The 144,179-nt window shown below is 43.6% G+C and overlaps 1 protein-coding gene and 1 pseudogene across 1 annotated transcript; one reads left to right on the forward strand and one right to left on the reverse strand.

The window, feature by feature from the left end:
* Positions 1-7,992: 7,992 nt before the first annotated feature.
* Positions 7,993-10,107, forward strand: LOC134612210 (aldo-keto reductase family 1 member B10-like; annotated as a pseudogene).
* Positions 10,108-23,045: 12,938 nt separating this feature from the next.
* Positions 23,046-73,451, reverse strand: LOC134611525 (guanine nucleotide-binding protein subunit alpha-11). The gene is made up of 7 exons (XM_063455472.1): positions 73,052-73,451; positions 45,964-46,148; positions 40,210-40,364; positions 39,538-39,666; positions 37,614-37,743; positions 31,491-31,644; positions 23,046-23,936 (listed from the first exon to the last, which is right to left on the reverse strand). The coding sequence occupies exons 1-7, from the start codon at positions 73,185-73,187 to the stop codon at positions 23,746-23,748; spliced, it is 1,080 nt and encodes a 359-aa protein (XP_063311542.1). The 5' UTR covers positions 73,188-73,451; the 3' UTR covers positions 23,046-23,745.
* Positions 73,452-144,179: the final 70,728 nt, after the last annotated feature.

Here is a 144,179-nt window from a genome sequence, read left to right on the forward strand (position 1 = left end):
CAGAGATATTCGCTAGGGAGATTTTTCGTTTACATGGGATACCCTCCCAAATTGTATCTGACAGAGGTTCCCAATTTGTTTCCCGTTTTTGGAGGTCCTTCTGCTCTCAACTGGGTATCAAATTGAATTTCTCTTCTGCCTATCATCCTCAGTCTAACGGAGCTGCTGAACGCACCAACCAAAAAATTGAACAATATTTACGTTGTTTTGTTTCTGAACACCAGGACGATTGGGTTGGTTTGATTCCTTGGGCGGAGTTTGCACACAACAATCTCGTTTGTGATTCTACTCATTCAAGCCCCTTCTTCATGAATTATGGCTTTCATCCATCTATTCTTCCCTCGGCCTCCCCTTCCCAAGGGATACCGTCGGTTGATGTTCATGTTGCCAATTTGAGGAAGTTGTGGGATCAGACTCGACAAATTCTTCTGCACAATTCTATGCTGGTTAAGAAACACGCCGATAAACGTAGAAGGGCGGCTCCGGTGTTTGTTCCAGGTGATAGAGTATGGTTGAGTACTAGAAACATCCGTTTAAAAGTACCTTCCATGAAATTCACTCCTCGTTATATTGGACCTTACAGGGTGCTGACTCGGATTAACCCTGTTGCGTATCGTCTAGCTCTTCCAACTGCCTTACGCATCCCTAACTCATTTCATGTTTCATTGCTGAAACCACTAGTCTGCAACAGATTTTCATCCACAACGTCCTCTCCTCGCTCTGTTCAGGTGGAGGGTCAGGAGGAGTATGAGGTTAACTCTATTATCGATTCTCGAATCTCCCGGGGGAGAGTACAATATCTGGTCGATTGGAAGGGATATGGTCCTGAGGAGAGGAGTTGGGTACCTCAAGAGGATGTTCATGCTCCCCGTCTCCGCAGGGCGTTTCACTCCCGCTTCCCATCTCGTCCCGGTTCCTTCCGCCCGGTGGGCGTATCTGAGAGGGGGGGTACTGTCAGGGTACCTGAGGTCTCTACCTCCGAGAGAGGCAGAGACTTAGACGTCTATCCGTCCGGACGGGCTGTTTCCTCTGTTCCTCGCGGTCCTCCCGGTCACATAAACGCCGGCCGCGAGGGAGTCACTTCCCTTTGTAGCAGGACGTCCGGAAACCGACGTCATGACGCCAGCCCGGAACGACCTGTCACTCAATCCTTTAGAGACTAATCAGATCTCGTCGGAGGCGTGTCTCTCCCTCCGAGCCAGGGTATTTATACTTGCTTCTCCCATTTGTTCATTGCCCTGTCGTGGTTCTAGCCTGTCTAGTCACACAGTGCTCTGGTATTTTCTGTTATCCCTTTGGTTCCGACCCGGCTTGTTTGACTTACTCTGTTTACCTCTGTTATCCTTGACCCGGCTTGTTCCTCGCTTACCTGTCCTCTCGTTCCCTCGACCTCGGCTTGTCTCTGACCATTCTCTGTACTCTCCGTACGTTAGTCCGGCCATTCTAAGGTCCGGTATACGTATCCTGTACCTGTTTGTACTCTGCGTGTTGGATCCCTGTCCCGATCCTGACACATTGCCTCTCAGGTCCAGGACACTCCCATACAAAATAGGTAAATTCCTCCCCTATGCCTGGGAGTCAAGCACTGTATCGAACTCCGTTATCTCCAGGCTCAAAAAACTCACATTATTACAAAACCTCAAAATTACCTTACAAACAAAATCCCCACAAATTTACATCCCCTGATAGCCCTGATCTGGGTGACCAACATATCCAAAAATCACCCAGAACAGTTCAGGGGTTCAGGAATTTCCTGTAAGTCATAATTTGACCGATCGCCTGCATGGTCCCATGCCCAAAACAGTTCCAGAGAATCAGGGCTTGCGGTCGGTCTAGTTCAGTAGTTTAAAAATGAACAAACTACTGAACAGAGTCAATAGTCTTACCCTGGAGCTTGATCCCGTTGTTCGTGGGAAAGTTTCTATCGAACAGCGCCAAGTGTTGTAGAGCTGAACGCAGGCGATGCTGGAAGTCCAGCGGTGTTCGGGAGTTTCTATGTCCTTTTTCAGTTCTGTGAGATTCATGCCCAAACACCGCTGCATGCTTTCATGTGAATAAGATGGCCGCCACTTCGTGGTCGTCCATAGGAATTGCAGTCACCCAGACGAACACTTAGAACACTCTGGTGGAACTTACGACAAAGTAGCAATTAGGCTTAACAAGCTCCAGAGTGATCTCCGATTCATGCGGCTGTTCGGTTCCCGAACCAAATATCGGTTCCCACGAACCAAGTCCATTTTTTATTTTTATTTAATTCTTTATTTTTATTGTGCAAAAGTTTAACAGACAGGCTTGGTATGCCACGACAGTAAATACAGGCATTTCAAAAAGAATAAGACTTTTGAGGCATATGATAGTACTGCACAGTTTTAAAAAACGATAAACAGGTTGAGACAAGTAATGTCACTTAAGTAGAGAACAGTTAGACATCTTATTTGGATTGGCATTAACGTAATCAAATATAGTAATTAAAAATAAGGTAACAATCTAAACAGTAGTTAATTCCTCGGCGTAGGAGCCGCTGGGCGCTATGGTTGGTGTAGGCGCTTGGGTGGCTAGCAGAGTATTCATTAATGGTTGCACTATGTCGACCGTTACCTCTGGTGTACCTCCACCGCGGTGGGGAGGGTTTCAATAAGAGAGGCTGGCATGACCTCAGTGGTGTGTCACCCGGGGAAGGGACCTGCTTGGTCCGATCTGGCTTCATTACCACAGCAGTCATATAACATAGGCAGTTGGATTCTAAACAGTAGTCATAAAGTAACAGGCTACATGACTTCGCACTTAGTGAGCTAGTAGAGCATGGCATTGCAGTTTTGGAGTACACTATTAGATTTAGCACAATAATCATGACCCAGGTTTCTCATCATGTTAGCCGGGGAAGGCGAATGGGTTTGACATAAGAGGCATACGTGACATGATGGTAGATGGTTATACATTTTAGTTAATATGCAAGATTAAGGACATGCAAGCTAAGCCCTAGAATAAACGAAAAATAAAAGTTCCAGGCAGGCTATACATGTTACCTAAAACAGTCTAGCCTGGGATTGTATGACTATAGGTGATCATATGTTGCTAAGTAATGCATGCTTAATTAGATAGAAACTGGGCTGAAGCTACAGTGGAAGCCCTGATAACGATATTCATGTCTTAATGCTGAACAAGGCTGGTGTAAGTAAGTAGTTAAAGAAATTATAAACATGGTGAATGTTGAAAATCGTCTAGTGTCAAGATCAGGCTATAGTATCTCGTTGCGACCGTTGAAACGATGTACATTAGCAAGCTAGCACTCTAACCTTAAATCAGAACAGTCAAAGCATAACAAAACAAGAAATGATCTACTAGAGTTGCATGGACGTAGTGGGAAAACAGCAGTCCATCATACATTGAGTCAGCGATAGTCACCCTACTCCCACAGTCGGTAAGGGCCGGGTGCGTACAGGAGAGTCACTGTTTACCGGACTGTCCAGCACGTCGGTGGTCATCCAGGCGGCAGCTCTCTCGCTTGGTAAGGGGTTGCCCAGCCTCGGGCGGCATGGGGGTCGGCTCGGAGGTGACCACGTTGGTTTCTGTATGTTGCTTAGGACAGGTTGTGGCGCTTTGGGACTTGGTGTTTTACGGCAGTGGGGAGGACGTCTGTCCGCATCTCAGTGTCTCAGCCGGTAGCGTTGTTTCTGCAGCTTGTGTCGCTTCAGTGTGCGGGAGATTTGCCGGCTTGTAGGCAGCCTCTCAGGCTGCTCCATGTTGCGTGCTTGGTCTCCCTTGTCAGGCTCCCGTGTGGCTTTCGCGTGCCTTGCCCTGTCGAGCAGCATGGCCCAAAAGTTATCCAATATGGCTCCCAGAGTGTTAGTTTCTGTGGCTTTAGGGCCTACTGAATCAGGCTGCAGCAATGTCCAACCTCGTGTTGCAGAGCTTGGTGCCTCCGCCATCTTGGGTGTCTCCGGCACCATGTGGCTTGGGAGTTCTGCAGGGCTCACAGGAGTGTCCGCGCTTAAGGCAGCCTAGGTACTCAAGGACCGGGATGACCCCCACCGGTCCACGGGGGGGGGGGGGGAGAGGGAGGTGGTTTGAGAGTGCCCCTTTGTCAGCCAGAGAACCGGGAGAGCGGACGTCTCTCATCGGCTCCCACCCTCACCAAGTCCATTTTTAAAGGGCCCATAGACTTTTGGTAAGAGGCTGGCCAGCAGGCTGCTCCAAGCATATGTGACGAAGCTCAGTTCGTCACAATTGCACTCCTCAGTTTTGCATGAGACGCATTTTGTTCTGATCTTGGTACTTCCCTATCTTATGTGACTTATAACAGCCAGAGGATTCTAAAAGACCGTCAAAGCCGTGTTTGCATTTCTGGGTGGCCTTCCCAGACCTCCTGAATCCCTGAGCTAAATTCCGTTCTGACTCCACAGGTGACCAGAACTGGTTTGAAGGAGTATTAATTAAGTGAGTCTTACAACTAGGTTTTGAATGCTTATGCCCTGAGCCACAGACTTTGCAATGGTTTCTTGCATGGAAGACATTGCAGATGAAATCGATTTGTGAACGGATAAGTCTATAAAATATTGTAAAGAATCCACAGTGAGGATTTCACAGTCATGAGTAGCACCAGGTTTTGGTGACAGAGGAATTTTTTAAAAATTTTTTTAGAATTCATCGTTCAATATTGCAACAAATTGTAATTTGTAATTACTATTAGTAAATAGTAAAATAATGTTGCAAAAGATTAGGTAAAATCCTGACCGGAAAGTCAAATCATTTCAAACTTATAATAATTACCAACAAAGAGCAAAAAAGTTGTGGAGAAACACTGTGCTGAGGTAAAGTGGGCGGGAAAGTTAGCTGAGAACCAACTAACTGGAATTCCCGCCCATAATAACAGCATGAATCTTTGAGGAACTAACTGAAATCACATGTGCAGCGATTTGCATGAAAAACTGTCGAAATAAACTGAACAGTGAAATACACATTCATACACAAAATCCGAACGCGAGTATAATAAACTAATACCAAAAAAACGAATGGCAGCGATTCACGAGAAAACTACAGAACGTGAGTCATTCCAAATAACTGAAAAAGTGACAATTCATATTAAAACTACCGAACGCAAACTCACTTTGGATGAAAAGGTGCGAATGTCAGTGTATATGAACCAAATATATATATTAAACAAAAAATAATGAGAAAAATATATAAAATTACTTCAGAAAAAATATACAAATATATTTAACCAAACCAAAAGGTATTCATATAGAAAACAGTAGCATAAGTGAATATATATGACAATTGTCTCTACTGGAGCAGCAAAGAAAGAGGAAGAATATTGGGGATCACTCACTATAAAGTCTATGCCGGATGCCGATCGGCTACCGAGTGTTCCATTTCAGATACTCTGTTTTTGGTCTTTTATTCACTAAACCTTTTTGAAAAAATGTCTTTGCTGCTGGAGTTAAGTAAAGGTTAATGCATAATACGAGCCTCCTGTCTTGCTATAAAATCAATTTTATTTACTTCACTTGTCAGTGGTTTTACTGTATTGGCAGATCAGTGTAGATTGTTCTATTCATCTTTCTTAATAAATTCTGTCATCTAGTGGTTAAAAAGAAAAAGACATCCTGGCGATATTCCATTAAAGGGACACTTTAGGCACTGTAACTACTGAATCTCATTATTATTATTATTAGCATTTATACAAAGCCATCATATTCCACAGTGCATTCCAATTAGAAAATGTATATCCTTATGTGGGATTACCATATTTAGGGATATCAAAATAGGGAGCCATTTACTAAACACAGCTCCCTTCCTAACTAGGAACCCTTAAATATGACTGTAACGGAACCGCTGGCACCCCGACCGGGTACCTTCCGCTGACGGATGCTCCTAGTGCTTTCTGAGGACTCCAAGCACTCTGCCCAACACCATAACCACTGCAGACCCCAAGAACCACTGCAGCTTGGTTGGGGTCTCGCCGTCTCCACCCACTCTGGACCCAAGACCAGGGTCCAGCTTCCAGTAGGTCAACCTCTCCGAATTCCAGAGAGCAGGAACAGAACAAGCTCTTAGCAGAGCTTAGTGATTATATCCTGGGGAGTATAGTGATTATAGCAATCCCTAGAGTGTAGTTCTCCAATCCCCCCAAACATGAGCCGAGACTTCATGAAGGTCCAAGATGATCTGAGCTTTTAATGACCACACACTGGCTTTTATGCAAGTCCCCATGCAAGGGGACATCCCACAGGGTGGGACACAGTACAACCAATTATTTACAGGAACACCGTAAAACACATCCAGCACCAACATACAATCCCTCCCCTCTGCCTGTGATATAATTACTGAACACAATGGCTTAATGTAATTTATCACAGGCAGGAAAAATACACGTTTTATACATATACTGTAAGTTAAAAAATATGCATCATATTCACATAAAACATAATACATATTCAGAATCAGCATACTTTAAATATAAACATAAGCAAAAATCAGACAAATCCCTCCAGTACATAAAAAGTTAGGTGGAAGTCCTTTATGACCGACCGCCAGCACATTTTCCTGCCCAAAACAGTTCCATAGATTTGGGCTGTGCGGCCGGTCAATTTTATGCAGAAAAATGACTAAGTCCCATTCGAACGTGCGTTCGAATTGCCGAACGGGACTTCGTCTCTGCCGCTGAAAATTCAGTGTAGGAGAAGGTAAGGGTCAGCGGTGTTCGTTGAAATGTGTAGCCGATTTTAGTTTCATGGATTTGGCTACACATACCGCTGACCTCGTTCGAATGAACAAAGATGGCCACCGCCACGTGTTGGTTTGTTGAATGGCGGGCACTTCGACTACTTCGGCACTTCGGCTGCATCCGAAGTGCCAATTTAAAGCTGCAGAACTGCTCCAATACAATTTAAAGGGGCAGCAAGTCTTTTAAAATCCAATCTGCTAAAATAGTCTTTAACAGGCAATATCTTCCATGGGCCATAGTCTTAAAGGGGCATTGTTCCCAAAAGTCACAGTATGTCCCAAGATGGTTCTTAAATGGCCAGCAGCAGCATAATAAAAATCCATTAGCCCAAATAATGTTTGTAAAGGGCCATACAACCCAGGGCCATAGTCATGAGGCAGGAGGCTGGCAATCAGGCTCCTCCAACAGCCAGAGGAAAAGGGCAGCTTGTCACCTAAAAATCCGGTGACAAAAGGCGTTTCGTCACAATGACAATGCCTCATAAGGTTTCTAAAAAGATTAGCAAGATCGCAGCTTTCCATTAAAATGAATAGAAATCCCAAATTGAAGCTATCAGACCAATTTAAGACTAAACAAAATTATTTTTTGTCCAAATTAATTCAGACGATCTTAATATTACTATTGTGCACAAGACTAGTAACTTCTCTCTTAGCCATACCTCCAGTGTGCACAGGGCTGAATACGGCCTGTAATTGAGTGTTAAGCTGCCCAAAAATAGTTGTGATATTTTTCCACCATCATCCTTTGGTTGTGAACGAGCTTGCAACAGTTATGTGCATATTAACTGAATAGCATATTAATTAATTAGCATATTATGGCTTATGCAGGTAAAATACATATTCCCTGCTAGTGTGTCTTCCCAAACCCTTTTATAAATAATTTGTGTTACTATAATAATTATAGCAATGCAATACTTGTTAAGTTACTTGTGCATTTTAACATATATTTAATTGAGAGTGTCTAGTCTAGTCCTTGTTCAAACTGCAGTACTGCGTGTGGTAGTTGGGAACCGTGGGTCTGGTCTGGTTTGATTGGGGATTCCAATAGCAGAGTTTTTGGACCTGTTTTCTGTCTGCACTATTCCATAATCCCAGAAAAGGAGCTCAGTTACTGCATGTAACACTGGGGCTCAGATGCCTATCCTGGGACTGGAAAGTCTGAGGCAGATAAGATTAAAGCAGCTAAAAAAGAAAAAAAAAAAAAAAAAAAAAGCAATTGATGTGAGATATATATATATATATATATATATATATATACATACAAAAAACCTGGTCTACCTGGATCTCTACATAATGCATTTTCCATGAGGATTCAAGGAAGGAGATTTATTGTTCCTTACTGATGAAGAAGGCAGGCTATTCAAGTAAGCACATGCTTTCTAGACACATGGGAGGGTATGGAGGAGCTGTTTGATGCTGGATTAGTAAAAAGCCATTAGCATTTCCAACTTTAAAGGGATTCTCTAGTCCCAGGAAAACAAACTCATTTCCCTGGCACTGTAGAATCCTGGAGTGCCCCCTTCCCACGTTACTAAAGGGGTTAAAACCCCTTTCAGTCAATCACCTGAATCCAGCGCCAATTTCCCTTGGCGCTGGGTCAAGCTCCACCCATGCTCCTTCCCCCGCCGACGGTGGAGACCTAATGCACATGAATTCAATGCTTTCCTATGAAGATTCCAGCAACGCTGGAGGTCCTAATTCATAGCGTGAGGACGCCCAGCTTCGATTAGAAGTAGTCTAAGCACCTGGAAGTCCCTCTAGTGGCTTTCTGGTAGACAGCCACTAGAGAAGAGACTTAACCCTGCTGTAACGGATCACCTGGCACCCAGACTGGGTACCTCCGTGGAAGGATGCTCCTAGCGCTTCCTGAGGCCTCCAAGCACTGCAGCAGACACCATAACCACCGTGGACTCCTCCAGAGAGCAAAACAGGAACCAGCTATTCCAAGAGCTTAACAGTGATGTAGCAAGGGAATATGACAAGCATAGCAATCCCTTCTAGCAGATTCCCCCAATAAGAGACGACACTCCAAATTGAGGGTAAAGTAAAACTCATGTTTAATTACACACACTCTGCTTTTATACAATTCTCCCCTGCAAGGGAGACGCCCACATCCAATTATAGATTACCCAATCACACAATGGTTACATCCCAAAGATTCCCTCCCCTTAGCCTGAGAAGTAACCCAATTATACGTACAATTTAAACATACATTTTACCCAACTTTCAGAACTCTAAAACCATACATCCAATATTAATAACAGTTACATATTATTAATCAGCACATTCCAAATACAAACATACCCAAAAATCATACGAATCCGTTCAGCCGTTCGGGAGATAGGTATAAGTCACTTTTGACCGACCGCAGGCACCTTTTCATGCCCAAACCAGTTCCATGGATTTGGGCTGTGCGGTCGGTCTATTTTACACCGTGAAAATGACTGTCCCATTCGAACGGGTGTTCGAATCTTCGAACGGGACTTAGTCTCCAGCCGCGGTGTTGAAGAAGGTACGGGTCAGCGGTGTTCGTGCATTTGGGTAGCCGCAAACAGTTCCATAGATTTGGCTGCACACACCGCTGACCGCGTTCGAATAAGTTAAAATGGCCGCCGCCACGTGTTCGTTTGTCGAATGGCGGCCACTTCGATGACTTCGGCACTTCGACTGCATTCGAAGTGCCAGTTTAAAAGTTGGAACACTGCTCCCAAGTATTTAAAGGGCTAGGAACAGCATACAAACATCCATTGTGCCCAAATACACTTCTTACAGGGTTAATACACCCCAGGGCCATGGTCGCAGGGCAGGAGGCTAGCAATTAGGCTTCTCCAGTTCACAGTGGCGAGGTTGGTTCCGCCACACCTGCAAGGTAATTATTGCAGTTTATAAAACTGCAATAATTACACTTGCAGGATTAAAGGTGATGGGAGTGGGCACCTAGACCACTTCAATGGGGTGAAGTGGTCTGGTTGCCTACAGTGTCCCTTTAAACATCAGCAGACAGAACGGTTGTTAAACAAGCCTGGATTAAAATACAAACCGGCAGTTAACCAGATTGAATGCCACCCCTACTTGACTCAAAAGAAACTTACTGATCATTGCCAATCCAAAGATATTGCTGTATCTGCATACAGTTTGCTGGGATCACCAAATCGCCCATGGGCCAAAGCAGAACCCAAAATGAAATAAATTACGGCAAAACACAAGACATCTGCACAGGATCTTATCTGCTTTTACTTCTAAAGAAATGTCATATTTATCCCAAAATCTGTGATCCCTGCATGCATTGAGGAAAACGTCCAGGTGTTTGACTTTGAACTGCCCCTGGAAGAAATGGAGACCATCTTTGGCTTTGAACGAGGTTGGAGAGCCTGTGTGTAGTCTTTTGCAAAGAAGTACAAGGATTAGCCATTCAATGGAGAATATTAAGGCCAAATCTACATGTCCTATTTGACTAAAATAAATCAATGCGTTTGCATTCATTTTTTTTTTTTAATTCTTTATTTTTGCGTGCTGCAAACCCACAATAGGTTTACCATATGCATAATAGCAGGTATTAACAGATTTCAACAATGATTATACAATGCATGTGTCAGAGCTTAGCACAATTTTTTCTTTTAGTTATAACAAGCAGATAATCCTAGGTGGTGAGTAAGGTCTAGAATATGTGTAGCTAATGTATGAGATTGTGGTTTTGTTACCTAGGTCGTGGGTCGGTTGTGGAGGTCTAGCCCAGTGTGAGTGTTATCAGCGCGCTGGTCGTGGTTCTGGTTCCTTGCTTGGGTCAGTATGGGTTTGGTAGAGGTTGCAATGCTGGTTGTTGAGTAGGTCCTCTTTAACCCCTTAAGGACCAAACCTCTGGAATAAAAGGGGATCATGACGTGTCACACATGTCATGTGTCCTTAAGGGGTTAAAATCAGAGGCATACCTGCCTCAGTAAACAATGTGATTGCGTCTGTTTTTATCCTCTTTTGCTGCCACATGTACTGTCAGGAGTTGGTGGCTGTGTTGCAGCTGGAGGAAGGACTCCTTCAACATGGAGATTTCTCCCTGGATCATTCTAACTTCACCCTCTGTATTGACAACTTTGTGATCTGTTGCATGCTGGTTTTGAGCGCAGGTAAGTCTGCTGCCAGCAGGAGTTGTATGTCCTGCAGCATGGTTTGCAGTTGCTGCAGTTCCTGCTTGCTAGCCGGATCTGTGGTTCCCTGCTGGGGTGTGGGTTTTGGGAAGCGTGGTTTGTTTAGATTGCATGGCCCCTTGTGTGACTCCCTAGGAGGTTTGATCTATGGGGGTAGCTTTGTGTGGGAGGTCTGGGCCTTGTTCGGCCGCCATTTTAATGGGTGCCTGCCGTTGGAATAGGGTGCCTATGTCAGGCTGTGCTGTGGCAGTACCATGTTGGGATCTTTGTGATATGCATCCCAAAACAGTTCCATGGATTTGGGCTGTGCGGTCGGTCTATTTTACACCGTGAAAAAGACTAAGTCCCATTCGAATCTTCGAACGGGACTTAGTCTCAGTGCTTTCGTACTCTGAGTCCTGTTGCAGCTCGCCCCCGGCGTTCCAGGCATCCTCTCCGCCCAGCAGGTACTCCAGGCCGCGGCTGCTCGGCATGTAGTAGGCCCGAACTTTGCTTTTCGGCTTGGCCTGGCTTGGGGTACACCGGAAGGGCATCGGGTGATGCGGGATGGTCTCCCCTGTTCAGTGCTGTGGGTTTTGTTTTTGTGCCTGGATGGTATTTAGTTTTTGTGATATCGAGCTGATTGTGTTTGTATTTTCAGGAGCTGCCAGATATGGCATCTGGCCTGTTTCCCTGCTAGGCTCTGCCCCACATTCATTTTTAGTATATGCTTAGTTATACTTTAGAAAATCTTTACATATGGCTGGGCTAAACAGTTATATATATATATATATTTATGTTCTTGAATTCGTGTGTTTAGTGTCCTGACCGTTCTTCCTATGTATGTTAACTTGCATGGGCAAGTGATTTTGTATATGACTCTTGTGAATGGCAGGTGATTAGTTGTTTCATTTTGAACTTTTTTCTACTATCTCTAGGGTGGTCAAACTCCCTTATCACTCGTTTCGAGCTTTGGGTATTTTTACAAGCTCCACATGAGCCACACCCATAGAATCCATTAGTCTCGTTAAAGAAGGATGATTTTACTGTAGTTTTTTGTGACGATATATGATTATATACTAAACTACTACTTAAATTGTGTGCACCTCTATATGTAATCATAGGTGTCTGGGAGTAAAGAGTGGAGGACAGGGTCATTTTTTAATATCAGCCAATATTTTCTGATTATTTTCTTCAATTGTTTACTATTAAAATCACAGATAAAATTAAAATTTGTATATTGTGTATCCACTCTTATCCTTTTATGTAAGCAAATCATTCCTGTTTTTCATTTCTACCTCCTCATACGCTCTTATTAACAGTTCATTGCTATATCCTTTTTCTCTAAAATCATTAAGTATTTTAGTGCAGTGGCGTCTCTAGGATTCAATTTTAGGGGTGCACATGGTGGGCCCGCCCCTGCCACGTGTTAAGCCCCGCCCCTGCCACGTGTTAAGCCCCGCCCCAACACAATGTGTGTTTTTTTTTTTTAATAATCCCTGGTGGAGAATTCATTATTTTCCACCAAGGATTATTAAAAAATCAAACACATTTACCTTGATACATTTACCTTGTATTCTATAATTTTTCATTATGTTCCTTTGAGAACTAATATTATCCAGGAACATCTTCTGAGACTGGATAAATATCGGACTATTCATGAACACTTCTTTTCCAATACATTGCCCTTAAGAAAAATAGCGGACGCTATTTTGAGAAATGAAACGCCCACATCACGGCCAGGAGTCTGAGAGGACATTACAGACAAGCATAATATTTTGTTGGAGCACTATCAGTGTGGGACAGACTTACACATATTGTTTACTTCCACGTGTGCCGTCACACGCACAATCCGTCGTGCGAGATGACCTCACAATATTGGAAATATTATCCAAAGCTGAGCCCCAACACTCCCACGAGCGCCGTGATTGGACGTATCACGGACACCATTCTCCAATCAACTCCCTACTATGGGGTATTTAAAATCCGAACCAGCAGCATTTTTAATTACCAATTGATAAAGCCGAATTGTACAGGCGAAACGTGTCTTGGACTCATCACCAGCACTTAAAGGACCACTCTAGGCACCCAGACCACTTCAGCTTAATGAAGTGGTCTGGGTGCCAGGTCCAGCTAGGGTTAACTAATTGTTTTATAAACATAGCAGTTTCAGAGAAACTGCTATGTTTATCAATTAGTTAAGCCTTCCCCCTAATTCTCTAGTGGCTGTCTCACTGACAGCCGCTAGAGGCGCTTGCGTGATTCTCACTGTGAAAATCACAGTGAGAGCACGCAAGCGTCCATAGGAAAGCATTATGAATGCTTTCCTATGTGACTGGCTGAATGCGCGCGCAGCTCTTGCCGCGCGTGCGCATTCAGCCGACGGGGAGGAACGGAGGCGGAGAGGAGGAGGAGAGCTCCCCGCCCAGCGCTGGAAAAAGGTAAGTTTTAACCCTTTTCCTCTTTCCAGAGCCGGGCGGGAGGGGGTCCCTGAGGGTGGGGGCACCCTCAGGGCACTCTAGTGCCAGGAAAACGAGTATGCTTTCCTGGCACTAGAGTGGTCCTTTAAGTATATTGATTTTATTGTTTTATAGTACGTTTCAATAAATGTTACTTTTTTTTTTTTACTGGTGATACATCTATGCTGCTTAAAGAAGGGCGGTGTCACTCTACATTTGACACAATATCTGCATACTTGGAGCCCAGTTATAGGCCTCCTGATAAGGTGAGAAGCCAATTGTTATTTATACATTGCAACTTATTATACCAAGGATTTCTGCACCAGGGTCAGCATTGCTTCCCTGTTCTCTCCATTTTTTGTCTCCATTCTGAGGTTTTTGCCTAATATGGACGTTTAAGGATTTTCCCATCTATTGCCTATATCTCCTGAAAATTCCAGGAGTAAGTATTTGTTTAATTGTTAAAGCGCTTCACACTTTTCACTATTTGTCATTTATTTGCACAATAGCGTTTTTCTACACATAAGCCCTGTATGTGCTCATCCTGTGCAAGTGGTCATAGTGTTTGGAATAATCCTTTAAGGTTAGTGGGAAAATTAAGGGAGTGGAGAGTACAATTTATTGAATATTCAGTTCTGTTTCCTGCCCTTTCTGCATTTAGGGAAGAAGCTAACCATTCGATAATGCTGCCCTTATAATGTACGGTTTGCAGTTCATCTTGATTCTTAGCTTGAACTGTTCAATTTATCCAGTCTTCCATAGACTAGGACTTTTAGTATAATGTAAAAAAAAAAAAAAGGATATTTATTTCTTTATTATATTTACCCCAAATGTACTTCTAGAAGAGAGACAAGGTAACATATGGTATTTGTTAAAGAGCTTTTAAAACAGTTGATCATACTGTGCAAGTATAACTCAGCTGGTTTCTAAATGTACATTTTAAACATATCATACTCTCAAGCATTACAGCAGATAATGCTGAATTTGTCACATTGTTTATTTACCTACAGTACACACTTTATAGTGATTTAAAGAGACACTATAATCACAAAAATCAACTTTACCTTACTGAAGCAGTGTTTGTGAATAATCTCCCTGAAATCATACCAGTCAATCATGCCATTTAGGAGTTCATTGTTGTTTCTGTCTAAGCAGCCATAAACACACTTCCCCTAGCAGTGACTGACACAGCTTGCATGGAAAGGAAAAAAATTGGTTTCATTCTCAATCAGAAGTTAACTGGATGTTTTTATGTCCAGCACAGTAAATGTAACTATTTCCAAACAAGAGACTTCTGCAAGTCTAGCAAACTATTTACAGTGCAGGAGATCAGAAATTCTAAATTAAACAGAATGTACAATAAAGGAAGTATAAACATATCTCACTTTGGAGGACGTGTTTAGGAAGGCTGTGTAAGTCACATACAGGGAAGTGTGACTAAACTTGCATAAACAAAGTTACATAGACTGAAATGAGACATACAACCATCAAGTTCAGCCTCTCTCACATTTATTTATAAAATATTTTACCAGGAAAGATACATCCTTTTTGCTGTTGATAAAAAGAAAAATCATTTGAAGCACTTTCAAAGAATGAATCAGATCTCGCCTTAGATCAAGAAGCTATTACCCCCACAAATTAACAATTATATTCCTGAATGAATACATGCAAATATGTTTTTGCAAGTATTCAGTTGCTTTTTAAACATTGGTACATACTCTGATTAAAAAAATAAACACCTTTACAAGTCAGATCATTCTACATCCTTCGTGTTCTTACTGTTAAAAACCCTTTTGTTTGCTTTAGTCTAAATCTCCTTTCTTCCAGTAAAAATGTGTCCTATGTATAGCCCTGTTCATGAATAGATTTTCAGAAAATTGTATGAGCCTCAAATATTTTTATATAATGCCATCATATGAGGTGCCATCTTTCCAAACAAAATTGTACAGCATAGTCGAGGTGTGACCTAACCATTGATTTAAAAAGTGGAAAAATTATATTTTCATCCAAGATTTAATGAAATTTTTGAACATGACAAGACCTTACTGGCCTTAGCAACTGCTGACTGACATTGCACATTGTTGTCTAGTTAATGGTCTGTAACAATTCCCAAATTCTTCTTGTGCGCTCTCTATTTCACTATTGTTTAGAGCAGCAGTACCCAATGTTTTCCTCGCTCTCCACTGCAGGACCGGAGGGGAGATCAGAAGTCGCCCTCAGCAGCCCGCTAGCACTGTAATGCTGGCAGCCGGCAAGGGAGGGAGAGAGAACACGGGGAACTCTAATCTGCAGCTCCGCCGGGTTCTTCTCTCACGAGTGATCTCTAGCCTCAGGAGGTGCTAGAGTTCACTCTCACCACTGGGACCATCAGGGCTTCTCCATTTGGACCACCAGGACTTAGTACTGGCCCCCTCCCAGGCAAAGGTAAGAAGGAATATATATATATATATATATATATATTTTTTTTTTTTTATTAATCTCCCCTCCTACCATTAAACAGTTTGACTACTTACCCTTGGAGAGCACCATGACAACTACAGAGTGCTGTAGTGGTTATTGTGCCTGGATTGTTTCTTTAATCTCGGGTGGGGCACAGGTAGATAATTTAGATTCTGGATCCGCCCCTGACAGGGAAAAAGTTCTGCTGAACAGGGGCCCAGTATATGCCGCAGCGCTGTACATATATGCAACCTATAAATTTGTTTTGATTTGGGGCGCCTTGAAAATTCATGCAAGATTAAAACCAGATGTTCTTTCCATGTTTAGGTCCTTGAATACTCCTGGGTTAATAAAGTCAGGCTTCAGCAGTTTTTTTTTTACATCAACTTTCCTGAGTTTCTGCAGCACCTTTAATCATCTTTAATCATCCAATAACAATGTCCTGCAAGTTTCTTTCAGCAATCATTCGCATATCTCTTGCCATAGGTTACTACTTAGAGGGACATTATAGTCACCAGAACTACAGCTTATATCATAATTCCTTTTAGCCTTTTTGCAGTAAATAGTCTTTTTCAGAGAAAATGCAGTGTTTACATTACAGCCTAGTGATAACTCCACTGGCCACTCCTCAGATGGCTACTAGAGGTGCTTCATTAGGCAGAGCTGCCAAGTGTGCAGCACTGCCATTCTGCATCTCCACCCTCTGCATGGAGACACTGAACTTTCCTCATAGAAATGCATTGATTCAATGCATCTCTATGAGGAGATGCTGATTGGCCAGGGCTGTGTTTGACTTGTGCTGGTTCTGCCTCTGATCTGCCTCCTTGACAGTCTCAGCCAATCCTCTGTGGAAGCATTGTGATTCGCTTAGAATACCACTTCTGATGATGTAAGCCAAGCATGCAGATCAGGGGCAGAGCCAGCAGCTGCAGACTTGAATACAAGTAAGATTTTACTATATTTAGGGAGACAAGGGGGGAGCCAAATGATTGTTTTAACACTATAGGGTCAGGAATACACATTTGTGTTCCTGACCCTATAGTGTTCCTTTAATATAAACAGAGGGAAAAAAAAACGTTATTTAAAATTTCTCTCTTTCCTGGTCTTCATTAACCAACATATCCATCTCTGTTTTCAGTGTACCTACACTTTCATTTTTTTTTTTTTTTAAAGACTGTATGCAGTATAGTCACCTAAATTACTTTAGCTAAATAAAGCAGTTTTAGTGTATAGATCATTCCCCTGCTCAATTCACTGTCATTTAGGAGTTAAATCACTTTGTTTCTGTTTATGCAGCCCTAGCCACACCTCCCCTGGCTATGATTGACAGAGCCTGCATGAAAAAAAATCTGGTTTCACTTTCAAACAGATGTAATTTACCTTAAATAATTGTATCTCAATCTCTAAATTGAACTTTAAGCACATACAGGAGGCTATTGCAGGGTCTAACAAGCTATTAACATAGCAGGGGATAAGAAAATCTTAATTAAACCGAACTTGCAATAAAGAAAGCCTAAATAGGGCTCTTTTTACAGGATGTGTTTATGGAAGGCTGTGCAAGTCACATGCAGGGAGGTGTGACTAGGGTTCATAAACAAAGGGATTTAACTCCTAAATGGCAGAGGATTGAGCAGTGAGGCTGCAGGGGCATGTTCTATACACCAAAACTGCTTCATTAAGCTAAAGTTGTTCAGGTGACTATAGTGTCCCTTTAACTCATAAATGGCAGAGACTTGAACAGTCAGACTGCAAGGGCATGATCTACACACCAAAACTGTTGCATTAGGCTAAAGTTGTTTCTTCCTATCGTGCCCTTTCAACCAAATCCAGCATAGTACTTCCTACATACTAACGGGAAAAAAATAAAAAATACAATGCTTAACAGTGATGTCCCGAACTGTTCACCAGGAACCGTTCGCCGGCGAACATAGCTTGTTCGTGGCGAACATAGCTTGTTCGTGGCGAACGCGGCAGGCGAACATATGCGATGGTCGGTCTGCCCCCTATTTGTCATGGAGGTGGAAGGGTCTGGGAGGTAAGGGTCTGCTGCTGATTGGCTGGAATGTTTCTGCTGACTGTGAGGTACAGGGTCAAAGTTTACTCAATGATGACGAATAGGAGGCGGACCGACCATCGCATATGTTCGCCCATCGCATATGTTTGCCCGCCGCGTTCGCCACGAACAAGCTATGTTCGCCGGTGAACGGTTCGAGACATCACTAGTAATACATGAAGATCTGAAAATATTACTATAATAAAGACAATATTAAGATATATTAAGATTTTCACACTATGCCTCACATTTCATTCTACTCATTCATTAGATCTATGCAGTTTTTCATATGGAGAGTACTAAAGTACTGGAATAGCTACACTGAGCTTTTGAACGAAATTATTCATAGCATTATGATATGGATATCTAAGGACTCATTCTGCAGTACTAAGTTAGAGGACAACTGTCATGTCACTTTTTTTATTTATTTTTTTAAGTGTATTACATTTTTAAAATATAACATTTCACTTTTTTTCTGGCTAAAGCCATTTTGAGTCAGGTTCTACTGTTATCTGACAAACTTATGCTCAACCTAACTTGTTGCTTCTGTGATTGCTTGGTTTGAAACAGCAGTTAAAGATATTGCAAGGCAGGACTCATGATATTACCACAGAGACAGTAAACCAATTTTAAAGGAACAAAATTTATTCCAATTTCAAACAATTTATTTTGAGGAGCACGATATGAAAATCAAATTCCAGTGTGCATTTAGGTATTAAAGGCAGAGGGGAAAGTCAGCACAAAAAGACAGAGGTACAAGCAATTTTTTTAAAAAGAAATAATTTTAAAAATAAAAAAATAAAAATACACAGTATTAACCCAGTGCCCAGATATCAGGGTGTAGACAATGTGAAAACAGTAAAAAGGGATCTGCTTCCCTGATCTGCAACTCTCCCACAGCAAAACTGGTTAATTTCAGGCCTCCAAAATTTAAAGGGGAAGCTTGGAAACAAGACTACCACAAGTGACAGGTGCATAATAGAACACTGACTGGTATGACCACACACAGACACTTCATTACCTTTTAAAGAGTCATTTGTTCCACAAAGATGGAACACCTAGCTTTTCCCAAATTTGAAACAGAACAGTTTTGAAACACTAGGTTGGAAAGCCAATAAAAGCAATTCAATTCAAAAACTTGGTCCCAGTTAATGTGTAGAATACTAAATAAATATATATATATATATATATATATATATATATATATATATAAAAAATATTCATCTTGTGACAATCTTAAAAATGGGGTCAGGGTGATTATTTTTTTTTCTAAAACCGCACCCCTTTAAGAAAAGTAGCAGTGAAATGTTAGAAACCACCTGAAATAAACCACTTAAAACTGCCCCTGGGTGAATAACAATACCATAACATTTATAAGAGCATAGTTAAGCAGGTATTAGAAAAGGAGAAATCAGTTATACACTATTTATCATTGGATATGTTGTTCACCCTTGACATATCTCTAAGAAGATGTTACTTGAATATTATTTTCACACTCACAATTTCTGCTGAAACTTAAGAGTAATACGTTAATAGTTTGGGGGAAATGTCACTAAAATATATTTGATAAAATACAATTTATTACCCAACCCAACAGAATCAGCTACCTGCATAAGTTAGATTTCTTCATAAAACGCTAAGGTCTCTCTAGGACACAGACATGAGATAATACGCAAAATAGCTGTTGTACATAGAGTGAACTCATAGTGAATTAGTGAATAAAGTCTTCTTGCGCAATTAGTGTGGGTTTACCGACTAGATATTCATTTAATGGTGGTTTACAATATGAAATATGTATAAAGGATAGTTGAATGAAGTTGTGAAAGAAAAAAGTAATCAGAAAGAAATATATATATATATATATATATATATATATATATATACATATATATATATATATACACACACACACAAAACAAAGGGGAGGTAAAGCCTATGAATATAACTACTTTGGCACTTGTACTAAACCAAGTTACAACAGTAAACTGGCAACATAAAATGTTTTCCATAAATTCAGCAATTATTTAAACTGTAGATCAGTGCAAAGTGGGAAGAAATTATATATATATATATATATATATATATATATATATATATATATATATATATATATATATATATTTATATATATATTGGTTTTTTTTTTTCCTTCTTTTTTCATTTAGTTTATTTAATAAATGCTTTCCACTCTGTACTGTTGATTGGCTGAATACTAAGCAGAGGAGAAAAGGATGGAAGAAGCATTAATAACTTTTAATTTTTACACAGTGCAATATGAAATGGTGATGTGGGGAAAAGGATGCCTTACAAGAATCACATAGAAGCAGATTTAAAAATATATAATATTGATAATACACATCATAAAAAAGGAAGAAAAAAACAAACAAAACACCAAAACAAGAGTAACATGTATTGATAAGACCATTGTGATGTCCCTTAATAGCCTATCAAGGCATAGGTGGGATTTAAACACCATACAAATATATTGGCATGGGGGAGGTGGGGAGGGGTGAGGAGAAGAGGGGGATTCTGGTTGTATCTGACCGAAAAGCTGCTATCCCATTTACCTTTACGCTCGGAGACTTCAGAATTCCGATTATGGATTCAAAGCCCCAACTGGTTTAAGTTGGAGAGAACGGAAAGCATTTTATGTAGGCTGAAGAAAACAAAATATCAGACTAGGAAAAAAAAAAAAAAAAAAAGGTTTCTAGGAATCCTGGTGCTTTATTCAAGCTAATGTACTTGTTCTCTTACGAGAAGGGAATGATTGAGCACATACAGTTAAATAGTTATGAAAATTAATAAGGTATATCCCATAATTATATATACTCAAAATCAAATATTTGTTTTGCAACAAATCATTTAATAAGAAATAAATAGAAAACAAAATACCGAAGTGGGGGTGGGGAAAAAGTATGCTTGCTTAGAAGACAAGATTTTTGTTGTTTTTACAATAAGCTCATTCTACAAAAGCAATCTTGTCCCAAAATGGATGAGGGGAGTACAGGATTGGCATATCTTCACACAACACTTCATTTTCAGAAAAAGAAAAAAAGCTAATAAAGCAATTAGCAGATCATGATTTTATAATACAATTTAACAAAAATGCAATACGTATTGTGCAAAGCTGAAAAATATCTGCAACCTCACCTGATACACACAATGATCAGTTAAAGATATAGTGAAGATCCTACACACATTCAAACAGTGGGGGGAATGATCTCTGTAGTGTAGAAGAATGTAGTGTTTAATATATATTATAATATATATATATATTTATTATTATAATAATAATTCTATATAGACAAACTTAATTACCCCAAAATAAAAAGTTTCCCAAACTAACCAGTTTTTGATGTTAAGTGAAATGGATTATAACTTTTTTTTCCCCACTGTTTGTTTGTGGTCCCAAAATTAGATTTTATATAAAATAATAATACAGCAAGGCCCTTTGGCTGGAACTAATGCAAGAGCAACATTTTGGGGTGTTTTGCAGTATTAAGCACATAGAATGAAAGCTTGTTAAAAGGAACATTGCACTGTAGTGGTCATAGTGCCAGCATTGTCCTTCCCTCTCTGCAAGTGAAATTGAGAGCCAAAAACTCCTGCTAGGAGTTTTCATCAGCTCTTCTGAGAAAAACTCTGCAGTGCAGGGCCAACTCATTGGCTGACAGAATAAGCTTATAATTCTCAGCCTATGAGCTAAGACCACACCAACAGGTTAAGCTTAGGGATAGAGCTTCCAACTGCAAGAAGAGGGACTGAGTGGACGTCGTACGGTTAACAAATGCCTTTACTACTTACATTGGTGTTGCCAAGGTACTCCAGGCACTGTAACCTCTACAGTGGGCTGTAATGTTTGTGGAACTGGAGTGTTCATTTAAGAATTAAGCAACACCAAATGTGTCCTATTAATGTCTGAAAGTTACAGAAGATCTTACTGAAGATATTGAAGAAGAAAAAAAAAATCATGTCAGAAGCAAGGACTTCATTAATGCTTTCAAATATATTAAAATCTCACTTATGAAAGGCAGATTTGGTTAAATTGCTATTCATGGTAGTTTGGATCTTTTCTGTTGTAATGTAGGCATATTGTGCAAGTGCTTAAGCTTCCTACCCTTCCTATGAAAGTAGGGTGACTGAAACATATCATTTTCACTCTTACTGTAGAGTCATAATTAGAAAATACATCACTGATAGAACCTGTGAATACTGGTTGTTTGTGAGGCGATAGAAGAATTTAAGAAATGTGGAGAAAAATAAAAACAAACTGTGATGGCTTAACTTGTTTGTGCACTCTATGAAGATACTTTAAATAAAGTTGTCTATGGCAAATAGGTGTCACCAGCACAGACACATAATTTGTAATGAGCAAAAGAGAGGCTTTGTGAGGGAACCTTTAAAATACTATGCTTCATGCAATCCATTGCAAAAGTGTTATCTGAATGCTCAATTAGGCCTTTAGTTTGAAATTTAGAAATGAATACAAGAATGGACGATTTCAAAGTACATAAGCAAGAAAATATTTGCAAGTTAGACAAAAGATGTCGCTGCTGTGCAAAGTTACTACTCTATGCTTTTTCAACCAGGAAAGCCAGCAACAATTTGCCAGCAGCTTGGCACAGAACTGGTTGATCAAGCTTTAGTAAAATATTTAGAGATCAAAATCAAATATCTCTTAGCATAATAGTGCTGATTGTAAAGGAGGACATCAAAACTAATTGTGCAAAATGATCAATGCGGTCATGTAGATGTTAAGAACAAAATGAGCTTTAAAGAAACAGAGGAAGTGTTTGCAGATTAGTACCAATCAATTGTAGTGTATTCCATGAAAGACTACTCTTCTAGTGTCAAAACATCACTTCAGAACAACAATAAATGTAAAATAGATCCGTGATGGTTCATTGCTTTAAATGCTACTCAGATATCAGGGTGGTCAAGAGGTAAATGTAATCTACAACAGCTGGAAGTTTACCTTTTGGCCTCTCCCGATGCATGGAATCAAACTCCTAAACTGTTCTAACAGTATTCCTGAATTCCATTAAGAGATACCCTGCCATATTTCTGGGCTACAAAGGCAAATACAGCTACTTACAAAAGTAAGAAGTTGGTAGAAGGGAGTTTGTGTACAGTGCATTGTAAATATTCTGACCAAGAGTGAAAGGACACACAGTGATTTAATACAGTAAGGTAGCATGAACCCTACTGACTGCTAGTTTTCCAGTACAACATGACAAACCCAATTGATCTAGGTGCAAGCCAAATCAGGTGTTTTAGTCACACTCTGCTGTTTATCCATCACAGAATATACTTTAAAGAATAAAAGGGAGTTTGGGATAATGAAGGGTTCTAAAACTGAAGCAATACACTCAATTCTGTCATCCCTAGAAAGAACAGATTTTTAGCCCTGTCATTTATATTAAAATCTGTTAAAACATGCAACACAGGTTAAAAATATATTTATATATAAAACAAAATCATCAAGGTGGAATCAATTTGGAGTGTAACTCCTATGAGAACACTTCAGAATCAAGTGTTTAAAAAAAGGACATTTAAAAAAAAAAAAAAAAAAAAGGGAAAGAGCACAAAAAGCGGTAGACCATGAGCCACCAGCCTAGCCTCTATTGACTGTGCTTCTCCACTTCATCTCACTGAATAATGAATTAAAAAATATTCTTGAAAAAGCTACTTAAAGAGACACTCATGTTTAACAACGTATCTCCAAGGCAGGCTAGCAGCACCGTGCCATATTTCAACATTTGGCCAGGGGAGTAAAACAAAAACAAGAAATAAAAAAGATTAAACAAAACAAAAAGACAAATGCAAACCTTAGCCCCCTATTCAAGTTGTTTGTGGGGCACAGATGCAAATAAAATAAAAACATTATGAAAAAGAAAATCACACCACTCAGGTGAGGAGATCAAGGAGAAAATTTGGGCCAGCCTTGTCACACCAGGTTGTACTCTTTCAGATTAAGCTGTAAGATGGTGTCTTTAACAGCAGCGAATACAAAGCGGATGTTCTCCGTGTCTGTGGCACAGGTGAAGTGTGAGTAGATAATCTTGTCACTGTCGGGATTCAGGTCCACAAACATTTTTAGTATGAACTCACGAGCAGTTGTGGCATCCCTCTGTGGACCTATAGAGGAAAAAAAGAGTGGGTAAGAAAAGTAATAAGTAAATAGAAGGACAATTTATAGAGGTGGGATGAAATATGCAGATATTGAGTACATGGTACAAGATCTATAGGCAGGATAAATTAAGCTATAAAAGATATCATAAGGTGGTGCAGAATGCCTTCAAGTCAAGCAAGAGAAAGGTGTTTCCCAAATTTAATGAAAGATAATTGAAGTGGTTATAAGGGCAGGAATCAGTCTTATCTTCAGGATTTAAAGTGTTTGGCACCGGTTTATCCCTGAAGTGGCACCTGCTGCCTGGCCAAACCTTCCTCATATTGCAGAAAACAGAGCTTAAAGCACTTTTCTTAATCTTAATCACATTGACCACTCAAATTTTCACTGAAATTCCAAATCATTTAAGACACAAAAGATAAAGTGAGGAATATTTTGTTTAATAATAAAACCGAAGTTGCAAAATTTGACAAAAGGCCAAGCTTCCTCCATCAAATTGTGCCTATGGGCATCAGGCCGATTACAGCAGACAGTGTGACTTGGTTTTGTTCTTGTGGTCTGTGTTGTGCACTCATGCATGCAAAATATGCAAGACCCTATAAGGTAACAAAGACATTGTTTTTATGTATTCTGCTGTTCACAACACTGCAGAAATAGTCTATCATTTATAAAGCACCAACAAATTCCACAGCTCTGTACAATAAGTGGACTTATATACATATAAGTATATACAACTAAGACCAGAGTAGCAGAACTAAGAGCATAGCCAACAAGAAGATTTATTATTTTACACTATATTCACTCTGAATTCTAATTTTAGTTTAGAACGATGAAATGTCTCAGATGATAAGGAACCACACAATTTATAGTTCCAACCTATTCCAACCTGGCCTTTAGTGAAGATCAGAAAATTCACCTTATGCATTGTGTGCATTTAGAACAGACTGGCTGTGTGTAGCTAAACTCCCTAGGTTGATCTATTGCATGGATCATCTGTTTTAATCTGTTGAAATAGTCAAAGTGAATTTTTCACACTGCCTCCATTGAGAGCAGAAATTTAAAGAAAGTCAGGAAAGATAAATGCAGAATACATTATACACACAGGTAACTACTGCATTGTACAGAACCATTGCACAATGACCGAATGAGAACATAAAAGTGAAAATGAGGGTGCCATTTAAACAGCATCTGTACTTGTCATGGTGTACTGGCACTGTCAGCTACATGGATGTATTAAACTATTAATACATTGTGTTTTCAAATATGTAGATTAAATTATGTGATATTGTCTTTTGCGAAAATCTCACTGCAGTGGACTTAATTGGATATGCAACTGCCACCAAATGCTTAAAGGGATACTCCACACACAAAGCACTTTAGCTTGCTTTATGTGTACCCTATTTCCCCCTCACCCCCATTTTACAAAAATATAGATCTCACTAGAAAATGGCACTTTCATAAATGAGCCATTATATACCCATGGCTGTCAGACAAAGGGTCCAATTAATTCCTGGTTGTTTAGCTCAACAGACAGGCAATAGCCCACAACAACAGCCTTGCAAAGACTTCGCAGCATTGGGAAATCTGGACTGTGACTGGACTGCAAGAGGATTGCGAGTCCTCCCTGGGGAAAAGGGGACATGCAATGGCTGCAGACAAGAGACCTGCTGTTTTAAAGGGACACTAGGCACCCAGACCACTTTAGCTAATTTAAGTTGTCTAGGTGCTGTGTCCCTATTGCACTTCGTGTTGCAATGTTAAACATTGCATTTCCATAAAAAAATGATATGTATAGCTGGAGACAACAAAAAACATTTTAAATGTATAGCACAGCATAATTTACCTGAATCCTAGGAGAGGCGAGCAAAAAAAAAAAAAAAAAAAAAAAACCTGACTCACAAAACCTGAAGTGGCCTTGTCACTTCAAACTTACCTTTTTCCTATTGCTTCCACTTGCAGAAGCAGGTTTTTTTTGTTGGTGTGTATTTTTTTTTTAACACATTTCTGATCTTTTTCTTCTTCAAACATAAGAAAAAGTAGGTCCCTTGGTCTTCCTTATGAAGCTTCAGGAAACGACCCTGTGCAAAGGTGTCCCCCTGAAGGAACCCCTTTAATGACCAAGGGCAACTACCCTACAGGTAGCATGGATTTACCAGTCTGAACTTTCCCGTTGTCTAGTGGTGCCTAGAATCCATCTTTTGTGTATTCGCCTCCTTTTCCCCCCCTTCATTTCTCCTTCTCCCCCCCCCCCCCCCCCTTCATTTCTCATTTCTCGCCTCCTACCCTGTGATTATGGCCCTGTGACAAACTGAACCTCGTCAAGTGTTCTTGGAGGGGCCTGCTGGCCAGCCTCTTGCCTCAGGACTATGGGCCCTGCAATATACCTTTAATGTGTATTATCCTTAGACTATATATATTATAGGGCGATCTTTTCGTTATAAATTACAATTTGTAAAAACCAAGTCTGCCCCTTTAAATAGTGATGTGCTCGATTATTTGTGCACATGTATATATATTGCGTGTGTTTTTGTTTGATATCCTGTGGATTTATTTTTATATATATTTTCTAGCCTAACTGTCATTTAATATCAATTTATGTCTGAGTAAAGTGTATTCTTACTACTCATTCATATCTATTATTAGTATTCTGTGTTATTATGTTAAGTTTATCTAGATTAATTGTTTGAGTGCAAGGGGTGTTTCTTCCCTCACCTGTCTAATTACTCCACTACCTTGGAGGTATTTAAATCAAGTTCTCTTGCAGCTATTCAGTCTTGAGAAAGTCCCGTGGGTGGGACGAAACGCGTAGACGTGACTGCATGTGTGGCTGGTCCCGCTTGATCTTTTTCGGCTGCCCTTCATTGTTTATTTTTTGGTTATTTGTTTATTTATTATTTATTATTATTTTTTATTTGTATTCCATTTTTTATTTGTTTTCTATTTTTACTTTCAAGTTTTACGCCTCTTATCATTTAGTACTTTTCATTGAGGCGAGTGAGAGAGGGGTGTTGTGCTTATAGACCCCGGACACTGGGAAGCTGAGGACTGGCGGCTTTACAGTTAAGGCTGCTCCATCTCAATTATACCGCGGTCTTTTGAGAAGATACCGACCGCGGTATATACCTCCGAACTGTGAGTGATTTACCAACTGTCTCTACGATTGGTCTGCCTTCACCGCGGTCTTTTTTGAAGACCCCGACCGCGGTGCATATCATCGTTCCTCGATGGACCCCTTTTTGAAGTGGGTCGGATGCCGGCGGCATAGAACTCCCTCCAACAACCCCCCCACCCCCTTTTTTCTGGGGTCTTTTCTTCTATTACCTCGGTGGGGGGCCCACACCAAGGCAGGTACTTTTATTATTGTTTATTTACTTTTTATATACTTTCTATATATTTATTGTTTATAGATAAATTTTTTGTGGTTGCTTTTTTATGTTATCTTTTTATGTCATCATTTGACCTTATTGGCAGCTGCTTTGATACTTTATTTTATACTTTGTACCCATAATATAGAGTTAGGTGCTAAATTATTTATATTCCACTCTGTATTGTGTTACATATCAAAAGAGAGAGTTGATTGGTACATTGTTTACTACAGTGGATCCGTGCACACATTGTGATTTTTTTATTTATTTAATGTTTTCCTAGATTTTTTAAATAAATATATTTATTGTATGAGAGTTATATCTCATTAAATACAATAGTCATAATTTTCCATACATCTACTCTTGAGCGCACATACTTTTTTATATTTTTTGAGCTACCACTCAATTTCAGACACTTGTGTATGTATGTAGCTGCCAGCCCCAAATATTTGTTGTTTAATACACCTTGTATCCATTTTTTTTTTTATTTCCTGCAATATACCTTGCCCAATGCATTTTAAAAGATACTGTTCCTGTGAAGTATGTACTTTTGTACTCCAGACAGAGAAGACCAACCGGTAGCCATAATTCTCTGGAACAGTTTTGGGCATGGAACCATGTGCACTGTTGGTCAAAAAGAGACTTTCAGGAATCTCCTGAACCCATGCTCTGATCTGGGTGATTTTTGGATATGTTTTTCACCCAGATCAGGGCTCTCACTGGATTATATGTTATGTTTTGGTGTACTTTTTAAACTTTGTAAAAATGTGTTTTTTCTGCCTGGAGATAATGGAGTTACTTACAGGACTTTACTCAATTATCTCCCAAACAGGCATGTCACAGACATGGGCATGTCACAGACTGTATGTTTGTTCTGATTGGTTTGTGTCCTGTGTTCCTGTGCTCTATCAGGTCCAGGGCTGTTCCTCTGGCCTGGAGAATTGTATGAAAGCCAACCTGAACCATTAAAGATCAGATCATTTTGCACCTTCATGAAGTCTTGGCTCATGTTTGGGGGATTGGAGAACTACACTCTGGGGATTGCTATAATCACTATACTCCCCTGAGTATAATCACTAAGCTCTTGTAAGAGCTGTTCCTGCTACGCTCTCGGCACTAAGAGAAGCCTACCCACTGGAAGCTGGATCCTGGTCTTGGGTCCAGGGTGGGTGGAGGACAGCGAGATCCCAACCAAGCTGCGGCGGTTCGTAGGGTTTGCGGTGGTTATGGTACTCGCCAGTACTAGGAAGCAGCAATTGACGGAGGTACCCGGTCGGGGTGCAGACGGTCCGTCACAGTCATGTTTTAGTTACATGCTTATCTTCACTAGTTATGTTTATACCATATGTCATTGTTAACCTGTGTATGTACCACTACACTTCAAAAATAAAGGAGGTTTTAAAAAAAAAAAAAAAAAAATATATATATATATATATATATATATATATATATATATATATATATATATATATATATATATATTTATTTATATTTTTTTCCCCTTTGGTAGAGGACAAATGGTCACCATGAGTCTCACAATTATATAGAGAGCCGCTTATAACTAGCAGTTTTAAGCAATTTTGCATCTATAAATATGCTCAGGATCAGATGTCAAAAAAGAATGCTTAGGTTGTGCAAGATCCATCCAATTGGACATGAATATGCTGTGTCTAAATCGTTTTGAAACAATTTTATAAGGAATTTCAAATAAAAACTAAAAATCATAACAGCCAACAAGTTGCAGAATAAGGGACAATACATGCTGCAATAAACATGTTTAACAATAAAGTCCTATGGCATTATTATTGGTATTTATATAGCGCCAACTTATTCCACAGCACAATATTAATGTATGATCCATGGTAGAACATCAATTCAATACATCAGAGAAGATCTCTAATAAAGGGTGTGATAAATATTCCAGTGTTAACATATTTGAGAGGCTTCAGCAAGTATGTGAGAAGACAGCCAAATTTTCATAAACAATGTACACACATCGAGATAAACATATGATAATATCTCCAAAGGCTGTTTTGGAGATTATCTTGTAAGAATATCAAAGTCTTCATATCAAATCCAAGCTCTAGCAACAAGACTTTTGAAAGATTTGGCATGTCAAAATTTACTAAATCTGTAACGGAAAACAAAAAGACTCACAGTCACTCCAAGTGTAAAGCCGCAGGCAGAACAAAGACCTCTAGTCAGGTCGAAACGCTGCTGGGCATTTTGTTGCAATAAATCTGCCTGCGGCTTTTCACTTGGAGTGCCTGTGAGTCTTTTTGTTTGCCTTGTCGTATTGGGATTGCTGGTCCTTCTCCGGAGCACCCGTGGCCGCTGAGATAGAGTGCGGTTCCTGCCACCAACCTTGCTACATCTTTAACGAAAGCTTCTCCAACCTTAGCATGGGTGCTGTTGGAATTGCACTCCCGAACCAACACATAGCAACTAAAAAGATTGTACATTCTTAGAAACGATGGATACTCTGTTGTGAACTGGCCTCTGTAGCCCTGCCATTCACTTAATTCATATAACACAGTTGTATCATTCCTTCAAAAAGACTAGTCAAATGTTTGGGTATGAAGTTGGGAGAGCAATTTAGCACTCCATCTAGACCTCGACTGATGGTCGTGAATTGCCACTGAAAGAAACCCAAGCTGCTAAGCAAATAGTGTAAGCTAGGTTAGGCAGGCCCCTCTTCACCTACTGTTCCCATATGGGTAATATGTTTTGTTAGTATTGTTCTAGCTATTGTACAGTGCTGTGGCTATAAATAATTGTAATTGTAAGCACTGAGGTACCAAGTTGGTGTGGTATTTCGTGAAGCACAGAGTATGGACAAATGCAGTATCATGTTCATGTCTGGATCCAAAGCTCAGGACCAGGCATTCAGATTATGTTACATACATAATGTCAATTCAACAAGGTATACTGCCAACACGTCTATTGGACAGGTAAAAGGATAATAGGATTGTTTTTTATTTTATATTTCACGAACAGTGTGTATAAAAGGGATGCGCTATTCATATCGCCTGACGCCCGGGACATGCAGTTCCAGGCGCCGGGCAGGTAGTTCTTTTTTGCTTTTAGCCCTGCTGCGGGCTAGCAGCAGAGTAACTTGTCGGGTCCTCGGCGGTTTGCCCTGTGGGTCACTGGGTGCAAGGCCCCTCCCGTCTGCCCAGAGAGCCAGCCCCTCCAGTCTGCCCACAGAGAGAGGCAGCACAGTCTTCAGCTCCGCCAGGTGTGAGCTGCAGACTGTGCAGTATCTCGCGACCTATAGCCAATCTGAGTGTTGCCGGGAGTTGCCACGGCAACGCTCTTACTGCCTGGATATTGTGAGATACTGCACAGTCTGCAGATCCCACCCGGCAGAGCGGCAGACTCGAGGGAAGGCACACCGGACCACCAGGAAACAAAAAATAAAAAAGGTATTTCTAAACACCCCTCATTCGGTCACCAGTCACCACCCACACTCTACCACCAGTTTTTGAAGGGGCGCTCTAGGCACCAGAGCCATTACAGTTTAATGTAGTGGTTCTGGTCAAAGATGTTGACCCAGTAGGCTCAGCAGTGTAAGCACTGCCTTTACTGTAACCAAGCATGTCAAAGGATATAAATGGCCACATGAGATTGACTCACTTAAATATAGTTTTATTTTTTGATAAAGTAAGCTACAATTCTCATTTGGAAATTATTCTGTTTAAGTTCACTACCTACTTACATTTTGTTAATTGCATTGAGGTATTGTTAGGTATGTCTCCTCACTTACTATCAATAAAGACCTTATTTAAATATGGTTTTGATAAAAAAAATATTTTTTGTATCAGAACAAGTAGATTGGGCAAACGCCTTAGTCCCTGGACAAGTAGAAGTTTTTTGTTTGTTTTTTAAATTTCAACACTCCTGGTACAAACTTTTACCAGGTACAGTGTTGCTGCCATCTACTTCCACATCTTTAGCTCATGTGCTACAGACCTGGACCTAGTGAATTGTAAAGTATTTCTTTTAAAGGATGTTAATTCAGGCTTTCACGAACAAGGTGGGAAAAACTCTTAATACAGTAGATAGCAGGTTGCTTCATAGGCATACATCAATTAATGCTATTCAAATTAGGATAAGGCACTTTTTGTGTGCTCACATTTGTACACCTTAAGCTTGTACATTGGATTATCTTTACGGGCATGCAATCACTGCTCTCACCGTCAAACTCTGGAAAGTAGTCTACAAGGTGAGAATACATGATCTTATCTTCCAGCAGGTCTTTCTTATTTAGGAACAAAATGACAGATGAATTCTGGAACCACGGATACGTGATGATAGTTCTAAACAGAGCCTTGCTCTCCTCCATACGATTCTACAAAAAAAAAAAATGTATCTATTAGCCTTTAAAATCACACTGACAACAAAGAATACAGTGCAAGACGAAGGAAAAAATAAATGAAATAGAGATTTAAAAAAACTAAATCAATATAGCAGTTTAAAGCACCATATGGTCCTCCAGACAGTGTAGTTAGTTCAAATAAAAAACCCATTATGTTCTCCATGTAGAAAGGTATTCTAATAAAATCTATTCAATTCTTATATGTAAGAGAAACAAGGACAGGCATATTGGAAGTCTCAGTTTTTCAATTTGTGCTCGCCATTTATATAGCGCTTCCGTAGCGCTGTACAATATTATGAGAGAGGGGATTTAACTCTATAAATAGGACAATTACAAGAAAACTTACAGGAACGATAGGTTGAAGAGGACCCTGCTCAAACGAGCTTACAGTCTATAGGAGGTGGAGTATAAAACTGGAGCTGGAGGAGAGAGTGCTGCCCTTTAGGAGAGAGCAAGAGACAGGTATGTGAGGTAGAAGTTAGTCTGGGAGGCCATAAGCTTTCCTAAAGAGATGAGTTTTAAGGCACTTCTTAAATGATTGAAGACTAGGGGAGAGTCTGATAGCGGTAGGCAGGCTATTCCATAGGAAGGGAGTCGCCTGTGAGAAGTCCTGCAAGGTCATACGGGTGTGAGCAGTGTACAGGAGGTGGTCACGGGCAGAGCAGAGAGACGAGAAGGGGCATACCTATGAATCTGTGATGAGATATAAGAGGGGCTAGAATTGTTCAGTGCTTTGTAGGCATTGGTTAGCACTTTGAATTGACTCCTATAAGATACAGGAAGTGACAGGAAGGACTGACCGAGGGGTGAGGTGTGAGAGGACCGACTACAGAGGAAAATCAGTCTGGCGGCAGCAGCAGCATTCATTATTGACTGTAGAGGTGCAATACGGCTTTTGGGAAGACCAACCAGGAGAGGGTTACAATAATCCATGATGGAAATTACTAGAGCATGGACAAGCTCCTTGGTAGCATCTTGTGTAGGAAAGGGCCGGATGCGGGCTATGTTCTTAAGATGGAATCTACAGTATTTGGCAACATACTGGGTGTGAGGCTCAAAGGTGAGGCCAGAGTCAAGTATGACGCCAAGACAGCGCGCTTACAAGGATGGACTTAAGTGGATAACACTAACTGAAGGTAAAGCGAAAGAGGAGGATCAGTATTAGGAGGAGGAAAGACAAGGAGCTCAGTTTTAGAGTTCCCTGCAATGTATTGTCTCCCTCAGATATACAAGAGCCAGAAGGCAAGTCCAGTGCCTATAACACCCCTGTCGAAGCGCAAAATGCACATTTTGCTGCAGCCTCTTAGCCCCAGTCTCTGACAATAGGCACTAGACTTGCATCTTGGGCGTAATCACCTCTGGCTACTAACATAGGGGAACACCTGCAACTACTGCACAAGACTACGGACGAGAATATATAGGACACTGAGGAGGATAACATAGTGGAGAGATTTGTGAGACTCACAATATGCCTATAATACTCACTAACTAATGCATATTTATAATATATTTTGCTTTAATAAATTGGCATATGGAGAACATTATGGTGTTTTAACACTGTGTATAATCAGAAACAAGGATCCCAGTGGAACTTTTCCGTTATTTTCTTATTCAACGGAGGGTTTTGTTTTGATATCAAATGTGTTATTAACCCCTTAAGGACACATGACGTGCCTGACATGTCATGATTCCCTTTTATTCCAGAAGTTTGGTCCTTAAGGGGTTAAAGGACCACTATAGGCACCCAGACCACTTCAGCTTAATGAAGTGGTCTGGGTGCCTGGTCCCTCTAGGATTAACCCTTTTTTCTATAAACATAGCAGTTTCAGAGAAACTGCTATGTTTATAAATGGGTTAATCCAGCCTCTAGTGGCTGTCTCATTGACAGCCGCTAGAGGCGCTTGCGTGCTTCTCACTGTGAAAATCACAGTGAGAAGACGCCAGCGTCCATAGGAAAGCATTGTAAATGCTTTCCTATGACACTGGCTGAATGCGCGCGCGGCTCTTGCCGCGCATGCGCATTCAGCTGAAGAGGAGGAGAGCTCCCCGCCCGGCCCTGGAAAAATAGGTAAGTTTGACCCCTTCCTCTCCATCCAGCCCAGCGGGAGTGGGACCCTGAGGCTGGGGTCACCCTCAGGGCACTGTAGTGCCAGGAAAACGAGTATGTCCTTTAAGAACCATCAGTTGTCTTTCGGCAGTTTGACGATAACTGATGCCGATATTCTGTACATTTAAAGTTTTTTCAAAAATAGACAATTTCTACATAGCTGACAGCAATCACACTCCTATCATTCTCAGGCAGCCGGAACATGGTAGAATCAGTGAGGTCACATCATATACAATGCTGTTACGGATAGGGGTGTGATTGCTGACATCAATTGCACTCCTATTACTTTCAGCCAGCTAGCCCAGTATGTTAAATCATCCACTGTCTTACTTCCCTGCTTTCAGTTGAGCTTAGCATGCAGGAACCCATAGTGAGTTGTGATGCGAGGTTGCCACATGCCATTCCCCCGCCTGGCGGCTGGGGTTTCCAGATGCATTAGATGGCATGTGGTGACTGGAAGAGGTGAGTAAGTTAACGGCAATATCTGAAAATTGCAAGATCGAATATCAGCTATAATATTCGGCTGAACCGATAATTGACCTATCCCCAACTTTAAACATCTCCACATTTGCTTTGTCATTCTAGATACATTAGAGATTAATATTGTGGTATTTTTCTCTCTCCCATTAGTGGCTTTAAAATATTTGTTTTCACTTATAACTAGTTCCCAAATGCTTTTTGCTTCCACATGTGTATGCTCTGGTGGTGGTGATTTTTTTAAATTTACATTGTGATACTTTACCTCTTGAGAGTATAATTGTTTAACCCCTTAAGGACCAAACTTCTGGAATAAAAGGGAATCATGACATGTCACACACGTCATGTGTCCTTAAGGGGTTAAAGTGAACTCTTAAGAATTTAGACCATTGAATAGAACATCGAAAAATCACTTAAAACTTATGTTAAAGGAACACTATAGTTTTAGGAATACAAACATGTATTTCTATTCTACAGTTTTTATTTTACCATGTTAATGCTCCACCCCTCCCCCAGTTATTAATGGTAAGTTTTACTTCATGTTTCATATCTCATCTCCGTATAATTTCTCTAGGCTTTCTGCCAGATGCAAAGTACAGAGCTGATAATCACTGACCGGGAACCAAGATGGAGGTGATAGGGAAAAGGGGTGTGGATTTCCACATTTAAATTTTAAATGTGGAGGCGGAGCTTGCAACTCAACATGAACGGACGCCATATCTAACAGCTCCCAGAACACACAAACAAAATCCACAAAAATTCCCACTTTCCTGTAATCATCCAGCCACAATATACACCTAGACGGCTACAGCACAAAATACTGCACTTCTCAATGCCGTTCTTTCAACCGCAGAAGCTACAGAAGCGTAAAAACAAGATCGGGGCCTACCACGCACCATCAAGCCTAGGCCTCGAGGAAATCCTACGCGGACATCTGGCGAAACACACAGACCAGACGAACCTGCTGGACATCCCTGACATACCGGACCACACCCCGGCCATGGGACGCCTCTCCCAAAGGCACCAAGGTACCAGAGACGGAGATATAGGGTCCATGTTCCAAAAGCCCGCCCAAACCCGGACGGTACCCACGACCGCACCGCCGGAGCATATCCAGGCGCCCGCCCACACCCAGCAGTGCCCAGAACGACCGGGAAGCCCCCACATGAACCAACCAGGTATGGCACCCAGGGCAGCAGGGCAGGGACCCAACCTCCAAGGGCACTCCCCAATGCAGCAGCATGAACAGCCACGCACTATGGCACCACAGAGCCAAGACACACTGGGGTACCCTCATGCAACACAGCAGGATAGGGCACAATCCCTAACACAGCCCAGACCTGCCTCACCCAGAAACCTACAAATATCGCAGTCACCAGTAGTGGAGACGGAGGATGACTCAACCCCAACTACTAAAAAGGACCTGAAAATCCTGTTGGCAGACATCCACAAACTCCTGGCAGCAGATTCAGCTGTCCTCAAGACAGAATTAAACAAGGTCACAGAAAGGGTGAGCACCACAGAGAAAGAGGTGGTGTCGGTCCACACTCACATGAACAAGATGGGAGAAGCTATTAACCCCTTAAGGACCAAACTTCTGGAATAAAAGGGAATCATGACATGTCACACATGTCATGTGTCCTTAAGGGGTTAAACAACTACAACAGCAAACTTACCTATCAATCAAAATGTCCACCGTGGAAGACCGACAACGCCGCTCACACATCAAAATACGGGGCAGCCCCATGACAATAACAACCGAAGAACTGCCGCAATATATCAGGCGCCTGCTTAACACGGTGCTCCCACACACAGTGGTAAAGAAAATAAACATAGACGGCATATACCGCCTGCCGGGATCCCCCCATCTGAAGAACAAAGCAGGCAGAGACGTCATCCTCAGATGCGTCACAGTGCAAGATAAGCTTCACATAATGGCAAGCCTGAAAGACAAGACACCACTAAAGTTTGAAGACTCCTCACTAACGTTTTTTCAGAACCTCTCGAAAGCCACCCTCTTATGGCGCAAAACCTACGGACCACTTACCACACAACTCCGATCAGCTGGTATCGCCTACAGATGGGGCGCCAATGGGACTCTAGAAGTACCCCATGAGGGAACTACCCATGTATTGTCCTCAGTGGAGGAAGCATCTCCCCTTCTAGCCACCCTGAGACTGCCTAACCCGACGACTACACATCAGAGGAGCCCATTCGAAGCGACATGGGGCCCTGAAAGCACTAATCAGCACGAACCGAGACCCAGTGGGTCGCAACATCCAGTGCCGTGAACATTTGGAGCCATTATTACTAGCTTAGACAACCCACCAGTTGCACACCCGTGCCTTAGAGTTCCAAATGTTCAATAAGCTAAAGACAAACGTTTATGTCAATGGACATACAATTTCCTCTTCTTCCTATACCGACACACACGCTTTATCACCACGGGTTCACAGATAATTAACCCATCCACAGAGACCCGGGCTGCACAACACGCCATAAGCCCACACATAGCAAACCCAAACACCTGGCGTCCACCATACGATCACAGTCCCATCCCGCCACCCCCTAGGTCAGGGGTAATCAAGTTAGATAAACCACTACCGACAAAAAGTGCCACACCACTAAGGCATGTAGGCACTCATTCAACTCTGCACACAGGGCTAATCTATAGAACATGACCACACCACATACTGGCCTCCTCATGAACAGCCTGACAACCACACACTCACGCAAAGTGCCAACTCCAAGACTATCGCACACATATACAGCAAAAGCACACAGTGCCTTAATGGACACCCAAAAACACAAAACAATTGTATAACACTGTTCTTCTCTCTACTTATTGTTCAAATTGTTAATGTTATACCTGAATTGATAATGCTTGACCCAAAATTATGCACATATCACACAAAAAGATCTCTGTCACAAATGTATGAAAATGTGATTTGATGCACCAAAACGAAAATAAAGAATTTATAAATTTTAAATGTGTCCCGATTAGGGTCAATCATGTTACCAAGTGGCAGTACCATGGTGTGTATTATAGTAGCAAAACCTGGAAGTACAATTTTTTACTGCTGCATTTCTGTTCAGAGGCCAACTGTGTTTCATTGCCCTTGTATGTCCATGGTACAGGGACTATAAATTTGAATCTGAAAACATTCAAAGATCTCGGTTAGTGTTAAAATGCTGAAAAGGAGGCAAGATGTTAATTCACAAAACAATTGAAAATACAATGTATCCAAGATAAATTTAAATATTTGTTGGAGCTGTTAAATCTTTTATAACTTTATTTTAAGGTGCATTAAAAAAAAAAAAAAAAAACATAAATTACTCCCCAACTCATGAAGGGTACCTCATTATCCGATTCCACAAGGACCTGGTCATATTCACTTAGAGCTACAAGGAACATTATGGAAGTAACATTCTCAAAGCAATGAATCCACTTCCGTCGTTCTGATCTCTGACCGCCAACATCCACCATCCTATAATACAACAGAATGGTCAGTGTAACAAGATACAAATCTGTGAGAATGCAATCACAAATGTAAAAATTATTAAAACTAAAACAAACAAAACACAAGCCTACAATAACAATCTAGTTACTAACCAAAATACCCCTACAATGATTATTTTAACCCCATTTTAAATGAAATTGAAAATATACAAAGACTAACAACGTGCTATATTTATTGGCACATCTGTAAAGACATAGGGTTTAGTTCATGCCTATTACAAATTCAGAGCTCCTAGAAAAGAAGATGCCAGAAAACTATAAAGAAACACTGTGGGTTCGAGTTTCTACAGAAGGGACAGCACATTAGTGAATACAACACATCTGCAGTCAGACATAGGTAGTGTTTTGGCTGGAATTTATGAGCTACATGCATCTGAATAATAAGAATAATCCAGGAACCCATTGTGAAGAAAAGGGGTAAAAAGTTGTAGTCAACAATATTTCATGAAGGACAGGTCATGCTACAGCAACTTAAAGGAACACACAAAACACCACAAACACTGCAGTTTGCCCTGGTGGTTTCAGCGGCAGAATAACCCTTGTGCTGTCCTATGGCAAAAGTTAAACCATTTTAGCACGGTTTAACAACTTACCTGGTTCCTGCTGGGTGCAAGCTACAGAGCAAAGCAGAAGCATGTTGGACTGTGCTCAATAGCGGATATCGTCAACGGAGCGCTATCCAACAATGAATTAGGTCTTGTATTAGCCATAAAAAATTAACCCCCCCCCCCCAAAAAAAACCCACACACTAATGCAGGGACCGGGAAAAATAAAAATTACCCGGAACTTGTACACCAGTTAGACACTCCAGGGGTGTTTCAGGGTTGTTGATATACTCCCAAATATATTGCTGAAAAATTCTAACATTGCTATAAAAAAAATAGGCTTCGTCAATAAAGTCCTTTTTGCAATTTAAAGCATAGAGATGATTCTTTTATATGCTTCCTAAATGGTTAAATTGGTGGTTAGGTTTAGGAATAGCCTTATAAGGCTAGTCTCACAGTAATTAATATTATTTTGGTATTTGATTTATTCTGATGGATATCCTCTCCAGTCCGATTTATATATGAGTCTTTGCTACGTTCCACACAGCTTAGGATACTTTCAATAAATTCAGGTTGCAAATATCCTTGTGACATGGAAAAGAGACTATTTCTTTCCTAACCTATATTAGCCAGGCCTAATTCTACAAAAACATCTGACCTCCCCTGCTGGAGAAGATAAGATGTGGCGTGGGTGCTTAGAGGATCCAGTTACGTTGTCAATCCCTACTAAAAGCTTTCATTACCTACCTTCGGATGGCACCAGGGCATTCATTGCACAAAGTATAGGGGAAGGCAACCTTTGGAACTCCAGATGCCACAGAATGCTTTTACAGCCATAATGCTGGCAAAGCATCAAGGGAGATATGGTCCTAAACATTTGGAGTGCCGAAGGTTGCCTACCCCTGCACTACAACCACGACAGAAGGCTGTAGTTGATATAGTAATAAGAGTGTTCCTTTAACTGCATTCTACAAATAAGTAGACGTATTGCTCAGAGTATTGCAGTAGATGCAATATATTTTATAATTTGCCAAAGTTTTGGATTGAATTCTACACAAAAGGTTGCTATAAAAATCTATGTTACTGTAGGAGGAAGTGTTAAATTGCAAGAAAATGCATGCAAATATTTTCTATTTTGAATATATAGTCCTTTTTTAAATTACAAAAAAGTAACCCAAGTATGTGTCATATACAAAGTTAACATGCATTATATCTACCTGAATATGATATTCTCCAAGTCAAAAGGGTACTCAATGATACCAGTGGTTGGCACTCTGACCCGTAGCACATCTTGTTGTGTTGGCAGATATCCAGGTTTGGAAATGCGATCCACGTCTGTCAGATAACTGGAACAGAAGAGAAATAATTCAAACATCCTGTAAGGAACATAATTAGAAGAATCCTTTTTCACTCGAAAAAAGAAGTGAGTAATTTAAAAATGCTCCACACATCCTATCTAGCAATGCCACCAGTGTTTGAAACTCAGGAAACCATATGTCTATGCTTGGAAAATTAGAAGATACAACATAAGCAGCAGAAATCTGTTTAAGCTGATGTAAGATACCTTATCGTTCTATTAAGGTATATTATATAAAACCATTATTTGTGGAAAAATAGGGGTTTCCCATTAGCAATAAACCTCCAGAGTACAGCGTGGGTGACTGTACAGATAACATCTGATAAAAAAAAAAATTAATAAATAAATAAATAAATAAAATAAAAAATGAAAAAAGATACCACTTTTAATATTAAATGTCAATTAGAACCAAAGCCCTAGTCCAGGGATGGGCAACCTTCAGCACTGCAGATGTTTTAGACTACACCTCCCATGAAGCTTTGCCAGCATTATGGAAGATGTAGTACCGGACTAGTAATTCAGGCATACTCACTATTTGGCGGAATCTGACAGCTGGTATTCCCGCCGTCGATCATAGCATTCCTGGATCCCAGGGTCATTCCACAGGTTTTTGATTGCGGTCACATACGGCTGTTCAAAAGAGTTTACCTTTTCCACATCCACTTCTCGAACAATCAGAGCATTGGACTGAAGAAGAACATTAATGGGATGTCAATAATGGGTATATTGTATATAAAAAGCATACTCTACAGAAGTTGTGAATGCCTAAACAAAAATATCCAAAAATCACATTCAACTTAAACAAATTCTCTGCAGATGCAATCTTGCAGCAAACTGGCTGACCTATGAAATGGGTAGTGTTCTATTTAGGTCTGTAGTGGGATTGCAATCACCTGAACAAGCAGGCAGGGTTGTGAAGAGGACCAAAAATACATTTATAAGTAAAACACTTAACATTGTCACTTTCTTTTTTACTTCTAACAAATATGAAACACAATTATTTAAAAAAGAAAAGAAAAAAGGTCCCTATTAGCCATTTCATATTAGAGATCATTGGCTATAGCTGCTAGTTAAGTTATTTTAAACATATCAGCCATTTATAACCAGGAATCATCAAGTTCGATTCCACGTATTTGGTCTAGACCAGCGGTTCTTGAACTTTTTCACTAAGGACTCAAATGTTTAGTAGATAAAATAAAAAAATAAAAGACTAGCACTCACTGCAGCTTTCAAGAGGGTGCCTCTAATCCAGTCAAAAAATAATAATATATATATATTGAATATTAAAAGGTGGCCCTGCACCTAAGTACTAATACATTTCCGTTAATGTGTACCAACAGACAGCAACGTTTCAACCAAATTATAGAATCTTGATAAAAGACCTGGGTCCAAATGTTGCTGCTGTAAGTACATTTCAAAAGGGGTTTATAAGTGCTGAGGAGTGGTGTTCAGTTTGGTTTTAATTCAGATTATGTATGCTACATTAGCTTAGTCACCATACTTCTATTGGAAAATAACTCAGTGGCCCATCCTTCAGGTTTATAATCAGCATTAATATGTAATTTAGACTGGTCTTGGTTTCAAAGGGATTTCCAGTGCACTGGGGAAAGCAATGTAAATACAGTAAATGACTTATTTGCCTAGCTGCCATTTGTCTGGGACCCATTTGAAAGGATGTGTCTGTAGACTTGCACCAGCAGGGCCCACCACTGTTAAAAAATGATGTAGACTTGCACCAGGGTGACCATGTGAAAAGAAGATTGAGGACCACTTTTAGATCTGGACAAAGGGGTTTAAAAACCACCATTGTCTTCAATAATATTTGCAATAAAAATTCTTCCACTAACATCAATATATTTTAGGCATATCTTTTTCCAATTATAAGCAATGGCTTACAAGCAATAAATAATGGAGGTGTAAATATATAAAAAAATAAAATAAAATAATGCTCGCCCAGCAGTCATAAATATTGTCAAGACTCTCTCACTGAAGGTTTTTTAGCCACCACGCTACATTTCTGGCAGCCCTACCATTTTCATTCAATGACTGCAATCTTGAAAACCAATGCTCCTTTGGATTACATATCCTCTTTTACTCTGAGTGTTCCAGGATGGATTTTCAGCATAGATGTATAATTCCTGTAATCTTTCTATTTTCCCATTAAAGAAGAAAATTGAAAGGGAATAGGGATTAAAGTGCCATACTGATCTAATACACTCTAAACACTACAATAATAATAACTTAACATAAAAGGAATACTTGTCTACTATGAAAACTGTTAAAGTATATATATAAAAAAAAAAAAAAGTTTGTTAAAGTTGGTCCAAACCTCTCACACCCTATCATTAGCTGCAATCTAGCCATTCAGTTGATACCACATCTAGCCAATATATGACTAGTCAGTCTGCTGTAGCTCGAGCACAGGTTGGCGATGTCATTCCTAATCATCCTATGTTTTCACTGCAGCATGTTAGATTGAGTTTACCTTGTGGTGACAAATTCTGTTTCAAGACATCTGTTCCCTCTGATCTTCGCAATCATTGTAACCAACTCTCAACCCTGAAACTCCACATCCCTTCAACTCCACAACATAGTTACACTGCCTCCTCGCAATGTTATTTTGCCTTCTCCCAGTCTTACAAGATTTTACAAGTTGTTTTCCTGGCACTATAGAATCCCTTTAAGAATTTTTTTTTAATTGTATATAGTGCAGTTTCTCTCTCTGATAACTTTCAGTCGGCTGCTGACAACCTGGTATCTTTAGTCAAACTGAGTGACCAAAAAAAAATATGAAAAATTAAATAAAAATGTGAGGGGGTATTTTTAACTAAACAAATGATGAACTTATCTCAGCAATCTTCCAATAACCCCATAGCTTATATACCAAATATGATCAACATCTCTCCCGCCCACAACTGCTGTTTTATCCAACCCCAGACTCTTACAGCCTGGGCACTATACAGCATTTATAAAGTTTACTCTCAGGATTCAAGCACCAAGCACTGCTACTTAAGCCCTAAGCAGAGGTAGCATTTCTGGAAAACTAAGATGGACTAGGAGGGGAGAGGTACACTAAGGGACAGAGAGGGGAGAGGTACACTAAGGGACAGAGAGGGGAGAGGTACACTAAGGGACAGAGAGGGGAGAGGTACACTAAGGGACAGAGAGGGGAGAGGTACACTAAGGGACAGAGAGGGGAGAGGTACACTAAGGGACAGAGAGGGGAGAGGTACACTAAGGGACAGAGAGGGGAGAGGTACACTAAGGGACAGAGAGGGGAGAGGTACACTAAGGGACAGAGAGGGGAGAGGTACACTAAGGGACAGAGAGGGGAGAGGTACACTAAGGGACAGAGAGGGGAGAGGTACACTAAGGGACAGAGAGGGGAGAGGTACACTAAGGGACAGGGAAGGGAGAGGAACACTAAATCTTAAAAACATTAAAAAAAAAAAAAGTAGATTTGTATAGAATTTGTGTATTTTTTTAAAATGATAAATGTACAGAATATCGGTAAGTTATCGGCTATCAGCCTGAAAGTTCACAGATTATCGGCTCAAATTATTATTTTTTTTTTTTAAATCAATATCGGTCCATCCCCAACTAAAATCGCTCTATCCCTCTGCTTATCCATCCCATGCACTTTACTCCTACTTATCCAACCTTTCTCCACAAACTCCTCAGGAATACATGCTTTCATGACGAACGTATAAAATCTTTTTCTTACAATCTCTTCCTATCCATCCTTCTGCTCCTGGCAGCTGGTGATGATATCTTTCCAAACCTGGTCCCGCCTCTACTAAGCAACCTTGTGCTAACAGCAGAAACCACAACAATCTGTAATCTACACCATGTAACTCTCCCTTTAAGTCCTCCTTCCACACTGGAATGCACGCTCTTGGTGCAGCATCATTAAGTAAACTTCAATCCAAGACTTATTCATCTCACATTCCCTAAACTTACATGCACAAATTGAAACATGGCTCTCTCCCAGATATTGCTACACCTGCATCACCATCCTTTTGTGGTCTTCACATTACCCCCAACACAAGACAGTTCTTCAGTAATGGTGGTGGTGGTGTACGATTTCAGCTTTCACCCAGCTGCTCTTTCAAACCTCTAATCCAACCCTCCCCCATCTTTGAAATTCACGGATTAAACCCATAATGCATACATAGCCATTATTTATTGCTCCCCCCGTTGACCTCCGGCTATCAGCTGATGTCCATTCTTAACTCTCATCCAGCCCTACCTTCCCATGTCCCTCTCTGGCTATCTCCTCGTTTAATGCTACACTCACCTCTGTCCTGTACAGTGCAGTCCAACTGCAAATATGCACATCACAAAAGATGCACCTCCATCCATGGCACACTAAGTCGACCCCCTTCCTGCAGAGATACTGCCGTTCAGCTGAACACTGCTAGAGGAAGTCCCGAACCGTGCCAGACTTTCTCCACTCTAAATTTCATCATTTAGTGCAGCCCTTACCCTTGCTAAACAATCAAACTTGTCCTCTCCAATTAGTTGATACTCCCGCCATCCAAGGCATCTCTTCGATACCTTCAACTCTCTCCTTTGCCATGTTGATGCCAACCCCCAAAATGACCTTTTAGCCAATAGCTTTGCATGCTACTTTACCAACAAGATTTGCATGGACACTTAATATTTCCTCATAGAGATGCAGCCAGGGCGGCTGTGTTTGACTTGTGCTGGATCTGCCTCTAACCTGCCTTCTTGACTGTCTCAACCAATCTTATAAGAAAGCATTGTGATTGGCTTTTGATCAACACTTCTTATGTCGTCAGCCAAGCAGGCAGATCAGAAGTAGCACAAACAAAAATGCACTTAACGCGTTTCACTACTTTTGATAAAGCCAGCCATTTGGTGAAACGCGTTAAGTGCATTTTATACTATTTTATGCAAGTATATTTCACTTTTTTTTTTTTTTTAAATCAATAAAAGTACTTTATGGGACCATACTGATCGCTGATCGATATTATGGACAGTTAGATCCTTGATGGGGAAAAAAACAAACAAAAAAAAAACCTACCCATTGGATTGAGCAATCCTTACTTGCTCCACAGAATGCGAGTACGGTTTTATTATACAGCTCATATTTTAGTTCTACAATCACACCGAGAGGCACGAGCACCTATCATATCCTAGAGTAGGCATCATACCACTCCAAGCCAAATCTGGGGAGCCAACGTTCTGGCTCCATATCATGTGAGTGCACATCTTTAATCTTGTTTTCTTTTTGGTTTGACTTGCTATACCAAATAGTCTCTATACTCCTTCTACATATCTATGAAGATATTGTTGTAAAGAGGAAGACCACATGCAGACCACAGCATATCTCTAGGCAGGAATTATTCCGCCCAAGCGCAAAAGGTTGGAGCTACACCCAGGCTCCTAAAAAGTGTGCGTGGACTACCTCTTTATCACTGTGTTTGACATACTACACCATCAATTTCTTTCTTTTAATTTTACATACTTGCATGGACATGGTAGGCGCTAGATCAGGAGCAGAGCCAGCTCAGCAGACTGGAGTAAAGGAAAGATTATACTATATTTAGGGAGGGCAAGGGCAGGCCAGAAAATAGATGATGGTTTTAACACTATTGGGTCAGGAATACATGTTTGTGTTCCTGACCATATAGTGTCCCTTTAAGGAAAGAATTCGCCCCTGCTCTCTCTCTCAACTGCACATGGATTGTACCTCTCCTACCCTTCAGGCCTTCTCCCCAGCTACTGAACAGGAGGTGGATGCACTTCTCCTCTCATCCCACAACTTGACCCCAACCCTTGTCGCCTTATTAAGATATCTCTTCCTTTGTCTTGTACCACCCTTACAATGCAAATCTTCAACTGCTCTCTTTTGTCTTCCGGAATTGTCTGGTGTTGTCCCTGCTCCTCTTAAACAGGCTACTGTCATACACATTCTAAAAATAAAAGCCATTTCTAGACCCATCTTCCCTTTCACCTGTGGTCCCATATCCCTTCTCCCTTTTTCCTCAAATATTCTAACAATACCGCATCATGTATTACCAATTTCAGAATTTTTTTTACTATATTGTTGACAATCACATATTTAAAAATACATTTCCGTACAATAATGAAAATATCAGTGGTTTCTACACTATATTACAACAAACAAGGACAGCACAAATATCCTAAACCACAATACAATAGTAAGATATATACTCTTTAAAAAAAATAAAAAGTTAAACAACCCCACCCCAAATAAATGATTTGTATGAACCAGTCTACTACACAAAATAACATTTACCTTGTTTTGCTCAAACTTGTAGAGAATTTTCAGAGTCTCCATGGCCCTTATCATAGACTGCATGGCAGTGAAGATATTCTGATATACAAGTTTGGTGAAGCCTTTCTTATCTTCTTCCGAATATCCAGAGCCATGGATAATCCTCATCTGCTTTATAAATGTGCTTTTCCCACTTTCTCCAGTACCTACAAGAAATTAAAGTATTTAATTAGTACAACCTAAAAATTGAATATTCTGTGTCTTCTGAATTCCAGTCTGTTAGCCATGTAAATCATTATGCAAAGTGTGCTAAAAACTTGCCAAATGAATATTCTGTCAGCCAATAATATTTGCCCAAAGACAAGCAGAACTGAGATCACACATGTGGCTGTAGGAACTTCTATATTAATATGATTAGAAGAAAAAACAAAATAGTAGCACTGTAAGTAGGTGTCAAACTCCTCAAAAATGGTTTAACTTAGGGCTCGACTTGAGCCTGTGAGTGAGTGAGTGCGAGCCTACACGCACGCTCGGTCGGTGAGTAAGCGAGCGACGAGCGAGCAAGGCTGTGCGTGTGGCTGTCGGCGAGCATGTCTGATAGTGAATGTTCAATCTTGAAGATCTCAGTCAATCCAATGTTTTCCCATAGGAAAGCATTCTGAGGCAATTGCGCATGCGCAGCAAAACACTACGCTGCACCAGTAAGTATCTCATAAAAATGCACCTCTATGGGAAACGTTCAGAGCCTCCATGCAGAGCAGGTAGACGCTGTACGTAGGTCTGTGTGCAGTATTAGACTAGAAAGCACCTCTAGTGACCGTCTGAGTGAGTGCCACTACAGGGGTTACTAGGCAGCAGTGCAATTACTGCCTTTCCGCTGAAAAGGTTGAGAAGCCTGCAGGGACAGGCTATAGACACCAGAACCACTACATTAAACTGTAGTGGTTCTGGCAACTATACTGTCCCTTTTGGATCTGTTATTTTTGTAACAGTTTTAGTAAGCTCCTAACAGTTTTAGTAAGCTCCTAGGTTCAAAGCAAATTTGTCAAGCTCTGGTTTTAACTACTTACCAAGAGACAACATTATGGACCCCAGGCAAGTTGTCAAACCGTTCTTAAATGGTTTGATTACTTTAAAGTAGGGGTGTCCAAACTTTTTTCAAAGAGGGCCAGATTTGATTAAGTGAACATGTGTAAGTGCAAACCATTTTGCCTCACATTCTTTGAACCATTAAAATTTAATGCAAATTAACTATTTTATGCAAAGTTTATTGCAAACGGCATACTTTTCATTGCCCCTCTCTACTCTGCCCCTCTATATAAAAAAAAAAAAAAAAAAATTTAAAACTGCAAGCTGAAAATATTTAGGGAACTGTGACCAAAGTAAATAAAGATGGACCTTTTGCATTCTCACATGTATAAATAGGGGCAAAAATTCTGATATCATTTCTAATTAGTGGGGTAATAGCTGCTTGATCCAAGGAGACATCTGACTGCTATTTTGGGGTCAAGAAGGAATTTTTCCTAGTTTGTTGCAAAATTGGAAGCTCTTCAGACTGGGTTTTTTTGCCTTCTTTTGGATCAACAGCAAAAACATATGTGAGGAAGGCTGAACTTGATGGACTATGTAACTATATGTAACAAGGCAAAGTAACACAAAAATAAACATTATCACTGTGCTTGCCACGGAAAAGAAGGAAATATTAATCTTCATATCTATTGACATATATCCAACATCAATTAAAAGGACCTTTTGCTTTCATTCACATCCCAGTGGGTTCTACAATAATAATATTTACCAAAAAAAGCAATGAACATGAAGGGAAAATACAATAAACATTGTTCACTCTACAATAGCAATAGCATAAAATGGTACTGCTTCAGGAATTTCCTGTAGGTCCTTGTCAATAGCACCATCTATTGCTGAGGGATAGTGTATGTGCAATAAAACACTTGTACATAATGAACTGAAAATCTGTTTCACAGCTCACATCACAAGAACTGCTTCTGAAAGGCATACTGGAGCTAACGTTTAAAATATGTATGCCACATGAGAAAAAGGAAAAAAAAAATACAAATATAAAAAATCAGACCTAATTTAGGAGAAAAATAAATAAATAAAAAATTGGGATTTGAAAGGCAGTGTAACTGGCAACTTATTTCTTGGCCCTAAAATCAATGACAATTATATCATGGGTTGAAGAGTGAGGGAGAGCCATAAGTTTTACACAGTTGTATATACTGATTTCTAGAAGAAAATTTAGCTCAGGGGTGTGGAAGCCTGTATGCCAACTAAATGAAAAATGTAGTTACTAAAGAAATTCCAATCTCAAACAATACAATATGTATTCTTTGTCTAAACAGGCACTATTTGCATGTCTCATTTGCGATAGTCACATCTATGGTGTTTAGATGTCAGATTGCCATAACACAGCCCTCAAATCACTACAAAATCCAGCCATATTTGGCAGGGAAAAATGAAATTCTCCTAGAAAGGCAAACAACCTCTGGGTGAAGGATATGATTTCAGGTTTTTTTTTTTTTTGTTTTTTTTAAAAGGGGGGAGGGGGGTGGCGATGGGGATGTGCACCTGGAGTGTGATTTCGACATTGGTACACATGAAATACAAAGCTTCTTTCATTCTACCAACTTCCTCCACTCTAAGCTTCTGTGCAACTTGATGGAACAGTTATACGAGAGGGGTTCAGTCAAATGTGTACTATTTTGATCTGCATTTGTACTTCTATAAAATGCTCTTTTCAGAAGCTGGCCCTTATATACTTTGCAAAGCTTGTAAAAATAAAGGAGTTCTTATATGGTAAACATGGAACACAATGTTCATTTCTTTCTCAGTGCTTTTTTAAAATGGACACCAAGCTACAAAGCCACTAGTTTAATTTAATAGTCTTGGTGCCTAGATACGGTCCCAAAACTCTGACAAATGTAAGCGTTGACGTTTACGAATAAACTGCAATATTTACATTTGTCAAACAGACTGGCTCTCTAGAGTGTCAAAATTACAGCCACTAGAGGCACGGCCTAGTTAAGACTTTAATTGATAAAAGTCAGCTTTCAGTGCCACGATGACACCAAAGGCAGTGACGTCTCACCATAAAAAATTTATGTGCATGCACAGTACGGCCATTAATGCTCCCCGGTTGCGAAGAATTGTATTGGCTTGTTCTAGTGAGGAAAAGAGTGAAACTGTGGTAGCGCAAATGAATGTAAATCAAGATTAAAGGGTTTCCATAAAATAGGAATATGTTCATATGATAAACAACACCTATAAAAGATTAAAAAACAAAAACAAAAAAAACCTATTTAGTAGATATACCCCCATTAAAAACATGCATGCATTTAATTAAGCATTTTTCCCCCATTGAGGGCATTTATAAAAACAGATTGCAAAAGCTGCTACTCTCTTGTATGCTGCCTAGCAAGCCTTCCCCTTCTTCCCCAGTTCTGACTTTCTGTGCCTGTCCAATCACTGACAGGCTGTGGAAAGTTTTATTTAATTCTACTGCAAACTACACTTTTTGTAACATGGGGGGGAATGGGGGAGGGGAGGGTTGAGTGTACCATTGAGCAATTGGTGACAATCAGGTAGTTGAACAGCCAACTAAGCAAACTGGTGTGTGGGAAATGCGAGAGAAAGTGAGGGGTCGTTTAAAGTAAGGCCTCATTTTAATATATTTGGATAAGCTTTCCGAATTATGTAATTTTGGGGGATATACATTTCGAATGACAACTTATTAAAACATCAAGAGATATATATATATATATATATAAACTTTATCCAAAAATATTCAAATTATTTGCAGAGTATATTGAACAATTTATTGACAGTTCGAAAAATGCGATTACATTTTATTTCTGTAATCCAGCTCCAGAACAGTCTCCTGATCCTTCCACCCTCAGAAGCACACACACAACAAAATCTGAAAAATTATGTTCTACCAGATGCTTCTCACAGAAAAGTAGTGAGGACACGGCAATCAAGCCACTCCATAGATTCTCTTAATTAGAAGCATAAGCCATGTTCAGTGTCATGTACTTTCAGCTAGAAAACGTTACATAAAAATAATAGATCATACAATCAAAACAGTGTAAGGTACTTGCGAAAAATTGTTATTCCAAGCCAAAATAGTAAGCAGTTGATAAAGTTCATACTGGACATGAAATTCCAGAGAGTTTTCAAATATTCCGATATTGTGCATTGTCGTTGTCCAATACGGACTTAAAGGGACACTGTAGTCACCAGAACAAGTACAGCTTAAAGGACCACTCTAGGCACCCAGACCACTTCAGCTTAATGAAGTGGTCTGGGTGCCAGGTCCAGCTAGGGTTAACTAATTGCTTTATAAACATAGCAGTTTCAGAGAAACTGCTATGTTTATCAATTAGTTAAGCCTTCCCCTATTTCCTCTAGTGGCTGTCTCACTGACAGCCGCTAGAGGCGCTTGCGTGATTCTCACTGTGAAAATCACAGTGAGAGCACGCAAGCGCCCATAGGAAAGCATTATGAAAGCTTTCCTATGTGACCGGCTGAATGCGCGCGCAGCTCTTGCCGCGCGTGCGCATTCAGCCGACGGGGAGGAACGGAGGCGGAGAGGAGGAGATTTTACCCCTTTCCCCTTTCCAGAGCCGGGCGGGAGGGGGTCCCTGAGGGTGGGGGCACCCTCAGGGCACTCTAGTGCCAGGAAAAAGAGTATGCTTTCCTGGCACTAGAGTGGTCCTTTAACGTAGTTGTTCTGGTGAGTATAATTATAGGCAGGCATTTTCATGCAAACATTGTCTTCAGAGAAAAGGCAGTGTGCTTACATTGCCCCTAGAGACACCTCCAAGTGGCCAATGGAGGTGCTTCCTGGCTCAGTGCTGCACAGTAGGGAAAGTATTGGATTGGCTAAATATTGGCAATTCTGATGTTTACAAGGGGACGGAGCCATTGCTGGCGGACGCGCGCAGCGTTGGAAATAAGGTGAGGTTTAATTCCTTTTAAGGGGCCAAGTGGGGGGAACCTAAATTGTGGCTTTTGCACTATATTATCGGGAATACATGTTTTTGTTCTTGACCCTATAGTGTTCCTTTAAGGCCCCCATGATCAAGATTGTATAACTGCCAATAATATGCCAGAAAGATTTGAGAAATGTCTGACAAGAGGAAGTGCATACCATCAGTAGAAAAGTTTACTTTAGAGATATACAATTGTATTATGCTGTGGCGTAAGATTTTTTTTACCAAAAGCCAGGCGCATTTATTGCCCTGTTCACAAAGGAGATGTTTGTAATGGCAGTTACAGGAATATTTTAAGATGGTATTCATAATGTCTGTCAATTTACTTATCTTGGAAAGAAGCATAGTGTAAACTTGATTGTTAGCGGTTTGCTTATGACATGTTTCCAAGTCAGCATTTTCAAGGATGATGTCCATGATGTGCAGGATATGCTGCTTCTTTTATTGAAAACAAAGTGCAAAAAAGTTTGTGGATTTCCAATAGAACAAACTTCTAAACATCAAGCACAAGATTATGGATGAGAGTTGTGCTTATGACCCCTGAAGAGCATTAGAACATTGGCAGGGCCAAAAGAGTTGAGAAGCAAGGGTCCATCCAGAGAGGGTAATGATCAGTCCATGTCATGTGTATTGGCAGAATACCAGAACTACAAAGCAGGGAAAGGGAACTATAATTCAAAAAACAAAAACAACAAGCAGTAACCAAAGAGAGAAGAGACAGAAAGAAAAGAAGAAAAAACAAGAACCAAAGAGCAGAGGGGCACAAGGAGAAAAGGTTGGAAACTGAAAGACAAAAGAGGGTGAAGTCTAATACCCAGTTCACATACATCCTACTCCTGGGGGGCAAAATGATTAGATACCAATAACAACTATTTATAAATAAAATAAAAAGAAAGCAACAATCAATGACAAGGCAAAAAACATCAATCAACTCACATACCATAGAGTCATGGCTAAATGTGGCAAAGACCCAAGAGAAAAATATTGAGCCATACCCTTGACCCTGGAAGACCAAACCCCAACCTCACCTCAAACAAATCAAAGAGTCCTCCACACCATATCTAAAAGTAGTATAGATGGGTATCTATACCCATCCCCTCTTATACACAAACATAGCAGGGTGCACCACCTCTTCCTTTACTGCTAAGGGAAACTCCCAACACCTCTGGAAAATAGGTGTTGGTGAACTTCACAGCCAATCCCATTGTGTGCCAGAAGGTACATGAGTGTGAAGGAATTCCCATGTTTGGCGTTGGGGTGACAGTTTGTATTCCCTTGTTTCATGTTGGCAGTTGACTCCTTGAGCCTGATTTTTAAAAAATTGTCAGTTGACTCCCTGTACTGTGCTTCGTCTGGTTACTGGGGGATTTGGGGATTTTTACCTGATATACCAGCGGAGATACGTATGCTGTTTGGAAGTGTGTGTGTCTTACTGAGGGAATTATCCAGGGACACTATTGAAATTACACGGGGATTCGTCTACCATAACTACCGAACGGAGGGCTATGTTCACTAGGCTCTGGTGGTTCGGGAGGAAACTACCGATCGAGGTTTAAATACACTTGGTTTCCTTACAACTTGTCAATAAATCTTCAGTTCAACTTTGTACCCTTCTTCTGTCTGCGTATGCTGTTTGGGAGTTTGTGTGTCTTACTGAGGGAATTATACAGGGACACTATTGAAATTACACGGGGATTCGTCTACCATTACTACCGAACGGAGGGCTATGTTCACTAGGATCTGGTGGTCCGGGAGGAAACTACCGACTAAGGTTTAAATACACTTGGTTTCCTTACAATGGGTATCGTGATCAGCTAAAAAAAACAAACAAAAAAAAATATTCCCAATTAGAAAACCAACAATGAGTAACTTCAAAAAGTCACACAGTCCCATACACCAAACACAAACGAGCAATCTAGAACAAAATAGCACAGAGACCCAAGGTTGACTGAGAAAAAAAAAAGTGCATGCAAAAGGGATCTATGATTCAAGGCCAGTCAATGCCACCTAAGGGCTGAACAGATTCTACTGATGATGCATTAGCCCACTGAGCTACCTCACCGGCAAAATAGCAAGAGTATATACATAAAAATTGAGAGGTAGCAAAAAAATACAAATTAGGCACAGTTCAAGGCAGGTGCAGGAAAGACTGTCTCAACAACAAAATGTTTGTGATGGCAAACCTGTGCCTAGATAGCTTCAGGCCCATACGACACCTCTGCAGAGAAGCAACTGATGCAGAAATCAACATCAAGGGGCCTTGTAAATCCCAGCACATTAGATGGTAGGCAGATCAAGTGAGAGCATGTACCTTAGCAGGCAACTAGTGCCAAGGGAAAACCCCACCAGTAGGGTGGGTTAGCATCACTGAGCTAACCCAAGTGATGGGCAAAGTGATGGGGTACAAAGTTCGGCGGGCCAAAAAGATGTCAGCAAAGCAGAAAATGGTGTCTCGTGGTGGGGCCCCCTGTGGTGGCAAAGGACAGAGCTCTATGTGCTTTACGTTTTTAAGTACAGTATTGTGGCCATATCACTGGCCTAAAAAGTGCATGAATAAGGCCTGTGGAGTGACTACCACCTTTTCACCTAGACCTGCATCTTTGATTGTGTGCATATTCATTCTTTGGCCTCTGTTATCAATGTCATCCATCCAGGTAGTAAGCTGGGAAAGGTAGGTCTCATGTAGGGAAAAGGCACCCTCTCTTAAGGTCAGCAAGAACCTGTAAATCCAGGTTATCATCCAAGAATTTTTTTCTGAGAAAGCAGAGAGTTCCCCCTTATAGGTAAACATGGGGAGGATGGAGTGCAAATCAGAGACCTGGCTGTCCTCTCTTGGCAATGTTCTGGCAAGAGAAAACAATCCTTAAGGCTGAGGCTATGCGCCATACTAGGAAGAGCGTTGATCTGAGTGGGGACCCACCGAAGGGCAGGCTATTTCAGCAGCTGCCCTTTCTCAGTATTCTCTTGCGCCCAGTTTTTTGCTCTCCATAAGTTTAAAGGGTAATCCAGAAGTGGACACCTTGCTCACGGTGCCTAGAGAGATATCAGCTATGCCTCAATGATGAGGTCTAACAAGGCTGAAAGGATCGGCTGGGGTTGCTGTGTCTCTCATGCTGGCATTTCGGATCTGGACTGCCCGAATGGATGGGACCAGTCTGATATGTTTCAGAGATGTTCTCTCTGTAATGGCACAAGATGAACTAAAACCAGCTTGAGATCTGAGCGGGGACCCACCGATGGGCAGGCTATTTCAGCTGCTGCACGTTCTCAGTATGCTCTTGCGCCCCGTTTTTTGTTCTGAAGGTACCTGTGGCTAATTCCCTTGTTTGTGTTATTTCTAAGTCAGGGCTTAACAAATTTGCTTTCAATAAAATTTTTGGAATAAATAGGAGGGAACGGGCTGACCAGGCGCCAGGGCAAAATTCATAGTCGCCATGGCAACCTGTGATTTGTTGAGCCCTGTTCTAATTTATTATTTATATTTCTGCTTTAGATATATTCATCCATGGTTGAACAGCAGTGATCGGATGAGAACATGTGCTGTATTTGATGTGATAAAAAAGTAGAATGCACACTTGTAAGAGGGTATACCTGTTCTCAAACAGTGAGAGGTGGCTAAGGGAAGCATAATATGATGGTATTACGGATGGAGGGTGAAGATTTAATGGAGGCACAATATAAACAATGTATTTGTGCAAACCACGCACACACAGTCCTACTTGAGGGTAATTTCTGCATAGGATTAAAACCAGCTCTGTCACGAGTAGACTCGTGTTTTTTGTATTCATCAATGACAATATCTTAGTACAAGGCTTGACAAATCCCAAGCACCAGGATGCCATGGCGACTAAATATTTTGCCCTGGCACCTGGGATTTCTCAATCTCCATGCAGCTGTGTGACGGGAGGCAAGCTAACCTGGCAGGACACTAGGTAAAAACCCATGCCGCAGAGTCGACCCTGGCCCCAGCCACCTCCCATCCCAATGCAGCACACTGGCCGCCTTTTATCGTGCGTGACCTCAGCGCTGGGAGGAAGTAATTACAGTTCCCTTCACATCCTCCCGGCGCACAGAGCTGCACAGGGCAGGAGAGAGAGGCAGCGGCTGCCTACTCCCATTAGCCACAGCCAGCCCCACTAACCAGATGCCAACTGCTGCTGCCCAGTCCCACTGGACCCAGGTGGAGCGACCCCCCTGAGCCGAAAAAGTAGGAGGGTGGCTAAAAAAAAAACAACAAAAAAAAAAACTGTATTTTTCTTTTTTAATGTCTGCCTGAATGTTTGTGTGTGAATAAATTTGAGTGTATCAATAATACTGTGTGTGTCTGACTGTCTGGGTATCTGTCAGTGAATGTGTATGTTTTAGTCACCAGCCCCCTCTGATCGCATTGAGAATTAGGTTTTTACTCATGTTTTTTTCCCGCACCGTGCCGGTCTCGCTGTAGCTGGCCTGCCTCCGTAGCGGAGATTATCAATTACCAATCAGCATCGCCTTCACTTCCATTAAGGGTATCCGTTGCTTGTGAATTCTTTACCCCAAAGTGCATAACATTGCATTTTTCAACATTAAATTTCATCTGCCATTAGAGTGCCCAGTCTATGTAAATCCCTCTGCAGCAAAGTAATGTATTTTTCACATTGTATTACTTTACAGAGTTTTGTCTCATCTGCAAAAACTGAAACATGACTTGCAATGCTTTTTTCAAGATCATTTATAAACATGTTAAATAGAAGGGGTCCCAGAACAGAACCCCAAAGGAAACCACTTGCCACCTCTGTCCAGCTTGAAAATGTACCATTAAGGACAACTCTCTGTATTCTATTTTTAAGCCAATGTTCTACCCAAGAACAAGAATTTTCATCTAGACCAATTTCTTTGAGTTTGAACACTAATCTATTGTGTGGAATTGTATCAAATGCCTTGGCAAAAACCAAACAGAGCACATCCATTGCAACACCCCGATTTATACTTCTACTTACTTCTTCATAGAATGCAATCAAGTTAGTTTGACATGACCTGTGCTTCATAGTGTTCCTTTAAGAATTGTATTTTTGTCGTTGGGGAAAAAAACTGGCTTCTAACTTTTTTAGCTGGCTTCTAGATTGAAAGAAAATTTGTCAAGCCCTATCTTAGTCCATGCAATATTATTTACAGCCGTCTTCACCTATTTTTTCCCAAATTTTTCAACACCAAATGGTTTTTTAATAGTTCTAATAGGCCTTATATTCTATATAAAAATATAAGTCCTGTGCTCACTCCCATAACTTCCGGGGCGGCAGCAACGACCGCAGTACACATCAGCCACCTTACATCCAGTATATAAAAAAAAAAAAAAAAAAAAAAAAAAAAAAAAAAAAAAAGTTACCTGCGCTCTCTCCTGAATCCCTATATTCTATATATTAGAATTATTATATTTATATTCTATATGCTGGCATTGACAAATCTGCCCATACACTCGTCAATACTTTCAGCACAAGCCCAGAAGCAGGAAGGGAAAGGGGCTTTTACTGGGCATGAGCAAAATTTGGGGGGCCTGGGGGACACTAGATGGAGTTTTTAACACTATAGGTTCAGACACCAGCACAAAAGTGCAGATATTTCAGCAGATGCTGTTTCAAGCAGAAAAACTGCACATAGTGACTCCTTTCTCTATGACCACATCTAAAATCACAAATGGTCATGAGGTTGGAGAAACCCTTTAAACTGATTTTTATTTTGCAAAAGCTATACAATTACTACGAGTAAATAACTACAAGATGGAGAGGAGAATGCTTTACATATAAGAGTATAAAACTTCAGACACCAAATAATTCAAAATCAAAATTTGCTTTTCAAAAATCTCAAATTTTAAACCTGGACCAAATCGGAATACTATTCCTTAGCCATTCTGTCACAGAGGGTCAAGCTGCAGTCACCCAGGGACACTGATTCACTGGTAAATTGTTTGAAAATTGTTTAACTAAGGAAGGGTGCCCTGGGACTCCAGGCACGTATACCATATGTTGCCTAAGACTGTCCTTTTAAGCCTGCCTCCTGTACTCTAAAATACTTCCTTATTGCTGGTTCCTGTACTTATTTAAAGCTATCTTTCTGCCCCTCCCTCCTAAACTGAAGGGTCCAATAACTCAACTGTATGCCTTCTGGAAGAACAGAAAAACATAAATTTTACTTACCGTAAATTTCTTTTTCCTGAAGATTAGAGGCAGTGCTTATACCACAGGGATATCCAATCTGGAGGGAAAAAACAGGCAGGCAAATCTCCAAACATTTAAACCCTCCCCTAATTACCTCCTTTCCCATAAGTAGCAGCTCCTCCTGATCATACCCAGAAAATACATAAGCCAAATAGCTGCAAAATTACTGAGTTTATTAGAAAAAAGGGGCGGGAATGTAGCACTGCCTCTAATCTTCAGGAAAAAGAAATTTACGGTAAGTAAAATTTATGTTTTTCCCTTCAGATTAGAGGCAGTGCTTATACCACAGGGATATAATAAAGCAGATCCTGAGGGCGGGTTCATTTCACTACAGCTTGAAGCACCTTGCGCCCAAAAGCACCATCCTCCGAGGCCAGTATGTCCAACTTGTAGTGTCTTGAGAAAGTATGGAGAGAGGACCAAGTAGCAGCCGAACAAATCTGAGAGGGAGATGCAGCTGCTCGGAGAGCCCAAGACGTCGAAACCGCTCTAGTAGAGTGGGCCTTTATAGGGCCTGGATGTTCCATGCCATTCTTGGAATAAGCCAACAGAATACAATCCTTCAGCCATCTAGCCAGAGAACTCTTCGAAACCTTCATGCCTTTCCTAGTGCCTCTGAATAGGACAAAAAGACTATTATCCTTCCTGAAGGATTCCGTAGATTTTAGGTATTGTAAAAGACATCTCTTTACGTCTAGGCAGTGAAATTTGCTTTCCAAGGCATTAGATGGATTCTGACAAAAAGTCGGTAAGACCACTTCCTGGTTGACGTTCGAAACCGAAAAAACTTTAGGTATAAAAGAAGGATCGAGCTTTAGAACCACCTTGTCCTGATGGAAAACTAAAAAAGGAAAATTCGCCCGAAGAGCTTGAATCTCACAAATTCTTTTAGCTGATGTAATAGCCACCAAAAAGACAGTTTTTAACGAAATAATCTTCAGGGAAGCTTCCTCCAATGGTTCAAAGGGCGGCTCACAAAGCGCTGAAAGAACCAAGTTAAGATCCCAGGGAGGATAGGTTTCCCTAACATAGGGCACCAAACGAGTTAGAGCTCTGAAGAACCTCGAAATCAGAATATTAGAGGCCAAGCATCTGAGGGAGAAGAAACTGATAGCAGAAACCTGCAATTTCAATGAAGCAGGTTTAAGACCTTTAGCAAATCCCATCTGAAGGAAACTTAGAATCTTCTGGATGGATGCGGAAACAGGGTTGACTTTAAATCTACAACACCACTGACAGAATATCTTCCAAATTCTAGCGTAGATCTTTGAAGTAGATTCCTTGTTAGTTGCCAACAGGATCTTTATCACTTCAGTATCCAGACCGTTGCTCTCTAGAATCTGGCGTTCAGAAACCAGGCCGTCAAATGGAATCTTCGAAGGGTCGGCAGAGGCACCATGGCGTCCTCTAGTATTTCTCTTGAAAGTGGGAGCTTCCAAAATGTGGCCCCTGGAAAATTCAGGAGAACCGAGAACCAACTTCTTCTTGGCCACCATGGAAGGATAAGGATAATACGTACACTTTCCAGTCTTACTTTTTGAAGTATTCTGGGAATAAGCACTACTGGCGGAAAGGCATAAGCCAGGTTGAACTTCCATGGAACTGACAGGGCATCTATGATATCCGGCCTGTCTGTTGGATTTAGGGATGCAAAACGTCCTGTCTTCCTGTTCATTCTGGAAGCCATCAGAGCTATCTCCGGAACACCGAAGCGGTCTGTGATGAACTTGAAAGTTCTGCATGACAGGGACCAATCTGCTTGTTTCAAATGATGCCTGCTCAGGGCATCTGCCACCACATTGAATTTCCCTGAAATGTGAACTGCTGAAATTGACATCAGGTGCACTTCTGACCACAGCATGATCATTGAACAAAGGCTTTCTAACTTTGTTGATCTCGTACCTCCCTGTCTGTTCAAATATGCCACTGTCGTTCGATTGTCTGAGCGGATTTGAATATGTCGATCTTTGATAAGCATCTGAAATGCCAAGAGTGCCATCCACACGGCCTTTGATTCCCTGAAGTTCGAGGAATTTTTCATATCCTTCTCTTGCCAGGACCCCTGCTTCTTGATGTCTCCCAGATGGGCCCCCCAGCCCAGGGCAGAGGCGTCTGTCGTAATTATAGTGAAGGACTTCATCCGGAATGACAGACCCTCGTGCAGGAATCGAGAAGATGTCCACCACTGCAGACTTCTCAAAGTTAGCTTGTTGAACCTCATAAGCCCATCCAGGCCGAGTTCCTGTCGATTCCAGACTTGCAGAATGTTTCTTTGTAGAGGTCTCATTCTGGATTTTGCCCAACCGACTGCCGGGATTGAGGCTGTAAACAGACCCAGTAAGCCCATGGCTTCTCTGATTGAAAACACAATTTTTCTTCTGAGATTCCGAATTAATCGCTTGATTTTTAGTTTCTTCTCTTCTGGCAGGAATATCTTCATTGCGATAGAATCCAAAATCAGACCCAGGAACTGGATCCTTTGAACTGGCACTAGTTCCGATTTGTTGAAATTTATTAGCCAGCCATGCTTTTCTAGCGATTCTATCGCTGTCCCCAGGTCTAGCTGTAGTTGACCTTGGGACTCTGCAATCAACAGCCAGTCGTCCAAATACGGAATGACAGAGATGCCCATACCTCTTAGAAAAGCTGAAACGACTACTAGCAGCTTTGTGAATACCCTGGGTGCTGATGACAGGCCGAAAGGTAATGCTCTGAACTGGTAATGTTTGATTACTGATCGGCAGCACACAGCGAACCTTAGAAGACTTTTGCTGGATTCTGCTATGGGCACATGAAGATAGGCATCTTTTAAATCCAGGGACGCAAACCAACTTTTTGGATGAATAAGCAGAGTAGCGGACTTTATTGTTTCCATGAGGAACTTCTTTTTGATAATCCACCTGTTTACGGCTTTTAGATCTAAAATGGGTCTGAACGAACCATCTGGCTTTGGAACCAAGAAAAGTCTTGAATAGGTGCCCCGAAAACTTTCCTTGAGAGGAACTTCTTCCACCACTCTTTTCAGTAATAGAGTCGATACTTCTCGCATCAGAGAGAGTTCCATCTCTAGAGAATGAACCTCGGAACATAGAAACATTTCCATTGGGGCTTGTGATAATTCTAGAGCGTATCCGTGTTTTATCACTGTGAGAACCCAGCGATCTGATGTTGTTCCTTTCCAGTGCTCTAGGAAGTGACTCAGCCTTCCACCCACAGGCCTGGCGTCATAACTTTTTATTTCTTCTGTCAGAAAATCTTTCCTTCTTCCTATAATCAAAGGCTTTTTTATGCTGACCCCTGAAATAGTTTCTACGAAAGGAACTTCTAAATGAGGGAAGCGACTCCGCTTTACGTCTTCTAAACTGCTTCTTAAATGATTCTGGTAAAGCTTTCCTTCCTTCCTTCATCTGTTTTAACAATTCATCCAGTTTTGAACCAAAAAGTCTTCCTGGTTCAAAGGATAGGTCACACAGTGAATTCTTAGATGCTGTATCTGCTGACCAATTTTTGAGCCAAAGCGCTCTTCTGGCGACTGTTGAAGTACCTATACTCTTGGCCGAAATTTTTAGGCTTTCTGCAGACGCATCTACCAAAAAATCAGATGCCATCCTGATATTCTTTAATAGCTTTACCGGGTCTTCCTTAGTTTCTCCCGTATAAACTTTTTCTAGTTCTTCCAACCAAAGTCTTTGGGCCTTGGCAACAGATGACCCCGTAATCAAAGCTTTAGCTTGGGCTGCAGAAGATATGAACAACTTTTTTAAGGAGGAGTCAATGCGTTTGTCCATGACATCCTTGAGCCCGCTTGTGTCTCCAATCGGTAAAGTAGTTTTCTTAGAGATTTGAGCAATAGGAACGTCCACTACAGGGACCGTATCCAGCTTACAGTCTTGTTCCGATGCTAAGGAAAAAAGAGTTTTAAAATGTCTAGACAGAAACGGCTTGTGACTAGGGAATTTCCACTCTTTTAAAATCAATTCCTTAATCTGTGGGAGAAAAGGAAACACTTTGGACTTTTTCCCTGTTTCCTCAATTCCAAAAATGCACTGCACTTCTTTAATCAATTTCCCAATTGCTTCATCTGGGAAGGCAAACTCCTCATCTGAAGAATCACCACCTGAAATTTCCTCATACTCAGAACCACTAGTTACTGAACTAGTATCAGAAGCTTCCCAAGATCTCAGTCTTTTCTTAGCATGTTTTACAACTTGCGAATCTTGGGCAACCGAGGCCTGGACTGACTGTAATGCAGCCGACTGCATATCCACAAATGTTTGCTGCATACTATGTTGCAACCAGCTGAGGAAAGTAGACATTTCTGTTCTTTTTGCTTCCTCTGAAGCTTCTTTAGAACACACTGAGCAAAGTTTCTTTTTATAACCATCTGGCATAGGTTGGCTACACACAGAGCAGATTAAATGCTTGGCTTTAGATGAACATTTCCCCTTTTCAGCAACTTTATCCAAATTTTCCGGATTAGACATACTGAAAAGAGAAAACAAAAAAGGGAAAACAATCAAATTTTTCTCCTTATCGATTCAGGCTAGGACCCATTTAATTAAAAACTTAATCAGTCTTACCTTAAATGGCCTGAGAGTGTGTTGGAGGGCAGGTGAGATAACACTCTTTACAACCGATCTGAGAGCTCCTGGCAAACAGAGGTTGCTGCTGGTAAATGCTCATATAAGTCCTGAAACCAAAGAGAACGCCCAGTTCAAATTTGGCGCCTGAATCAAGGTTCGCATTGCGCATGCGCATAGCGCTCCGCGACTCCCTAGTGGAACGCAACGCAACCTGTGTGTGCGTTCCACCGCAGGACTTCCCAGCCGACGCACGCCTGCGTCCTTCGTCAGACCGGCACCTGGCACGGCATTAGACGGCAACATAAAACTTGAGGGACCACGCCGTCCGGCGTGTTAAAGGCTACTTACCCAGACATGAAGGAAGCAGTGCCCCCAGAGCCTCAGCCCTTCTCACCTGCTTCCTGGAGAACCTCCTGTCTAACCTCCCCTGCCGGAGGCAGGCAAAGAACTGGGTATGATCAGGAGGAGCTGCTACTTATGGGAAAGGAGGTAATTAGGGGAGGGTTTAAATGTTTGGAGATTTGCCTGCCTGTTTTTTCCCTCCAGATTGGATATCCCTGTGGTATAAGCACTGCCTCTAATCTGAAGGGAAAAAGTTTTTTTAGATTTGTAGTTTACCAAGTCTTCATAAATAGCAAGATTTAAAGGGACACTATAGTCACCAGAACAACTACAGCTTATTGAATTTGTTCTGGTGAGTAGAATCATTACCTTCAGGCTTTTTGCTGTAAACATTGTCTTTTCAGAGAAAATGCAGTGTTTACAATACAGCCTAGTGATAACTTCACTGGCCACTCCTCAGATGGCTGTTAGAGATCCTTCCTGGGTCATGGCTGCCTAAAATGCATCCAAACATTCAGTGTCTCCTCCCTCTGCATGCAGACACTGAACCTTCATTGATTCAATTCATCTCTATTAGGTGATGCTGATTGGCCAAGGCTGTGTTTGAATCATGCTGGCTCTGCCCCTGATCTGCCTCTTTGTCAGTCTCAGCCAATCTTATGGAGAAGCACTGTGATTGGATCAGGCTACCACTTCTGATGATGTCAGCAGACTGCTTGTTTTTTTTTAGGCAAACTGCATGCAGATCTACAGCTTCTGGCTTGAATACAGTAAGATGTTGCTATATTTATGGAGGCACGAGGGGCCCAGGGTGGTTAGATGGTGGTTTTAACACTATAGGGTCAGGAATACATGTTTGTGTTCCTGACCCTATAGTGATCCTTTAAATAAACTTCAAGTTACATAAGGTTCTACATTGAGCACAACTAAGAAAGTGCAGTCCGCCCTCCTCACCCCTACATAGGGCATGTGTATGTTAGTAGCTGTCCCATACCTAATCTCAACAAATAAAGTCAAAGGGACACTATAGTAACCAAAACAACTTTTGATTAATGAAACCGTATCGATCATGCCCCTGCAGTCTCATTGCTCAATTATCTGTCATTTAGGATTTAAATCACTTTGTTTATGCACCACTTTACACCTCCCTGCATGAGACTTAAACAATTCCTGTAAGGAGTCATCTAATGTTTATACTTCCTTACTTGCAAATTATGTTTAATTTTAAAATGTCTGGTCTGCTGCTCTGCTAATAGATTGCTGGCCCTGCAGGTGCCTACTGTATCTCATTAAAGCTCAATTTACAGGGCAGGAGTTAGATGTTTAACCTCTTCCCGACTGGTGACGTACCAGGTACGTCCGACAAAAAACTGTCATTAACCTGGTACGTCATTTAGTAAATTGGCACTTAACTGATCGCTGGCAATTGCGATCCTGGGGTCTGCCTGGGAGCTCAGACAGACCCCCACTGCCCGATCCAGCCTTCCCGGGACATGTGATCGCGTGGTTCTCGCAATCACATGGCCGGAATAGCCGGCTTGTGCAGTGCCTGCAGGGGGCCTGCCTGAGTTAAATAAAAGTTTATAAAATAAATTGAAATAAAAATTAACAAAATAAAAATTTTTAAAAATGTAATTAAAAAATAATTATATACCGGTTTAAATTTGTTCTAACTGTATTTTGATAATATACATATTTAAATCAAAAAACATTTATAATGATGTTATAAATGCATATAGTCCCTTAACGACCTCGGACGTATCCATACCAATTTATGTCCAGCATTTCATCATCTCTAATTAATTCATTATATATGTTCCTTTCATTTGGAACAGTCATATATTGCTTTTATGTATTTTTGCATTTACCGGTCTTATGTATTTGTCTACATCTTATGAGACTTTATAAATATTGTTTTTAACCTAGTGGCAATGATTTGCATTTTAAATATATGTATGTATCATTTTATGCATGTACAAATACTGTTTTTATTAGTATAGAATATATTGGTTTAAACACCTAAACGTATGATTGATAATTAGGCAATTTACCGTATATACTCGAGTATAAGCAGAGTTTTTCAGCCCATTTTTTGGGCTGAAAAACCCCAACTCGGCTTATACTCGAGTCAAGGTCTGTATTATGGCAATTTTCATTGCCATAATACAGACTGGGGGGAGAGGGGGGCTGGCAGGAAGCTGTAACTTACCTTCACCGCAGCTCCTGTCAGCTCCCTTCTCTCTCCTCCGTCCGTGCAGCTCCCAGGTCAGCTTCCTCTGCAACTCTCGCGAGAGCCGCGGGGTCAGAGCGTTGCCACGGGTTACCGTGGCAACGCTCCGCGCGGCCGCAAGAGTTGCAGAGGAAGCTGACCTGGGAGCTGCACGGACGGAGGAGAGAGAAGGGAGCTGACAGGAGCTGCGGTGAAGGTAAGTTACAGCTTCCTGCCAGCCCCCCTCCTACAGCCCATCCACTGGACCACCAGGGAGTGAGAGCCCCCCTCCCTGGCCAGCTAACAGGCAGGGAGGGGGGACGAAAAAATAAAAATATTAATAAAACAAATAATAAGAAAAAAAAATATTACAATAATAATAACAAAAAAATTAATACAATTAATAATAAAATAAAAAAATAATTACCTAAAAATAAACAAAAAAAAAATATTAAGATAATAATTAAATAATAATTAATAAAATGCCCAACCCCCACCAATGCTCTGCGCACACACACACACACACACACACACTGCACTCACACATACACACACTGCATTCATACACACACTGCACTGCATTCATTATATACACACTGCATTCATACACACTGCACTGCATTCATTATACACACTCTGCATTCATCATTCATTATATACACACTGCATTCATTATACACACTCCTATACACTGCACTCATATACACACACACTACACTCATACACACACTGCATACACACTGCACTGCATTCATTATATACACACTGCATTCATACACACACTGCATTCATACACACACTGCATTCATACACACACTGCATTCATACACACACTGCATTCATACACACACTGCATTCATACACACACTGCATTCATACACACACTGCATTCATACACACACACTGCACTCATATACACACACTGCACTCATATACACACACTGCACTCATATACACACTGCACTCATACACACACTGCACTCATACACACACTGCACTCCATTCATTATATACACACTGCACTCATACACACTGCATACACACACACTGCATTCATATACACACTGCATTCATTATATACACACACTGTAAATAAATATTCAGTTAATATAATTTTTTTAGGATCTAATTTTATTTAGAAATTTACCAGTAGCTGCTTCATTTCCCACCCTAGTCTTATACTCGAGTCAATACGTTTTCCCAATTTTTGGGGGTAAAATTAGGGGCCTCGGCTTATATTCGGGTCGGCTTATACTCGAGTATATACGGTATATAAAGAAGAACTGAAGCACTAGACACTATTATGTCTCTGATGAAGTAGGGCCCATGCCCTACGAAACGCGCAAGACAGGCGTCCTAGCAACACACGGGATCAGACGCATGTACCAGCAGCACCACTAATCTCCACACGCAGGACCTGTTTGGAAAGTACCGCCACCGGAGGCATCTGTCCTGCACGTCCCCTGAAGTGAGGCTCCTGCTCGGGACGTGCTCACAGACACAAGCAATCCTCACCGGCAGCTGTATATTGAATCATCACAATCCGTATCCATCCTTAACAATCCGAAGGTCCTTGCTGTTATTTTTCAATGCATCAGTCTGGTAATGCATTTCACATGTAAAGTAATATTTTCACATAATTAAGTAATTTTATTGATTGCAATTTGGGGGACCTGCCTAACAACCCAGGACGAAAGTCCAAACATTTAATTTGCTAGCACTATATTTAACCCTGTAACTTTCCAAGATAAAACTTGTACATGGGGGGGCTACTGTTTTACTCGGTAGACTTCACTGAACACAAATATGAGTGTTTTTAAAACAGTAAAACATATCACAGCGATGATAGTCAGTGAAAGTGACTTTTTTTGCATTTTTCACACACAAACGGCACTTTCACTGATGTTATAATTGTTCTAATACATTTTACGGTTTTGATAATATTTGTACAACAGTACCCCCCATGTACAGGTTTTATAGTTTTGAAAGTTACAGGGTCAAATATAAGGCCGTTTTTTTACATTGAAATTTGCCAGATTGGTTATGTTGCCTTTGAGAGCCTATGTTAGCCCAGGAATGAGAATTACACCCATGATGGCATACCATTTGCAAAAGAAGACAACCCAAGGTATTGTAAATGGGGTATGTTCAGTCTTTTATAGTAGCCACTTAGTCAAAAACACTGGCCAAATTTAGCGTTCATAATTGTTTTTTGCATTTTTAACACACAAATATAAATGCTAACTTTGGCCAGTGTTTGTGACCAAGTGGCTACTAAAAAAGACTGGACATTCCCCATTTGCAATACCCTGGACTGTCTACTTTTCACAAATATATGGTTTGATGGTGGTAAATTACACTGGCCGGCTTCATAAATGTCCCAAATAGGACATGGGTGCATAATGACCAGCTGTGAAAATTCCAAGTTGGAAAACTGGAATTTGCACCCTCCAAATAAGGTCTTTTAGCCCCCAGAGAAATCGACATACCTATTTATGGGTGGTATCACTGTATTCGGGAGATGTTGCTGAACAAATATTAGGATGTTCTTTGGCAGTAACCCTTAAAGTTCTCAGTACATGTATTCTTAAATTGCTATGTGTGTCAATAAAATCAATGTTTTGGGGAGGCATAGATTGGTGGTAAAATGGTTGCATTAAAAAAGTCAAAATACCCCAAGTTTAATACCTTAGGTTGTCTTATTTTTAAAAAGATATACATGTGAAGGGTTATTCAGGGATTCCTGACAGATATCAGTGTTACAATGTAACTTTTGTTAATTTTGAAATAAAAAATGGTTTGGAAATAGCACAATGCTACTTGTACTTATTGCCCTATAAAACTTTCCCCAAAAAAGCTAAAACATGTTACCCATGCTAAATAGTTTCTAAATTTGTCCTGAGCTTAGAAATACCCCATGTTGTTTGGCAGTTGTAGATGCCCAACAGATTTGGGGGATCAAAGTTAGAAAAGTTCGTTTTTTTTTACATTTTTCATAATTTTATTTTTAAATAGTACATTATATGATACATTGAAAATAATTGTATCTTTAGAAAGACCATTTAATGGTGAGAAAACCAGTATATTATATGAGTGGGTACAGTAAATGAGTAAGAGGAAAATTACAGCTAAATACAAACACAGCAGAAATGAAAAAACAGCCCTGGTCCTTAAAAGGGACACTATAGCCACCTGAACAACTTCAGCTTAATGAGGTTGTTCAGTTGAGAACTATAGCTCCCTGCAGCCGCTCTCATGTAAACACAGTATTTTCTGAGAAAATACAGTGTTTACATTGAAAGCTAGAACACCTCCAGTTGCAGTCACTCTGAGTGAACCAGAGGGACTTCTGAGATGATTGAGGCATAATATGCCTCCATCCACTCAGATCTGCTGTGCACAAGCATCCTGTGATTTAGTATCTCCTCCCACTGCATGCAGACACTGAACATTCCTCATAGAGATGCATTGATTCAATTCATCTCTATGAGGAGATGCGGATTGGCCAGTGCGGTGTTTGAATCATGCTGGCTCTGCCTCCTTGTCAGTCTCAGCCAATCCTATGGGGAAGCACTGTGATTGGATCAGGCTATCACATGTCAGCAGACTGCTTGTTTTTCCTGAGTCTCAGCATGCAGATTTACAGCTTCTGGCTTGAATACAGTAAGATTTTTACTATATTTATGGAGGCATGAGGGGCCCAGGGGGGCTAGATGGTCGTGTTAACACTATAGGGTTAGGAATACATGTAGTTGCACTGGTGACTATAGTGTCCCTTTAACAGTAAGAAAATAAAAAATGGTCTGGTCACTAAGGGGTTAAAGTAACATCTGATTGAAAATTCAAGCATTTTGTTTTCAGGCAGGCTGCATCAATTAGGTGTGGCTAGGGCTGCATTGAGAGAAAAAGGGTATTTAACTCCTAAATGGCAGATAATTGAGCAGTAAGACTTTGAATGCATGATCTATACACAAAAACACTCCAGGCACCCAGACAACTTCTGCCCACTGAAGTGGCCTGGGTGTCAACTCCCACTACCCTTAACCCTGCAAGTGTAACTATTGCAGTTTTCATAAACTGCAATATTTACCTTGCAGGGTTAACTCCTCCTCTAGTGGCTGTCTACTAGACAGCCACTAGAGGGCACTTCAGTGTTTATAGCACACGAAAAGTGCTATGCAAGGACCTCCAGCGTCGCTAAAATCCCGCCAGAACAGCATTGAAAGCATTTTTCAATGCTTTCCTATGGGGAGGTCTAATGCATGTGCGCGGAATTGCTGCGCATTAGGTCTCCCCTGCCGTCGGCCGTGCATGCTCAATAGGTCTCCACTGCCGGATGACGTTTGTGGGGGAGGAGCGTGAGCGGACCCTGAACCAGCGCTGAGGGACATTGGTGCTGGATACAGGTAAGTCACTGAAGGGGTTTTAACCCCTTTAGCAACATGGGATGGGGGGTGGGAGGGAGAGGGGACCTGCAGTGCCAGGAAAACTGTTAGTTTTCCTGGCACTGGAGAGTCCCTTTAAGGTAAAGTTGTTTTGGTGACTAGTGTCCCTTTAAGCAGCTAATGTCTTATGTGTATTTTAACAATCACAGTTCTGTTTGAGAACAGTTCACACTCCACAGACCAAAATGAAAGACTTATGATTGGCCAAAATACCTTCTAATATGGGCAAAGCTCAAGGCTGATTGTGTAATGGGAGTGGAGAAAAACATAAATGTAAGCTACTCAACTCTGCATAAACCTCCATTCTGACACCATAAAAGATGCATTCTGAACAATAGCTCTACTAATCACCTGATATCAGAAATACAGATATCAGAAAACCTGGGCTGCCTATGTGTAGCTTAAAACATGTACTTGTAGAAACAACATGTTCAGTTCAATCCAATGCTTCTTACAGAAATGCACTGAGGACCTATGGTGCATGCATTAATCACTGAGCTCCACTAAATGGACCCTTCTAACAGTAAAATACTGAATACTATTTTAGGATAGTTTTGTTAATTTAATGTTTGGGTATATAACGCACATTAACAAAATTTGCAAGAAAGGAAGTGTAAACATGAAATCTCGCTTTACAGGTAGTGTTTAGGAAGATTGTGCAGTTGATTGCAGGTAAGTGTTACTAGGGCTGTATAAACAAAGTGATTTAGCTGCTAACTTGCACCAAACCTAACAAAACTGCTTAATTTATAGCGACACTATAGTCACCTGAACAACTTTAGCTTAATTAAGCAGTTTTGGTGTATAGAACATGCCCCTGCAGCCTTACTGCTCAATCCTCTGCCATTTAGGAGTTAAATCCCTTTGTTTATGAACCCTAGTCACACCTCCCTGCATGTGACTTGCACAGCCTTCCATAAACACTTCCTGTAAAGAGAGCCCTATTTAGGCTTTCTTTATTGCAAGTTCGGTTTAATTAAGATTTTCTTATCCCCTGCTATATTAATAGCTTGCTAGACCCTGCAAGAGCCTCCTGTATGTGATTAAAGTTCAATTTAGAGATTGAAATACAATTAAAGGTAAATTACATCTGTTTGAAAGTGAAACCAGTTTTTTTTCCATGCAGGCTCTGTCAATCATAGCCAGGGGAGGTGTGGCTAGGGCTGCATAAACAGAAACAAGGTGATTTAACTCCTAAATGACAGTGAATTGAGCAGTGAAATTGCAGGGGAATGATCTATACACTAAAACTGCTTTATTTAGCTAAAGTAATTTAGGTGACTATAGTGTTCCTTTAAGCTAAAGTTGTTTTGGCGACTATAGTGCCCTTTAATTGCAAATAAAATAAAGGGGGGGAAGGACCAAATCCAATGCTTTCTTTGAAAGACAGTTGTGTGTCATGCTGTGCAAGAAAACACAGAAAGTGAAAGCATCAAACATCTAAAGCAGTTCATGAAAGTGCTTTTGGTGGCTGACAATATGACAGGCACTTAGAGAGTGTGTTTTAAATGTATTATAATTTACATGTATACACTGCAGGGGAAGTGTAAGTAACAAAGCCACTTAATTAAAATAAAGTGGTTTGTGTGCTAAGTTTACACCTTTAAAGGGTTTCTCCAAGCACCCTGACCAGTTCAGTAATTTTAAGTGGTTATGGTACATTTCACAGAAAAAGCTGCACATGTGAAGTTTAAGTTGGAACTAGAGTACTGGAATTGCTAATGTACAAATGTCATTGCATATAATGGCAGAGAGTGGCTGAGAGTGGTCAGCTAAATGCTCTGCCAGTGAATGGCACCAGTATTAGCTTCCACATCTCTGCAGAAGCCAGACGCATGTCAACAGACCAACAAGAAGCTTCAGAGTCCTGTGGTGACCCGATTTAGGAGTCAAACGAAAGCTAAACAATTTGCTTGATTAAATACGGATACTTTGTATAAACAAGTCTGAGACATTATGCTAAAATGCAGAGCCATCACCAAAAAAAAAAAGAATGTATTGTGCCTGCTGAAGGCACTCCTTTTAGAACTTTGTCTCATACAGCATCTCGCAGTCTTCTCACTGCTGATATAAATGAGCAGCAGGGAAGTATTTCTTCATTTGAACATGACAGTGGTCCCAAAACATTTGTCTTTCATGTGCTCTACAAATAAAAGTGGGCCTTATCAACTAAGATACGCATTGTGTTACCTGCTGTGTTTCCTGTTCAATTGAAAATGCATGTATGCACACATCTTGTTGTGTTAATTATGTGTGACTTTATATCCAAGTAAGCAAGAGGCTAGTTATGAGTGTATTTATAAATATACTTCTAAGCAGGTGTGCATTCTACGGAAATCTGTCAAGGCCTGTACAGACAACTGATAGTGGCTGACCTTTGTCACTGTGAACTAGGAATCCTTTTGAGTTTAACAAAAGTGTAACAATTGAGCATGAGCTTAAAAGGTGGGTGCCAAATATTAGCAATCTTGGAATTAAATTTGCTAACTCTAAGATTGTCTCTGCATATAACGCTCACATACCACTTTACTTGTAATCCGCATGTCCTTGAACATAGAGAGACCTTATTGCAAGCCAGTTTGAAAAGGGCACTCTTGTTTCTGTTTGTATAACTTTTTTGTTATTACTTGAAAGCACTGTTGAATACTTATTTATAAAATATTTTAATAGGATGGATACTTTGAGATTTCTCTCGTTTTCAAACATGTCCCGGGAATATGTTGATGCTCTACAAATAAAAATATTTTTTAATGATCTATGCCATCATAAGCCATCAAATTCTATATTTTAATGGCCCACCCAACTACTTACTTTTGGGCAGTATAGAGCACCCAAAACAAAATAGATGACCATTTCATTTTGGCATGAATATACCTAGTCAAAATGTTGATGACATAGTGTAGCAACTGTTTCTAAAGGGGTCAAGAGAGTGCCATTGTTGCTATTTATATGGTACATGGCATAACTGCATCAACTGTACCACACCCCTTCTCTCCAAAAAAAAAATGCAACCTTTAACGTGCCAAGAAAACACGGAACAGTAAAGTGTGTATTATTGAAATGAAAAATAATATCACTGATTGTTCCTTGAGACTGAAGGTCACTTGGTTTCTGAATGTCTCCAGAACCCTGAGATGGCATAAATTTCCATTAATATATACTTCATTGTTATGTAACATTTATATAGCACATTTATTTAACCCCTTAAGGACCAAACTTCTGGAATGAAAGGGAATCATGACGACATGTCGTGTCCTTAAGGGGTTAAAATAATGATGTAGGGTTCGAGTAAGGTAATGTCATTAATGGGAGAATGAGTTAATGGTGGCAGATGCAGATAAGAGTTCTCTCAGTAATCTCAGGCAAGTGTGGTGACCTACAACTGCAGTGTCACAAATTTAGTTTTTAATGCATGGTGTGTTATATATATATATATATATAAAAATAACAGACAGAGAGAGAGCGCGCGAGCACACTAAATGGACTTTCAATCTTCTATCACCATCCATCTTTATTCACAATAGTTATGTGACATCTATGTTTCAGTCTCTCCAGACTTTCATCAGGATGAAAGTCTGCAGAGACTAAAACGTCGTACTGTGAATAAAGATGGAAGGTGATTTAAAGTCCAGTGCGTGCTTTCCTTTGTATTTTCCTATATTGCTGAGGCTAGAGACTGTACCTTGGCAAGCATTACGAACTGTTTGTACAGGACCGTGGTGTGTGTGTGTATATATATATATATATATATATATATATATATACACACACACACACACACACACACACACACAAACTTCTTAAAGAAAACCCTGGGATATATTCCTGGCGATGTACATCAAGCAGAACTAGCCATAAACCTGTGAATTTCTGTACAAGGTGTACGTGCATCCCTTCAGCGAGACATCTTTGGAAATGTCACTTTGGGGTTAAACCTTAGCTTCTTCAGCAGTGGATGGCAAATTAAGACATATCAGCTGCTTCTCCACAATGCACAGCCAGCCTGGGTGAGCATTATGGGAAGTGTAGTTACAGAAGGGTTAGCCACCATTGCATTCTCACACCCAGCTATTCCAGCCCGCACCCCCTTTAATCTTATGATTGAGTCTGCCAGCCAAGCCTTCACTCGATCAGATCTTCAGCCTCACACAATTCTGCAAGCAGACCCTGAGCTCCCCAGGTATCCCGTGCCCTGTCACAGCCAGGCCCTGATCATGCTGACATTTTAACTCTTTACCTGGATAGCACCACCTACTCTGGTCATTTCACTCCCCCTCCTCCCCCTTTATCGCCACCATGCCTGGCCGCCTATGGCACTCCGTACCTAGCAGCAGCAGTTTCAGCTCCCGGCGGGAGTCTCTCTTGTCCCTCTTGAGTTGCTTCTCGATCTCAGCGTTGATCCTCTTGGACTCCTTCACCTCCTCACTCAGGCAGCAGGCCATCATGGAGTTCAGAGTCATCCCTTCCCCCCGGCACTGCGGCCCGCACCGGGGGCCTCTCCCACCCGGGGGGGAGACACTCGCTCTCTACCCCAGCTCCGAGCTTGATCACAGGCCACCGAGCATCCGGCCGAAGGTGCAGGAGGTGGGAGGGGGCGGACACCACGCTCTTCCCCTCCCAGCTTAGCTCTGTGTGTCCGGGGGTTTCCGCTCCCTCAAGCCCGGAGCTGCCACAATCTAACCTGACGGCAAGAAAACAATCCCTGACAGGCCGCTCTTCCGGCCAATAGGGAGCCGCGAGATCACGCGGTGACTGGGCGGAGACTCACTCTTCGCTAGGGTTTGGTTGCTCTGTTCCTGTTGGAAGCGGGGCGTGGCCGCTGAGGATTGTGGGTAAACGTACGAGGGCGCTGTACTCTGCTTGTTACCATGGAGATCAAGGCCTAGCACTTAGGCCTACCTTGGGCGACAGGCCAGTTGTGCATTCAGTGTTAGTCACAGTGTGTTCAGGAATGCAAGCTGCTGCAGGGCCCAAGTTTTAATAAATGTTTGCATTGTACCATGGTGTTTGACATGTGGGAATTCATTTCGGTCATTATCAACCTAAAAAAAATATTGAGAATTGATATTATTTATATATGTTTATAAAATATTTTTACCAAGATGGATATTAATTTCATTGGGTTTTCAAGTATTGGCCAAGAAACAGACCATTGTTACAATAGGGTACACTTTATATATGAAGAAAAGATTGGTATGTTCTAAATCGCACGGTTTTCAGATTATGTACATTTTGATAATAGGCAGGAAAGCAGTTGTTTGCTCTACACGGAGCACAGTGTTTAACCCTCCAAGCAATTCGAGCAGAAAAGTGTGTTACTGTATAAAGTCGATGAACTTGCACAATGTTCTGTTTTGAAAGTGTCATAACACTAGGTTTGCTAGGTGTTCTTTATTTGACCAGACAGTCCACTATTTGAGCAGACTGACAGGTAGAATCTGCTGTAAAAACAGGCATTGAAATGACCAGCATTTTCTTCTTGTTCTGTGTTTCCCAAACAAGTCCTCAGGGCCAGCACGACCGCTAGGCGGATAAGGCAGTTGTCTAGGGCGCACTGGCCCTGGGGGCGATGTCTTCAGGTGACCGGAAGGAGAAGAGTGCACAGCACATCGCTTCCCTCCTGGTCACTACATGTAGAGTGGCTCAGCCGCTGATACGGTTTATTTATGTTCGTTTGAATCATAAGACTAACAGCCTTGTACATTGCAACATGGTAAGGCGAAAAAACTACATATGTAGTTTTTCGCCTTACCATGCCAGAATGTCATATACGTAGTCTTGGCACATGACCATCTATGTTCTCTCATATTCTAAGAAGACACTACCCCTACATCCTCCTGTTCTAAGGAGCCTCCACCTAGTAATATTACTTGGATAAGTTTTATATCAATGATTTGTCATATACTTTCACCATTGTTGTGATCACCAGACTGACATGCATTTGTACATCACATATTCACTTGCTATGTGTTCATGCACGAAGATAGCTCTCTTTCAAAAATAAGTCCATGGCAAGGCTGAGGTTTTCTTTCTGCGAGAGCTTCCAACTTTTCGAACAGCCATGGATCGCGGTAGAGGAGCTTATCTATCCTCTACCCGGTCTGTCAGGAAGTGCCTGCAAGAAGTGCTGAACTGCTTCTTGTCATACCGGAGAGAGGGAAAAAAACTCCTCTACCACGGTCCGCAGCTCAGCCATGCTACATGGAGGAGGGAGGTGAGCTTTTACTGAGGGGAGAGACCACAAGGGGGGAGGCAGACAAAGGGCTGGGGGGGGGGGGGGGGGACAGAGACACGCGCATAAGGGCTGGGTGGGACAAGGGGCACCCGAGGAGCTGGGGGCAGGGGGCAAAGAGTGGCTGTGAAGAGAAAGACACACAAAGGGGCTGGGAGAAGAAAGAGACACACAAAGTTGACAATTCTTGTTTTTTGTGGGGGTGTCGCAAGTAGTTGGGAGGGGAGCAAGAGTGCCTAATGCAGGTGGCCTAAGTTGAACCAAAAATATTATAGTACACCAATCTACGTTGTCTTGGGCCCTATGTGTCACTTATTAAAACAAGAGAAAAAACATAAACGTATCAACAGAAGCAAAAGCATAACAATACAAGAACTTGGATAATAGGTTAATGTGCATGGGCAATAGTGATGTGGAGCAGGAGTGTCTGAAAATGTCCAATATACAGCCAACAAGCTGTTATTCCTAGTGGGTTGGTACATTAGCACTTTTGTTTCTGTTTATGTAGCCCTAGCCACAGCTCCCCTGGCTGTTACTTACACAGCCTGCATGAAAAAGAATGGTTTAATTTTCAATGAGATTTTTTTTTTTTTTTTATTCAGAGGTTTTATTAAGGTCATGCAATAGTTACAGGTGGGTGTGATCACACAGATGTCCGAGTACAGTGACATGAAGTTCAGTATGGTATACAATGCAATAACAGGTTGAGAGCGTACTGTGCATACATAGTAAATTACATGTCTAACATCGGTTGCTAAGAGAGGTTTGTTCAGTTGATAAGATATTGATGAGGTTATGTTACTCAGTGGGGTCAAGTTGTGGTTCGCAGCCCTCGCGAGCAGCGGTGTTGGTCTTTCAATGAGGTTTTGGTGAGGCCGCCCCGTGGGGGGGGGGAGGTAGGGGATTGGCAGTCTGTTCGTTAGCGTGTGGTGGGGGGGCCGTCTCGGGGGTGTTGTCACGTGTGTGTGTTGGGTGGCGTAGTTGTGTCTCCGGGGGTTAGTGGAGTTGTGTGTGTCCTTCCTATGTCCCGCGGGATAAGGTGGGGGGGGGGGGAAGTGTGTGTATCTTGGTTCGTCGGTTGTCTTGTGCAATTACTTGTCTCGGCGTTGCTTCGTCCCTGGCGGGCTGTGTGTGGTCAGAGCCAGCCCGAGGAGGGCGGGGGAAAATAGGGGGGAAAAGGGTAAGGAGGGGTGGATGGGTTTAAGGTGAGCAGGGTAAGGAGTGGCGGGGTGGGGGTGGACTAGGGGGGGAGCTGTGTCCCTGTCCCACTGCAGCTCTCCCCGCCCCCGGCCCGGGGTCGGCGGTCGTGGCGGAGGCCAGCCACCTTAGCCAGTGGTACCAGGTGTTATGATATCTCTGTATACGTCCCGCCGCCGAGAGTACGAGCTCCTCAATACATCTGAGGTCCTCCACTCTGGTCATCCACTCTCTCATCGTCGGGGCTGTGGTACGTTTCCAGTGTCTCGGAATGAGGCTTCGGGACGCGTTTAGTAGGTGCGGTATCACTGATTTTTTGAATTTGTTCATGGGGATTGGGGTCAGTTGGAGGAGGTAGGTTTCAGGTGTGAGTTGTAGGTTCGCTTCTGTTACGGTCTCCAGGGTTGTGTGGATTTCTTTCCAGAAGGGTTTGATGAGTGGGCAGGTCCACCAAATATGGAAGAGTGTTCCCAATTCTCTCCCGCATCTCCAGCATTCCAGTTCGCGGGTGGCTTTCATAACCGATAGTTTCTCTGGTGTGTTGTACCAGTGTGAGAGCATTTTATATCCTGCTTCCTGGAATTTCGTGGCTATGGAGGCCTTATGTATAAGTGTGAACACAGTGGTCCATTGTTCCCCGGTGAGTACGTGTCCTAGGTCTTTTTCCCAGTATCTAGTGAAGTATGGGAGAGGTGCATCGTTGGGGGGTGTGGTTTGTAGGCGGTAGAGGAAGGAGACTGCGTGCGGTGGGGACGGGGGGTTTGAGCAAATTGCCTCAAAGGTAGAGAGTGTCCGTGATGCTGAGTCCAGCCCAGGTATGTTCTTCAGGAATCTGGTCAATTGGTGGTGTCTGAAGCGAAGTGGCCAGTTATGTGGGTTGTTCGGAACCAGGTCTCCCAGAGGCGTGATCGTGCCTTGTTTGTATATGTCATTTATCCTACAAGGGTACGGTAGTCCCAATGTCGTGGTATAGCGAGGATCCTCCGCTGGAGGGAATATTGGGTTGTGTGATATGGGGCACAGAGGCGAGAGCTCCGGGGCAAGGTTTTTGTGCGGCGCTATGTGTCTCCAGACTTTCATGGTGGCACATAGGGTTGGGTGTCGTTTCGGTAGTTCGCCGGTCATGGCCTTCAGTAGCCAAGGGAGAAGAGATAGAGGTATTTGTGAGAAACTTGCTTCTATTGGAATCCAGAGTTTGTCTTTTGGGTAGTGCGTCCATTCTATCAGGCGCTGGAGGTGGACGGCCCGTCGATATTTAGCCAGGTCTGGTAGTCCTAGTCCCCCGTGCTGCTTGGGTTTTGTGAGGGTGGCGAAGTTCAGTCTTGCTCTTTTGCGATACCAGACATAGTCTGTAATTATCTGTCTGGTTTGTGTGAAAAAGATTTTGGGGATGTGTATTGGTAGGGTTTGTAGGAGATATAGAAGACGTGGGAGTATGTTCATTTTAAGTACGCTGATCCTCCCTAACCATGTGATGTGAGGGAGTTGCCAGGAGTTTAGATCCTTTTTTATCCGGTCGTGGAGGGGCGGGAAGTTAATGCGGAAGGTGTCTGAGAGGTCCGCCGATAGCCAAGTCCCCAGGTATTTGATTGCCTCAGAGCACCAGTGGAGGGGGAAGTCTTTTTGCAGTGTGGTTACCAATGCTTGGGGGCATCCTACATTAAGGATTTCTGATTTCGTGAAGTTTATTTTTAGGTTTTACAGCGTGCCGTAAATGTCGAATTGATGCAGTAGCTCTCTGAGGGAAGATGCTGGGTTGGTGATAGTGAATAGGAGATCGTCCGCATATGCAGATACTTTGCTGTCTCCCCAGCTGCCTCTGATCCCAGTGATGTCGGGTTGGGTTCGAATGGCGTTAAGGAACGGTTCCAGGCTGATGACGAAGAGCAGAGGCGATAGTGGGCATCCCTGTCTTGTGCCGTTTCTAATCTCAAATGGGTCAGAGAGGATTCCGTTTACTTGTACTCGGGCAGCTGGGTTGGTGTATAGGGCCGATATCCATGCCATCATGTGTGGTCCCATCCCGAGGTGTTCAAGTGTGGCCATCAGGAAGGACCAGTCCACCCTGTCAAACGCCTTTTCCGCGTCTGTTGAAACCAGCAGGGTGGGCGATGAATCCCTCCTTGCTGCGTGGATCAGATTGAGTGCCTTGATGGTGTTGTCTCTGGCTTCTCGTCCCTCAACAAATCCCACCTGGTCAGGGTGGATGAGGTCCGGCAATAAGGGTGGATGCGCAGGGCCAGGATCTTGGCAAATAGCTTAAGATCAGCGTTTAGCAGGGATATCGGACGGTAGCTAGTGCAGGAGGACGGGTCCTTTCCTTCTTTCGGTATTACCACAACATGGGCTAGGAGCGTCTTGGGGTCCAGGAAGCTTCCGTTTTGGATAGAGTTATATAAGGTTAGCATATGGGGAGTGAGGACATCCGCAAACATCTTATAGTATTTCGCCGTGTATCCATCTGGTCCTGGGCTCTTTCCTTGTTTAGCCAGTTTTATGGCTAAGCGTATTTCTTCGCTCGTGATGTCTTCCTCCAGTGTGGATATGGCCTGAGGCGTAAGCTTGGAAGTCAAGTTCTGCGCAATATATTCTTACTGGCGTGCTGTGAAGGTCTCCTCTGCAGTGTTCGCGCGTGAGTTGTTCGGAGGTATGCAGTACAGGGAGGAGTAGTATTGTCGGAAACCTTCAGCTATGGCTTTTGGTGTGAGCAGGGGTGTCCCCGCCGTGGAGATCTTTTGTTCGTAACTCTTGAGCCTCTGCATCCTCAGTGCCCTTGCAAGCAGTTTGCCGCTTTTGTTTCCAAATTCGTAGAATGTTTTCTTTGTAAGTTGGAACTGGAATTGAATCTTTGATTGGAGGCATGAGTTGAGTTTCGCTCTGGCCTCCAGGAGTTGTTTGTGGGTGGCGTCGTGAAGGGTGTGTTTGTTTGTTGCTTCCAGTTGGGCTATCCGGGTGACAAGGAGTGTGATTTCTTGTGCGCGTGATTTTTTCAGGCGGGTGCCTCTAATGACACACTTGTGTGCTTCCCAGATGGTGGGTTGTGTGGATTCAGGTGGCTTATTGGTGAGGAAGAAGTGCTCTAGGGCGTATTTCTGTCTGAATTAGTGGGTCCTCTAGGAGGGATTCATTTAACTTCCACGTCCATTGCGATCTGATGGGTTTGGGATTTTCGATGGTAAGGATCACCGGTGCGTGGTCTGACCAAGTCATGGGCATTATGAGGGCCGCTATCAGTGTGTCTAGGTCCCTGTGTTGGGTGAAAAAGTAATCCAGTCTCGAGTAGGATCTGTGTGGTGCCGAATAATAGGTATAGTCCCTATCTGCATGGTGGAGGATGTGCCAGGAGTCTGCAAACTGGTGGGTCGAGAGGAGAGTCCTTATGCCCCTAAGGACATGGTCCGGTATCGTAGACGTGCCTTTATAATGGTGCCTTCTCCGATAACGGTGCCTTCTCCGAATGTTTCCAGAGTTCTAAGGGCAGCGGCCAGGAACGTTCTTTGGCCCTTATTTGGGAGGTACAGGTTCGCGAGTGTGATTTTGGAGTCGCCTATTACCCCTTTGAGGAAGAGGTATCTGCCTTCTGTGTCCTTTTCTTCCGCTTCCAAGTGGAACTGGATATCTGCTGAAAATAGTATGGACACACCCTTGGATTTAGTCAAGGGGTTGTGTGCGAAGTAGCCGATGGGGTAATGTTTGTTGGAGAACTTTGGGGCCTGGGGTGTATGGAAGTGGGTCTCCTGGAAGAAGGCGATCGACACTCCCAGCGCCTTGATCTCTCGTAGCGCTCTGGCCCGTTTATGTGGGGAGTTGAGGCCCCTCGCGTTGATCGTGTAGAGGTTGAGGCCAGTCTTGTCGTTTCTGCCAGCGCCAGGGGCGCAGAGAGCGGGAGGGGGCGAGCTCATTTCGTGGAGCTACGTCCGTGCCGAAGCCGTTGGCGGGGTAGGGAGGGCAGGGGGAGGTATAGGCAGGTGGAAATATCTGGGTTCTAGGTAGGTAGGAAGGGAAGAGAGGTCTGCAGGGTTATGGAGGGAGGGAGAGGGGGATCAGATGTCAAAAAAGTGAATGGTGTGGAGTAACTCCTATGGGTGTTGTCGGGTCGCCGGGGCGACGGTAGTTAGGGGTAATGTGCCGCTGGTAGGTGGGAGTCTAGGGACGTTGTCCCCTGTGTCCACCTCACAGGTTGCTGGCAGTAAACCCGTGGGGTTGGTGGCGCCAGGGGGAGGGTGGGTCGCCCTCTAGTGACTTCTTGTTGGACGGTGTGTCACAGTTGGTCCACTTCCGAACCTAGCTGCTTCCTAGTTTTGGTGCTTAAAGGATTGTGGAACCCATGTAGGGCGGGGCCGTGGGAGCGGTCTATGATTCGTGTGAGCGGGCTTCCGTGTCTGCCCCCTCGTGGGTCGTATCATGAGGTATGCGTGGTGAGAGTATTCTAGGGAGTTTAAGGGAGAACATCATGCAAGGTATAAACACTCTGTATATAACATCATCAAAGAGAACATTTGTAACATTCAAAACATTTAAAACAATGTGACCGTGCCCGTATGACGGGGCCATCCTGTGGTGTATGTCGTTAGGTTGTGTTATGTGGGTCACCCGAGGCCTAGAGGTACCCTTCCCGGGGAGAGAAAACGAATAAATAAATAATAATAATATAAAAAAATTAAAAAAAAGAGGGGGGGGGGAGGGGGTCTTAATGCTATCTGGAGTACATCCCGGGTTTAGCGGTTGTCTCATTGAAGCCGAAATGCCCTCCGTGTGGGGAGTCTCGTATCTTGCTCGGTTATGCGTAAGTTAGTGAGTGACCAGTAGTGGTTGGTGTCCTTGTGGGGCGGCAGTTTCGTACGGTCAGTCGGTGAGTTCGTTAGAGTGTGTAACTGAGTGATCCAGTTCAACTAGGGTGTCCCTGTTCCCTGTATTTCTAGTTTGTCACCAGTGTGTGGTGTTGAGCAATTTGTCCTGTAGGTGCGAGGGTGAGTGTGTCTCTGGAGATGGTGTGTGAGTGTTGTCACTGTGTGTGCTGTCATGTGGTGTTGTATCTGAGGGGGTTGTGGTCCCCTGGGGTTTACTTGCGCTTCTGGTGCTCTTCCCCATTGTTTTCGTTCAGGTACGGTATCATGGTGTTCAGTCTTTATGGTTTGCGGATGGGGGGTTTCCAAAAAAGGGGGATGGTGGAGCATGTTCGGTAAGGGGCAGTTTTCCAGCCCATCGTGGGGAGGCGAATCCAGACTCGTGTCGGGTGGTTCATGTGTGAGGTGGTGAGTATGACTTAGACGTTCGGTGGGCTAGTTGGCCTTCATGGTGGTGAAGCATGTTTGCCCGTAGGGAGCTAGATGATCCTCGGGGACGGTCATAGGTTGTCTTCCAGGCGTGTTGCCGTTGCGCTCAGTCCCTTGGTGAGCAAGTGGTGACCAGGAGGTCAGCAGGAGAGGAGGAAGAAGAGTAAAGAGAAAAAAAAATACTCATAAAACAGTCCAACTGGGGCTGCTTCTCTGTCTTTGTTATTACCTTTTTCCCCCAGTGGTAAAAGAGAAGAGGGCCAGGGAGGGTACCCGTTCCTTATGCCCCCACTGTACAGGTGTATGTGCGGTAGTAATTAGGGTTGATGGTTTGCAGGGGTTGTGTGTGCCATCTTTGGCACCAGTAGAGTGGAGTAAAGTCTCTGGAGGAGGAGTTTCTACGGTTGTGTCTCAGGCGGGTTGGGTCCTTCGGGTCACAGGTTCAAGGTAGGTGCTGGTCGACTTGGGGAGGTAGATGGGCAGTACCCTCTCTATTCCTCCGGTTCCGCTTGCTGGAGAGGAGCAAAGTCGGTGTTCGGTCCCTGCTGGATGTCGCGGCGGTTTTGGTCTGCCGTTTACCGGGCAGTTGGTCCAGTCTAAGATGGGGGTTTGTGGGAGGTCCAGGGCCTCCTGGAACGTCTGGACATCCTGAGGTGTCTGGATTGTGGCTTCAGTGTTGCCTCGGCGGGCGTAAGGGCAAATGGGAATTGCCAGCGGTAGCGGATTTGGGCCTCCTGCATGGCGGCGGTTATGGGTCGCAGCGCTCTTCGGGCCTGCAGGGTTAGGTGGGAGAGGTCATTGTACAGTTCGACCGTCTGCCCTTCGTGTCTCCAGGACCTTTCTGCATAATATCCGCATAATATCCTCTTTAATTTGGAAGTCTGGGATGTGACAGATTATGTTTCTGGGAGGGGCGCCTGGGGGTGGTCTAGGCCTTAGTGCTCTGTGTGCTCTGTCTATGGGGATGCGTGCTTCCCTAGGCCGGCCCAGGATACGATTAAATAGTGGTACCAGGATGGCCCTCGTGTCTTCTGGGGTGTCTGTTTCCCTGCAGCCCCTTACCCTTATGTTGTGTCTGCAGCTGCGGTTGTCCAGGTCCTCTACATGGAGGCGCAGATCTTGGATCTGTTTGGCGTGTTCTTTTGTGGTTGTGACCGTGGGGCAGTGCAAGTCAGGGCCTTGTGATTCCAGGGCATGCACCCTGGTCTCCAGCGCTGTGAGGGAGGTGCCCAGGGCTGAGATCTCTGTTCGCAGCGTGTTTTTTACCTCTTCCAGCAGAGAGTGAAAGTCTTCTTTTTTTGGCAGGGATGCAAAAAGGGCGTACCAGTCCGGTGCCAGCGGGTTAGGCATGCTGTTGCCAGTGGCGGGGCTTTCTTCCGACAGCGTGGAGCTCGGTGAGGCGGGCGCCATATTGGAGGCCTCATCCTGCGTGAGGAAGTCGCCCGGAGTTTGCAGGTAACTCCTGATCGAGGGGTGCGGGTTTTTCCCTTGCGTTCTCGTTGTGGAGGGGGTCATTTGGGCTCGCTTGGTGCGTCCCATGGGTGCCGGTTTGCGCTGTTTAGCTGTGCTTTAATGCAGCCGGGAGCGGAGCGAGAGAATTAGGCGGCCATTCTCGACTGGCGCCAAGCCACGCCCCCTTCAATGAGATTTTACTTACTTTAAAAGTTTTTATCTCCTGCTCTGTAAATTGAACTTTAATTATATACAGAAATTCTAAATTGTACAGAGTTCGCAATAAAGGAAGTGTAAACATTAGATGACTCTTTACAGGAAGTGTTTAGGAATGTGATGCAAGTCACTTGCAGGGAGTGTGCCTAAGGCTGCATAAACAAAGTGATTTAACTCATAAATGGCAGAGAACTGAGCAGTGAGAACACAGGGGCATGATTGGTACACCAAAACTGTTTCATTAAGCTAAAGTTGTTATGATTATAATGTTGTCACGGCTCCCGGAATCTTTGCCGGCGTGGCTGCACTCAAACTGAGCAGCCACACCATCAGAGATGTTTCAAACTTACCTTGGGCTCAGCGGACAGCTACCCGGTCTCCATTTGTTCCGGTCCCCAGCGGGTGCGACATTCTTAGTAACGCCGGCCGCTGCGGATCAGGCTTTTATAAGAAACTTGCATTTACCCACATCAAATATAGCGCCGACGTGCGTGCGTCGTCACTTCATAGACACGCACGTTTTGGGGTCAGAGGTCAGAGACAGCCAATTGCTGCCTAAGAAGGGTTATTTAATCCCAAATTACCTCTTTATCAGTGCCATGTCGTGGTTTCCACTAGCTGGTTATCTGAGAGTGTGTTCCTGATTGTGTTTTTCTGGTATTTGACTTTGGCTTCATTTTGATTTTTCTGATTTCTGGTATACTTGACTTCTGGCTTTCCTCGTCGTTGTGTCTCATTCTATGTCTCTGACCTCAGCAAGTATTTTGACTATTCTGCGGTACGTTAAGTCCGGCTATTCTAAGGACATTATCCTTAGTCCTAGGTGTGATACTATTCTGCGTGCTGGATTAAGTATAATCCTGACAAATGTCCCTTTGAGGTTTTATTTGCTATATATTACCCGTTCTTTTAAATTTAGAACTTTGAGACACAGTGCATTTATTGCCCATCCGCCCTAAAGGTTTGGAGTCAGCATTTCCAGTCTTTACACTTGAAGGAAGCATTGTAGGACTCAAAATATATCATCATAGTCTGCTTTCAAGGAAATATGACGTTGTCAATCAACCACAATGACAGTGTACCTCATTCCTTTTGAAGCAACTGTTTATATATTTTAAACTGTTAAAGGGACACTATAGTCACCTGAACAACTTTAGCTTAATGAAGCAGTTTTGGCGTATAGAACATGCCCGTGCAGCCTCACTGCTCAATCCTCTGCCATTTAGGAGTTAAATCCCTTTGTTTATGAACCCTAGTCACACCTCCCTGCATGTGACTTGCACAGCCTTCCATAAACACTTCCTGTAAAGAGAGCCCTATTTAGGCTTTCTTTATTGCAAGTTCTGTTTAATTAAGATATTCTTATCCCCTGCTATGTTAATAGCTTGCTAGACCCTGCAAGAGCCTCCTGGGTGTGATTAAAGTTCAATTTAGAGATTGAGATACAATTATTTAAGGTAAATTACATCTGTTTGAAAGTTAAATCAGTTTTTTTTTTCATGCAGGCTCTGTCAATCATAGCCAGGGGAGGTGTTGCTAGGGCTGCATAAACAGAAACAAAGTGATTTAACTCCTAAATGACAGTGACTTGAGCAGTGAAATTGCAGGGGAATGATCTATACACTAAAACTGCTTTATTTAGCTAATTTAGGTGACTATAGTGTTCCTTTAAGCCATGCATATTAATAAAACAGTTAAACATATATATCCTTTTTGTCTGTTTCGCTTGTTTAAGACCCCACCCCACCATGCATACACTGTGTGCTTGTTTCTAGTACAGGACAATTGGCAATCCAGCGTGGTACACACAACTTTAGTATCAAGTTAAGACATTAAACTATAGGCACCAAAACAACTTTGTCTTATGTAGTGGTTTATGCGTCTAGATCAGGGGTAGGCAACCTTTTAGCAGCACTGTGCTGAAATAAGATTGTGATGTCCCATAGCGTGCCGGTCCTATTTGTTTAAATTGAGGTGTGTATGTTACCGTATTCTGCTTGTGTTATTTATACTGTAGTTGCTTTGTATCGTTGTATTTGTGCATATATGAGCTAATATATTGTATATGTTCATGAGTAGTTTGTGGTATCTTATATGATACCTATGAATGTGGGGTGTGTATGGGGGCTGCCTGTGGAATTGGGTGTGGATAGATATGTCACATTGTGTGTATGTGTGGGGCTGCTTGTGGTATTGCATGTGGGGTTGTGTGCATGTATGTGGATTGTTAGTGGTGTTAAGTTTGTGCGTATTGTGTGTATGTTTGTGAGTGGGCTGTTCATATTATTTGAATGAGGGGAGGGTTATTTTGCACTTCTGTGTATATTTAGCAGTGTGTATGGCTTCTCTGGGGTCCAGTGGGCACCAAGCTGGCCAGGTACATGTCAAGGACAGGAGCTGCAACAGCAGCTGTGGGCTGCTCTACTACAGTGTGGATTCCCATTTTCAAGTGCTGGAATGACGTGATCTGAGATTATTTCCTCTACGTCAGGGGTGGGAAACGTCCGGCCCGCAAAATCATTTGGACCGGCCCGTGGAGAGCTCGCCCTGCTGTCTGCTTTTTCGGGCCGGTGCGGAGATCAAAGATCTCCCACACCAGTCTCTGGGCAGTTTGTTAAGCGAGAGGGAGGGAGCTACGACCCGGGAGCCTCCTGGAGAGGAGGAGGACCCAGGAGGCTGTGATCCTTCCGCGAACAGGCAGGTCAAAGCGTTGCCGCATGTTACCATGGCAACGCTCCGACAGCGCTGTTCTCGCTGGAAGAAAATAGTGAAATCAGCCTGCAGCTGAAGGAGCTGCAGGCTATGGTGCATGCAAAACTACAGTACCACCAGGGCTTGCAGTGATACGTCCCGTCCTTCCAGGCCAGAGATAAGAAGGGGGGATGTAGCTAAACATCGCTGACATAATAATAGTTATATTCTGTGCAATGATGCAATTTATTTTTCTATTCTATATTTGTAAGGTGATAACAGTGTCTGAATTGACACAAACATAAAAAGCCCAGTGAAGGCAAATACTATTATTAAATATAATTGTTCTTTGTAGCTTGTCCAAGTCATGAGTAGGTTCCATACAATTTCAGTGTTTCTGAAATAAGGACTTACTGTACTAAGATTACTAATAAAATAGTTAAGATCCATGGCATAAAATGATGGTGTGCACACAAAAAAAAAAACAAGTTTTAAACATACATGTTTTTAACAGAATATTAATGTTTAAATGTCTGACTCTTACTAGAGACATGCATAGTTTTCTTTACCTCTTTTTCAGTAAAAAAAATAAAAAATAGATTTTCTCCCTGATCCCCCAACACAATATAGACCACTGACACTACACCACTTCACACACATACTGCACCCCTCACACACACAACCCCTCACAAACACACTATGCCCCCTCACACAAACACACTGCACCCCCCACACACAGAATCCTTCACACAAATAAACTGCACCCCCCACACACACACAGACCCCCTCACATAAACACACTGCACCCCCCCACACACTGAACCCCTCACACAAACACACTGCACCCCCACACAGGCCATCACACTAACACCGGCCCACACTCACAACCCCTCACAAACACACTATGCCCCCTCACACAAACACACTACACCCCCCACACACAGAATCCCTCACACAAATAAACTGCACCCCCCACACACACACAGACCCCCTCACATAAACACACTGCACCCCCCCACACACAGAACCCCTCACACAAACACTGTACCCCCTCACACAAACACACTGCACCCCCACACAGGCCCTCACACTAACACACAGCACCCTCTCCCACACGGAACCCTACACACAAACACTGCAACCCTGTCAGGGTACCTGTCGTCTCTACCTCTGAGGAGGTGAGACACTTGGACGTTCTTCCTTCCAAAAGGGTTGAATCACTCATTCCTCGCGGTTCTCCCGGTCGTTTACACGCCGGCCGCGAGGTATCCACTTCCTTTTATGACGCGGCGCTCAGTAGCCAACGTCATGACGACAACCCGTCCCGACCTGTCAATCAAGTCCTGAGCACGAATGAGGACTCGTCGGGGGTGTGATTACCTAGCTGGAACCAGGGTATAAAGTAGGGCTTTCTACATTTGTTCATTGCCCTGTCGTGGTTCTAGCTTGTCTAGTCACTCAGTGCTCTTGTTATTTTCTGTCTCTTTGGTTTTGACCCGGCTTGTTTGTTATACCTCGCTTACCTCTATTACCCTTGACTCGGCTTGTCTCTCGCTTACCTGCTCTCTCGTTCCTTCGACCTCGGCTTGTCTCTAGACCATTCTTTACTTTCACCTTTGTTAGTCCGGCCATTCTAAGGTCCGGTATACGTACCTATTACCTGTTTGTACTCTGCGTGTTGGATCCCTGTCCCGATCCTGACATTACGACAGGGCCATGGATCCTGCAGGTACAAACACTCAGGTTGGTTCTTCCGACTCTAGGTTTGACGCCATGGATCACAGAATGGACCAGATGGCTCTAGCGCTGCAGGCCTTATTATCTCGTTCTAGTAATCCACCAGAGGAGATGCGAGCTACGTCCATCTCTCCTGTAAGTTCAGGTCTAGAAGTAGCCACTGTAGGTGCTTCTTCCCGTATTACCCCTCCTGTACGTTATGGGGGTTCCCCGGAGAAGTGTCGTGGTTTCTTAAACCAAATTGGTATTCATTTTGAATTACAACCCCGCTCCTACCCTACAGATAGGGCGAAGGTTGGATTCATTATCACTCTACTCATTGATAAAGCTCTGAGATGGGCCAATCCTCTGTGGGAGAATGATAACCCGTTAGTCTATAATTATAATGCTTTTGTCGCTGCTTTTAGAAGAACGTTTGACCCTCCAGGTAGAAGGGTCAATGCAGCTAGATTACTGTTGCGCCTTAGACAAGATAACCGAACCCTTGTGGATTATGCACTAGAGTTCAGGTCATTGGCGGCAGAAGTTAAGTGGAATGAACAGGCTTATATAGAAGTATTTTTAAACGGATTATCAGATGTAATTCTAGACGAGGTTGCTACTAGAGAGCTCCCTGAAAATTTAGAGGATTTAATTTCTTTCATTTCTCGTATTGATGAACGTTTAAGAGAGAGACAGAACACTCGAGATAGTACTCGTAGATCTTCCTTTAAACTTGCTCCCTTATTTCAAAATTCTCAATCCACAATTCCAGTTTTTTCAGAACCTATGCAGATAGGCAATACTCGCCTCTCAGAAGAGGAGAGACAGTACAGGAGAAGGGAGGGGTTGTGTATGTATTGTGGAGTAAGAGGGCATCTACGCCTAAATTGTCCTAATCGCCCGGGAAACGCTCGCACCTAAGTTTCTCTAGAGGACAGGCCTTGGGTGTTTCTATTTTGTCCTCAATACACAATTATAAAGAGCACAGACTTTTGCTACCTGTTTCTTTAGCTTGGGAGAAGGGAGTACTAAAAACTATGGCATTGATAGATTCCGGAGCTGCTGAGAGCTTTATCGACCAAGTTTTTGTTACTAAACACTCTATCCCATCCCAGCTAAGGGACACTCCTTTGGCCGTTGAGGCTATTGATGGTAGACCATTGTCTGAACCTGTTATTTCTCGTGAGACCATACCTGTTAACTTGACTGTTGGTATCTTACACGAGGAGGTTATATCTCTTATGCTTATCTCGTCTCCTTCTGTTCCTATAGTCCTGGGGTATCTATGGTTAAAGAAACATAACCCTATTATTGATTGGGAACTAGGGGAGATAACCTCATGGGGTCAGGGTTGCCAGAGCAGTTGCTTACAGAAAGTCTCACCACTTTGCTTAGTTAATACACTGGTTAATTCTACCCAGTCTACAGATATGCAAATACCGCCCCTGTACCTGGATTTAAGGGCAGTTTTTGACAAGAAGAATGCTGATACTTTACCTCCACACAGGTCCTTTGATTGTAAGATTAACCTTCTACCTGGTACTATGCCTCCGAGGGGCAATGTATATCCTTTATCCACTAAAGAGAACTTAGTCTTAGAGGAGTATATCCGTGAGAACCTAGACAAAGGATTCATTAGGAGATCCTCCTCCCCTGCCGGGGCAGGTTTTTTTTTTGTGAATAAGAAGGATGGCACGTTAAGACCTTGCATTGATTATCGAGGTTTGAATAAAATAACTATTAGAAATGCATACCCGATTCCTCTGATTACTGAGCTCTTTGATCGTTTAAAGGGTTCCAAGATTTTCACCAAGTTAGATCTCAGAGGGGCGTATAACTTGGTGAGAATTCAGCAGGGAGACGAGTGGAAAACAGCGTTCAATACCCGTTATGGGCATTATGAGTACACGGTAATGCCCTTTGGGCTTTGTAATGCACCGGCTGTATTTCAGGATCTGATCAATGAAGTTCTTAGGGAATTTCAACATGATTGTGTTATTGTATATTTGGATGATATACTAATACACTCTAGAGAAATTGAGACCCACCACAGACAAGTCAGAAGGGTATTGCGCAAACTCCTACAACATAGGTTGTACTGCAAATTGGAGAAATGTAGTTTTGACCAATCTCAGATAAACTTTCTTGGTTACGTGATTTCTGGGGAAGGCTTTAAGATGGATCCGGATAAACTCCAATCTATTTTAGATTGGCCATTACCCAGGGGTCTCAAGGCCATTCAGAGGTTTATTGGATTCTCCAATTATTATAGGCGCTTCATTAAAGGATACTCTTCTATTATTGCTCCTATTACTAATATGACCAAACAGGGGGTTGACACTAAGAATTGGTCTACTGAAGCTCTCGTTGCTTTCAAAACACTCAAGGAACTTTTTGCTTCTGCACCAATTTTAGTTCACCCCGATACGACTTTGCCTTTTCTACTCGAAGTAGACGCCTCAGAGACAGGTATAGGTGCTATCTTGTCTCAAAGGTTAGGTGTGGATAAACCGTTACATCCATGTGTTTTTTTTTCCAAGAAATTATCTGGGCCTGAAAGCAGATATGACATCGGTGACAGGGAACTACTAGCTGTTATCATGGCTTTGAAGGAGTGGAGACATTTATTGGAAGGGACTTTACATCCTGTTACTATTTTGACGGATCACAAGAACTTGTCCTATATTGGGGAGGCTAAACGCTTGTCCGCCAGGCAAGCTCGTTGGTCCTTGTTCCTCACTCATTTCAATTACGTGCTCACATATAGACCTGGTTCTAAGAACTCTAAGGCCGATGCTTTGTCTCGCCAACATGAGCCTTCTACTATATCTGAGACGGTTTTGTCTTCTATAGTTCCCAAGTGTAATATTATCGCCAACACGAGCCTCAGGATTCATTCTCCGTTGCTTGCCGAGATCATGAAGTTACAACATCTGGCTCCTAGACAGGGTCCCGGGGCACGGTATTTTGTTCCTCCTGAACTACAACGGGAGCTATTAGAATGCTTTCACAACAGTAAGGTGGCTGGGCATCCTGGCATTCGCAAGACGTGTTCCCTAATATCTAAAGATTTCTGGTGGCCTTCATTACGTAAAGATATTAGGGATTTTGTTGAAGCATGTGAGGTCTGTATGAAGACTAAACGACCTCAGACACTTCCATGTGGGTTTTTGCATCCCTTGGAAATCCCCGAGAAACCATGGACCTGTTTGGCCATGGACTTCATTGTAGATTTACCTGTTTCTAAAAAACAGACTGTGATTCTCACGGTGGTTGACAGATTTACTAAGATGGCACATTTCGTGCCCTTACCTAAACTTCCATCTTCCCCTGAATTGGCTGAGATATTCGCAAGAGAGATTTTTCGGTTACATGGGATACCTTCCGAAATTGTTTCCGATAGAGGTTCCCAATTTATTTCCCGTTTTTGGAAATCATTCTGTTCTCAAATGGGTATCAAATTGAATTTCTCTTCTGCCTATCATCCTCAGTCTAACGGAGCTGCTGAACGCACCAACCAAAAGATTGAACAATATTTGCGTTGTTTTGTTTCCGAACACCAGGACGATTGGGTTGGTCTGATTCCTTGGGCAGAGTTTGCACACAACAATCTCGTTTGTGATTCTACTCGTTCTAGCCCCTTTTTCATGAATTATGGCTTTCATCCTTCCATTCTTCCCTCGGTTTCTCCTTCCCAAGGGGTACCGTCGGTTGATGTTCATGTTGCCAATTTGAGGAAGTTGTGGGATCAGACTCGACAAATTCTTCTGCATAACTCTATGTTGTTCAAGAAACACGCTGATAAGCATAGAAGGGCGGCTCCAGTCTTTGTTCCAGGTGACAGAGTATGGTTGAGTACCAAAAACATTCGCTTAAAGGTTCCTTCTATGAAGTTCGCTCCTCGTTACATTGGTCCTTACAAGGTTCTGACTCGAATTAACCCAGTTGCGTATCGTCTGGCTCTTCCATCTGCCTTACGCATTCCTAACTCCTTTCATGTTTCCTTGTTGAAACCTCTAGTATGTAACAAGTTTTCCTCCACTGTATCCTCCCCTCGCCCTGTTCAGGTTGAGGGACAGGAGGAATATGAAATTAACTCCATCATCGATTCTCGAATCTCTAGGGGGAAGTTACAATATCTGGTTGATTGGAAAGGATATGGACCTGAGGAGAGGTCTTGGGTACCTCAGGAGGATGTGCATGCGCCTCGCCTCCGCAGGGCTTTTCACTCCCGTTTTCCATCTCGTCCCGGTTCCTTCCGCCCGGTGGGCGTTTCTGAGAGGGGGGTACTGTCCGGGTACCTGTCGTCTCTACCTCTGAGGAGGTGAGACACTTGGACGTTCTTCCTTCCAAAAGGGTTGAATCACTCATTCCTTGCGGTTCTCCCGGTCGTTTACACGCCGGCCGCGAGGTATCCACTTCCTTTTATGACGCGGCGCTCAGTAGCCGACGTCATGACGACAACCCGTCCCGACCTGTCAATCAAGTCCTGAGCACGAATGAGGACTCGTCGGGGGCGTGATTACCTATCTGGAACCAGGGTATAAAGTAGGGCTTTCTACATTTGTTCATTGCCCTGTCGTGGTTCTAGCTTGTCTAGTCACTCAGTGCTCTTGTTATTTTCTGTCTCTTTGGTTTTGACCCGGCTTGTTTGTTATACCTCGCTTACCTCTATTACCCTTGACTCGGCTTGTCTCTCGCTTACCTGCTCTCTCGTTCCTTCGACCTCGGCTTGTCTCTAGACCATTCTTTACTTTCACCTACGTTAGTCCGGCCATTCTAAGGTCCGGTATACGTACCTATTACCTGTTTGTACTCTGCGTGTTGGATCCCTGTCCCGATCCTGACAAACCCCTCACACAAGCACACAGTACCACTAACACACACACACAGCACCCCTCACACAAACACACAGCCCCCATATACAGCACCCCTCACACAAACACACATAACCCCTACACAAACACCCCAAGCCCCACACACAAACATACCTCACACACACGGAACCCCTCAACAAACACACTGCACCCCTCACACACACAGAACCCCTCACACAAATACACTTCATGCCACACATGACCCCTCACACAAACCACCAAACACCCTCACACACACAGAACCCCTCATACAAACACACTGCACCCCTCACACACACAGAACCCCTCACACACACACACTGCACCCCCTAACACACACACATCGCACCCCTCACACACACACACACACACACACTGCACCCCTCACACACACAGAACCCCTCACACACACACATACACAGAGCCCCTCACACAAACATACAGTACCCCTCACACAGACCTCCATAAACACAGAACCCCACGCACAAACACACTGCACCCCCTCACACGTACTCTGGACCCCTCACACATACTCGGGACCCATTATACGCACTCTGGACCCCTCACACAAAGCCAGCATCCCTCACACACTACACCCTGTCACACACATACTGCACCCCCTCACACACACACACAGCATCCCTCGCACAAAAACACTACACCCCCGAGGATTGACTGCTTCCTTCTAAATAACGCTGGTATGGCAAGAGCGATAAAATCGGAGATAGGGTCAATCACGTGGTCTGACCACGCAGAAGTATCTCTCACATTGGGAAACCTAACAACGGCAACCCCATGGACTTGGAGGCTGAGCCCGGGTCTACTACAAGACAAGAATACCCAGGAAGAAATCTGGAGGGAGATCAACACATACTTCCAAGAAAATGACACTGAAGGTATGGCCCCTGCTATTGTATGGGCGGCCCACAAGGCGGTGATCCGGGGAACTTGCATCAAACTAGCAACAAGAAAAAAAGCAAGAAAAATGAAGACCCTGAAACAGCTCCTTGAGACTCTGCGACAGACTGAACATGAACATAAGTCGGCACCCACACCACCACTGTATGAACAACTGAAATAGGTCAGGAGATCCATATCAGAACTACTCCTGGATGATACGGCTAGGGCAATGGCGTGGACAAAAAGGACATACTACGAGAAGTCCAATAAAATGGACACAATGCTCGCCAGAACCCTGCGCCCCAGACAAAACCGAACTCCCATCGCAGCGATCAAACACCCTGACGGGACGACTAAGACATCGCCCATAGATATCAACAAGATTTTCACAGACTACTATAAACGACTATATAACCACTCTCCTGGGACCACGAGCGCGCAAGCCGAATCGCTCGAAAGCATGCAAACCTTCCTAGGCGACTTGGAGTTACCGAAATTACCCACAGTAGCATCAGCACAACTAAACGAACCCATCACGACAGAAGACATTGATAAGGCTATCACGGGACTGAAGGGCAATAAGGCTCCAGGACCGGATGGCTTTGATGGGTCGTACTATAAAACTTTCCGCGAAGAATTATCACCAAGACTGGAAAAACTCTTTAACCATTTCATGGACAGAGGAACTGCGGAAGGTGAAATGGCTATGGCCAACATAATCCTCCTACAAAAACCAGGCAGGGACCCCACCCAACCGACTAACTACAGACCCATCTCCCTGATTAACCAAGACATTAAGATCTTAGCAAAAGTACTGGCGGACCGACTCAACCCCCATCTAAAGACACTGATACACCCAGATCAAGTGGGGTTCATAACTGACCGACAGCTTTTCGAAAACACCAGGAGAAACGTCGACCTCATATGGAGACAAAACAAAGTTGGAGAGCCAACCCTGGTTGTATCTATAGACGCGGAAAAAGCTTTTGATAGGGTCGCATGGCCCTACCTCTTCGGCCTCCTGGAACATCTGCGTTTCCCAGACAGATACATAGCCTCAATTAAGGCGATGTACACCCATGCCTCTGCCCAAGTTAAAACACCCGGTGAAAACCCCGAACCCTTTAAACTGGGAAACGGGACACGCCAAGGATGCCCCCTATCACCACTCCTGTTCGTGCTCACTCTGGAACCATTACTACAAGCATTACGGCTACACCCGCACATCAAAGGGATAAAGGTGGGAGGCAGTGAGTTTCTCGTCTCAGCGTATGCGGATGACGTCTTACTGACCCTCACAGACCCGATGGAATCCATGAGAGCATTACAAGAAACTCTCGCCCGATTTGGGGTCTTCTCCGGCTACAAAGCCAACTTAGACAAATCCAGCGCACTCCCGCTGGGGATTACAGCGGGGGACGTGGCGGCAGTGGGGGACACCTACCATATACCCATAGCTAAAGATCATCTTAAATATCTGGGGGTACTACTACCGAGTGACCCGGATAAGCTTTATAACCTCAACTACGCCCCACTTATACAAACCCTGATTCGAGACATAGATAAGTGGCAGGATAAACCCATATCCTGGATAGGCCGCCTGCATACCATTAAGATGAATGTCCTCCCCCGCATATTGTTCCTTTTTCAAGCACTACCGGTAAAGATCCTAAAATCAGATCTTGCCCACTTACAAAGGGCTATAGGGAACTTCATCTGGCAAAATCGTTGCCATAGGATATCCAGGAATATCCTGTACAGACATAAACAGAGAGGTGGGATGGGCCTACCACACTTATACTATTACTACCTAGCAGCCCAACTGGCACAGGTGGCAATGTGGCACGCGCCTCTGGAGGAGAGACAGTGGGTGGACCTAGAATCCCTGATGACTGGCCTAGATCTCCCACAATATCACATGTGGCTCCCAAAGCAGGACAGGCCTATCCTAAGAGCCACGTGCCCAGCAATCTTAAACTCCCTGAGAATTTGGGACCAGACGGCGATAAAATACAAATTGGCATCGTCCCCATCACCACTCACTCCCATCCTGAGGAACAGGGGTTTTCCGCCAGGAATGTCGGCAAGGGATTATAAGAACATAGAGAGGGTGGGCATACAAATAATTTGTCATATGTACAACGGAGACCAATTGGTACCCTTTGCACAAATACAACAACTAGCACACCTCACCCCCACAGACTTCTTTAGGTACATGCAAGTTAGGGATTACGTACAACAACCAAAAATACAACAGGCAGCCCGAGGTACCCCCTCTTTCTTTGAGAAGATGTGTCTTAAAGAAATTGCACAACGAGGACTCATCACTATTATATATGCACACCTCTGCTCAGAAACACGAGAATGGGGAACCCTAACATACACAGATGCATGGGAACGAGACTTGGGGGAGGTGCTGGAGGGAGTGGAATGGAGGGAAATATGGGAGGCCAACACCTCGGTATCCATGTGTGTCACCCACCAGGAACAGGCGTATAAAACTATGTTTCGGTGGTATACCACACCTGCTAAATTGCACTCTATGAGACAAACACCCACTGACACTTGTTGGAGGGGTTGTGGAATAAAGGGTACTTATGTCCACATGTGGTGGGAATGCCCCCTAGCACACTCCTATTGGTTAACAATACGCCACCTAATAGAAAGGATATTCCACAGAGCGCCGGCCCTGAACCCTTGGACGTACTTACTGAACCGATCGGTTGATGGGTGGACACGGCGGGAACAAAAACTGATCCATAAGATCACTCTAGCAGCAAGGAAAGCAATGGCACAGGTCTGGCTACAAACGACACTACCACCCATACAGAGGGTTATATCCAACCTAAAAGAAATACACCTCATGGACAACTTAACCGCTCGATTGAAGGGAACATTACCTAGTTTCGACAAATTATGGGACCCATGGCACAGTAGTGACGTGGTCTGACCCACCCACCCTGACCCAATTGCGTAAAGGGGGGGAACGACCCAGGACAGAACACAAGTAGCACCCCAGTCAAGTAAATACCACCGCGGACATAGATAACGTATATGGATGCGTTGCACCGCTGCAGGACCCCTTCCCCCCCCACCCCCTCCTCCTTACCCCCCCCTTTTTTCCCTGCACTCTTCCTCTACTCAATCTTCTCTTCTGCCCCTTACTCGTATACTTAACTTCCTACTCTTCTTAATTCTTTCTCTATATACTCATGGTGACAACATAAATTAAAATATGCTAAGCAAAAGTAGGTTATAAGCCTACCTGTACACTATATTAAGCCCACGTTCGAGGTCGGCAAATGTGACACATTTATTGATTTTCATTGTTTATTATACATATTAATGATAAAGCGCTTACAAGTTATGTATGATATTATTCAGTTATTGTTTATTTAAAAAAAAAAAAAACCCTTGACACGGAGACAAGAGGACTTACAGCTACACAGCTTAAGATTTATATTATGGAAAAGCACATGCTGGTCAGATCCGTGATTACTTGGGCTTCTGCGAAAGCCATGATCCAACTGTGTGTATTCATGTTGGCAAAAGCCATATTGCAACTGTGTTTTATCTATGTCGGTGAAAGCCGTAATGCAACTGTGTTCACCTAAGCTCTGTCAAGTGAAAAATAAAGAAATAAAAAAAAAAAAACACTACACCCCACACACAGAACCCCTCGCACACACACAGCATCCCTCACACATACACACTGCACTCCTCACACACACACACTCTGCACCCTTCACACACACTGCACGCCACACTCACACACACACTGCACCCCTTACACACACACACACACAACACTCATTTCACACACACACTGAACCCCTCACACACACACACTACTCCCCTCTCACAAACAACATCACACCAAAGAGAAGCAGTTCCAGCCACCACATTGGGAGCGAGTTAAATAAATGTTTGACCAAATACAGCAGACTAATTATTAAGTTGATAATTTTGTATGGCCCGTGAATGATGTTTTAAATATCAAAATAGCCCTTGGCAGATAAAAGGTTCTCCAGCCCTGCTCTACATGCTGTAATGCATATATTGAGGATTGCCCTACACCACCTTTTCGTATTAGCAGATATCTGAAGTTTCCCTGGGACTCGTGATAGGCAAAGACACCTCGAGTGCCATGCATGGCACACATGCCGTAGATTGCTTACCCCTGGTCTAGATCCTGCCCCTACAGTCTCACTGCTCAATTCTCTGATATTTAAGAGTTAATTCACTTTGTTTATACAGCTCTAGTCACACCTCCCTGCATGTGCATAGATGTTTAAACTTCATATATTGCACAGTCTGTATAATTTAGAATTTCTTATCTCCTGGTCTATTAGTAGCCTGCTAAAGCCTGAATAAGCCTCCTGTGTGTCATTAAAGTTTAATTTATAGAGCGGGGGGACTTCTAACTTAAGTTAAGATCTGATTGAAAATGAAATACTTTTTTTTCATGCAGGCTGTGCCAGTCATAGCCAAAGGAGGTGTGGCAATGGACAGAAACAGAAACAAAAGTTATTTCACTCCTAAATGGCAGAGAATAGAGCAGTGAGATAGCAGGGACATGATTTGTAAACTAAAACTGCTTCATTAAGCTGTTTTGATGCCTATAGTATCCCTTTAACATAGTGCTAGCAGGATTGCTAGCAAATGTTTACATTTTTAAATCAATCTAATATATATAAATATATAACATGCACACAGTAGTCTCATATCACACATTTTTATCATGAGACACAGAAAATGTACATTTCCTGGCCAACAGCATTACTAACGGTTTAATTCCTTCACTCAACAAACAGGACATGAGTAATTATCAATTAAGTAATTTTAATAAACAACTGCCCAGAGACTTCAGTCTTTTTTTTTCCTATCCCTCCAGCAGCAGGACTACCCTTTGAAGTACAACACTTTTCTTTTGTGACTTTTCTTTTATGAAGTGTCATGGAAGTCCTAGGGATTTAGCCTCTGTCCCCTGAAAGGGTGTAGTAAACACCAGGCTTACAGGACTAACTAGAGGCAACCTACGGCACTCCAGATGTTTTGGACTACACCTCCCATGATGCTTTGCCAGCACTATGGGTGTTGTAGTCCAAAACATCCGGAGTGCCAAAGGTTGCCTATCCCTGAACTAGACCATAGAGATATGGGTACTCTCATGTCTCTGTATTCAGTTTGTATTATGGAGCATGGTATGGCATCAGGCATAGATACTGGTGGTCTGTAACCGACTTAGTTCTGAAGTTGGCGTCTCAGAAGAGTTTTGCGCATGCGCAAATGTCCATTTTCAAAGAAGAATTTAAATCAGGATTCTCTGCAGTCCTTTGCTTTCACAGCCAGCATTTATCTTTAATTCTGTCTCCCTATAGAGCGTGCTTCTACTCTAAAGAACCAGTGGAGAAGAGAATATATGCAGATTTAACTCTGTGATCATGCTTACATCCTTCTATTGCATTTACTTACTTATCCAGAGCCATGAGAGACTTACATATTCAGATAGGAAATAACCATTTCATCTCCGCTGAAGATTTGGAGTTAAGTTAAGCAGTTAAGTTTTCAGTATAAATTATTTTATTCAATTTCTTACAAAAATACATATACTGATAAAACCACACAGGTCCAGTTCCATCGTTACATAGTCCAAACATTCACATTAGACAAACACAATACACCATTATCTGCGGGGTCGGGCTATGGAGAGGAGTCTGTCTTAGCTCAGGGCTCTTACTATTCAGGTGATAGCAAATCCAATATATACCAGTCTGATTTATAGCCTAGTTTCTATTTTGTTAACCCAACTTTGCCATAGGTCCCTTCTTTTTGGGGAGTTCAAATACGGTATACTTTTCCAGACTCTTTAATAAGATGTTTCTGCAGAAAATATTTAAGCCTCAAGTAGGTAAATAACTCTCGTTGAGGGAGATGATACTTTTGTAAAATAGTATCGAAAGGCAATATTTTATCTGAATATAATATCTGCGAAACTTTATTTATTCCTTGAGTTCGTCAAATATCTAGGGAGAGATCTATCATATTGGCTTCTACTATCCTCAAATTTGCCGTGTCCATAATAGCATACTTAAGACCTATTTTCTTTTTAATTTCCTCCCAAACAGGCAACATTTGGGCCCATATAGTATTATTTTTAATATCAATCTCCATTTTATCTAGAGGTTTCGTATTCCATAGCATGCCCTCTGGGTTTTTTAATCTCAAATCTTCCATTTCAATACTAAACCAACTTTCTTCTTTAGCTGTCACCGTCTGGGACCTATACATATGTGTAATCACATTTGCCCAGTATATAGCTCTTATATTAGGGAAATTTAATCCTCCATCCTTAGTTTTTAATGATAGAATATTTCTGTTTATTCTATTTTTCTTACCCTTATTAATAAAATTTTCTAGATTGTTTTGTAATAGCGTCAACCAAATATCTGGAATCCTGAGTGGAATCATTTGGAATAAATAATTCCATTTAGGAATGATATAGGAATTAATGACGTTAATATGGCCCCACCAGGTAATCTGCATATTTCTCCAATCTTTAAGTAATAAGTTTGTGCTTTTAATAGACTTAGAACATTTTCTTCCATCATTCTCTCTATATTCTTAGTAATAGATATTCCTAGACAGTCAAATTTCTGAGATGCCCATGTAAATGCATATTGATTACTGATTTCCTCTCTTGACTTCTTATCTAGTTCAATACTCATCACGACTGTTTTTTCATTGTTTAGTTTGTAATTTGCTAATTGACTATACAATCTAACTTCCTCCATCAGATACTTCAAATATTATATATATATATATTATATTATCAGCTGGAACCTCATTAGGTTTCCTTAGTCTGTGTGTTCTTTCTATTATAGGCAGATGGGCTTCATTCTGCAGACCAGCTTCTTGAAAAAATGAGAGTAGAAAATTTTTTAATTGGTCTTGAGTTACAGATTCCGGTATATTTCTGAAGCGAACATTACACCTCCTCGACCGATCCTCCAAATCTCTAATCTTCAGATTCATTTGCTGTATTATAACTCCTGTTTGAGTATTCTCTGTTTGCAGATTATTTATTTGACCTTCAATTATGTTAATTTTTTCTAATGCAGAGCTCAACTTTGTGTTTATTCTCTCCATCTCCATTTTGATTATATTGGAGCTGTTAATGATCTGATTAGCAATATGTACCATTTGCTCATCAAGTTTATTCACCAGGAAATCTTGAAAAACATAATTCTTCTGTTCTACATTATGAGCATTTGTTGTTTGTGTATTCTGTTCTTGATATACCGTTTCATTTTCTTTGTGGCCCAAATTTTTTTTTGGGGGAAAAAAAGCCTGACAATCTTATTGGCTGAGAGTCATCTTTTTTATCTCTAGTTTTTATTTGTTTCTTAAATGCCATATTGGAGCTCTTATCTTAATCTGAGGAAAGGGAGTTCTCCCTTTAGTACGGCTTCGATAGCAGCCAATACCAATATACTCAGGTATACTCAGGTATTTTTGTGCAGGAATTTTATTGCTACTATGCACTAGTTGTGTCGGTGATATGCATTAGTAATAGTTATAACATCTGACATAAATAGCATATAGCATATATAGCAGCCCCTCGCCTCCCAACCTTGGCACGCTTCTTAATAAACTTTCCATTAAAGTTTTGCATGCACTTATCTTTAGTCTCCCCTTTTAGCTTGATTTCCTTCTCCTTTTTGGCAGCTTGTTAGCTCTTCTTTTAACCCCTCTGGTTTTCGTTTTTTCCCCGTCCGACCTCGTGGGGTTTTATGTTGTTTTATGCTGTTGCTGTCGGAATCTGTCAGAATCTCTGTAGGCACCCTCTGGAACATTATCCTCACGTCTAATTTAGCTTCTGCACCGTCTACTCCGTCTTCACCGTCGGCCCTCGATTCCCCTCGCCACCCTCTCTCCGCGCCTCATACGCTCCTCCTAGATCCGCCTCTCGACGTGCTCACGTGCTCACGTGCTCACGTGCTCACGTCATCGCGCATGTTGGTAAGCAGTTAAGTTTTAAGCAGAAGCATCATTGGATATCACAAAACGGGTGTCAATGAGCATGGCAATGATGGTTTCATTGAGAATAACTCCATGGACTCACTCTTGGGGAGCCAATTATGGTTCCAAATTTATGTACTATTTTTTTTCAAGTGGATTTACTGTTTGGTCAGCCTCTCATTGAAGCTATAAAGAGCACGATAGAAGGAAAAAAGGTGCTGACCGTTGTGAAAGCTGGACACGTCCGAGTAGAGCTCCGCTCTCCACATGCTATTTACAGCCTACATTAGCAATATACACCTGCCAAAAACATCTAATATGGACAAGCGACATCCCAAGAAGCAAGCTAATAAGGGTCACAAGCCCAGGAGCACCGTGCTGGACCTCCTTACCGCTCAGAAGCACGGGCCCGCGGATAGCCAAGATGGCATTATGGTGTCCCCACCACCCTCACCACGTGCAGCTCCTAGTGGGGAAACTACCCCGGGGACCACACACAGACCCTGGCCAAGCTAGCCGAAGTCCACTCCTTCTTAGCCGGCGAGATTGCAAAGTCAACGGCGGTCTTCAATCTGTGATCTCAGTACTTGGCACGAGAACCGCGCGGCTAGAGGAGCACCTGGAAATGACCACCACGGGGCACAACGAGGTGATCACCCACGTGAACTGCCTAAACGCCCGCATGGCCGAGGCAGATCTAGCCATGGAGGTTATGGCCAACAGATCCAGGCGCAACAATATCCTCCTGAGAGGCCTCCCTGAAGCAGATGGCGAGGGCCCCCTTCAAGACCTCTTACTCACAATTTTGAGGACCTTGCTACCAGATGTCCCAGATGACCAGTGGCATATGGAGTGGGCGCACAGGGCCCTGCGCGCCCGGAGAGCTGACGAAAACACACCATGGGACGTGGTTATCCAGTTCCTCCATTACCAGACAAAGGAGGCCCTGCTACGGAAGAGCAGAGAGGGTCCTATCAGGTACGCGGACGCTCACCTATTCCTGTACCAGGACTTGGCGCCCAGTACTCTACAGCGCTGCCGGGAGTGGAAGCCAATTACCGAAGCCTTACGCGGGGCAGGCCTCAGTTACGCCTGGGGATTCTCCTTCAAGTTGATGGTTTTCCACGCTGGACGAGTTCATGTCCTCTCTGGGCCTGCCTCCCCCTCTCAACCTACCTGATATTTCTGCACCCATGGCGGAACTACGACTGCTCCCGAGAGAAAGTCAGGGCAGGAAGCCGATGCAAGAAGAGGGCACTGACCATCTCACCGGGTATCTTATGATGTAATCTCAGATGGGTCAGAGTATCATTGTGAAGTTATTGCACTGAAAGCAGCCCCGGTGAGGATCGAGCAGTCGATTCAACACCCATCCATAGGGAGGAATCCGAGACAGTGCGGACTGGGCAAGCCCACAAAAGTTCAACACTACCAGTGTTAAGATAAATCGGGCAGTAGGCCGCTTGCGCAGAGACAAGCTCTTATACTGTCTGTGCTAACGGACTAGCCGGGGCCTGAAGTAGATGGTGTACCCTGTGATTACACTAGCGGCAAAGCCACACGTGGGTGGTGGATGAGAGGTTTACCTGATCCCATGCCCCCCCTTTTTTTCATCGGCCGCTAACAACCTATTTCCCCCCAGGGATAGAGTGGAATACACTCCCGACCGGCGCCATAACCCACCAACGAATCATATAGAAATGGTTGTTTAAATGCTTGTTCGCTGTTTTTATGTTTGTCTGTTTTATTACTGAATGTAGGGATGGTAAAGTTCTAAGGCTTTCTCAGCAGCACTGGAAGTGTATCAATATAGCGTTATAGCGTGTAAAGGCTCATGATCCTGCATCTCCCATGAGTGAATTGTGAGATGGAGGTGATGGATCATGTACCCCACAAGTGTCTGGCGACTTGTAAGACCAGACGACTTATGTGTAGAATTAATTCTAAGCTGTCATATTGCTTATCTTCTCTTCTTCTTTTCTTTCTTTTCTTCCAGCCCTTATTTGGGGGAGGGGGCACGTGGGTAGGGATCGGGGTACTGTGCACATCAGGGGTGAGGGAGCAGTCACATGGCCAGCAAAGAGGTGGAGAAATCTAGCAGCTTGACACACTGGCCATTAACTCTTTGAATGTAAAAGGGCTTAATGCCCTGAACAAGAGACGCCTCTTGTTCCGTGAATTGAAGAGGATGAAGTCAGACCTAGCGTTCATCCAGGAGACTCACCTGCCTAAACATGTTAGTTTCAGCTTAAGGGACCATACATATGTAATGACTTACGAAGCTAGGGCCCACCGTAAACATAACGGAGTGGCAATTTTGATATGGAATAGCTGGCCTATACAAATTGCATCCTCTGACATAGACTCGGACGGACGATACCTCGTACTGACTGGTACCTTATTCTCTCATACAATACACTTAGTCAATGTATATGCACCAAATCAACCAGACCCTGGGTTTTGGGCCAAACTAGCGTCCAAAATCAAAGCATTACCACACGGTATTATCCTGACTGGGGGGGACTTTAATGCAGTGCCGTGTCCAGCCATCGACAGGTGTTCGTGGGGGGAGTGCCTAGATCACACGGGAGGGAAGGACAGGACAAATTTCACAAATGTTTCACAAATTCATGCCGTTGTGGGCTTAGTGGACGTGTGGAGAGCGTAACACCCGAGCGAGGTGGACTACACCTTCTACTCAGCCCCACACGGTACTTACTCTAGAATAGACCTATTCCTAGTGAACGATAGCAGTTTGGCACGAATCGCCGGGTTGAGGGTAGGGTCTTTCAAATGGTCTTACCACGCCGAGGTGACTATCATCCTGGGGAATCTCTGTGTTGCGTCCCCGTGGACGTGGAAACTTAATACATCTTTATTACGAGACTCAGAGATTACAGACAAGATAAGCGAGGAAATACTTGAGTTCTTTACATTGAACGACACCCCTGACTGGCGATGAGCACAATGTGGGCAGCTCACAAGACGGTAGTACGAGGGACTCTCATTAAATTGGTGACTAGAAAGAAGAAAAACAAGTATCAGACGCTGGACAACCTCCTGATGCAACTCAGGGCACTTGAACAAAAACACCGGATGCATCCCGACGGGGAGACTCTTAGAAAACTAGAGACGGTTAGACACTCCATATGAACACTATTCCTAGACGATATGGCCAGATCCATAACCTGGTCCAAGAGGACCTTTCATGAGAAGGCAAACAAAATGGACACTATATTGGCTAGGACTCTAAAGCCCCGACAGAGATGCTCTCATAGCACAGCTATTAGACACACAGACAGATCCATTAAAACCGCACCAAAGTATATAGTGGCGGTATTCACCGAGTATTATAAATTGCTCTATAATCACTCCCAGAACTCTGAGCCCTGGAACGAGAGAGAGAGACGGACCGAGTCCACCGGTTTCTGAATGACCTCGCTCTGCCAAAATTACCTAGAGCGGCGACGGACAGTTTAGCTGCTGATATTACAGTAGAGGAAATAGACCAGGCCATCACCGGCCTGAAAAGCAATAGGGCTCCTGGACCGGACAGGTTCGACAGGTCCTATTATAAAACTTTCAGGGACATACTTATTGCAGTTATTCAAAGAACTTAGGAGGGGGAGTCCACCGGACCAAGACATGTCCCTAGCCACTCTAGTACTTTTACCAAAGCCATATAGAGACCCGCTGGGACCTGAAAATTATAGGCCTATATTATAGGCCTAAATCACGAAATGAAAATTCCAGCAAAAATACAGGCGGGCAGACTCAACCCATTCCTCACATCCTTGATAGACGCCGACCAAGTCGGCTTCATACCAGGCTGACAACTATTTGAAAACACCTGCAGAAACGTTTACTTGATATGGAAACAAGTGGCCACGGCCGACCCTACGCTAGTAGTTTCAGGGTTCAGTGGCCATACCTGTTTACGCTGCTGGCACACTTAGGGATCCCAGAGGAATATGTCACACTAATTAAAGCCATGTATAGCAACGTGAGGGCACAAGTGCAGATAACGGGGGGCCCCCTCCAACATTTCCGACTTTATAACGGCACTAGACAGGGCTTGCCTGCTGTCCCCTTTACTTTTTGTACTATCATTAGAACCCCTCTTACAGGCAATACGGAGACACCCAGAAGTGCAGGGAGTCCGGGTGGCTGGCAGAGAGTTCCTGGTATCCGCCTACGCAGACGATGTGCTCCTAACTCTCACAAACCCGATTGAATCAATGGCAGCTTTACTCGCAACCCCTACGAGACTTTGGGGAGATATCGGGCTGCAAAGTAAATATAGCCAAATCCAGTGCCTTACCAATAGGGGTTGCGATGGCAGACACGGCACGCTTGCGGATGAGAGGAAGTGGGTGGAACTAGAGTCACTTATGGTGGGAGCAGACACACCTCAATTTACTATGTGGGTACCAAAGGAACACAGACCAATGCTTCGGGCAACTTGCCCGGCAATTCTCAACTCTCTGAGGATCTGGGACTCCTCAAACCACAAATTCGGGCTGGCAGCATCCCCTTCCCCTCTTATGCCCCTTCTACGCAACAGGGCATTTCTGCCGGGTATGGGGGCTAGGGACTTTAGAAATCTAGAACAGGCAGGCCTACAGCGGATACGGGATGTATTCCAGGACCCTGAGGTCATCCCTTTCAACAATCTTAAACAACGGAGACACTTGACACCTGATTTCTTCAGATATCTCCAAATTACAGATTTTGTAAAACAACCCTACATCAAAGTAGCAACACGCACACCGCCAATGTTTTTTGGACGCATATGCGGGGCAGAGATTGTCTACAAGGCATTAATAACACAGATACACACCCACCTCTGCACAGAGAACAAGGAATGGGGTGGTATAACGTATGGGGACCAATGGGAACGGGACATGGGGAAGAGCTAGAGGGCATTGAGTGGCAGGAAATCTGGGAAGCTAGTAACAACACCTCTATGTGCGTAACCTTCCAGGAAAAATCATTCAAAACCATGGGTGGTGGGAATGTCCACTTCTGCAGAGGTTCTGGAAATCAGTTGAGCATATGATGATAAAGGTATTCAACAGGGCCCCGACATTGGATCCATGGGTGTATCTGCTCAATAGACCCATAGAAGGATGGACTAGGAGGGAACAGAAACGTATTCACAAGATCACCCTGGGCTCACGTAGAACGATAGCAGCTTCATGGCTAGCACAGGGATGCCCAAGTGGTCCCAAGGGGTCCTGCTCAGGATCAAAGAGAGCAAACTGATGGATGACTTAACTGCTAGAGTAAACGGAAACACTAAAACATTCCAAAAGATTTGGGAACCCTGGAAGAACAGCCTCCTCAGCACGCACTGAAAGTAGAACACATGCATTACTTGACCACCCCAGGGACATTCACACACCTCCACTGCTGGGCCCAACGGAGGTATAGGCATGGGAGTGCCTTGGACCTCCCCCTGAGCGATTACCTCTGCATTAATACACACCGGATACTGCACATTGGACAGTACGGGTGCGCCCCTCCCTCCTCTTCCTCTTTTCTCTTCTTCTTTCCTCTGTTTCGCCCCCTTATCTTAGGGGCATGACCATTAGAAAACGAGAATGCTGTATACCAGGCTCCCAAAGTAATGGTGACATGCAGATAGCTATTCTCTGCAAACCACTTTTGTTATAAATACAACTGAAGTTAAGAAATCGGTAGAAATCTGACCCATAAAGGTTCCATAAGCACATATTTCTCAAAACTTCTGATTATGATGGCAAATCGGCTCTTCCTGGTAATCTCCGTTAGATTTGAATATTGATTCTAGACTCATACAAGGCCGGCAAATGTTGCTAGTTTGGTATATACGTCTTATTAAAAAAAAAAAAAGTGCACAACCTATATACACCTGTCCAGAGATACTATATGTACAATACTGTATGTTTAATTGTGAATACGGCTGTATTTTTGTAACCACTGCACTTAACAAAAATAAAGAATTAAAAAGAAAAAGACCAATTCTTTTGACTTCACCTTTGGAAGATTGTTCTATGTTTCTTCTCACATTAAAAATCCTGTTTATTATTGCCATCACTTCGGCCAAATACGCTTTTGACTTACAGGCCTTGTCATGTGATCCTTCCCATATGTAAGTTTAAAGTTTCCTCCTAAGGTTGTGACTCATTTTCACATTCAGCAGGAAATACCTAATAGGTCTTTCCTCATTTTTTCAAGACATGGAAAATGAGGATAAAGAGGCATTACATACATTGGATGACCATCGGGTCCTTCTCCATTATTTGGACAGAACCAAGGAGATGACGAAATATTCTAAACTCTTTATCATCCCTGGTGACTCCAAGAAGAGCAATGTAGCTTCTATTGCAACAATACACAAATGGCTTTCCCAAACAAATGCTAAGTTGATCTCTTCCCAGGGACTCAAAGTCCTGACTTTCATCAGGCCTCATTCTACAAGGGAAATTGCCACTTCTTGGGCAACCTGGGTGAATGGTCATAGTGAGGAAATAGTAAGGGCAACAACTTGGGCATCTGACTATAAAAATCACAATGTTCTTTTTTGGTGTTAGCATTTTATCTTCTGTCTCATCCTGAATAGTTCTACAATTATATAATTTCACTGTAAACTCTTACCTATACTTACTGTAATTTTCTTTTACTGCCCATTTTCATGGCAACATCAACTTACCACCCTTCTGTGGAGACTGAAGTCTCTCCGATGGAAAGGTATGCATTAAAATTATTTAATTGATAATTACTTCTGTCTTGTTTGCTAAGTGAAGGAATTAACCCATTAGTGATGCTAAAGTAAAAATGGGCAGAAAAAGAAAATTCCAGTATGTACAAGTAAGAATTTTAATGTACAATTGTGCACAAACGTTTGCATACCCTTGGATAATTGTAGATTATGCTAGCTTTAGTGTACCTATAATTTTAATTTTATTAATGACAGGAGGCGAGTATTTGCTTATGTCTCTCTTTACTAGAACTCCACAGCAGCACAGAAAACAACCAATCAGAAAAAAGTTAGGTACTATAAAACTCCCCTCCCCATGCATCATTTCCTCTTTCAAGCTGCGACAAAACAGAACAAAAGGCAGAAAAACATAATGGGGAGAAACGAAGTCCTAGATACAATGAAGTCCATCCTCCGAGAAGAACTGCCACATCAGATAGTGTTGATGGACTGTAAACTGAAACGAGAGAAAAACAGAATCGAACAGGTTGATTATCCAATTAAATGTACTCTGAACAAACATGCAGGTACCCAATGTAGCAACCAAAATTACCTAAATGTGCAGATATCCCAGCCCTACTTATGAAAAACAGAAATAGAAACAATTGACAGGTAGCAGAGACAACAAGCAGAGTTGCATACGTACCTGATAATCTAAACTATGAAATTAAACAAGGGAGGGATAAGAATGGGTGGGAAATACTCGCCTTCTGTCATTAATAAAATTAAGATTATAGGTACACTAAAGCTAGCATAATCTACAATTTTATAACATGACAGGAGGCTTCGTATTTGCTGTTTCAACGCTCAGTCCACCAATCCAACGCTGATTGTGTCGCTGGTTGTCACGACACTCCTTAGTCAATATGCCCTCGTGCAGTACTCGCACTCACCACTCTTTCTGTTTGGCACTGTTTCTCATTTCCTTTCGTTAGGCACTACACCTGGCCCTTGTTTAGCACCTATATATTCTGGTTTCTCCCCTCACTCCCGGTCAGATCATTATCCTCTATCCTTGACCCTGTACCTGCTGTTTCCTGGTTCCCGTGATTCTGGCTCCTTGCTCCTGTCTCCTGTCTCCTGTGTCTTGTATCCTGTGTATCCTGAGTATCCTGTGTTTCCTGATCCGGTGTTCCGATGTCCTTATGGTCCTGTGTCCTGTGCCTCCTGTTCCAGTGTTCGCCTGCAGTGTTCCTGTCTAGACTCCTTCTCCAGTGATTCTGACCTTGCTGCATTATTTCTGTGTGACCTGCTTAGGACTTTGCCCCTTGATGTTCATTTTGTACTTGGTGGCTGCACTAACCTGACTAAGCCTTTACCTTTGCCTAGGACTATCGTGGACTCTGCCTGCTCTATTGTATATATTGGGTTATTGTATATATTTATATATTTGTGGCATTGTCATATTTTGTTTTGTATATATTATATATATCTATATCCTTTTGGCTTGCCTTAATACATTTTCTTTATTACTCCATTTATCGTGTCCTAGAATTATTTCTCTGCTAAGTTGGTTCCCACACTTAAAGGGACAGTGCTGTTGCAGGGCAGCACCCCTTCATGCCATGACAGAATGATCTGACCACTTGGAACCGGCAGAGTATAATGTCTAGGATCACAATGAAGAACCTTGTTGGTATTCATGCTGATTCACAGCAAGAGTGTGCTCTCATTGAGACTTGTTGTAATCAGTTAGGAAAAATTCAGCGGCAGATTGGAAAGGTCTCTAATTTATGCTTATCTATCATAGATGTCTCCTGTCAAATCCAGAAATCTGTATTATGTGGATTTATCTATGAACTTCAAACTTTTCACAAAAACATATGTGATTCATTGCTTTTTCAGTTACCTAATTGCGATATATGGTTGAGAGAGCCTCCTGTGATAAGTAGGGTGTATACACTTATCCGTATGTCTCTTAAAGAGATATCACATAAAAAATCTTTATCATATTTGCAGAGACAAGTGAGAGTAATGCACAATAATCTTGTTGCCTTGTTACCTGAAGTGCAATTTATTATTGATCTTGTACAAGAAAGAATGACTGTCTTTATGCCTGATAATAATGATGGTATTCCCTTTTCTGATGTACATAGCATAACAAATCCTCCTGACTCTGACTTGGGAAAATGGCTTGTTGGTCCTCCCGACTGCAAAACCGAAGTCCCTCTGGAAATTAAAGCTGAATGCCTTCCTGCCCAAACAAAAGACGAAGATGTTGAGGGGTTATACAGCACTGGCGATCCCCTCATGGACCAAGTCTTTGATGAACTGGGTGCTCGTTGCATAGCAGCTTTAGAGGACGAGCAGTCTGAATGGGAAGGTAGTACCAGTACGCAGTTTCCTAATGTTGTCTCAGTACCAGAGACACACAGTACCCATATATTACCATCTCTTTTCTGCAAGATCCACTCGCCTATTCCCAAGGTGAAGCTACCGGCTACCAAGATGAACGATCTCAACACCGTTCAAGAGGGTACATGTCTGGTCAGAGAAAGTCTCAAGCAAACTCTGCCCAACCACGAAGCAGAAACAGACTCCCCTGAGTCTGCAACTAGAGATACGAATTCCTACCTCACCGTGCCAATTGAGGAGACCACCAGTGACCTGAACCAGGTAACGGGATCTGATCTGAAGGCCTGTCCCACAAAGGACAATGCATCCGAACTAGAAGAGTCACCTATAAAATATGCTCCGGGTGATGCAAGTGACGACAAGGTTGGACCATTGAAATTGGGGACCAATCTCGTTGAAGGTGAATCTCCTGTCAAAAAGTCACCACGTAGGAGACGTGGTAAACGACCTACTTCTTTCAAGACACTGGCTGAGAAGGCTGAAGAACCAAAGGTGAAAACTTCAGAACAACCAGTGGAAGAAGAGGCTATTGTGCCAAAGGCAGCTCATGACGTTGATGTGGGGAGGCTTGATGATTCCAATTTTAACCCTTCTACCTCTGGGGGTTTGAAGATTGGCACCCCTCTCACAACCGCAACTGTGGAAAATGAGTTGTCGCCAAGTAAAAAAGACAGTTATCTTCAAATAGAAGACAAAGACTCAAACTGGGTGCAACGTGACAAACCCGTGATGGATCAAGCCCAAGAGAAGAATCTAAATGAGACCAGGCTTGTTCTAAACCCACAGCCTGAAGAAGACTCTACAGTTCTTCAAGTTACATGCTCTGGTAGAACAATTTCTCTGCTGCAAGAGGAAACCCCAACTACCAAGCTTGTACCTGAACCAAGCGCCGAAGATTATTCTAATCAGCCGCTTAACCAAACGACAAAGGAAAGGCGTGTAACCAAACAAGGAGGTACCTGTTCCCATGATGAAGGAAGCTCCTTCTATGACATTTCAGGTACCATGATGTCTATCACTCCACCTAAACTCCAGCAAGTATTAAATGAAGACTTGCCTTCAGTTGAAAGTCTATCTACGACAAATAAAGAACTACCTCGAGCTGTGTTCACAAGGGAAGAAGAGAATGACTTCATTAACCAGGTATCTCTAGCCGCTACAGAAAAATGTCACTTTGAGAGAGAGTCGTCTCTGCTTCGGTTAGCCCCGTGCTCGGAGAAATTTGGGGAACCCTTCCTTGATGCATATCTGCGGTCTGTGGAGGAAGGCTCGCAGAATGTTCTTGATCCTGTACCTATTAATTTAGGGGATTCTCCTTGTTTGGTTCCAGTGGTACCTACCCAAGATTACGCAGAGACTGTTCTCCCTTCGACTGAAGTTGCATCGCAGTCTTTGTTCCGAGGATCCCACAAGCCAGAAACCAAGTCAGACCCAGGACTTCTGAGTGATGAACCTGTTACTAGCAATAGTCCCAGATCTAGTGGATTAGCACATTTGTCGGTCACTGGTAAGGAGTGTTTCTTGTCTTATGTGCCTTTACCTTCTGTTTCTGTGTCTGCCCTTCCATTGCTAACTGTTACTCTACAGTCCTTGCTTTTGTATGTTTCTATTCTGCCTCGTTGGTTTCTCCCATGGGATTGTCCACCTCTCATTCCTCCTAAGCCTCCTCCTTGTTTTCCTCTACTGGTTGGGTGGCCCTGATTTTCTTCTGTCACCCGTGGGGAATCTTTGGGTTTTGGAGCGCCGGGAGTCGCTCCTTAAGGGGGGGGTACTGTCACGACACTCCTTAGTCAATATGCCCTCGTGCAGTACTCGCACTCACCACTCTTTCTGTTTGGCACTGTTTCTCATTTCCTTTCGTTAGGCACTACACCTGGCCCTTGTTTAGCACCTATATATTCTGGTTTCTCCCCTCACTCCCGGTCAGATCATTATCCTCTATCCTTGACCCTGTACCTGCTGTTTCCTGGTTCCCGTGATTCTGGCTCCTTGCTCCTGTCTCCTGTGTCTTGTATCCTGTGTATCCTGAGTATCCTGTGTTTCCTGATCCGGTGTTCCGATGTCCTTATGGTCCTGTGTCCTGTGCCTCCTGTTCCAGTGTTCGCCTGCAGTGTTCCTGTCTAGACTCCTTCTCCAGTGATTCTGACCTTGCTGCATTATTTCTGTGTGACCTGCTTAGGACTTTGCCCCTTGATGTTCATTTTGTACTTGGTGGCTGCACTAACCTGACTAAGCCTTTACCTTTGCCTAGGACTATCGTGGACTCTGCCTGCTCTATTGTATATATTGGGTTATTGTATATATTTATATATTTGTGGCATTGTCATATTTTGTTTTGTATATATTATATATATCTATATCCTTTTGGCTTGCCTTAATACATTTTCTTTATTACTCCATTTATCGTGTCCTAGAATTATTTCTCTGCTAAGTTGGTTCCCACACTTAAAGGGACAGTGCTGTTGCAGGGCAGCACCCCTTCATGCCATGACACTGGTACCTATTCCAGGAGATATCAGAGTAATCCTAATTGGACTTTCCAACTGCGATAAACGACAGTAGACTGATCAAAAGAAGATGCCAGCCGACGAAGCATCTCAAACACGGTAAAAAACACCATCCGCTGAAAGATCCATTGTACCTGGCGTTGCGACCTGTTTCCTATCAGTCGGTCCACGAGCTGGCAAGCTGACCTATCAGCCATTTTCCTCTAGCAGTAAAAATCGAAGGTCATTTGCGGACTTAGGGACGCGAGAAAAAACTGCCACCATGTCTCAACTCTTGATCTGCAAGGAGGTTCCTCCGCTCGTGCCAGGATCATCCTGTGATGTGGCCTTGCAGATAGATCTCCAATCTCAAGGAATGCGTCTAAGTCCACCACCAATATCGCAATAGAATCGAGTAGGATCTTTCGTTTCCTCCTGGTCTACCCGGTGAGATGTCTCATTCGAGATAGAGAAAAGACTCCAAAAAGGCGTCTATTCAGGGTTCCGAACTGAACTTGTGTGGAGAAACGGTGGTCGACTATTCAGGGAGTAGTGAATTCCAGAAATATTCAAAAGGGATGGGAAGCGTAAAGCGTAGTGGAGATTTCCATCCAGATATGTCCTCGGCTAGGAATGAAAGATGTACGGATCCAATGGTGATTGGAACCTGTAAACCACGAAGCTGTAGTGAGTGAGTGAGATAATCCGATTACCCATAGTACGATCCTGTTCCATGCCCGACCTGTCAAAATTTGTGTAGGGGTTCCTGGTATACACGCCACCTACAAGATAGGGTAAAATATAGTGAGACCCTTAGGTCCCTGTACCCCTGACTGTCCAGGCACGTAACTCCCAGAGTAGACCCTAGGTCAAGGGACCCAGGAATGTGAGTTTGATAATTGAAGCCAAAGTCTCCCTATAGAGGGATACCTCCCTTCTTATCTTGGAGTCCCGCATACAACATCGCGTTCTCCAATGTGCAGGCAAGGCGTAAAGTACCTTAGTTCATGACAGGTGACTCCAGAGAGCAGATATAGTGAAAAAAGGAAGGGTCTAGCTTCAGCCGTTCGAACATGTGGTGTCCTGTTAGAGAAAGTCGGCAGCCCTATCTGAGTCTGCTACCATCCTGAGCTCTACTCAAGCGGCAGGATGTGACCCGACATTGATGTGGGAGTCGAGGCACACCAGGTACCTCCCTAGAGTCTCGTAAGTCTCCTTGACAGTAGATGAAAAGGTGGGATAGTGCGAATCCAAAACAACACGGCTCCCGTGAGGGATCTATAGAGTATAGACGGAGGGCCCACCATCTCCAAACCCTGTGCACCAGGTACGTGCTCTGAGGAGATGGGGCATTCCTGTCATCTTATCCCAAGATCGTAATGACCGGGGAATTCAAGACAACCGGGGTGTCCGGTCTTACCATGCGATCCATGCGTACGGTTTACCTTCAGACGGGTAGTAGGCCTTCCCTAGTCTTGTTTAACCTAGCAAGGCAGTGCCCGTTTGCTCCATGAAGGTCTCCGTATCTCCTGTCGACTTGATATGGGAGAAACTGTCCACGCAGTTTTTTCGAAATGGTCTGGATCTCCAAAACAGAAAACAATTTTCTTTTTTATGGTGCAGAATATACCAAAATCTGCATTCTCGGAATACCTGAGGCTCATCCGTTAGCCGTACCATCTCCAGGAGTGTGCGTAAATAAGTGGGAGACTCCCCCCGTTATACCCCTGTGAGTATTTCTCGCGCGTGGTACAGTGGTCCGGATCCAGTAGATCCATTACAGGAGATAAAATAGGGGATCCAGTCTAAATATGTATATCATGCATGACCAGGCAGTCCTCTATAACGAGATCAGTAGCGCGGTCTTCAGATCTAATTGGATGCAGGAGGGACGCCCCTCTATGCAGTCATCAACGTCTTGCACAGGTACAAGCCTGTGTGATGAACAAATGGACGGCACCGTAGAGTGTCGAGTGTATGAGAGAGCCGCACTCTCTAATAATGTGATCGAATTCCGTGACAGCGTCCGGCTGATAGTCTGAGCGGACCGCACCCGTTAATAACCAAACAGTAGAGAGTCTACATCTGTTACCGTTTCTCTCTGAGAATGTGTCATTCCTAACATGTCCTCTGTATCCAGCTCAGTATCTGGCTGAGGTTGAGGGAGGGCTGCGTCCTCTAATAGCAAATCAGTGTCCGGTCCTGTATATGAGAGGGGTACGCTCTCTGTTTCTGAAAATAAGATATTCTTGGATCGAGGTGATGGAGGGCTGCACCCTCCTGTGATCCAAACTAAAGTCCCTTAGAGATTCAGGGAGACCAACTGCAGGGGTACACCAACTTCCAATATCAGCATAAGACTGAGGCCCTTAGGTGGGTCTCTCCCCGACCACGAGACTCCTCTCTGAATCGCTCACCTGAGAAAGAATTAACTGGCAGTAAACCAGACCGATGGTATAGAATACAACCTAGGGCCGTGTCCATCCTTAACAACAGAAAGGAATGGTGCGAAAATGCAACCTTCGGAACAAAGATGAAAAACTACCAACTGACCGCCCGGATCCCGTGCGCGCGCGCGGGGTCCAGGATGACCGTTGATAGCCTGAGGAAAGCTGGAGACGTTCTCCGCAATCCATGAGCACTCGGGAGATCGGAGGAGGTCAAGTCAGGCCTCTCGACGACCCGAGTGAAATTAAAAGGAAGGCACGAAAACAAAAACAATAATAAACGTAGATAAGAGTAAATTCTATCTCGGACAGAAGGCAAATAGCAGGCCGGAAGAACAAGGCAAGTAAGCCCCACTGAACAGGGCCAGGAGCTAACCTTACGCAGGAACAACCACCGATATCTATATGGACACCGTGAGGCAGATAGAGGGTTAGATGCTAAAGACAGGGAAACACCGCGTCCTCCTGTAGGTGTCTGAGTACCGGTCCTTGCCTGTGAGAAGTTCTCCTTAGAGATGTGCCGTCGCCGGTCTGGTGTAAATCGTGGATGTGCGCCCGGGGTCTACATAAGAAACCTTGCCCTCCAGGCATGAGGTTTAGGGCCTTCACCCTTCCCACCGTACTCAGATGGCTGTATACTGGAGTCCTCTTGGATAGTATGGCAATGGTGCTTGCCTGGGCACCTGCCTTTCTCCATGTGACTGGTGGGCACTGGGTTTTCCTCAGTGGTATACCTCCAGAAGGGCACAGGCCCAGCAGGCCAAACGAATGGACACAGAATATTTGGCCAATCAAATAGGCATAGACATAGCAGGCCAATCAATGGGGCACAGACATAGCAGGCCAATCAATGGGGCACAGACATAGCAGGCCGTTTTAATGGGCCCAGGCCGTTCTTATGGGCACGGGCATAGCAGGCCATTATTATGGGCACAGACATAGCAGGCCAATCTTATGGGCACAGACATAGCAGGCCAATCTTATGGGCACAGACACAGCAGGCCAATCTTATGGGCACAGACACAGCAGGCCAATCTTATGGGCACAGACATAGCAGGCCATTCTTATGGGCACAGACAAATCAGGCCATTTCAGTGGGCACAGACATAGCAGGCCATATCAGTGGGCACAGACATAGCAGGCCACTTCAGTGGGCACAGACATAGCAGGCCATTTCAGTGGGCACAGACATAGCAGGCCAATCAATGGGGCACGGACACAGCCGCCCACTCGCAGGAGTTGTTGTCACGTCTAAACATTTGTTATGAAGGAACACAACAGGAGAAGTAGTGACATTTCTTTGGAAAGGGTCAGGATGATGAGGCTTCAACAAGGACACATGAAAAACAGGATGTAGCTTTAAAGTTGGTGGAAGTTTCAATTTAACAACATTACGGTTGATAACCGATATTATTGGAAAAGGACCAAGAAAAAGAGAACTTAACTTCTTTGATGGACGATTTGTAGAGATGTTCTTTGAGGAAAGCCAGACAAGATCACCGATTTTATAAGAAGGTGAAGGTTGTCTTTTTGTATCAAAAAACTTCTTCTGATTGGAGGAGGCCAATTCCAGATTTTCATGTAATTTCTTGAATGAAGAGGACATATGATTGGATCTTTGGCATTCAGAACAAGATTTGACACAAGATTCAATAGTTTGGTCTTGACGAGGCCACCAATAGTATCTCTTAGACAATTCAAGGGTCTTTTTTATACCTGGATGACCTGCCAGAGGAGAATCATGAATAAATTCGAGTACTTTAATTCTGAAAGAGGGAGGTATGTAAATCCGGTCTTTGAAATAGTAGAGACCTTTTTTCTTGGATAATTTAATTGAATTAGGAAGTTCGAGAGCATTTTCACTGAGATCTTTAATGTCATCAATAAGAGAAGATAATATTCCAATGACTTTAGGCGAAGGAGGTTCAGTTGTAGTGTCTTTATGGATCCTGGAAAGGGCATCAGCCTTTTTGTTTCTAGACCCAGGTCTAAAGACGCTTTGGAAGTTGAACCGGGAAAAAAAGAGATTCCATCTTACTTGTCGAGCAGACAGTGTTTTATTGGAGTGAAGATATTCAAGATTTTTATGGTCAGTATAAATGATTAAAGAGTTCTGAGCACCTTCAAGAAGGTGTCTCCAGGTTTCTAAAGCCACTTTGATACTTAATAATTCTTTTTCTCCTGTAGGATAATTCTTTTCGGCAGGAGATAATGATCGTGAGAAGAAGGCGACAGGATGAAGAGGTTCTTGAGGAGTTTTGTGTTGAGAAATGACAGCTCCAATTGCAATTTCCGAAGCATCCGTTTCAAGGACATAAAGATATGAAGGATTTGGAAGTTGAAGAATAGGAGCTGTTGTAAACTTTCTCTTTAATTCAGTGAAGGCAGTTTGAGCCTTCTCGTTCCAATTGAAGGGATGTTTTTTACTGTTAAGTTGATTGAGTGGGTGAGCTATCTCAGAGTAGTTTTTAATACATTTTCTGTAGAAGTTGGCAACCCTAGAAATCGCTGTAATTCTTTTACTGTAGAGGGAACAGGCCAGTTGATGATACAATCGACTTTTGAATTATCCATAGGGGCACCAGGTATGAGATCTATAGGACAATCGTAGGAACGATGAGGTGGGAGCGTTTCAGCTTCTTTTTTACTGAATACGTCTGAAAAGTCTGAATAACCAGAAGGTATAGTTGATTCTTTGGATATCTGAAGAATAGGAATTTGCTGTAAACATGTTTCTTTACAATAATGTGAGTTAAAGGTGATAGAGAAAGGAGACCATGAAATTTGAGGGTTGTGGTTCCTTAACCAATTGATCCCTATTAACGGGATAGAGAGGTGATGGAATAACATCAAATACTAGAAATTCAGTATGAATATGATTGGTGGTTACCTTTAGAGGGATGGTTTCATGAAGAATCGGTCCCGAGGAGATAAAGGAGCCGTCAATCACTTTAATAGGAACAGAAATGGTTTTTCGAACACAAGGAATTTTATTCTTTGTTACAAAGGTTGAATCTATGAATACTCCATGTGCACCAGAATCGATGAGAGCTTCAGTCACAATTCTCACCTTATCCCACTGTATTACAAGGGATATAGGTGTGAACGGAGTGGTCGGTGTTGAGGGGAGTGCACTGAAGATCGCAGAGGTATAGGCTTGTCTACCGGCCCTTGTCCGTTTTAATAGGGGACAATCAGAAACCAGATGATCTTGAGAGGCACAATACATGCATAGGTTTAATTGACGTCTTCGGTTCTTCTGGAGTGAGAGGACTTCTTATTACCCCTATTTCCATAGGTTCACTTGGTAAGGAAGTCTTTTCTGGAGCTTTTGAGGGAGTAAAAGGTTTACGGTCTTTAGAATGTAAAAGCGCTTTTTCAGCCTTTCTTTCTCTTAATCTTCTGTCAATACTGATTGATAAGTGAATTAGAGCGTTCAAAGTAGTAGGGAGTTCTGTTCTAGATAGTTCATCTTTCACAGCTTCAGATAAACCAATTCGAAATTGGTTGCGCAATGTGATGTCATTCCATTGCGTTTCTACAGCCCATCTTTTAAATTCAGCAATGTAATCTTCAACGGGTCTATTTATTTGCTGTAGTGTTCTGATTGTTAAATCAGCTGTAGCTTGTTTGTTAGGATCTTCATAGAGAAGAGACATGGCTTCAAAAAATTCATCCAGTGAGTCTAAGATGGGGTCATCGGTTTCCAGAAAGGAATGGGCCCATGACATAGGTTCACCTCTTAGAAAGGAAATAACCGAACAAACTTTAGTTCTTTCTGTAGGATAAGATCGAGGTTTCAAAGCAATTAATAATTTGCAGGTGTTGAGGAACTCCCTGTATTTTGAACGATCTCCAGAGAACTTTTCAGGGTTACATACAGCAGGATCACTAGCCGAGTGCAGAATAGTATGAGGAGTATGAGTTTGTAGATCTCTGACATAAGTGAGAATTCTTTCGTTAGTAACTTGTAGGTCTTGCACACCTTGGGCTAGTGTATCAACTCTTTGATTCAGCGTAGTTATAGTAGAATCGAAATCTGCTGGATCCATTACAATGGCTGGATTAATCTGTCACGTCTAAACATTTGTTATGAAGGAACACAACTGCAGATTTCTTATTGTTTGAATATTTATTATAAAAAGTAAAAGGTATTGACTTTAATTCCAATTTACAGGTACTGTAGCTTTAAGTAGTAAACGATAACTGAAGTCCACAATTATATGCACTGTAGCTTTAAGTAGTAAACGATAACTGAAGTCCACAATTATATGCACTGTAGCTTTAAGTAGTAAACGGTGACTGAATCAGAAAGAGTCCTTTAGTAGTATTAATTAATTAGGTGATAAGAAGTTACAATAGCTGTTCCATAGACTTTAACTGAAGTAAGACAGATGCAGCTAACTGAGACAAAGTATGAGTTGAAGTTAGCTGTAACGGGTTTGTTTTAACGAAGGACTTTGGAGACAGGAAATAACAGCTTTGAGATGCAACGCTTATCACAGAGGTTTTACTTAGCTTCCGGCACATAGAACACTGGTTCCCGAGATCTCCTCAGAGGCGGTTTATCCTGAATGGTGAGAGTTCAGCTTTAGTCGTGGATGAGGAAAGGTGAAGGGAACTTGAAGTCTTCCAGTCCGGTCCGGTAACAGAGGCTTTCACAACGATGTTGCAGCCGGTTCGTGAGTACGGAACGTAGTTCAATAATCCAGCCTCGATCAGCTGGTGCGGTCAGATTAAATAGGGAGACCGTGTCATAAAGAGGTGTGGCTAAGCTCCGTGGAACCAGGAAGTAAGAGGATATCATAATTAAGGCATGACAGTTGTGGTCTGCCAGCAGCAGGGGAAAAATCTGCGTGGGTAGAGTCCCATTTATATATATATATATATATATATATATATATAATCTTGGGGGTAATTGTGTGTACAACCTCCTGAAATACTAAACCTTCATGGTAGAGTGAAAATGGGGGACGGCCAGGATTACTATATCCGTGCTCTTAGCACAATTGCCCTGCAGGCACTGGTCATTGTGGTATCCATGCTGTAGAAAATCCAATGTAATACAGACTAAATAGTACCCAAACCGCATCCCAACCTAGATTCTTCAGTATTATGCTCTAGAATGGTTGCTATGGTGACCGGTTTGGGGAAAAAATTCGAAGCGGGCCAAGGAAAATACATATAACAGCCTGATATGGTCACATGAAAAACTGTCACAACCTGTTGACAGTATGAGATAATGTAACAATGGTGGCATATGTTACTGCTTGCTTAAAAATAAATGAAAGCGAGCACTGCATAAGAAAAATGAAAAATGTTGCTTTAAACTTATGACAGCAAAGTATGAGGGTATAGCGTCGATATTAGTTACCAACATGTAATGTTAGTGCCTAAAGTAAGCTTGCTTACCGAATGTATGGTAATAAAATACCAACGCCCATTAGAACAATGTAGTAACATGAAGTCAGGCAGATAGGAGCCTGACTTCCAACGAAGCAAGACTCCTGTAAGCAGATCTCCCTAGAGGTATGTACAGCCGGTGGAGGAGCCGCGATCAGGGCGCCCCCTCCTCCACCCGGTCGGACGCACGCGGTCTGGAGCTGGAGCCGGAGCCGTCCGCCACGTGTGGAAGGAGATCCGGTCGTCGGGTACTCGTGCTTGATCACGAGTACCCCAGGGACCGGCAGGAAAAGCACGGGACCGCCGGAGGGGGGTCCGCAGTCCTGGGGCTCGGGGTTCGGAGGCAGCAAGCTGATTGTCAGCCTCCAGCAAACACCCGAGCGGCACACAACCCGCCCGACATAGAAGGGCATAGAAAGCAGAAGACAGTATCTGGGTAATAGGGGGAAGTTAGGCAAAATAGAGAGAGTGTTAGAGGGTGAAAGGCTCTATAGAAAGACATGCAGGGAAATTCTAATGGGAGCAGATGTAGCTACTCTGACAGATGGGCAGAGGGGGAAAGAAAAATAAGGGGATAGTAAGGGCAGAAAAGTCCCAAAGAACCCTAAACCAAATGCATAAACACAGAAACCATCGAGGCATAAACTACAGAAAATTCCCCCACAGATAAAATATAAATACTGAACATAAATAAATGAATCAATCCCAAAGCCCCCAACTAATATTAGCAGGAGGCAGTGGTACTCTGACCTGTACTGATGCGGAGCAGCAAAGAAAGAGGGAATGATGCATGGGGAGGGGAGTTTTATAGTACCTAACTTTTTTCTGATTGGTTGTTTTCTGTGCTGCTGTGGAGTTCTAGTAAAGAGAGACTTAAGCAAATACGAAGCCTCCTGTCATGTTATAAAATTGGTAATATATGTATCATTTAAAATATATATATATATGAATGAGCAGGCAAAACACATTTATTTTATTTCTTATGGGATTCATATTCAAATGTAGGTTATAACAGAATGGCACAATCATAAAACAAATGAAATGACCCTAGTTCAAAAGTCTGCATACCCTTAGTTCTTAACACTGTGTATTGCCTCCTTTAGCATCAATGACAGCGTGCAGTCTTTTGTAATAGTTGTCTATGAGGCCTCTAATTATTGTAAGTGGTATAGCTGCCCATCATGGCAAAATTCCTCCAGGTCATGCAGAGTCTTTGGTTGTCTTGCATGAACTGCGCATTTGAGATCTCTCCAGAGTGGCTTGATGATATTAAGGTCAGGACACTGTGACGGCCACTCTAGAACCTTAACCTTTTCCTGCTGTAACAACTGGAGGGTCAACTTGGCCTTGTGCTTAGGGTCATTGTCATGCTGGAAAGTCCATGAGCGTCCCATGCGCAGCTTCTTGCAGAAGAATGCAAATTGTCTGCCAGTATTTTCTGAAAATATGCTGCATTCATGCTTGCCATCAATTTTCACAGGATTCTTTCCCATAGCTTCAGAGCTCACAAACCTCCAAAACATCAGTGAGCCACTACGCTTCACAGTGGGGATAGTATTCTTTTCACTATATGCTTATTGACTGCTCTCCAAACATAGTGCTTAAGTTGTTGACCATAAAGCTCTATTTTGGTCTAGCCACTACAAATTACAGTGTGCCAGAAGCTGTGAGATGTGTCAAGGTGTTGTTGGGCATATTGTCAGCGGGCTTTGTGGCATTGGCACAGTAAAGGCTTCTTTCTGGCAACTCGACAGCTAATTTTTGTTCAAGTATTGTCATATTGTGCTCTTTGAAACAACCACACCGTCTTTTTCCAGAGCAGCCTGTATTTCTCCTGAGGTTACCTGTGAGCTTTTCTTTGTATCCCGAACAATTCTTCTGGCAATTGTGGCTGAAATCTTTCTTGGTCTACCTGAACTTGGCTTGGTATCAAGAGATCCCTGAATTTTCCACTTCTGAATAAGTAATTGAACAATACTAACTGGCATTTTCTGGGCTTTGGATATCTTTTTATCCTTTTTCATCTCAATAAAGTTCCACTACCTTGTTACGCAGGTCTTTGACTGTTCTTTTCTGCTCCCCATGTCTCAGTATCTAGCCTGCTCAGTGCATCTATGTGAGAGCTAACAAACCCATTGACTATTTATTGTCAGGGTGTCGGTACGGGGGCGCCTGGTGTTGAGCACCAGCATTTGTGCGGCCACATACCAGAACCCTGATGCAGCTTCAGCGGATCCCAGGAACTAGGAGCTTGAAGTAAGCAGACCTCCCAGGAGCTGAATAGGGAGGTTCTGCAGCAGGGATGTATCCAGTACTAAAAACAAGACAAGACTAGAACAGGCAGCAAACATGAAGACAAGACAGAACTAGTAGAACCCTGAACCAGAGAAGGATAGGAAGCTAAACCCAGAACATGTACACAATACATAAGGGAACATTAACTAAACAGGGACAGGACAGGACTGTACATGGACGGGGATTACAAAATACAACAAGACAAGATATAATAGGCAAAACAAGAGGAGACATAACTAAGCACTATATATGAAAAGTATGGGGATTTAGTTACATTATATGATCATACATTGCATAAGCCTGCCACAACGCCAATGTACCCCATATTCGTCAGGTCCTACTCTGCCTAATGTATAATAAAAGAACCATAAGAAACACATATATAGCACTTACCTGCAAGAAAGGGCAGAGACTTGAAACACTGCTGCAGGTCCAGAATGGAACAAAAGGGAAATGTAAAACAAACGGGTGTGGCAACACAAAACAAACATTTAAAGGAAACCTGGACACTGGGAATTCCAGGGACAGATTACAGGAATGAACCCAGAAAAACCCAGCATAAAGAAAACCAGACATAGAATAGAAAACCAGAACAACTAAACAAGAAATATAAAAAGAGTACTGGATACCAGAAGCCAAAGCCAGACATCTCCGCAGAACATGGCATGATGTGACATAACTCCCCCTTTAAGGAGCGACCTCTGGGCGCGACAAGCAGCTCTCAGGCAGAGACCAGGAAAGAAGCGAGGATCCAGCAACTAAGTCCTCAAGACTTAACGGAGGCAAGGATACCCCTACACAGCAGGAAAGTAGTTTGCGGCTCACAATACCATTCCAAACTACTTTACTTCCTTTGGAAAGGTCTCTTGCAAAGGAACCACCAGCCAGGACCGAGATCCACTCCAGAATAGGAGCACTTCCACGAAACAGGAACCAAGCATCACAAGAGAACACCTGAAGCGACATGGGGACACTGAGACACTGGGAGACATGGGCACACAGACACTTTGGACACTTGGAGACATGGGAACACTGAGACACTAGGGACACTGAAACACTGGGAGACATGGGGACACTGAGACACTGGTTGGGAGACTTGGGGACACTGATACACTTGGGGACACTGTGTCCCTAGTGTCTCAGTGTCCCCATGTGTGTCTGTTTCCCAATGTCTCACTGTTCCCAAATGTCTGTGTCCCCATGTCTACCAGCATCCCCTAGTGTCTCAGTGTCTCCATGTGTGTCTGTGTCCCCAAGTGTCTCAGCATCTCCAGAGGTCTCCATGTGTCCCCATGTCTCAGTATCCCCTAGTGTCTCAGTGTTCCCATGTCGTCCTGCAGCCTTTACCCCATCCCTCACTTCTCTGAGCTGTAGACTGTCTCTGCAGGCTGGGAACTGCTGTCGTGACTCTGTGCTGTGTAGTTCCCCTGTGGATCAGAGAGTAGAGAGATGTAGGTATATGCTGTAAGTTCCTATCTCTGCCTCTCTCCACACATACAGTGACCCCTACTGGCCGGTGCAGAGTAATCTCTGTTTATACTGAGAAAAATACCGGCATTTGTATTGGCGGTAATACTGCAATATCGGCACCGGCCAGGCAGCCTCAAATAAATACTGGCCAGGGGGCAACCCTAAGAGTAGTGTGTTAAAATTTTTTTTTTTTTAAAGTTTTCTTTTTTTTTAATCAATGGGCCTATTCCATGGGCCTGGAGCTGCAGCTCCATCAGCCCCAATGTTAATCCGGCTCTGCTCACACCCTTAAAAATGTACTAATCTTACTTTTATTCCTATGTGAAAGCATTGGATTGGCTGATATTGTCAATTCTGATGATCGCAGTTAAGGAGGCGGGGTGGGACACAGAGCAAATGTCATACTGGCCTATCAGCATCTCATCATAGCGATGCATTGAGTCAATGCATCACTATGAGGAATGATCAGCGTCTATTTGGATTTTGTTAAGGCATATCATATAATACAATGCCACAAAAATATTACTATTCAAACTGAAACCTGCTTGTGTAGATAAAAAATGGTGTTCTTGGTTAGAACATTGACTTAAAGATAGAGCCTAAAGAGTAGTTGTAAATGGAAAATATTCATATTGGACAAACGTGGTATGCGCAATGTCCCTGGATCCACTTATCTTTAATATGTTTATAAATAATCTTGAAGTGGGCATTGGAAGCCATCTATCAGTGTTTGCAGATAAAACAAAACTTGGTAAGATAATACCATCTTAACATGAAATAACCTCTCTACAGAGGGATTCTGATAAATTTTGGCAGACAAGTGGCAGAGAAGATTCAATCCAGACAGGACCGTCTTTAAAGGGGGGCAAAAGGGGCAGCTGCCCCGGGCCCAGTTACTCCTGGGGGGCCCAAGGTAGCTGTCCAGTGGGACCACTGCCGGCATCCAAACCCTGTGGACTGCAGCACCTGATGTAATTAGGGGCCCTCAGCCCTTTAAGAGTGCTCCAGCCTGGGCCCCTTTCATGTTGCCTGCTGGGAGGAAATGAGGTGATATCACTTCCTCCCAAGTAAAAGATTGCCGCTGGGGCAACACATGAGGAGGAAAGGAACTGAGGAAGTCACACTCCCATCAGCCTTGGCCATCCAGCTCACACTGGATCCCAGGGAAGGCAACCTTCTGTACCCAAAAGTAAGGAGAAAAGAGGGTGGCTAAAATATGATGTAAATTGATATATGTATGTGTACCTGGGTCTGAGTCAGTGCATCTGGCTGTGTGTGTGTGTTTATCTGGCTATGTGTGTGTGTGTGTGTGTGTGTGTGTGTCTGGCTGTGTGTATGTCAATGTGTGTATCTGGCTGTGTGTAGGGTCAGTGTGTGTATCTGGCTGTAAGTATGTGTGTATCTGGCTGTATGTGTGTGTACCTGGCTGTGTGTGTGTGTGTACCTGGCTGTGTGTGTATCTGGCTGTGATGTGTATATCTGGCTGTGTGTGTGTGTGTATCTGGCTGTGTATCTAGCTGTGTGTGTGTCTGGCTGTGTTTGTGTCTGTGTATGTACGGTACATCTGTGTGTATGTGTATCTGTATGAATGCATACCTGTATATGTGTACTTGTGTGTCAAAGTGTATGTGTATCTGCGTGTGTGTGTGTGTAATATATATATATATATATATACAGCAATTTCCAAAGATAGCACTCCAGGGTCTTGATAAAAAATAACTTTTATTTTCCTTGCTAAAACGACAAAGTGTCAACGTTTCAGCCTGATCCCCTCAGGCTTTCGTCAGGACAGGGTATGTCCTGACGAAAGCCTGAGGGGATCAGGCTGAAACGTTGACACTTTGTCGTTTTAGCAAGGAAAATAAAAGTTATTTTTTATCAAGACCCTGGAGTGCTATCTTTGGAAATTGCTGTATATTTTGGCTGACAAGCACCGGGCATTGAACTACTGGACAGGTGGAGTGCAAGATTCGTTGTTTTTATATATATATATATATATATATATGTGTGTGTGTGTCAGTATGTGTAAGTGTGTATCTATGCATGTGGCAATGCATTCATCCCAGCATTCTAATGCCAACACTGCAGACACATACGCTAACACTGCACACAAATACACCCCAGCATTCCAACAACATTGCACACAAATACTCCACTGCATATGTGTCTGTGTTCCTGTGTGTATCTCAGTGTTTGTGTAAGTGTGCATCTGTGTGTATGTGACAATGCATTCATCCCAGCATTCCAACGCCAACACTGCACACAAATACAGCCCTGCATGTAAACCTGTGTGTCTGCGTGTATCTGAATGTGTGTACATATCTATGACAGTGTGTATCTCTGTGTGTGGATGTGGCAGTGTGTGTATCTGTGTGTCAAAGTGTGTATCTGAGTGTGTGCATGTGCTAGTGTGTATCTGTGTGTTAAGATGTGTGCATGTGTACAGGTGTGTGCATGTATCAGTGTGTTTATGTGTGTATCTGTGTGTCAATGTGTATGTATATCTGTGTTAGTATGTAAGTGCATACAGCCAGGCAATCAAACACACTCCTGCAAACACAATCATTACATACAAACACATCCCTGACTCCAAACTCCAAAATTGTACACAAACACACCCTTCACTCACCAATACTACACACAAATGTACATCTGCGGTCAAAAGACAACACTACATCCAACCACACCCCTGCATGCAATTACAAATGTTACATACAAACACACAGGGCAGGATCAACACAGGGGCTGATGGTGCTGCAGCTCCAGGCCCATGCCCATGAAATAGGCCCATTAAAAAAAAAAAAAATGTATACACTACTCTTAGTTTTGCCATCTGACTGGTACCGGCACAGATGGTATTTGAGGCTGCCTGGCCGTGCCAGTATTACAGTAGGGGTCACTGTGTGTGGAGAGAGGCAGGGATAGGAAGTTACAGCATATCCATGCCTCTCTCTACTCACTGGTCCGCAGGGGAGCAGCTACACAGCACAGAGAGTCCAGACAGCAGCTTCCAGCCTGCACAGACAGACAGCTCAGGTAAGTGACGGATGGGAGAAAGACAGCAGGGAAACATGGGGACACTGAGACACTAGGGGAAACATAGAGACACTGAGACACTAGGGAACACTGTGAAACATGGGGACACTGAGACACGTGGGGACAGTGTCCCCATGTCTCCCAGTTTCCCCATGTCTCCCAGCCAGTGTCCCAAGTGTCTAAATGTCCCCATGTCTCCCAGTGTCCCAATTTCTCTCAGTGTCCCAATGTCTCCATGTCTCCCAGTGTCCCCATATCTGCATTCACAAGTGCTCCCATGTCTCCCAGTGTCTCCAAGTGTCTTAGTGCCCCCAAGTGTCTCAGTGCTCCCATGTCTCCCAGTGTCCCCAAGTGTCTCAGTGTCCCCTAGTATCCTAGGGACACTGAGACACTGGGTGACTTGGGAGACTGAGACACTGGGAGACAGGGAAACTGTGGAAGCAATCCATTTATACAGCAGAATCAAACTGTAAGTAGTTTGTTGGTGATTTTACAGAATTTTCTCTTATGTCACTCCTTGTGATTTACATCATGTGATGTCACGCATACATAATTAATTATACAAAGGATTAATGCCGGTAATTCTTTCCAGGAAAGGTGGCAACCATAACTACTCTTCAAATACTCTTACTTAAAGGAACTCTATCGGGTCAGGGACACAATCACGTATCACAATCATGTATTTCTAACCCTATTATGTTAAAAGCACCATCTAGCCCCCCTGGCCCTATCTTGCCTCTCTAAATATAGTAAAATCTTACTTGTATTCAAGTCTGCAGCTGCTGGCTCTGCATCTGTCTGCCTCTGAATTGACTCTGTCTGCTGACACACATCAGAAGTGGTGGTCTGAGTCAATTACAATGCTTCCCCATAGGATTGGTTGAGACTGTCAAGGAGGCAGATCAAGGGCAGAGCCAGCACAAGTCAAACATAGCCCTGGTCAATCAGCATCTCCTCATATAGATGAATTGAATCCATGCATGGCTGCATGCAGGGAGAAGTAGAAGGATGGATAAATTATTTTTTTAGATTTTCTTGTATATGTTCCTTTAAGATATTCTTCCAAAAGGAATGGGTGCTCCTAGAAGCAAGTCGATTGGACAATCATATATCCGACGGGGTAGTAATATCTCTACTCCTTTTTTACTAAAAACATCTTGATATTCTTTATAAACTTCAGGGAGGAATACTTCTTGTTCCTTTTTCATGTTGATCTCTAATATGGAATGGATGAAAACACTTTTTTGGCAGTATTTAAACAGAATTGAGAGCAATGGGGTGAAGAGAATGATACAGTACCAGTAGACCAGTAAATAGTAGGATCATGTTGTCGTAGCCAAGGAATACCAAAGATAACAGGAAACAATGGTGAAGGAACCAAATCAAAAGTTAAAGTCTCAGGACGTTTTAATATAGACACTAATATGTACCAGTACTTACCCTCTCCAGGGGCCGGCCGGGGTCCTCTCTTCTCGCCGCGCGCGGTCCTGCTACTGCACGAGCCACGCGCGGCTCATCCAACGACGAGATCAGGAAGGCGGGCAGTGACCGCGAGAAGCGGTCACGTGTCCCGCCTGACACTAAGAGCGCGCCGCGCGTCTCGGGCGCGCTCTTAACCCCTTAAGGACACATGACGTGTGTGACATGTCATGATTCCCTTTTATTCCAGAAGTTTGGTCCTTAAGGGGTTAAAGGGACAGTGGGAGACAAAATTAGAATCAGTCTCCCATTGGCCCCTGTCAAGCCACGTTCCCCATACACTCACGTTTTGGGGGCGTGGATGTAACAGGGGCCAATCAAAGTGAACATTAGGGTATTTATACTCACCTGTTTCCTTTGCACCTTGCCCTATCGTGCTTTCTGTTCAGTTCCCTTTAGTGCTTGTTTCGTTCAGTTGGTTTTTTGGTGCTTGACCTTGGCTTTGTTCCTGACTCCGTTCTCTCTTTATCCTTGCTTGTTTATCCGCCGGTTTGTCCTCCTGTGTACCAGTCCCCGGCTTGTTCTACTTTATGCTGTCTCTCCGTCCCCTTGACCTTGGCTTGTTCTAGACTCTGTCTTTTCTTGTACTCGTCTAAGTCCGCCCATTCTAAGGTCCGGTAAGACGAATCCTGTTTTCTTGTCTCTTGACTATCTGGACTATTCCTGCGTGTTGGGGTATATTACCGTGACATAATATTGGTTTAGTTTGTTTGGTAAGTGGACCAGATGGTAAGAAGGACCTATCCACAAGTTGTATTTGTAGTGTATTGCTTTTATTGTGTACAGGAATAAAAAGTTAATGGTGCAAGATCAACATCTAAGAAACAGCCACTGGCTCTGGAGTCAATCAGAGCTTGACACTCGTAGCGCTTTTTTCATTCCACTGCAAGGAAAAGGAGACAGATAAGGGAGAAGTAGTGGTGACCAAAGCAGAAGTTATAGTAACTAGGCTGATCTACTTACCCATGGTCTTTTCAGGACAGGTTCTCAATGTATGATGAGGACACCCACAATAGAGACACATGTTTTCCCTTCTTCTTCTTTGTAGTTCAGCCGGGGGTAACTTCCCTTGTACGAGGCTGTCTTGCATAGTTTCTTCTGTTGAGGGTGCAGGGACCATGGTTGAAGGATTAGGTGGATAATCAGAGGAGGTGGTCTTAGAACCTGGAGCATAAGATGGGACTTTTTCTTGTCTCTGTTCTCTGAGCCATCGGTCGAGATGGATAGCCTGTTGCATAAAGGCCTCCAAGGTATCTGGCAGTGGCGTACATACTGCGGTCGCAGGGATCGCAGCTCCAGGGGGCCACCCGCCCTGCGGATCTCTGCGACAGGGTACCCGCCATCATCTTTTTTGCAGACCCGGGCCCGCATGGCAAACCGCTGTCAGGGCCACCCAATGGATATGGATTATCAGGGGGCCCGGTCAGCACTGGGCACTTTAACAGCGTGACCGGGCCCCCTGTGATGACATCACTGCTGGGAGGAAGTGACTCCCATCAACCTGAGCCACCACAGGAACCCAGGTAAAGTCACCCTCCTGCACTTAAAAGGTAGGAAACAGGAGGGTGACTAAAATATTTTGTGTGTGTGTTTGTATGTGCCTGTGTGTGTGTCTGTCCATATGTATGTGTCTTGTATGTATGTGTGTCTGTGTGTATGTGTGCCTGACTGTGTGTCTGTTTATATGTATGTGTATTTGTATGTGTGTGTACCTGTCTGTGTGTGTCGGTCTGTATGTATGTGTCTGTGTGTGTCGGTCTGTATGTATGTATGTGTCTGTATATTTGTGCCTGTCTGTATGTATGTGTGTCTGTGTGTATGTGTCATGCCTTAACTATGGTATCCTCTTACTTCCTGGTTCCACGGAGCCTAGCCACACCCCTGTATGACACGGTCTGCCTATTTAATCTGACTGCACCAGCTGATCAAGGCTGGATTATTGAACTACGTTCCGTACTCACGAACCGGCTACAACTTCGTTGTGAAAACCTCTGTTACCAGACCGGACTGAAAGACTCTGCAAGTTCCCTTCACCTCTCCTCATCCACAACTAAAAGCTTAACACTCTCCATCCAGGATAAACGCCTCTGAGGAGATCTTGGGAACCAGTGTTCTATGTGCCGGAAGCTAAGTAAAACCTCTGTGATAAGCATTGCATCTCAAGCTGTTATTTCCTGTCTCTAAAATCCTTCGATAATACAAAACCGTTACAGCTACTTCAACTCATACTTTATCTCAGTTAGCTGCATCTGTCTTGCTTCGGTTAAAGTCTATGGAACAGCTATTGTGACTGCTTATCACCTAAACCGTTGATTCTACTAAGAGACTCTTTATTGATTCAGTGTCTGCAATTTACTATCGTTTACTCCTTAAAGCTACAGTTCCTGTTATTGTGGACTTCAGTTATCATTTACTACTTAAAGCTACAGTGCCTGTTATTGTGGACTTCAGTTATCATTTACTACTTAAAGCTACAGTGCCTGTAATTGTGGACTTCAGTTATCATTTACTACTTAAAGCTACAGTGCCTGTAATTGTGGACTTCAGTTATCATTTACTACTTAAAGCTACAGTGCCTATAATTGTGGACTTCAGTTATCGTTTATTACTTAAAGCTACAGTACCTGTAAATTGGAATTAAAGTCAATACCTTTTACTTTTTATAATAAATATTCAAACTATAAGAAATCTGCAGTTGTGTTCCTTCATAACAAATGTTTAGACGTGACAGAATGTGTCTGAATGTATCTGTTTGTCTGTGTCTATGTGTGTGTATGTGTGTCTGTATGTATGTATGTATGTGTGTGTGTGTGTGTCTGTCGGGGGGGGGGGGCTACGGGTCAGTTTCGCACTGGGGCCCCATGGATTGTGTGTACGCCACTGGTATCTGGTACACCAAAATGAGCAAAGTCATCTTTTAATGATTCAGATAATCCTAGTCGAAATTGATTAATCAGTCCAATCTCATTCCAGCGTGTCTATGTGACACACCACTTCAATTCTGTTATGTAGTCAGGTCAGGTCTGCGGCCTTGATGTAGTGCTCTAATGGCAGTTTGAGCAGTATCTTGTCTATTAGGATCATTATACATAGCAGACATGGCAGCAACAAAAGCATTTCAGGTTTGAACACCGGGATCATTTATGCACAAGAGGTAGTGCTTACTTTGACAGCATCACAGTAATACGTTTTACATCAAATAGCAGTTTACAAGCCATGATGAAGGAAAGGTATTTAGACCTGTCACCTGAGAAGCATTCTGGTAAAGACACTTGTGGTTCTGGTGTCACGGCATGATCTTCTGGAAGAGTTATCAAGTGGGCTGCAGGCGGAGCTTGCGGAGATCCAGTAACAAGCGAAGTACCACGTACTGTAATTCTTGTACGGCTTGTGTTAACGTGGATATTTGTCTGGTCAGAGCATTTAGCGTTTTGGCTACCTTTGCAGGCTCTATATTAGTCTTAGTTATTCTGTTGGGATCTTTTGACTGGTGGTGCCCAGGAGGCAGTAGTGAGCCAAAGCAAGGTACCAAATAGGGATGAGACAATCTCGTAGTCAGGGTAAGCCAAAGTCAGGGGACTGGCAATGCAGGTTGAGCGATGGATAACAGGCAGATGAAAGCAGGATTCTCAGAAGTGTATACACCGAAGAGCACAGTATAACTGAGCACTGAGATAGAGGTAGACTGAGATTATATAGGGGAGAGGTATCCACCTCTTACATACTATTGGCTAAAAAGTGATTAGTCCCTTTAAACAATTTCAAGTCTTCTGTCCCTTTAAGAGACCACCTTCCGGACACGCATGCTAGTGTAAATCACATATGAGCTTGGCTGGGGTTCCCACAGGTCGTGGTGTGGAGAGCCGTGACACCACATCCGTGTGCTGCAGGGATGCCGGCTGCCTGTCTCTGCAGTTAGACATGCTGGAGTCTGGGACGTGCACCCCAGGGGCCGTACCCCTCCCGCTCCCCCGGCCTCCATCGGGCCATGTGTTGGTCTATATTGCCAGCGAGCACGCTAACCCTCATGGGATTGGGCAAGGTTTGGGTCAGAGTTCCCCCTGGAGTGGAAGGAGTTATCTGGGCTTTGACATGGGGATCGTCCCGGGCTTTTGGGTGTTGGTGTCCGCTACGGCCGCCCCTGTACCCCAACCACCCAAAAGGGGATTCAGCGGGCATTGAGCCTGGGTCCTTCAAGACACGGGGTATCTCCCCCCCTTTAGCTTCCCTGGGTGTCCCCCATTCCCTTCAAACCCCCCTCCCCAGTTGTGTGGTTCCCCACCGCCTGAGTTCCCTGTTATTCTGGCCAGTTCCTAAACGGTACGAGCCCGGGGTAGGGGATCAGGTACATACCCAGTGGAGTGATGGCTTCTCCGAGGCCGTGAGCTGCTCGCTGCTTAGGTAGGTTGTCACTTGGGGCAGCCCCTGGGGCTGTCAGTCTCGTTGCGTTGCCGTTCTCGTTGCGTTGCCGTTCCTAGGCCAACAAGTGGGTGCAGAGCAGGGGAGCCGAGCCGTTAGTGGGCGCTCCACACGGCATCGCCCAGGGATCTGGGTACCATCATTCCTCGTGGCTGTCCGGGCCGCCCCGGCCTCTGAGCATGGTGGTTAGCGGGCGCAGCGCCCTTCTCGCTTCCAAAGTGAGCACTGAGAGATCTTGATACAGGGATATCTGGGCATCCATGTAGGTGAGGTTCTGCCGACTCCTTGCTTCTCTCATGATTTCATCCTTTAACGAGTAGGAGAGCAGGTAGCAGATTATATCCCTTGGCGGGCCTTCTGCGGATGCTGGGCGTAGAGCTCTGTGTGCGCACTCCCAGTGTCTCCCAGTATGCGGGTGAACAAGGCTTGTAGGAGCTCAGGTAGTGTCTCCCCGGCGGACTCAGGGAGTCCCCGTATGCGGATGTTGTTTCTACGTCCACGTTATCCAGGTCCTCCAGGTGCCTCCTTAGTTCTAGCAAAACATTGCCTTGTCTGGAAGTGGCTGTTTCAGTGGCTTGGCGGTGTTGTATATTTTGGGTTCTGTCTGCCTCCAGTTCTTCCACTCTGCGTTCCAGGGCCGTCAGGTCTCTCCTCGCCTCCATGACCTCTTCTCTGATTGCCGTTCGTATTTCAGCCAGTAATTCCGTTTTGTCCGCGCGGGACATCATGTTAGCAGAGATTGTGGCTAAGTCTGCTGCCATTTGGGTGAGAGATTCCTCTCTGGCTGGGCTGATTGTGAGGCTGTCTGTGCTGCGCGCGTCTGGTGCGGCCGGCGCCATTTTGGCCGCGGCCTGGTGCGCCCGCGTGTCTCTCTGTGGTCCGAGGTACCCGTCCATGGGTCCCGCGGTGCGACCCGGCGAGCCCGAGTGCGAGGGGCCCGGGGTGTGCAGCCTTTTAGATTTACCCATCCTGGGTCAATTCCGGCTTGTGGATCGGTGCTGTAGTAAGCTGGGGCCTCGGAGCTGCAGTGAGATGCGTCCTACTCCATGCCCGGTCAGGCCACGCCCCCCCGCCAGTATGTGATAGCCATGCAACTGGCAACTGTAGATGACCAGTTGGTAAACCCTCCATCTTATTCTCGACCAGAATATGTTGCTGAAGAAACCATTTCGGTCCAGTGCGTATTGAACCGTGCCTTGGCGAACAGGGATCAAGTCTCTTGTCCATGAGAAGACTGTGTTCACATTCTTTGGAAGTTTTGTGTCGATCCCCCATAGCACTGCCTTGGGCCATTCAGCACACAGTGCAGCATTAGTATTGCCCAACACACAGATCGAGGGTTGGACCTATTCACGACTGGCACTCAGATCCAGATGCATGCCTCAGTGTAGCAAAGTATAGTATTTTAGCTGACTTAGCAGAACCAGCAGCATATCCTACGTAGCCTTAAGGCCCCTCTCAGAGCCTATAAAGCAGTGGTAGTCAACCTTTTTCTACCTACCGCATCTTTTTGGTTGAAAAAATTTCCTTACCGCCCACCAGTTTTTGCGCAAATGCGGAATATTTTTAAGAAAGGAGGGTGTTTTAAAAAAAAATAAATGTACGTACATTTCTCTTTTTATTTCTACTTAAAGGACCACTCTAGGCACCCAGACCACTTCAGCTTAATGAGGTGGTCTGGGTGCCAGGTCCTTCTAGGGTTAACCCATTTTTTCATAAACATAGCAGTTTCAGAGAAACTGCTATGTTTATGAAAAAATGGGTTAAGGTCTCTTTCAGTGATATTCAGACGACTTCTCTGTTTGCGCATAATATGATTTCTCATTTGTGTGTCAGCTCGTCTCCTCTCCCTCCTCAATTCCCCTCCCCACCTTTTTTCCCCCTTTTTTCTATTTTTTAACCGTCCTTATAGCAATGCCCAGTAGGAAGGCTGAGCTAGGTAGCCCACTTACTATAGTCCACTATAACAGACAGGCACACATACAGACACACATACAAGACACACACACAAAGACACATACAGACACACACACACACAAAGACACATACAGACACACACACACACACACACAAGACACACACACACAAGACACACAAGACACACATACAGACACACACACACACACACATACAGACACACATACAGACACACATACAGACACACATACAGACACACACAAAGACACAGACAGGCACACATACACACAAGACACATACATACAAACAGACAGGCACACATAAATACACACACAAAGACACAGACAGGCAGGCACACACACACACACACACACAAGACACATACATACAAACAGACAGGCACACATACAAACAGACACACACAGACATGCACACACACAGAAGACATACATAGACACACACATGCAGACACACATACAAAGACAAGACACACATATATATACAGACACACACACACATATATATACAGACAGACACATACACACACACAAGACATACATACAAAGACACATACAGACAGACACACACACACGACATACATACAAAGACACATACAGACAGACACACACACAAGACATACACACAAGACATACCTACAAAGACACACACAAACAAACACACACACACATTATATTTAAGTCACCCTCCTGTTTCCTACCTTTAAGGTGCAGGAGGGTGACTTTCCCTGGGGTCCAGTGGTGGCTCAGGTGGATGGGAGTCAGAGTTCCCACTCTGACTCCCTGGTCTTCCTCCCGCGCGGCTCTCAATTTTAGCTGGGAGGAGTGACCGGGAAATCACTTCCTCCCAGCTCTGATGTCATCACAGGGTGCCCGGTCGCGCTGTTAAAGTGCCCAGCGCTGACCGGGCCCCCTTACAATCCACATCCATCGGGTGGCCCTGACAGCATGGGCCACCCGATGGACACTTTGGAAGGCGGCCCCGGCGGTTTACCGCGCGGGCCGGAGCCGCAAATGGTCACGGCGGTACCCAGTCGCACGGGTACCGCCGGCTCGCACCCGCCCGCCCGATCAACCTGGAAATCCCTAACGCCCACCTGGAATCCTGAAACGCCCACTAGTGGGCGGTAGGGACCAGGTTGACGACCCATGCTATAAAGGGTCAAGGCCCAATCTGGACATAAAAAAACACTACTGTGGTGTCAAATCCAGGTGCATTGGCGATTGCCTTAGGCAGGAGAGGTCTAGTGCAGTCGGCCCGAGCCATGTACGATCCTCTTTCACCAAAGGCATGCTGAGTTAATAGTGGACACACTGAGACAGGTGGTAGGTTCCACTACAACGATCATGGGTGTTGGATAGTACAGGGTTCAAATAAGGCGACTCCTTGAGCATCCAAAAAAGACCTTGTCCTCAGTCACCAAGGTCAGTGAAGTATTGGCATATTTCCTTTGGTAGTCATCACCCAACAGAGGTATCTTGACATACTGTGAGGTAGATTGGGGTAACACCTGTCAATCATCCTCCCCTGATCAACGCCCACTGCCTGCCACTCATCGACAACAGTTAAGGAGTGAGGAGGGGAAGAGTCATCCTCATTTGAGGAAAGAGGTTGCGGGGAATAGATCCAGTCGATTCCATTCATTTGGATCTCTTCACTGGGGCTTTGCCTTAGAACTTCAGTGCCATTGTGGTACGGCTTATTCTCTAGAGACCACGGAGCCTGAGCTTTCATCCAAACCTAGTGTTCCCATTTCTACCTGTGGTTGAGGTAGCACGCATTACAGAGCTTTCCCCTCGAGACCACGACAGCGGCATTAATCATCACTTGGAAATCCTCAGTCAATGGGGGGTTGCCCATGATCAGTCTCATCCTGCTGGAGAATGTCAGTGGAAGTAGGCAGTTGGCAAAGCCCCCAGGGTGCCAGACTCCCGGTACAATGGGGCTCATGCATAAAATATATAGGGTGAATCCAGCTAGGGGAAATAAGAATAGAACATAGTGCAACTCTGTGGAACCCAAATAGAGTAATATTTTGTTCCAATGGGTTACTCACACTTTGTACTGAAAAAAGAGCATTCAGCAATCTTTGGAGATCTTAAGTTGTGTCTCTTTCTTGATTCTTGATATGGTAGGTCTTAATAACATGAAAAATAAAGTGCATCCAAAATGAGATAACTGAAGATTTAATATATAGTATAAAAATGTATTTACTTACACAGAAGTGAAAAGCAGCTAGCATCAAATACAGGTAAAACTGGGGCTCATCAAGAACAACGACAATATTATTATGTGCCTCTTGCTTGGTGTAATAAGTGCCAATGTGAGAGGGGCTCCCCCTCTAAAATGCAAAAGGGGGTTACCCTTGAGTGCTATGGGAGTCATGAAAGTCTTATAGTAATGGGGGTCCAACCTCAATAACTCCAGTCCAGGGAAGGCGGTACCCTTCTGTAGAGGGGCACACCCTCTTAATCATTGCCAATGATGGCAGGTATCGACAATTGGGGCTCTCCCTAGTCATACACCAGAGATATACCCATGATCAGCAATAAAAGGTCTGTAGATGCTACTCTTATGTGGAAAGAGTAATAAGCTACCATAACAGGGGGCTCACCCTTGAAAATCTGCCTCAGGAGAACATATGTATGATAAACTGGGGGCTCACCTTAGGAGGACACCCACTATGGTAACAGTAACATTTGGCTCAATATGTCTGAATTCAATGGTCTTCAGTGGTGAGAGCACATCATATGGTTTCTGGGAGGACGCCCCAGGTAGTGTGTGTCTTTTGTAACAAAAGACACCCACCATAGTATCAGTAACATTTGGCATAATATGCTTGAATGCAATGGTCTTCAGTGGTGAGAGCACATAATATGGTATCTGGGGGCTTACCCCAGGTGGTGTGCCTTGTGTAACAGAAGACACCCACTATGGTAACAGTAACATTTGGCACAATAATTGCTGATGATTTGTGAGGGAACGTCATAGCTTTAGGTTGCGGCCTTCTCTTTATTTGTTTTAAACTTCCTATTGGCCACCAAGTGCTGAACCCACTACTGTTCGCTCATTTGGCACAATATGTCTGAATCCAATGGTCTTCTGTGGTGAGAGCACATCATATTGTATCTCGGGGCACACCCCAGGTGGTGTGTCTTGTGTAACAGATGACACTCCCTATGGTAGCAGTAACATTTGGCACAATATGTCTGAATTAAATGGTCTTCAGTGAATTATTAGATAGTTAAGGTACCATGACAAAATGAGGGGGTCATCCCTGCAGGGCCTGCTTAAGCAGAGCACATCATATAGTATCTGTTGGCTCACCCCAGGAGGTGTGTCTTGTGTAACAGAGGACACCCAGTATGATAACTGAAACATTTTGCACAATATGTCTGTAAACAAAAGCACTGTCATCTCCAGGCATAATTCAGACATGTAATATGATAATACAGGCAACTTATCCATTGCTGTAATATTCCTCTTTGTGGCAGAACATATCAAGTGAAATATTAAGCATGAGGTACTGTACTAATGTAGAAGCTGGAATAGGCACAAAAAACAGCAGTCCAGACCCTGATAATATGAGGATAGTGCATGTATGTACGTAGTGGGGAATCGCGATGCAGCCTAGAACAAAATCTAACCCCATTAAACCCCCCAATAACGACAGACCACTTAGTATGGATGAAACAGGCCACAGCATTTATTATCACAACTAAATTACTGCATAACACATCCATAACTTTATTTATTAAATCTCTTCTTTTCTGTAACCAAAACATTAGACATAAATAAGCATAAATTAACATATATACATATATAACTCCACCCATAGTGTTATACAGTGACCCAACCGTCCTTGCCAATAAAAACATGGAGTGGTTCCTAATCACCACTCCCTCTCACCTCCCCCCTCGTCATAAAAATCCTTCCAATGCCTGCCATCAGCCGACCTTATCCACGCTCGATGGGCACGAGACCTCAGGCAACCTAAAGTTAAACCTTTAGAGCAGGGGAGGTTTGAGACCTTAAAAAACTTGTTCATCTCATTCCATCTACTTAAACGTAACCTCAAACTCAATTGGCAAGGACATACCCCCGGCTAGCTGCGACAAAATATAGTATAGGGTGGGCGGGAGGGAAGCTGTTTGCTGGCCCGAATCCCAAGTGGCACTGAGGTAAGACCTCCCCCACACTGTCTTACACAGAACATAATCACACCCACAGATTCTTCCCAACCAATCCCATGCATCTATCCCCACACTCCTACATGTGCCCTTGTCCGCTTAGCTGCGCTATCTCCCCAGGGCCTTGTATGTACGTAGTGGGGAATCGCGATGCAGCCTAGAACAAAATCTAACCCCATTAAACCCCCCAATAACGACAGACCACTTAGTATGGATGAAACAGGCCACAGCATTTATTATCACAACTAAATTACTGCATAACACATCCATAACTTTATTTATTAAATCTCTTCTTTTCTGTAACCAAAACATTAGACATAAATAAGCATAAATTAACATATATACATATATAACTCCACCCATAGTGTTATACAGTGACCCAACCGTCCTTGCCAATAAAAACATGGAGTGGTTCCTAATCACCACTCCCTCTCACCTCCCCCCTCGTCATAAAAATCCTTCCAATGCCTGCCATCAGCCGACCTTATCCACGCTCGATGGGCACGAGACCTCAGGCAACCTAAAGTTAAACCTTTAGAGCAGGGGAGGTTTGAGACCTTAAAAAACTTGTTCATCTCATTCCATCTACTTAAACGTAACCTCAAACTCAATTGGCAAGGACATACCCCCGCCACAACCCCGCTGTTTTACGCCTAAATCAGCGGGGGACCCCACCACAACCAGCCATGGCCTGTTCCACCACTTCACGCAGCGCTAGAGTAACAGAGGTCAAGTCCGACCTCCAGCAAGCGCACCCCTCCCTTCAAGATACCCAGGCCACCTTTGGCCAAACCCAAAAGGCGACCTGGAAGTGTTCATGTTTTAGTTATTCATTTTGTCCGTTATACGTGTAGTCATTTTTGTTACGGCCATGACAAACCTAGAAACCCATCCATTCTGATGACCGACGGCAGCGCACCAGGGCACTCACATTGCGGAGTGCACTGCCAACAGGAAAGGGCGATAGGCGCAGCCTAGCCCCTGGGAACCTCAGGGAAGAAACAGAATGCGTAACATGTCCCGATCGAAGAGCACCCAAGTCCTAAACCACCACCGACCCACGTCATTCCACCCAGGGATGACAAAACCCCTGGACCCCATGAGGCGGGGCAGCTGACCCCGTATGAGGAGGAGCCACACCCCCTTCACGTAGCCGGAGCCAGACCACCGAACCTCCGCCATTCGAGCCCTCTGAACCATCGGCGCAGGCACGCCCAGCCTGGCGGTGTCTGTAGCCGCCCCCAACCAAAATAAATGCCCTTTGAATTCCCCACCATCCCTATCCAGGAAGTCGAGCCCCCAAGAGGAACACCCCAACTAGATGGACGCGGGGGTGAAAAAACCCATCTCCGAGAAACAAACCGGGGAGGAGGCCGAACAATCCCAGGGACGGAACAGTACTCCCAACGAAAACAGGCAAATGACGGAACCCTGCACCGCCCCCGATCGGAACGGTATAATACAGACCATCCTGGAAACCCATTACAGCTTGCCAGGACAAAATACAAACAGTATATCTACATATGACACCTCCAAATTAGTGACAATGGCATCTAGATATACCCACACTTATCTGGTGTAGTTACAACAGCCTCTCAAGGTCGTGGCCCAGTTCCCGACCTTTTACAACATATACAGAGACACAGAGGGGAATGAGATACGGCTGTACATAATCTAAAAACAGGAACAGAAAAATAAATAAATAAATAAATTACCTAGTGTAATACCGCAAAAGAAAAGATAATGCGCTGAAACAAGATTGCACTCACAATATCAAAGTGAATAAATCACCAGAACATGTGCCTGCCCGGAGAAGCTTGGGCGGCTGGACGTCTCCACTCTCCACTGGAACTCCAAGCGGACCAAAAATGGAATGAGACTTCAATAGAGGTAGGTAGAGACTTCCACAGCTTGGTAGGAGCCCAACCATAACCCCGTGCATCCCACCTACCCCAGGAGGATGCAGAAAGTCAACCCCGCAACATCCAAGAATTGCACAGATTCTATCGATGAAACAGCCAACCTCAACCAACTTACCCTTCCCAATGACAACAGCCATCGAGCTGCGAAACCTGAAGGAAGTCCATTCCAACGCTTACTCAACGGAACCAAACATGTATATGAGCAGTCAAATCCCGGAACCCAAAAAAGAAACGTACCCATCCGTCCCGAACCCTCCAACCTTACTGGAGCGGGCCCCACGCCGCCCCAGAGATTGCCTACAGACCAGCTTCAGCAGACCGCTGGACCAACTGACCACACCTCCACTGCCATACAAATCGACCCCGTGACACCTCCACCCGAGTACGCTCTATAATGAACAAGACAGAGCATCGGCCATCATATCGGTAACCACCGGACAAACCCTGACCAGCCTCCCCTAGCCTCAAACAGCACCGAGCCAGAGTACCAGAGTACCTCCGGGGTATAGGGTACTGTAACATGTGAAAGACAGCCAGCATCACCCCACGATGGTCCCCAGGGAAAACCCACCCCCTTGTTCGTGAGCTGGGTACCAAATGCCTACCATGCCACCAGAAAGGGGGACCTCCAAGAACACCAGCGTCCGCCAGAGCCAGCGTATTGGCAAGAGGCAGCACACTCCTGAGAGCCCAAATGGCCCAAAACCTGCTGCGGCGGCGAAACAGTTGGAAGCCAGCAGAAAAGGACACAGGGGGCCAGATTGCACAAGCCAGCATTAGAGGAGGCCCAGCAGGAACCCCATACAGTCCCAAGGGCAACCCCAACAGGCAAAGCCCAGCGTACCCCGGAGAGCCCACGGGTAGCGCAGCCGAAACCCACAACGCCCCTCCAAGCCCCCGACGCCTCCTGCCTGATGCCCCACCGCAGCCAGGGGCACCGGCGTTTCCCTCACAGGAATTGATCCCACTATCCAGGAGACAAGAGACACATCCCGACCCACGAATAAGGCCTCGGCCATGGAACTCAGAAACTCCAAAACACTATCCCAAGAAAACCACTGCAACAGCAGAGTGCGTACATGCGACACTGACGGCCCCACATAAGCGACATCGGGAGCAACTTACGTGGAGGCACATAGCCACCCAATTCTGACTATCAGAACACAGCCCAGAAACAACAACTCGACGGGCGTACCGGCAGCAGCCGGAAGACCAATTCCACCGCCGCCTTCGTCAGCAAGGCCCCAGGCCCCGCAGCCCCACCCACGCATACCGCTGCGCCGAGCCACCAACTCAAACCCAGCCCCCGGAAGGAACGGGCACCTATAACGATTGGGAAGTAAGCTAATCGAGCGGTCTTGGGAAACTGGACCCACACCACCCGAAGGAGCCCTCCCATGGACTGGGGGTCCAGCACCGAGAGCACCCACGTCCCCATCCCAACAGATCGCAGAGAGGACGAAAAACGCACCGTGCTGAGGCACCAGGTGAGACCTAAGCAAAACCAGAGACCGGAGCCCATCCGGCCCCAGGCCAAGAAGGGTTGCACCGCCAACTAAAGTGCAAAACGTACCTCCACCAACCCAGCTCCTCCCACGGACGATACACGTCCGGAAAGTGTCCTGACCGCAGAACCACGCAGCGCATGCCCGGGGAGCCCTCTCCCCGACCATGCAAACCAGAACACAGGGTGCATTTGAACATGTGCCATGGGGTGTAACCGACCAGAGCATGCTCCCCACGACCCTCCTGGAGCCCCTAATGTCCCTCTTAGTCAAGGGACCCCCGTGGCAGGAGGGAACGTCCCTGCAATAAAAGCCCCTCCCCACCATCTGCCCCCTAGCATTGCGCGCAAGCCAAACGGGCCATATAAGCCCAGCAACACCCAGAGTCACACGAACTCGGGACGCTGCAGGAAAGCGCACTGAAACATACGATGCATACTGAAATTCAAGGGGGAGGGGGAAGCGGCGGCCATGCACCTAAGTACTTGTATTCTATTTCAGTTGTTTACTTCCGCTTCGTTCTTTTTTTTTTTTTTTTTTTTAATTGTTGTTTTGCTGTTCTTTTATATATGTTTTGTTTTTTATTTCTCTTCAGTTTTCTTTATTTTTTTTTTTTTTTTTGTGAACGATCAATCTTCATGTATAAGTCATAGCACTTTTGTCGTATGCACTTTACTTTTCTCTTTTTTTTTTTTTTTTTTTTTGATAATTTATTCCAGTTGGCAATTTACAGTGCATTCTTTTTTTTTGAGTGTGCAAGAGGACCAGACTGAATAAAGGAAGGAACAACGTATGCACGCGAGCGTGAAAAGGAGGGGGGAAGCGTACTCACCGGTCGCAGCCTGGTGATCCAAGCCCGGCACTGCGCTCACAGAAGGCTGAGGCGAAGAATCAGCAGTCCCAGCATCCACAGAAGACATCGGCTGTGATCCAAGCGCCACCTGCTGGACGGTCCCTGAACAGCAGCAGTATCCTGAGAAGAAGCAGCAGAGAAGATGAGAGCCCACGCCCCAGAGGAGATGGCCGAGGTAAGTGACCTACACAGGGGTGGTGGGGTGGTGGTGGTGGGGGGGGGGGCAGGCTAGGAAGAGGGGGGGGGGCAGGATAGGAAGAGGGGGGGGGCAGGATAGGAAGAGGGGGGGACGACAAAGGGAAGGCAGACAGGGAGGGACAGGGGGGGGATAGAGCAGGAAGGGGGAAACAGAAG

This window comes from Pelobates fuscus, chromosome 5, assembly GCF_036172605.1.
Source record: "Pelobates fuscus isolate aPelFus1 chromosome 5, aPelFus1.pri, whole genome shotgun sequence".
NCBI lineage: Eukaryota > Metazoa > Chordata > Amphibia > Anura > Pelobatidae > Pelobates > Pelobates fuscus.

Coding starts and splice junctions, on each gene's coding strand:
- LOC134611525 (XM_063455472.1), bottom strand. CDS start 73,187: ATGACTCTGAACTCCATGATGGCCTGCTGCCTGAGTGAGGAGGTGAAG. Junction 37,744..39,537: donor TTGGAGAATATCATATTCAG/GTAGATATAATG, acceptor GTTGTATTATAG/GATGGTGGATGTTGGCGGTC. Junction 31,645..37,613: donor TTGTGGAATCGGATAATGAG/GTACCCTTCATG, acceptor TTTTTTTTGTAG/AATCGTATGGAGGAGAGCAA.